Source organism: Sciurus vulgaris (assembly GCF_902686455.1).
Source record: "Sciurus vulgaris genome assembly, chromosome: 5".
Taxonomy (NCBI): Eukaryota; Metazoa; Chordata; class Mammalia; order Rodentia; family Sciuridae; genus Sciurus; species Sciurus vulgaris.
The window spans coordinates 110,717,788-110,861,966 of NC_136465.1; the positions used below are offsets into that span (position 1 = coordinate 110,717,788).

Below are 144,179 nucleotides of genomic sequence, written 5' to 3' on the forward strand. Positions count from 1 at the left end.
CTGGGGCTCTGAGATGAGGTTTTGCTGACTGCCCACGCTCAGGATTAGGGAGAGGACCGTGTGAGCCGCACCTAGGTCTGCAATGTCTGGAGACCCCAGGAAAACTGCACGTGGGTTTGTGCTCATTCCCCCATCCCTTCTCAACCTTCCTGTCCCCCATGTCCCCAGCTGAAATCCCTACCCCAAGAAACCTGCCTCAAGACATCTTTGAGGCCCTGATCCCAGAGCCCTTAGCTTCACAGGCCTGAGCTTCTCGGGATAAGTCTCAGCCTCCAGTCTCAATGTTCTCAACTACAAAATGAGCAAAAAATGTGTCTAGGGCTGGGGATATAACTCAATTGGTACAGTGCTTGCCTTGCAAGCACGAGGCCCTGGGTTCAATCCCCAGTATGGCAAAAAAAAAAAAAAAAAAGTTGTGTCTTGTTCGTGTAGTACTGTATGGAGTCAAGGCCTCTCCCACCAATCAGGAAGCTCTCAGAGGACAGCCCTCCTGGTGTCTTGTTGATTTTTATCTGTCTGGCACCTAAAGCCAGGCACATAACAATGACTACTAGAGCTGAATCCTAGTGGATTCAGTGAATGAGGAATATGTGACATGTATTTGAAAGTTGCACAGTGCCTGACCCTTGGTCACCATTTAGAAAATTTGGGTTAAGTCTGCCTGTGAATGTGACTGTCCCCTACAGATGCAGAACTAGAGCTCCTGGCCCTGAGTGTGAGTGCCCCCAGGGGGTCCAGGGTCAGGGTCAGCTGTCTCCTCTAGCCTGTTTGGAGAAAGACTTTACACTCAGGTTCCCCTCCCCCAACCTAGACCTCCCGGCCTCTGGGAGCAGCAGCCCCCATGGCCCCTCTGGGGCGGTGGGCGTCCCTGTGTCGGCTCAGCCAGGCTGGGCCCCTCTCCAGGGTAGGGGCTGAAGGGTGTGAAGGACTGGTGTGTGTGACTTTGTTTATTTTCTCTGAAGGATCCTGCCTGAGCCCTGCTATAAAAATAACCTGCCTGGAAACCTCATCTCTGAGGGGGAGAAAGAAGCTTTTGTATCCAGGGAAGTGGCTCTGACGGCCTCCCTGTGCCTGCCTCAGCCCCAGGCATCAAGGAGGGGCGGCTAAGGTGATGAGGGGCAGGCCCAGGGAGAGGCTGTATGGGGGAGGAGCGCTGGGAAGGGCAGCCCCTCTCTAGACCCAGAAGGCACAAAGGAGGAACTGAGGGAGGGAGAGAAAGGGGGAAAGGGGAAGCTGAAGAGAGATAAAGGCCCAATGCACTGGATGTCAAGAGATAAAAAGAGGCCAGGAGGCAGAAGAAACTCAAGTTCAACAGAAAGAACAGACATAGGGAGTGGTGGGTGGGAGACCGAAGGCAGAGGAGAAAGAAAACTGAGAGAGGCATACCTAGAGTTAGGGTGAGACCTGGAGCTCAAGGGATCAGAAAGAGACTGAGGCCATGTTTATAAATACAGCTGAAAATTTGGTGCAATTCCTGGGACCCCTGCTGTACCCCAGCCACTGAGAAGGCAAGGCAAAGGCAGGCTGCTCCCACTGCCCCCTGTGTTCCTGCTCTGCTGTCTCAGGCTAAGACAGAAAAGGCAAAGATCCCCAAGCAGCAGGCCAGGACCAGCGCCAGGCATGAGATACGGGCTGACGTGGATTCTCAAGGTTCTCCTTTTCGGGAACCAGGCCCAACAGCATTGGATCCAGAAGACCTAGATTCAAGTCCTGAGTCCTCCCACAGTTTAGCTGGGTGTTCTTTTTTGCAATGCTGGGGATGGAACCAAGGGACTTGGACATGCTGAGCTTGTGTTCACCACTGAGCTACCAGCCCAACCCCGGCTGGGTGATCTTGAACAAACCATTTAAAGCTTACCAGCCTGGTTTTCTTATATGCTACCATGGATAATAAATCCTTGCCTACCTCACTGGGTCATGTGGCAGGGTGTGTAAATGGGCTAAGTCGTATGAAGCCAACAAGACAAGAAGGAATGACCCATTCAGCCATGTTTCTCTAGGGACTGGCAATGAACCAGCCCCCGTCTAGAAGTCATCAGAGGCTTAAGATGCCTGTACTACTCATGTCCCCAGAAGTCTGCAGGACAGGCTCTCTCTGATGTACAGGAAGACCAAAGAGAAGACCACAGAATCATGATCTGGAAGGGTAGGTTCACCGTTAACTCTTTGCTTATAGAACTCTCCCATGGTTTTTCACCTCCAAAACTTGGGAGGGACCCACATAGAATCAGAGGTTGATAAAACAAGTGCCCTTGAAGATGCCCCGGAAACTTCTGTCTAGAAAAGAAGGCTAATTTCCGCCTCGGAGACAGTGGGACCAGCAGAGGGTGGGACTTGGAGCTAGGTTTCAGAGACAGAAAACAAAGGGGCGAACAGAGCTGGGGCTGGGGATGCCTTAAAGCAACTCTGAGAGGCAGAAATTAAAGTTTTGAGAGACTATAAAGGAAGCTACTTTGGGGGTGCACATGCATGCAGCACCACTGTCCACTGGGCATGGGAGAGGGCTTGGGGGCTTCAGCAACCATAATCAAGATTAGACTGGTAGAGCCACAGGCCTGAAGGGTTCCTAATCACCTGAGGTTGAACAGACACCCAAGAGAGAAAGAAACGGGGAGGGAATTGTAGCAATGAACTTCTGTGAAATAGAAAGGTGTCCACTAGAGGATGAATGAATGAAGAAAACGTGATATCCACATGTAATGGAATATTAGTCAACCAGAAAAAGAACAAAATCTGGTCATTTGCAGTGATGTGGATGGAACCAGAGGCCATTATGTTAACTGAAATAAGTCAAGCACAGAAAGAAAACACTTCATGTTGTCACTCATTTGTGGAAACTAAAAATGTCAATCTTGTAGAAAAGAGAGTAGAATAGTGGTCACCAGAGATGAGGAAGGGAGGGTAGGGAGGATACAGAGAGATTAACTAACAGGTACCAACATACAGTTAGATAAAAAGAATTAGTTTTTGTGTTCTATATAGCACAGTAGAATTTTCCATAGTAGTATCCATTTATGATCTACTTCAAAATAACTAGAAAAGAACCCAAAGTTTCTCAACATACACAAATGATAAATGTTTGAGGAACTGGAACTGTAATTACCCTGATTTGATCATTACACATTGTATACATATATTAAGTTATTCTACTGTACCCCATAAATATGCACAAACTGGCCTTCAGCAAACATTCGAAAACTAGTTTATGGTGTATGCCCAGGTCACTAGTGGCAATAATAGATAATAAAAATGGTTAGTACTCACTGTGTGAAATACTGCTGTAAACACAGAATGCCTTAGCTCATTTAGTCCTTATGAATGTCCTCCGCAAATAATTCTACGGTTTCCATCTAACACAATTCAAACCCCACTAGGCAGCAAACTGAATAAAGTCAGCCTTCGTCCCAGTTCCCTGTAGACCCTGGTTGATCTGGGCCAATCTGGCTAATCTTCATCACTCCTAGCAGAGAAGTTCCTTCAGGTTGGTTCATATGAAGTATAGGACAAACCTGGTTTAATGGCGAGAAGAAAATAAACCTTTCACCTTTTTGTGTAAGATTGTGATATATGCAGCTGTAAAAACAGAACTACTGGTGGCCATTTTCAGATTATAGGTGATTCATACCGAAATGAATCAACATATCAGGAAGACAAAGTCGAAAAATTTGCGGGAAACAAGCTGAAGCTTGATCAAACTATTCCTGCAACTAGAGACCTTCAGTTTTTCTGATCTGTGCATTAATAAAGTCTATAATTGTTTAAGTCAACTGAGTTGAATTTTTTTATAACTTCAAACAGAAATGATCCAAACTGACATAGAATTAGAGGCCCAGAGGCCTCTAATTAGTTAGGAGTCCATTAACTTGTGCAAGGTCAAGTGAGATACATAGTAAGTGATAGAACTGGGGTTCAAAGCAGAGCACCATGAATCCAGAGCCTAAGCTCTTACAACAGCATCAATGAGGCCAACATTGACTGCATGTGGACCAACCACACGCCAGCTCATCACTTTTCAGCTTATCTCATTGCATCCTTACCTGGCCTTTGGAGGTGGAAGCTACCAGTATCCCTGCTTTTTGGATCAGGGAATAGCACTTAAACAAAGTCGGTGCTTACCATCAGGTAGCTCTTAAGCAATAGAGCAGGATTGGAACCCAAGTCTCTATTTCAGAATCTGTGAGGCACAGGGTATGGACCTTCTCTCCAGTCTGATGGGCAGAGGCTGTCCTGGAATGATTCAGAACAATCTGTGCCACTCCTTTGAGGGCACCTTGAGTTTTCTAAGAGGCTGTGTCCTATCTCTCTATTGCAACTGTACAAAGAAGTAAGCAATAAAGGGAGGCAGGAGACGGATTTGGCACATTAGGAAGAACATTCCTATTATTCCAGCAATGGAGTGAACTGCCTGGAAGGGTCTGAGCTCTCTGAGGCTAAGACCAACAGACAGGACTTGTGGAGACCACTGATCCCCGCATAAGGCAATGCTGGACCCAACAAGGGAGAGCCTGACATTTCATGCTCCTTAATCCCCCCCTGTCTGGACCTCAGTTTCCCCATCTGCACCGTGGTGGGGGCAGGACCAGGTGAGAGCTATGTCCAGTCAGCCCTAACATTCTAGCTCTCTGGAATTCCCGGCAGGACTCCAGGCCCCATGGGCTGGCTGGGAGCACAGAGCCACGCTGTTTGGCCAGCCTGGAAGAACAGTGGAGCTTATTGAACTCACAGTTCCCTGAAACAGGAACAGCCAAACGGCGCACGCAGAGAAGATAAATTCATCTGTGGGGCTGGGGAGAGTCGCTGAAAAAAAAATGCAGTACTTGAGAGCCATCCAAGGAGAGCCAATTTTCAACTCACAGGCTGCGACCACAGTGCGCTCAAGGAAGAGCACATGGGGCTTCATTCTGCCACAGCCAGAGGGAAGATGGTGGTCGGTGGTCATGTGATGACAGCTCTCATCAACACCACGGTGACCAAGTAGCCCTACAACGTGGCAGGGACTTCATAAAGTGGCCCCACTTCCCTTATGGGCCTAGTTGAGTTTATTTGTAAAGCTAAAGAAGTTCTTAAAGAAATTCACCTTGAATTAAATTTAAAGCATCTTTGATCATGTGACCAAAAGCTATTCATTTCAACAAAAACAGGAAGACCAACTTCACCAAGTTCTGAGCCCAGAATTGGAGTGAGGACACCTGGGGTCTCCCGCCCTGGGTAACTTTGGGTTGAACTGAGAGGTTGACAAGATGTTTCCAGTGGTCACTCCAGGACTTGCCCTCTCTTCTTTGCTCTAATGATGACTAATGTTGATGAACTAATTGTTTTCAATGTGCTTGGACATCTGCCAACTCATTTGCTATCACTGCAATTTGCTAAAGTAACCTGATAATAATATCATGTATATAGAAGAAAGCTGGATATTATTATACCCATCTTAGAGGATAAAATGGAGGTATAGAGTTGGGCGTGGTGGCGCATGAAACCACTCCGGACTCGGGAACTCATGCAAGAGATTTTATTTAGGAGACAGGCAGAGTACCTGCCCACAGGGTGAGAGAGAGCAAGAGTAAGAGTGAGAGTGAGAGAGAGAGAGAGAGAGAAGGGAGGGGGGAGAGGGAGAGGGAGGGGGAGAGAGAGAATGAATACAGCAGTGGAGCCATTCTTAAGTAGTTGAAATTTGCGTGCTAATAACAAAGGACCAATGGCTGGTGAGGAGTTTCTTGGGCTACCAGTCTGAACCAAACACTGGCTAGGAAGTTGCAGGCTAACAATCTGGGTTGTAAAGTGATATGGGGGAGGGAGAGTAATGGCGGCAGCAAAATAGCAGATTTGATGCCAATAAGGCATTCCTGTAACTCCAGCAGCTTGGGAGGATGAAGCAGGAGGATCTCAAGTTCAAAGCCAATCTCAGCAACTTAGTGAGACCCTAAGCAATTTAGCCAAACTCTGTCTCAAAATAAACAAATTTAAAAAGGGCTGGGGATGTGGCTCAGTGGTTCAGTGACCCTGGGTTCAATTCCCAGTACTAAAAAAAAAAAAAAAGCCCAAATTCAGAAAGGCCAAGACATAAAAGTATGGTAAAGAATGGAGTTTGGGGGCATGTCCAGCAGAAGGACCAGAAAAGGAATGGGAGGTTCCCCAACTTCCTACGCACTGATGGAGTTGGCTTCATCATTCAGAACTCCTTGGGGCCAGAGGCTCCATCCTACACATTCTGGTTCCTTTTAGGTTCTAGTATGAGATGAGAAGCATTGGAGTTAGTTCAGAGGGTTCCATCAGGAATCCAGCTGGCATATTTTCCAGTCATTCCCCACTCTTTCTGATGCTTCAGAGGTTAAAATGGAGGGATTACAGGAAGAACAGGACAGGGGAAGAGTATCAGGAAATGACTGGGGACATCCTGAGTCCTTTAAAAATTAATAATAATTAAATAGACAAATAAAATAGTTATTAATATTTCATATTTGCTAATAATTTTAAATGAATAATAATTTGCAAAACTTCTATTTTTCCTCCAGTACTAGGGATTGAACACAGGGACACTTTACTACAGAGCTACCTCCCTAACCCTTTTTATTTTTTGAAATGGGGTCTTGAACTTGGAATCCTCTTGCCTCAGTCTCCCAAGGATCTGGGATCACAGGCCTGTGCACCACGCCATTACAAACTCTTTAAAGTAATATAAAAATAAAAGCTGATAGCTCTTTAATTCTCTGCCTCTGAAGGAAGTGAATCCTGCTTGGTTTTGGGGGGAGCAAGAGTTTGCAGGCCCTCTCCAGCTTTCCCTAACACAGCCCCTCCTCTCACCCAGGAGCCCTAGCAATCCTGCCCTTTGTCCCTGAGCCACCCATACTTTCAGAAACCATGTGGCATGATGGGGGCTGGCTGTACTTTAGCTGAGGGTGGAGGGACTGGAGACCTTCATATACATGTGGAGCAACCCAAGGTCCCTGAGGACCCAGGGGATGGAGAGCTCCTCATAGAAGCCCCAGCATGAACAAAGAGGGCTTGGAGCCAGGCCTTGGCAAGCACTAGGAAGAGCCAGTGCCTCGGGCCCCGCCTCTTCACTGCCCTCAACCCCCAAGGACTGGCTCAGGCAGACTGCAGGCTCCACCTTTTCCTTCAGAAAGGGAACTCCTCATGCAGTGTTGGGCCCCAAATTCTGCAGCACAGTGCCCAATTCATCTGAAATATCACCAGGAATGGGGTCATCTCTTCAATGTCCTCTCATTCCTTCTCTTTCAAGAGTGAAGACACTGGAGCCACAGATCTGTGTCACTGCTAGTTTCTACCACTTCCTAGATGAGTGAGCCTGACAAACTCCTCAAGTCCGTTTCCTCATTTGTACGACTTCTTGGGTTAGTGACATCAGCCTGGCATGTAGCAAACACACACTTGACCTTAGTATCATGGTTACTGTTCCTAATATCCACCATCTCCCATCAGCCCCTTCTGGGCTTGACCCCATCCAAAAAAAGGATCCATCAGATGGGAGAGCATGAGTCTGAGCCTGAACAGGCTCTTGTGAAAGTGATGGGGGAGTGTGGTTCCACAGCCTGGGGGTGTAGGAATGGAGTCATGAGGGGAAACTCCAGGCAGTAGGGGCAGAGTGAGGTTAATATTGACCTTAGATGACTGAGTGGACTATAATGGCCACGTTGCATTATTTACAAAGAATTAGACTCATATAGAGTCCTAGAATGTGCAGGAAGTTCACGGAACCTGTGAGAAGCTGGCTGAAACTTATAAAACCACTTCCAGCAAATCCCATAGGTGTTGAACATCATTTCAGTGGGTTTACCTGTGGTCTCCAGGGATCTCCTCACTCAAGCTCTTCTCTCTTGTCTCTCAGTTCAAGGGTGCAGTCTAGAGGGGTTAAACAGCTTGCATGAGGTCTCTAGCTTGCAGTGGCACAGCTGTGACTCAAACCCAGACATTAAGAGTCATTTCTCACTGGGTGTGGTGGCGCATGCCTGTAATCCCAGCAACTTGGGAGGCTGGGGCAAGAGGATTGAGAGTTCAAAGTCAGCCTTAGCAACTTAGTGAGGCCAAAAGTAACTTGGCAGAAACCTGTCTCAAAATAAAAAAATTAAAAGGGCTGGGGATGTGGCTCAGTGTTAAGCACCCCTGGTTCAATCCTGATGACAAAAAAGAAAAAAAAAAAGGTCCATTTGTCTTCTACTGGAAGGTAATGTCTCCATGCTATTTTTTGGGTACGATTGTGTTTAGTCTCTTCCCAGGCCTCTGGACGCTTTGCAAACCCAAGGTGGGCTGCTTGGGATCCTGAAGAGATTGTTTAAGGGTTGGTTCTGGTGGGTCCAGGGTTGGGCAAAAGGGACTAATAAAGGCAAAGCCAGAGTCCAAGCCAAGAGCCATCCTGCCTGTGGTGGTGAAGGGTTAAAAAGACTTTGAGTGTGACTGTGTGTGTGTGCTCAAGAGCAAGGCTGCATGTGCAAGAGCGCACGTCGCTCACTTGCAAGTGTTGGTGGTTCAGGACCCGGACTGCAGGCCAGCTTGGGAGAGGGGCCGCAGTGCTCCGGGTATGAATGGGCCTCTGTCTCCCAGGCTGGGTGAGCCTGTGTGAGCCGGTCCCATTAACTCACCCTCAGCCACATGTGGAAAGGGGAGGAGCGGCTCAGAGAAACCCAAACCTCTCAGAGTTCTTCTGATTTTAGAATGAAGTAACAGATTCAGAAGAAAGACATCACACAGACCCGACCCACGTATAGAACTGCATGAGCACCCCTGTGTATGCACATGCACACCACTTGCCTGCTGCCCCATCATTACCTTCTCTTCTCAACCCTATCGCCAACCTCCAGCTGGCACTTTTGTGGAAGAATCTTCAGCTATGGTTCTAAGGCAGTCCAGCGAGCAGACCCAATTTGCTTGTGTCCTTGTTAAGTTCACACCATCTGTGTCTGCCCCGCCCCCCCCACTGAGTCTAGATGCAACTCTCTCCCCTGCCTCACCTGCAGCTCCCTCTGTGCACATTCACACCTCCAGCCAGCCAACAGGCCACACTTGCACCATTGTGCCTGTGATGGACAGGCTGGCTCAAATCCTGTCCTGGGACCTACGTTCCCTCTCCCCCTTCCAATCCATTCTGGGTCTGGGCCCCTGCTGCCCTTGGCTGTGTTTTGTTTAATGGAGTGACTCCTGTCTGGGAGCAACTCAGAACTTAGGACACAGGGAGACAGTTGTCTAAGCTTGGTATTTTTTCACCAGCAGAGCCAAACCACAGTGATGGACTCAGTGACCTGGCTGGACACCTTCCTCCTTCCTCCAACCACCGTCCTGGCCTCCATTCTCCTGGCTGGCCCCAATTACCAGTGGCCTCTGGTTCAGGACTCCTAGTTACCTACTCCAACTGGGTTGGAGTATGGTCCCCTGCATGGACGAGAAGGGAGATCTAGATTCCGAGGAAGTATCTGAGACTCAGTGAGGTAACTTGGGGGACCACAGACACCAGAAACCATATCTTATCACTACCAGTGCTTGGCACAGAGTAGATTCTAAAAGAAATAGCAAGTAGGCCAGGTGTGGTGGCACATGCTTGTAATCCCAGTGATTCAGGAGGCTGAGGCAGGAGGCTTACAAGTTTAAAGCTAGCCTTAGCAATTTAGGGAGGCTGTAAGCAACTTAGTGAAACCCTGTCTCAAAATTTAGAAACAAACAAACATAAAAAAGTGCTGGTGATGTGAGTCAGTAGTTAAGCACCTCTGGATTCAATCCCTGGATAAGAAAGGAAAGAAAGAAAGAAAGAAAGAAAGAAAGAAAGAAAGAAAGAAAGAAAGAAAGAAAGAAAGAAAGAAAGAAAGAAAGAAAGAAAGAAGGAAGGAAGGAAGGAAGGAAGGAAGGAAGGAAGGAAGGAAGGAAGGAAGGAAGGAAGGAAGGAAGGAAGGAAGGAAGGAAGGAAGGAAAGGAGGGAGGGAGGGAGGGAGGGAGGGAGGGAGGGAGGGAGGAAGGGGGAGAGAGAGAGAGAGAGAGAGAGAGAGAGAGAGAGAGAGAGAGAGAGAGAGAGAGAGAGAGAGAGAGAGAATGAGTATAAGTAAATGGGTAAATAAATAAGGGAAGACTCTTACATCCATGTGGACATTCTGATAAAAATCTAATCTGATAGCCTGACCCAAACATGGGAAAGCTCTAGATCAGGAAGGTGCAATCATCCTGTCTCCGAATCTTGGAGAAATTTCTAGACCAGATGCTTCAGGGCTTGTCTTTGAGACTCCTCTGGTCTGGGCTTGGGTGAAACTGGCATTTTCTATACCCTCATGTCTGCTTCCCAGGTCCCCTCTTGCTGTGCCTCTGTGAAAGGAGCTCTGCAGCTGGGTGAAGCAACAACGAGTTGGGGTAGAGTGAGTGGGAGATGGGCTGAGACACAGTTCAGGCTGCCAGGGGCCAGGCGCCATGGAATTTAGGCTGCGGCTATAGAAATGTTGTTACATGCTTGGACCAGGACATGGAAGAAGTTTCTTGTATCTAACACAGGGGCCTGACATACAGTAGGCACTTAGTAAATATTTACTGACGGAATGAATCAAACAATTTTATGTCCTCTTCTCTCTGGCTGACATCCCCAGATCCTTTTCCAAGCAGTAGATAAGACTCTGTAGGACCCTTTCCTTGTAGTTGAATGAATCAGGATCAGTAGTCCTGTGGAAGGAGAAAGGAACATGTGTACCACCCTGCAAGCTCCCCTCATCACAAACTATCCATAGTCCCCCTCCCACAACCTCACCCTCCATCCCCAGCCTACTGCTAGTCACCCTGGCCTTGATCCAGAAGCTGGGGGTACCAGGAGACAGCAACACAAAGCTATCCTGTGTGTGCACATGAGTGGGTGTGTGTGTGTGGGGGGGTGTCTCAAGCTCTGAGCAAAGGCTTCCTGGCCTCATCTTCTGGGAAGTAGAGTGGCATGTGGGACTGGGGTTGGGATGGGGTGGGGGCTGGTCCTCTGGCAGGGAGGGGTGTTGTTGGTTAAGAGAGAGGCAGCCCCACCTCACCAAGGCCAGAGTAGTGGGGCTTGGAGGTTCCATTCAGAAATCCTGTCCCTCCCTGAGCCAGACCCCACAGATCTCTGCCGCTGAGAACTCAGAGGTTCTCAGAAGTGTTCAGAGGTCCTCAGCGGGGCTTTGCTCCTCAAGTTTGATCACTATTCTCTGCAGCAATTATCCTTTGGGAGAGTCCAAGTGGGAGCCTTCCTTCTGAATTAGATCTAGAAAGCCAGGAGGTTTGAGGCCCAAAGAGACTTGTGTCTGGTTCACTGTGAGTTGAGCCCATTTTCTGAGCAGACACCAGAGAGCTGTTGGCCCATGGCAGGGTAGGACAGGCTTCTGAGCCAAGGGAAAACAATTAGGAGTAATTACCATCAAGAGAGGCCTCCAGTGAGGGCGAGGGTGGGAAAGGCCATCTGTTTGAGAGGGAGATGAAAGTGGAGGGCTGATTTCGGGGAAGGAATAAGCAAGAGGGTGGGGGGAAGGGCTGAGGGTGCCCAGTCTTTCTTTCCCTCTCAGAGGGGCAGGAGCCTCCCCCTCCTCCTCAGCCCCTGCCTGAGCTAAGTTCCGCCTCTACAGGGCAGAGGGGTTCATTGTAGGGGGGCAGGAGGTGGAGCACAGAGGGAGGGCGCTGGGCTCTGCATTCCTGAGATTCTCAAGCCAGTAGGAATGGCAGAGAAAACGCCACACCACACCATGAGACTCAGAGGTGTAGAGAAAGAATGGACCACTAGAAATGTCTGCAAGTGCCATGGAGGCGCCTACCCACACACACCCCACCTGCATCCCCCATTCTGAGGCCCCTTGAGGGGATGGGCTGGGTCTGCTTGGTGTCTCCCTACCTTACCACCCTCAATCCTTAGGCTTCTCCTTTCTAGGTTAGGAACAAAGACCTTGAAAGCAAAGTTCTGCTAATGTGGGCAGCCTAGAGCTGAGGGTGAAGGGGGGAGGTGAGAAGAAAAAGGATGGTTGGAAAGAGTTGCCTGGGGTGGGTGAAGGGAATCCTTGTTACCCCCTGTCTAGGAAGTCAAGAGATCAGTCCAGAGGCAGAGTGACCCTACTGTTCCTTTTGGTCCTCCAAAGTAAGGTGAAAAGTTGAATAAGGACCCAAACCTACTGATGACAGGAAATACTCTCAGGAAAAAATGGCTCAAACTGCAAAGTGGAACATGAACTTGAAGCCAGAGACCCTGAAATAGGAAGCACTGTAAATCAGACATGAGGAAGTGAGAATTTGGAATAGGATGAAAGCTATTCACTTCAAAATGGAAGTGAAGCACAGCTCAGAGATGCTAAAAAATAATGGTAATTCACAATTCATTCACTCCTTTAATTAGTCTCTTCTTCACTAGTGTAGGCATTTGGATGAACAGACATTTTAACAAGAGACAGATGAAACTTATCAGTAAATAACGCACTCAGATGCTGATAAGTATTATGGAGAAAAAAAGGATATAAGGGAGCTAAATTAAGTGTGAAAATTGGAGTGTGGGTTGACATTCCACCAGAGCCCTGAGGAATCAGTAAGTAGACTGACCTTAGTGAGGTGAAAGCAGCTGGGCTTGTTAGAACAACAGCAAAGTGGCCAGGGTAGCTGGGACAGAGCAGCAGTGGGGAGGGGTGGGTGGCTGCTGGAGAGGTGGTGGGCTAACTGTTCAGGGCCTGACAGGCCATCATTGGTGTAGATCATTGGCTGGTGATGGGCTGACAGGAAATGGGCACCTGTAAGCGAGGAAGTAAAACATTTTTCTTGGGGTTTAGGAAGATGTCAGGTGTTTCTTAAGAAACAGGTACCCACCTTTCCCTTTAACCTTTCTGCAGAGCCAAGACCAGAGCAGGCACCCAAAGAGTCATGGAAGAGAGGTAGAAGACTCACATTTAGGGGCATGTCCCTGCTTTGGGGGGGAGTCTTTTCTCTGTTTGTTGACAGAGCAGACCCAGGTGATCTTCAGCTACCTTTAAGCACATTCAGATATTAGAATAAAAGGGTGGCCTGAAGTTTTCCCTCCATACTCCAACCATTGTCACAGGGCTGAAAAATCTTTACCATGCCTGAAAGAGTTAGAGATCAAAAACATCCCAGGGAGAAGGGCTCTCTCCTAACCCAACCCAGATAGAATGTTTCTCCATCACAGATTTTTGAGAAGCTGGTATTTATGCTTTACTCTTGTGCATGTGAATTTTACAGGTAGAGCAGTGGGAAGCACTTTGGTGATATGGTGAGGGGAGTGGGGTGCAGGAGAGGATCAAGGAGACAAGGGATGCAGTCAGCCAGGGGTTGGAAGTCCTGACTGGCATGGCTGGCCTCAGGAGGGTTCTCTGGCAGGCTCCAGACAGGTTTGGTTTTTAAAAGTGCCAGAAAGTCACAGATTTGCATGTTATTTGCGTTCCGGGCTTCACTTCCAGGTATGTGGAATGAAATGAATGAATTAACAGTATTCAGACTCCTGGTTAAGGGGTGGACTCAGAAATCCAGACCACACGGAGGATCCAATCACTGGTCCAGCTCCGATCAGGAGACAGACATTGACAGAGACAGAAAAAACAGTCACAGAGACAGTCTTAGAGAGACAAACATCCAGTCCTTACCAGGGAATTTCCAGTCAAAGCAAGGAAGCAAAATCCACAGCATTTATTTTTAAATAAATCAACTTTTTAAAAACTAGGGAGAGTCATACATAGATGGGCAGATAAAGGTAATACATCCCTGACTAATCTCCACCTCTGCCCTACCATCTACTTCCAATTTGTTGTGCACTGTGTGCTTGAATCTGACTTTTCAACAAGGACATCACTTGGTGTCCATTTAGCCTACCAAATCAGCCAAACTACACTGTACGAATATGAGACCCTGAGCACAGGTGGCTTTTATTTCCTTGGTCAAATCTCTCTTCATTCCATCCTTCAGGGTCCCCCAAGTCCAGTGCTTAAATACATGCTTAGGAAAATGCCTAGCCTACAGAATTCCCTGTAAGTTTCAGGTAAGTGCCTTTACAGACTCACAGTCTCAATCTAGAAAGGACTATAAATATCTTTGGCAATAAAAAGAATGCCCCCCACCAAACTACGAAATAGAAAGATGTGTAGTTAGAAAACATACTTATAAGCCCCTTGGGATAGAGCCAGAATGTTTCATAAGGGCATTGAAGTGTTTCTGTCAAGGGCAGAATGGGGCATTGGGGTTTGAGATCAGAGAGGAAATGTTTGGGACCACAAGAGGTTGTTTAACCAATGTTTAATTGATTTGACCTGTACCTCAGCCCTGGCAGGACAGAAAGCAGCAGTTTACACCCCTGGTTTGAAAAAAGGCATCAAATTATTCACCTGTTCTCAATAGCATCACATCTCCATTCATTCCTGATGTAAAAGGTAGATGATGGTACAAACACCATATGGAACCATATTATTCCCTGACAGACCTCCAGATAAGATTTTAAGTTAACATGACCAGGGAAGGCCACTCTGATGTATGTCTTAACTCTAAAACCAAGCCAGTTGTTAAGTTTGGCCTTAAATTTTGACCTGAATCTCTACCTGAACAGGTTTCTATTCCTGGTGGCCATTACAACCCTTAATTCCATTTCAGAATCCTAGAGTTTGACAAGGCCCTGGACATCTGGTCCAACCACTCACACAACTGGAATTATCCCCATCATCTTCCCAGCAGGTCAGAGAGGAAGCATGCACTAATATTTCCTCAAGGTTCATCTTTGAGCTCAAAGTTCCCTGGTTTCTCTTTGCTTTCCCACAGGGATGTGTGTCACTTCCCCTTCCTTTTAATGGGTGACCACATTTCCTTCTCTACTTCCAAAGAATGGTAGTTATATGTCCTTCATAGACATTTGTTAGGTTTCAGCATAGGTGAAATAAGGCCCAAGACTCCAGGAAGGATACTGAGGTGAGTCTTATATCTTTCAAAATTCTGGGATGAATTTGAAGCTGTGGCTACATTGCTTCTGGGCAGGGAAATATGGCACCTTTCCCAGCTTGTACTAAACAAGCTCTGCATGTTGCTTCTTTAACAGGGCCTGAGAGTGTAATACTTTTCTGACTCACTTGGGTATGTGATCTCCCAGAGAGAATACATCTCACTCCATCTCACTTTGGCCCATCCAGTGGAACAAGAGAAAGGATTAAACCTGATATATCCATCTCTTACTCTGGCATTTTCAGAGCTAGAGGGATGGCACAGGACTAGAAGTTAAGATATTACAAATACCCATGCTATTTAATGAGCCAACCCATTCTGTACCCAACACAGTCTTTCATGGACCATGTAAAATCAGGTGGTAATGGACAGATGTGGGATGGGGTTGGTAAGTGCTTTTCCAAGTCATCTGTTTCTATACCAGGACCACCAAAACTCAGGGCTAACAGTGCTGGGGGTAGTGGGTAGAAGATGCCAGTATGATCATAGGGGCTTAAGAAGTTGATGCTGGGCTGGGAATATAGCTCAGTTGGTAGAATGCTTGCCTCACAAGCACAAGGCCCTGGGTTCAATCCCCAGCACCACCAAAAAAAAAAAAAAAAAAGTTGATGCCACACAGAAGAGTTAAGTACATCTTACCTCGAGTAATAAGTTGACACTGGTGTGCAGGCTAGGCGAGGAAAAAGTACTCTTACCGTCAACCTACACAGGATTTCTGGGAACAAGAGTGTCCCAGGTGACAAACAGGATGAAAACTAGCCTTCCTGCCTCACACCATGTGCTCTTCAATGGGCAAGAAGTATGACTTTCTTTGTCTAGGGTCCAGGAATGATTGTTGGGACTGTGGCATCTGTTGAAGGATCTACATCTGGCATCTCATGTTTATCCCTCAAGTATTCCTTATTAAGGGGGAGTAGGTGACTGAGCACTGAGCACAGGGGAAAGGGGAAGATAGGAGAAAAGTAGTAGCCTTATGTAGTTTAAAGCAAGTTAAACAAGATCTTGGTAGCATGCCCTTTGGTCACGAATGCAGAAACATCTTTTTTCAGTCCTGGTTATCAAAGCCCAGCCCCAAATTAAGAAGTAACCTTCCATATGCTAGTCCTGCTCTTGTGGGTTAGCTCTCTGGGATGAACGCTCAATTCTATAAGTCTGTACGTGGTTCCTACTGAGCCACCCCGAGGCACACCTTGGCCCACTCCTACCAGGTCTGGGATGGTAGGGTGTCCTCAGGATCACTAACTTCTACCTTTGTACAAAACTGCACTGGATAAAGTGGGGGCAAGTTCAGACAGGCTCAGCAATTCCTTATATATTTTGCAAAGTGCTTTTGTTGCAGGTTTCATTTTCTGCTATACATGGCAATAAATATTTGTTGCTTTGGTCTGTACAAAAAATTTCTGAGGAAGACAAGACAGATGTTATCTAAATAAACAAACAATAAATACAGAGAACTATCTTGTTATGAGCTCCCAGACAATGGTGAGAGAGCCTGAAAAACTTAAGTCTTTTGATTCATAGTTCAAATATACACCATATTGCCACCTTTCAAGTTGTCACTTAAATACAGTAAGTACCAAGAATCAGACGATATTCCCAGAGTCCCACAGTGAGTCTGCATGCCATTGCTTTCTAAAAGAGAACGTGAAAGGTCCCAGCAACTCATACATAGAAAGCTATTTATTTCCTATAGAAAACAGAGAGAGAGAGAGAGAGAGAGAGAGAGAGAGAGAAGGGAGAGAGGGGGAGGGAGAGAGAGGAGGTGGGGGGGAGGGAGGGAAGGAGGGAGGGAGGGAGGGGGAGAGAGGGAGAGGGCGGGGGGAGAGGGAGGGAGGGGGGGAGAGAGGGAGGGAGGGAGGGAGAGAGAGAGAGAGAGAGAGAGAGAGAGAGAGAGAGAGAGAGAGAGAGAGAGAGAGAGAGAGAGAGAACAGAACAAACACAAAAGGTGGTCTTCCCCCCAAAAGGCAGGCAATTATGAAAAAGGACAACTGGTTGCTGGAGTGGAAACAGTAACATTCAATTAACAATGGAATATTTAAAAAAAATAGTTTTCTTTTCAAATTGTAACTTGTGGCAAAACATAGAAAAATGTACTAAACAAGCCTGGTATAAAACAGAGTAAAATTTTCAAATAAGCCCACGGAAAAAGCACAATGCTGGAAAGGATGGGGTACAAGGGAAGAGGAGAAAAGATTTTATACAAAACTACCTATTACAATACAGAAAAAAGTATAAAATGTTCCTATTTTGGAACGTAAGTACAAAATGACACTGGCATTGGATCATTTCACTATCTAAGCCATAGGAGCTCTCAGAGGGTGGGAGAGATGCTAGAAAGAACAAAAGGAACAGCAGTTTTTAAATCCCAAGTTGATCAGTCCAAATTCCACCCGCTTTTCAGCTGAAAAAATGTTACCTCCCTTAATAACCTCTACCCCTAACCAAAGTTCATCCAGGCCTCAAAATATTCTGTTAAGAAGTCCACAAGCCCCCTACACAGAGGGGGGTTGGGATCTTTGTGTGCTGGAATTTGGAAAAATGAAAATAAATCTACAGGCTAAATGGTGAACACATTCAGTCTTTTTTTTAAAAAACATCTCCCTGTGAAATATATATATATGTATATGTATATATATATATATATATATATATTAAATCCTCTGTGGTTAGAAACATATTTAAACTAACTAGCCACAGACCAACTAGACCTGCACTCATCCAACACTGGAGTTTTATACTAAAGACTGAGGACCTTCTTCTTGGTCAGAAGTAGGCAACTGTAGAAGTGGGGCTTTGTGGCTCCACTGACCCCTCCCTGGGTGGGTCTTCCCTATAGCATGTGTTGTTAGCACATGTAAATGCCTGCTCTTAAGGACTGCTCAGGACTTTGGGGTCTGCCTAGGGCTTGCATACTGTGCCTCTCGATGGGACAAAGCTACTGATGATAAAACAGCCTTGTAGAGAAGTTGTTACATTTCACAAGGGGCGTAAAAATAGGAAGGGTTCTGGAAGAGGGGACTTATGCATGTGCCCCGAAGTCCAGTTTATAGTCACATTCCTGACCACACATCTTGAAAATCAAGTGTGTATGTTTATGTGCATGTGTATGCTGGTGGTTTTTGTCCCTACCTTTTGTCCATGCCCTGTCCTACTTCTAAATAAGGCCTAGCAACAAGAGTTTACATGAAACCAAGATTCTTCCCAAGCTTTTCTCAGTCCCCTACCTAATCAGGGACTGAATGAGGCTGGAGCCCTTTTAAAACAAGATGGCAGAACTGAAGTGAAAAGCAGTCTCTCTCTTCAGCTTAGGGATGTCCCTCACCCCTTTCACAGCACCAAAGTTTCTTTGCAAAAATAGTATCTGAGATACAAAAGGAAAGGCAGATGTGCTTGTGAATGCATCTCGCCAGGGCCTGGTCCAGGATCAAGGGCATTATGAGAACAGAGGGTTGGGAGCAGCTGTTTCCAAGGTCTCTGGCTGTAGACAACAAAGGGCTGGTCCCCCAAAGTCAGGTGTCTGTTCACAGAGACAATCTTCACAAGAGCTTTCGGTGGAGGATCTCCCAGACCATTCGCTTCCGGAAGTATGGCATGTGTTGCTGCAGAGACATAGAGACACCCTTAATTTTCAATTATCTAGATCCAACATTCCTTTCCCCATGCTCCTTTTCTTCTCAAGGTTTTCAACTAACATAGCTTTCATGGTGTATCTAGTCTTTCAAAATTGTTCATTTTTTTTTTTTTTTTTTTTGGGACTACTATTTCTATTGCTATGTCCCATTTCTATAACCTTAGAAGTTATACTGGGCATCATCAATCCCCAAAAGTCTCCAAAAATTTTGAGAATGGTGTCTAGAAAGTATTCTATGTTGAATTTTTAAATGAGACTGAGGACTGAAAGAGAAAAACTTAACCTTTTATGGGAAAGAGTTAAGGGACCCTTAAAGAGTAAGCTCAGTTTGGTTTATTTAATTTATTTATTATTTTTGGTATTGGGCATTGAACCCAGGGGCATTCTCACTGAGATATACCCTTTTTATTTTTGAGATAAGTTCTCACTAAGTTGCTGAAGTTGGCCTCAAATTTATAATCCTTCTATCTCGGCTTCCCAAACTGGTGGGATTACAGGTGTGTGCCACCATGCCCAGCTTCAGTCTGGTTTGAACAAAGGGCTTATGGAAAAGGCAATGATTCAAACAGAAGTAAAGAGTCAAGTGGAAACACTGATAAGACATATTCTCTAGTCTCAATCTCCTTTGGTCTCTGAAGGACAATGTGCACAGAAATGACCAATCATTCAGAGAAAACTGACCAGTTGCATTAAGTAAATGGACAGGGAAGAGGGTAGACTAACAAATTACACTAAGAAATCAAGACATAGCCTACTCCAAAACCTGGATGCAGACTGAATTCAGGGAAATGGAAGAAAATTTGCTCAGGTTCCAGTTTTCCATTTCCTATAGGATTTGAAATAGGTAGAGGAGATGGGCAAAGAATAAGGTTCTGCTTTTACCCAAGATTCCTTCGCTACCATATGTGACCACTCAGGAGGTGGCCTATGTGATGTGTCACAGGCTGTAACTACCAGTGGTATGAGTCATAGCCTGAAGCATGCTAACGGTCAGGGCACGGTCCACAGAGAGAGCAGGTGGAGAGAAAAACACCTAGGGGCAGCTTGGAGACAAGGTGTGCCTAGGGCTCCCTCCTGAAGGCCCAGCTCACCTGTGTGAAGTTGATTGGTCTGTCTTTGGTAATACAGTCAGCATATTTGCAGGCAAACATCCCACAGTCACTTCCATTCATTTGCTGTGGTATTTCCTGAAAGACCAACAAAAATAAGGCAATGGTTATTCTTCTACTTTGATTAAAAATAAGAACCAAAGAATACAAATTTTACAGGTTTTCCTGAATTTTGAACAGATGAACCAGTCTCCCATTAAGAACAACAGAAGCTAAAGAAAAAAAATACAGCATTTCAGTCAGGTATATGTCTTTCATTTTAATCACATGGAATATCTCAGACTTCGATGGCACCTAGAAGTATAAAAACCGTTCCCTTCCCCAAGGGCCAAATAATCAGCAAATGTTTCCCACATGAGTGACAAACAGAAAAATAATTAGGCATTCAGAAAACTTGTTTCCACATACACACATTACAAGGCTTTCCACAAAGAAGTTAATCTATCTTCCCCAAGGAACCAAACAATCAAGCTAAAGTCACACTAGTCACTAAGACAGAAGTCCTTGGGAATCAAGCACTAAAATTCTTTCCTCCACAGGTAGCCTACTATTAGGACATTCACTACATCAAGATGAAATGTACCTGGCTTTTCTTGCTGAAGAGCTGCCAGCCATTGGAGTCAAACTCTTTCCTTTTCTTGTCAATACTTTCTTGCTTTAGGTATTGCCTAAAGGTAATGGAAGAGAATGAGATAAGCTATTGGGAACTTTAATGCCAGTGTCAGTCTAACAATGGGGCTGACAATCCTCAAGAGAGTTTCATCTGCTCTTCTGAGAACAGGATATAGAGCTAGGTAGGGAATTCTAGGACTGCTGAGCTTCTTCTGGAGCTGAGTCAGCCTCTCACCATTCCCACAATGAACTCTGTCAACCCAAGAGAAACAGGACCTTTGGCTCTGATGACCAGGCTCCTTTGACCTACTATTTCTGCTGAGAAACAATTTTGATGGTTGGTTTATATGATTTAAAAAAACTCAACTAATGGATAAAATGTTTCTCTAGCAGTATAGAGGTTTTTATTTACTATTGTTAGGCTTGGTTCTCCTATGTGAAAATTTAATCAATGTCAACAATTTAATGAATGCATATCTCACATAGACAAAACTGCTCACCATTCTGGAACCTATCTTCTCCTGGCCATCAAAGTAATACAGTAAAGACTAGGTGTTTCAGAAAGACAAAGAAGTGGGGCAAAAAGAGATGTGAATTCTAGTTCTCAGCTAAGTCACAAACTAGTATGTGGGCAAATCCAAGTCACCTTTGTGAGCCTTGGTTTCTTCATGAAAAATTAAGAGGCTGCATTAATGATTTCTAAGTACTGGGCTGGGGATATAACTCAGTTGGTAGAGTGCTTAAGGCCCTGGGTTCAATCCCTAATACCAGCACCACACACACACAAATATTTCTAGGTAGTGACTGCATCTCTATCTTTATGTCCATTCTATTTTAGTGTACTAGGACAGTGACTGCCCCATTAAGGCATATTTTTGGTGTTACTACATTATTATTAAATTTTATTTAGATTTAAATAAAGGTGATTAAGATGGCTAAAGGGGTTAAGGTTACTTAATATGAAGAATTTACTGCTCACTCTTCTGAAGGTTTCAAACAACTGAGTTTAACTGATGGAAAAACAGCATGTACCCAACACCAAACTCTTCCATACTCAACTTCCTACTTACAAAAGGATTCTGCAGGCTTCATTGTTTATTCCACCCATAGAATCATAATAAGTGATATTCTTCTTTCTAAAATCCACAACCTGGAGATAAGAAAAAAAAAATCTGTGTGTTTATAAAGCAAAGAAAATTGTTTTCTCAGCTTTTCCTTCCCTTGGATTGAAACTTCTTCCCAGACTTTCTGTGGAACAGTGAGAAGTTTGGTTGATACTTTGTATTATATCATGCTTAATCTGCAGAGGGAAGGAGGAGGGGATTATTTACATAGAACTATGCTGGGGCAGATCCATTGGTAGGCCCATTATTGCCCTGAACCCTTTGTCTGGTGTTTATTTTCTCTTTCTGCAGGATGGGCAACAGTAAAGAAACAGCATGCACTTAAAAAAATGTAAGGTGGGTATGTCAAGATCATTTTTACAGTTTCAGAAAAATGGTGAAAAGATTCTGGGTTTTGTTTCTTTACCTTGACAATTTCCTTTTGGATTTATGCTTATTAAGTGTAACTCAAAACAGACTATAAAATAACTTTTATTAAAACAATGAGCTAATACCTCATGCTCTCAGAGTCATTAAAAAAACATTACATTACCATATATGCAAGGCAAGCCATTATTAGGCAGAAAATAATAGCTACAGAACCTGGGTTGGCAGCATCATTAAGAAGTCACTTTTTTTCCCCATGCCCTGCCTTAAGACTGCTTAGATACCTTGTAACTCCCTTTTGTATTTCCAGAAGAGGAAAGTCTACAGCTTTCCTCAAAGTTTAACTATCTTCCACTCTAGACAGGAAGTTCATTGATCTGATTTTTAGCTAATCTATTACTAAATACTACTCTTTCTCTCAATAATCAAGGGATGATATAGAACTACTACTCATGACCTTCTGTATGTTCTATAATTATGTAGATTTCTTCTAAATTTTATCAAAAATAAGATGGTACTACAAGGCGAATTTACTACATCTGCCAACAATTTCTACTGGTAAAAAAAAAGTTACTTTACTTTTAAATATGAAAATAAAACAATACATTTAAAAAAGGGGGAAAAAAAAAAAAAAAGAAAAAAGTAACTCACAGCTAGGCACCAGTGCACTCCCAGGTGAATGGGCACCAAAAGAATGTCAACAGAAAATACATCCACTTTCTTTGTCCAACGTTTCACTGCCTGATAACCAGCCGTTTTTAACTTTGTGAAGAAAAAGGTATTAAATGCATGAACACTTGGAAATCCCTTTTCTTTACTTCGCTCCATTAGCATATTCATATAGAAATTGATGATCTGTGGGAAGAAATCATACATGTTAAAATAGATACTCAATATAGCTGCTGCATAAGGAGAAGCAGTTGCTCTGTTGAAGAGCAGGTGTTATTGTTTCCTAATTGATTTAATACTTCAATAGCCTCATTTACCTATATCAACTTTTGATTAGAAGGGAGAGGGTTAAGGTGGTTAAAAATACTGAAAACAGAAAAAGCTAGTGTGGGTATATGTTGTGCCACAAAAATATGGCTCAGGACACAAATGGGCTGATGATGGCCAGACCTGTAGAAAACTGAGGGTTAGGTCAAGTGACTGGAAAATAAGGAGGAAGTGATGTTAATAGGTGGGGTTTAGAGAAAAGGAAAGGACAGAGTGCAAGTAGTTTACTAAGGCACATTAGCAGTTACTTCAATCATTGACACTATGTGAGCAATTTAAATAAATTCTGAGTTCAGTGTTAATGAAGCTAAGATCAAGAGTCCAAACCTTACCTAAGGGTTACCTGATTTTGCACAAAGAACACTGCGCTCCATGGCTAATGACTGCCTTTTCAGCCTTGTAAGCTATACTGCAGAGACCAAACTGTTCTGGTCTCAAGTAGAAGTGATAAGACAAACCATTAATGATACTAGGAAAACACAAACTTACAGTTGCTCTGCAATGTCACTTTATGGAGGCAGACATGGATGTAGAATAAAAACCTAGATTATATGAGATCTAAAAGTAAAGTTATAAACATGAAGAAAAAAGGTCTCTTTCAGAATCTATATGATTCCATTTACTCCTTCAAAAACAAGTGTGAGTGAAAAAATTTAACATGTTTGACTGGAGATGTATGATTCTTTGTTATGAAAAAATGTCTTCTTTTAATACTGACTACATTGTCTGTGGTTTCTTGAGGTCCAGGACTACCTGGTACTAAAGTTTGAAAGTTATTGTGCCAAAAGTTACTGCTACTTAACTTTATGTGGCCAGCTGAGGTCAGGCCAATGTCTCTGAACAGCAAGGAATGAATGGACTAACTAAGCCACAGTTTAGAAATATGACTAAGAAAACAGGCATATTTTTCAGAATGCTTTTTGAGGAATGGGAAAATGCCCCCATCCTTTGACAAATATTTACACACCAGGATGCCAGAGAAATGAGCTACTGCCCGACAGTAGGCAACTACATGCTGGGTAGGCAGCAGGGAACACTGCCAGGAACATACCAGAGCGTGGTCTAGACTAGAGAAAGGGCCTATAGATGAGGGTGCCTAGGCATTGCAGGGAAACCACATACACCATAAGGCAGACTCTGAGATGGGGGAAGCTAGGTCTGAAGAAAGACACTGTTCTGCCTACAGTTCTGACAACTAGCAATAAGCCCAGAGAACTCAGGCTATAGCTAATTCTCTCCCTAGGGTATGATGCTACCTAGGGAGTTCAGTTGATTTAAATAATGTTAATGAATTATCATCATCATATAATGATAATCATTGTCATCTAAAAATGATATCAGAATGACATATTACTCCAATCTAGGTTTTAAATCTAACTCTGCCTAAGTATAATGCTAAAGGATGCCTTCAGTTGTAAAAACAGCTACTAATGCAGGAGGATCTGTCCATCAACACAGACTTCTAAACTGTAGACTATGTTCTCTAGTGAGAGAAAATTATCCAGAAGGGACTGATAAGATATCTTCTAGCATTCTACCCATCCCAAAATATTAGTCATGTTATGAGATTAAAATCATTCAATCCAAGGGGTAAAGAGAATAGGCAGATGACCCATCAGTCACTGTAAACCAAACCTTTCATATGACAGATTTTATCTTTTAAAAAGGAATAAAAACTAAAGAAAAAGGTAAAAGGAAATCAGGCAGAGAGGTAAGGACAGTCAAACACATGAATGTCATGGAGATATATCTTCAAGTACATATTAGAGAGGTACTACATCTGGAATCAGCTTGAAGTAAGAAAACAAAAACTAAGAAGGATGACATAAATGAGTATCATGCTATGTATGGCTATCCTGTTTTTCAGGAGGAAAGAGTTCCAGAAACTAAAGAAATTTAGCTGGACTTACATAGCCTGAGTTTCACATGCTCTCACCCGAGGATGAACTATAAAGACTAGCACAGTTAAACAAGAACAGAGAACTAGCCATTGACTATCACAGTATCTTTCCTTTGAGAATTCCTCCTCCACTGCTTTTATCCTCCTTCGACCAAAGTTTTTTCACTAAGAGGCAAATGGCTTCCTCCAGAGTTGACGAATTAATTAAGTCTAAGAGCAATCTGGGTTCTTTTTCCTTTCCCCTATATATCCTAGTAGGAGGGAGTCTGGTGACCTCAGTGTTCCCTTCCATTAGCTAAGGATATGTAATCTGACATCTAAGACAGAGTTTAGATTCAAGTCTCTTCAGTTTTTCAGGTATTACTCTGTCCAAATAAGAAAAACTGCCATAGTTCAGCTAAGACATAATCATACCCAAAATAAGCTAGGAATTAGAGGACAGAAAGAATACTACATGTCATCACACAGGACAGCTGAGGATGAAGGAAAAGGAAATGAGAGAAGGGATCACAGTGTTCAAGATGAAAGAGAAGCAGTGATGGCCACAGCATTTGCTTGTATTTTATGAAGACAAGGGTCCCCTCTTTCCCACTGGCAAGAGAGTCCTTTCTTCACACAAGATTCTCCTAGCTCCAGTAGATCTTAACCCTTTGAAACAGGAAGCTAAAAGTAGATCAGTCTTGTGCCTACTGTTTTGTCTTACTGCTATTATATCACCATCTGAAGACTACTGCCAATGTTAGTCCTACTTGTTACCCTTTCTGGGGCCCACATGAGCTTGTATATGCTCACTGTGGCTCTGGTGCCCAAAAAGTGCCCTTCCTGCTGCCTTCACAGTCTTGGCCATGAGCACCTACTTGTCTATGCAGTCTTGCTTAGGGATGGGAGGGCTGTTTATAGTGTCTTTGTTTCTTTGTGATTTTATTTGAAGAGGTGCCAGGCTGAAGTTTTTTTTGTTTTGTTTTGTTTTTTTTTAAAAAAAGGGTTTCTTTAAAGGAAAAGCCTACAATATTTTCATACTCAAGAGTCGATTTTTTATATGTTTACTCCAACGACAGAAATGACCAGAGCTATTTGCAGCTTCCTTCTTGTCCAGTGAACCAAACAAACTTGTTTCTCATGCATCTAAAGTACAACATTCCCTAACAGTAAAGTCTTGATTCCATTCCCTCACCCCCAGCCCCAAGTAAAGGGGACTGAACCTAGGGCCTTGTACATGCTAAGCAAGGGCTCTACCTCTGAATTGCATCTCCTTCCCCTTTCTAAATTTTATTTTGAGGCAGTCTTGCTAAGTTGCTGAAGCTTGCCTTGAACTTGCAATTCTCCCGCTTCAGCCTCCCTAGCCACTGGGAAAGATATGTGCCACCATGCCTGGATAAAGTATTGATTTTGAACCTTTTCTGCATTTATACTCTGAACCCTTCTATTTAGTTTAGGAAATTACGTTCTAAAAGTTTTGAGCATGACAGTACTCCCAGGGAGAAACCAAGAAAACTTTTAGGAGGACAAAAGCTATTTTTTCAATTTTATTTCTTGACCTTCCATTCAGATTTTTAAATTATATTTACAGCTTATCAAATTTGTGGCTTGTTGACCACAAGGCCAAAAGACTAACCAGACTGCAGTACTTGACTATTATGATGGTTCAAAAGGTCACTCAATTGAAAGATCTGATGCAATATTATAGAAACCAAGAAGGCAGGGTTCCCTTTGTACATGCACATAGGATTTTCTCACATGCAAATTAAAGTAACAAATTATTAGGATTTTATTAGGATTACTGCTAAAGTTTTAGAGAAAGGCAGGCAAAACCTATTTTTATGCTGTAGTCATCCTGTTTCTCCATATAGGATAGGGTATATAGGGTTGTAGAGGAAAAAGTGCTTTCAGTCAGTAAACATGTTGGTACATAGGATCTACCCACCTATCCCAAACTATATCCTAACTGATTTTCTACTTATCAAGTATTGAGAGAGAGGAGTTGAGAGCTCCAACAGTAATTATAGATTTGTCTATTTCTTCTCTGCTTCATAATCTGTACTTGAAGTGTGTACATATTTAGGCTGTGAAGCCATCTGAATGAACTAACCTCTTTATAATTATAAAATGTCTTCATCACTGAGGATATTCCTTGCTCTGAAAATATACCTAGTGTAATATTAATATGGCCACTTTATCTTTCTTTTGATTAGTGCTTACATGGTATGCTTTTTCCATCCTTTTACTTCTGAAAAGTTGTGTCTTAACCTTCAAACTGCTTTTCTGTAGGGCTAGGGAGGTAGTTCAGTGCATGTGCCTACCTTGCCCAAGGCCCTGAGTTTAATCTCCAGCAAGACCAGATAGCATTTTTATCCAATCTGATAATCTCTGTCTTTTAACTGGATGTTTAATTCAGACAATTCAATAGAGTAGCCACTAGCCAATGTGACTATTGAGCACCAGAATTATGGTTAATCCAAACTGAGATAAACTTTAAGTATACCACATTTCAAAGAAAAGGTAAAACATTTCATTAATATTTTAACATTGACTACATGCCCAAATGACATATTTTGGATATATTGTGTCAAATAAAATGTTACTAAAATTCACCTATTTCAGTTGGGTACAGTGGTGCATGCCTGTAATTCCAGAGGCACGAGGATCAAGGGTTCAAAGACAGCCTCAGCACAAATGAGGTGCTAAGTAACTCAGTGAGACCCTGTCTCTACATAAAATACAAAAATAGGGCTGGGGATGTGGCTCAGTGGTCAAATGCCTCTGAGTTCAATCCCCAGTGGTCAAATGCCTCTAAGTTCAATGCCCAGAACATACCCCCTGCAAAAAAAAATTCACCTAGTTCATTTTTAAAATATTACTACTAGACAATTTAGAATTAGGTATGTTGCTCACATATTTTTACTGAACAGTGCTGGTATATATCTTTTACATTTAATATTGGTGTGGTTGAGTTTAAATCTACCATCTTACTCTTTTTTTCCTATTTGTCTTATTTATTCTTTGCATCTTCTTCTTTTCTTGCCTTCTTTTTGATTGTATTTTTTATTTCATTTTGTCTCCATTACTGGCTTAACTATATCTTTGGTCCCCCCCCCCCCCAGTGGTTGCCCTAGGATTTTTATTATGTCTAACCTATCAGAATCTATCTTCATATAACATTATACCACTTTAGGTAGAAAGGAAAAATCTTAAAATAGTCATACACACTTTCATTTTGCCCTCTCCTTTGTGCTAGGATTGTCAAATATTTTACTTCTACTTCTACACATGTTAAGTCCCACACTATACTGTTTAGTCAACTCTTTTAGAGATATTAAAAAATAAGAACATTTCCACTGCTCTTCTTTCCTTTGTGTAGAATGACATTTCCATATTTTTCTTTTGCCTGAAGAATATGTTTTTTGTCCCCCACGCCACTGCTAATGGGGACTGAACCCAGGACTTTGTATGTGCTGAGCCTACATCTCCAGCCCAGAACATGCTGCAATATTTGTTATAATACAGGTCTGCTGGTAATAAATTCTACCAGCATTTGTCTGCAAAAGTATAGCTTATTTTTGAAAGATGTGTTTACTGGGTATAGAATCTTAAATTGACCAATTTATTTTCTTGTTCAATATTTTAAAACTGTAAATACACTGTCTTCTGACCTATATGATTTCTGACAAACAGTATTATTCTTATCTTTGTTCCTCTATACCTAATGTATTCCCCCCGCGTTTGGCTGCATTTATTATTTTTTCTTTTTGTCACTGATTTTTGGTAATTTGATTATTATTTTAGTGTGGTACTTCTGCCTGATTTGATTACACTCCCTGGGGTGTGCTAATTTCTTGAATTTGTCAGTTAACTGTTTTCAAATTGGGGAAATCTCCCATGATTAATTTTTCAAACACTTTGCTGACATCACCTATGTCTCCACCTTTCTTTCAGAGATTATAATTATATGCTCAGACTGCTTGATACTGTCCCATGGTTCAATATGGGATGGGATGATGGTTTTGTCATCCTTATTCTGCCTTTTTTATTTTATTTGTTTGGTATTGAAGCTTTAACCCAGGGGCACTTTACCACTGAGTCACCTCCCCAGCCCTTTAAATTTTTTGAGACAGTGTCTTATTAAGTTGCTCAGAACCTTGCTGAGTTGCTGAGGCTGGCCTCAAACTTTCAATCCTCATGCTTCAGTCTCCTGAGCTGGGATTACAGGTATGCATCACTGTGCCCAGCTACCTTCAGCTTTTTTTCTGTTTAACTTTGGATAATTTCTATTGCTATATATTTAAGTTCACAAATTCTTTTCTTCTGAAGTGTCTAACCTACTATAACATCAGCTTACATATATTTTACTTCAGATACATTTTCATTTCTGTAAGTTCAATTTGGACCTTTTTAAAAATATCTCCATTTCTCTCCCCAAAATTTCCATTTTTCTCTACCTTCTCCTGAATATAATTAATACCTATTTTAACATCCTTGTTTGCTAATTTTATCATTTTGTTCTTTCTGGGTGTTTGTAGTGACTGGTTTTCTCCTTTGTCATAAGCTGCATTTTCCTTTCTCTTTGTATAACTGATAATTAAAAAAAAAATTTTTATTAACATTATTGGACAGTTCCTGGCAATTTCTGATTGGATATTGGATACTGTAAACTCTTATGAGGATTCTATTCATATACCCTCTGACTTGGGAGATTTTTTTCTACTTTAAGCGGCTGGAACATGACTACTCTTGGTGCCTGTGTGGGCCCTGAGATTGTTCTGATTCCTTCTTTCTGGCAATCCTTTTCCTAGCCCCTGGTAGCATCTTTTCATAAATGTCCAGATCAGTATTCAACCTAAGACTTGAAAGAAGCTCCTCTATTTAGAATCTACCAGACCCAACCCTGCACTTCAGTAAGCTAGGGAAACTATAGGTAGCATCCTCTTTAGTTCCCCTCTTTCAGGCATGACTGTCCTGTACTGCCTGTTATGCAGTGTTTGAAAATTTCTGTTTCATATGTTTTGTTTCATCTTCTAGTTAAGATGAAAGGGTAGATTCTTGCCATTTCATCTATTGTGACCAGAAGCAAGAGTTAGTTCTATTTATCTAAATCATTTCCATATATTTGAAGGTTTTTCCCCCCCAAGTCCTGGGGATAAAATTTGGGACCTCATGCATGCGAGGCAAGTGCTCTACCACTGAGTAATATCTCCAGCCTATTTTGTTCTTGCTAAGTTGCCCAGACTAGCCTCAAACTTATGATTTTCCTGCCTTAGCCTCCTTGCCTCCCTGAATAGCTGGGATTACAGGTGTGCACTACCATTCTTGGCAAAATATTTGTTTCTTGATTGTGACTTTCAATCTATTTTTGTAGCTCATTTTCCTTTCTTCAACTACTCTATCCTCCCCTTCCTTTAACTTGGTATTTTTATTAATAACTAATCTCCTGACCTAATCCCCATTTACCATGTCTCCAATTTTATAAGTCTTCTACCTCTTTTTGTATTATTTATAAGGTAGCCAGTTTCAACATTCCATTTTTGAGAAATTTAATTTTCCTATGTGAAGGTAAAACATCCATTCTTTCAATTATTAGTCTTTTGAAGTTATACATAATTTAACAAAATCCACCTATAAATGAATCCATTCATGAAAAATTTTTGAAAGGCTATTATATGAAAAGACACTGAGGTCTATTTTCCTTTCAGGAAAGCAACCAGGGGAAGGGTAGCCAAATGTTTTTCTATACATAGCCCAAATATAGGGTTTCTAGATTTTATTTTATTTTATTATTTTTTTTACAAACAAAATCTGATTCATTTCCTGGCTCTTACATTCCTTGTCAATGTTAAGAATAATTCATCAGTCATTTTATTTCGAAGAAAGTTTTAATACTAAAAAACTGACAGGACATATAAAAAGAAGAGAAATGATTATTAATAAAAGTATCTATTTGAGGGAAAGAACAGAATTGGAAAGGACAAATTACTTGCTAAAGACTGAGTGTTCACAACTGAGAAACAGAATTTTTTAAAATGAGTATCAATTAAGGATGTGTACTTATACTTCAGAATACTAACTTCTCAAGGGCAATAACTTTGAAAGCCTGAAAAGTATAACACTTTGAAAATGGTGCTTTTTAAAATAGCTTTCATCATCATCAGACTTATGAACTGGCACCTGTTTTTAAGTTTAACATTATTCAGAACTCAGAAGAAAACTGCTTCCTGTGAAGTTATAGGTAGGTGTGATAAGGTAAAACAGATAAGGAATCTTTCATTCTCATCTCTAAATAAAGTAATTTCCATTAACTTTGCTTGATAAAATTCAGCTTCTGATGGGCCCAGGGAATGGAAAATATGTCCTGATGAATGCTGCTTCTGTAAGGGATCTCACTGAGGTAACTGCTACAGTCAATAGCAAAAACCCAGCTTATATCCGGCTCACTGCTGCCCCCTACAAGGTTTTGCATAATTTACAACAGGCTACAGTCCCTTTAGAATAACTATTTTCTCTAGCAGTGGTAGGCAAAAATGGCAAAAGAACACAGATCAAAAACAATTTATCAGTGGATACTTTTGATTAGTCTCGATTTTCATTTCACCCTTTGATTTGGTGAGCTCTTTTATCCTCTCCCCCATTATTTGATCCAACGTTCTAATATCTGAGGAGCTAAAAGCAGCAAGGGAATTTCCCTAAAAACAGCATCGAATCATGTGTTCCATACTTTTCTTGGTCAAAGGATATTACAGAGACTAAAGAATTTCTGAAATTGTTATTTTATAAACTGACGAATGGAAGAAACAAGGGGGCAGCTGGCCCCAAAGAAAATTAGCACTCTGGGCATGATACATGACTCCTAAATTCTATATACCTGATCCAAGACAGGATCCAATTTAAGATTCTGAGGTGGTATGATATAGTAGATAAGCGTCAATGCTTGGGTCTGAATCTTGGCTGTGCTACTTAACAGCTATATTACCTAGTAAGTTTCTTAACCTTCTTGTGCCTTGTTTCTTCATGTATAGAATTGAGATGATAAAACTATAGCATCTACTTTCAAGGGTATGGTGACTCTGACATGAGTAGAACATATAAAACACTTAGAACAGTGCCTAACATGAGTTAAATGCTCAATAGATGTTCCAGTGTAATTACTTGCAAAGTCTTCAGCATACAAGAATAGGATATGGGTACCTAGAATATACAGTGTTTACTATACTGCATATCTGTAAGTCCTCTATAGCTGTGAAGCTTGAATAATCCCTAGAAGATCAGGCAAGGATGTGCCTATTGAGCCTAAGAAAGATGGATACTTAGGAAAAGACACCCAACCCCAATTCTCTTCTTTGGGTGTGAAAACATTCTTTTGAAAGAAAACAGACATCTCCAGGTTTGGGAATAGAGGATCAGTTTAAAAATCACAATGTAATTAATATTCTTAGTTGGAATTAAAAGGTGAGGGCAATAACTTTTTTACTCTAATACATCAAACTTCTTCAGCATCAGTTTTTAAAATATCATGTACCAGTAAAGACTATTTGAGAAAGTTTATCATTTATAATATAAGTGACCTAAAACAAGCAGATGCAGAAAAGGAAGAAGCGGACTCCTGAATAGAAATCTAAGAATATTCCTTCGTGCTGCAATACAATCAGCTATTAAATATTTGCTCAGAAGATGTGAATTGCAGGGCAGGTGCCTTAAAGAGAGGGAGAATACCAGTGAGTACATGTCCTCTCCTTCAGGATTCAAATCTTTCAATACAAGAAATCAGAGGTTCTCAGACTTTACATAAAAATCACCTGAGAGCAGAAAATGCAGCTCTCAACCATATTCACTCATACTTAGAAAGAGGCCTGTGAGTTAATGCTGATGCAGGTAATAAGAGGATCACATTTTGAGAAATAGTGAGATAATGTCTTGATTAATGTTCACCTACTATTTGTATACAAAATAAATTCAAGATTACCTCATCATTGAGCCAATTCAGATGATTAAGAGTTTGAATATCTTTGCGTGTAATGGTCAAACGGAATGCTTCACTGAGAACTTCATCTTGGTTCCCATTACGAAATACATTCTTTATTTCTTTCTCCATTTCCTAGGAAAACAAAGGGTGTCAGATATCAAACACACGTGGCAGACAAAAACATACTGCTCACCAATTCCCCATGCTATATATTAATCAACTGTTTTATCAATTTACAGTTAATCAGTTTACTTCTAACATTTTGATTTCTATTTCATTCCAACACTGATTACTTCCTTCCATTCTATTTAGTTCTCCCTTCCCTTTTTTAGCACAACATACAGGTACTTGTATTTTTATATTAATTCCTAAAAATCTGAAACAATCCTTTGTTATCAAATTTCCTATGAAAAGTCCTCCCCTTATGCTTTATATTTCTAGTCTAAATGATTTCCTGAGAAAAAGCTTTCACAAAGGTAGCAATAGAGTGTATTTTAGATACTATTTTCCTAGAAATTTTGTTTTACATTTTTAAAAATTTTTAATAAATACCTTTATTTTATTTTATTTTTATGTGGTGCTGAGGATCAAACTCAGAGCTTCACACATACGTGAGGCAGGTGCTCCACCACTAAGCTACAACCCCAGCACTGTGTTTTTAAAATATAAAATATGGAATCCAATGCAACTATAATAAATGTGTTATGTCTACTAGGTATATAATGATTTCTCTGGTTTTGTTTTGCTTATAGTGCTAGGAACTGAACCCAGGCATATGCTAGGCAAGCATTCTACCACTGAGCTATACCCTCAACCCTCCAATTTTTTTCATCAATGTTCAATAATCCTTTAAAAATAAAGATTGATACATAATAAAATGAAAGGAGAAATACATAATAAAAGTATCACATACTCTATTACTTTGTTTAAAACTGTCAAAAGCTTTCTTTCTAAACATAATACTTTTAGTGCAGGAATTTATAGCATGTATCTAACCTCTGTAATTTCAGGAAATTCATCTTCACTATCAGTTAATTTATGACTCTTTTTTTCTGTTTCTTGGGCAATTGTGACAGGAATCTCCTTTTCAAGAGGTACACGAAGATGCAGTTCTACTGAATCATGTAACGAATGTTCCTGTTCCTGCAACCTCTGAAAAACAGAATATCAGAATAAGTGGGATAAAGAAATCTACTATATGACTTATATATAGTGAGTAGTTCCAGTTGGAAAGATCAAGAACATATACCACCTCATCATAAAATGCTATGCCACCAGACAATCTTGCAATCATAACAGCAATTACCCAAATCCAGATAACATTCCAAACTAGTTTCAACTTGGACATGATATTTAATTATAATCTTCTCCCAAATTTTTTTTACCTGGTTTTGAAGTTGTAATGCCAAGGCTTTCTGCTCTTCAATCTGGCGCAATCTTTCCCGAGCTCGAGAATCATAAACGCTAGTTCTAGAAAGTGAATACAAAAGTGACAACAATGGAGATCACCCTCAGCATCAAAAGCACTGTTGACACTCAGTGAATATCAAATGTAGAACCCTCACATAGCAAGTCCAAAATCCTTAAACTAACTTATGCCTCATCACATTTATGTTTTAAGACACAGAGTCAAAGAATAGAGTTAGTTATTGAAATCATCCTACTATTTTTACTGAAAATTAAGTCTCCTAGTGGGCTGCTCAATGTGAACAGATGACTTTTATGGATATTTATAATTGTGTAGCCCCTTTTTAACAAGCTTCTAAAATTATGTGAAAGTGAAACTTCATTCTGAACCTCAAAGGAGGAAATATGTATTATTGAGGTTTTAGTTCAAATATATGGTATTGAAATATATACAAATTGTATTCAAAGTAGTGTAAAAGGTCACAAAGACTGGAATTGGAAACTAAATGCCTTTAGTGATTTGCAAACTCCAAAATTACTGAATAAATTAAGTTTTACCAGTGTCAAAATAAAAATTTATTTTCCTTTATACATAATGTTTAACTCTGAAATATTTTTCCAATTCAATTTACCTTCAACAATTGCTACAATTGAACATGAAAACAGAAATATCCCAAATCTAAGAGAATTTTTAAAACTCAGTAACTTAAGAATACAAAAAGGTAATTTTTAATGACAAAAAAAAAATCAGGATGATTAGCTAATTGTTTCTCTTCTTCTAAATGAAAATGAAGTGACTGAGAAGGAAAAATCATACTAAAAACAAATAACTTACAATTCTTTGATCCACAGCTCTGCTTGGAAGAAAGTAGGACTATAGATTGGGGGGAAAAATGAGTCAGAGATTTATGAGAAAATGTAAATATTTTTACCAACAAAAGCAATAATTTACATAGTTTATAATAATACTTTATAATTACAGAATAAGTAAAAGGTACCTAATTGACACAAGGTAACTGTACTAATATTATCTGAGAATAAAACTGTAAAAATATTATCTGAGAATAAAAGAACGCAAATGAGTTATCTGCTTAGACATCTGTTAAAAAGATCACCCAATTAAGTTTAGCATAGCTCCCCACTTGCATGAGAGAACATTATGTGAAAAAGCACATAATACATTAAGCTAGAACTTTACTCTCATTAAACGGTCTAAGCTGACAGATTAATGATTTACTCTTAAGGATTCTTGAACTTCTTATCAATAGATACTGAACATTCCCATCCACCAAATATTCCTATCAAATGGCTATTAAGTCAATAAACACCTAAGCAGAGAAAGAGCAACACAACTCCATTCGAGTTAAAAGATCAATTCCATCCATTCCATTGTGCTTCCTACTGACATCCTAAGTGAATATGCTTAATGGTGTCACAGGCATGTTAACTGTCCCAACAGCTTCTTATTTATCTCAACTTCAACTCCTTGAAAACCCCTAAGGGATCTGTCACAAAAATAAACAAAAGAAAAGTGAACACTTTTCTGAAGAAAACTTTTATATAGACAGAACAAGTAAAAAGAACACCAAATTGGAAGGTAAGAGACCTATATCTCCTGAAGCTGTCCCCTTTTAGTTTTATAATTTTAAGAGACATGGGTCCTGGTTTCAAGATTTATAAAATACAGTGTGATTATAGAGTCTCTTTCAGTCCTTAGATCTCTATAATCTCTCCTAGAAAGGGCAAGAACAAGGGATCGGAGGGTATCTCTTACACTGAAGCCTAACTTTGGAGAGTTAGTATTCCCAATAATCCTTAGATTTAGTATTCCCAAGAATCCTTAGGTTCTACTGCCTCTGCATTGTCATTGTCGTTAATGAAAGCCTATCCCCTTGGCACAATGAACACCTGATATAACAACCAAGATACAAAGCCATAGAGAACAGTGGTAGCACTGTGAGGGATATTTAGTGTATGGTACTAAAAACAAATGAACATGAGAAGGTGTTTATTACACAATATAAAGATACGTCAAGAATCACCCAGAATTCACAGTAATGGATCATGCTATTAAAATCTGACTTCCCTTATTAAAATGAAAATTTGGTGAGGACAGAAAATTATTTTTTATTTTGTAAACTACCATATCTTCTGCATCTAGAATAGTGCCTAGCACATAGTAGACCCTTAATATTTGAATAAATGAATAATGCAGGGGCACATACTTTTCTTCAATGGATTAAGGTATCTGTGGGCTCAGGAAAGCCAAATGTAGGGGAAATTTCCTTTTCCAAGGAGATTATGTATTATTTCTCATACGAATGAGGCATTCAGTAATAGTAATAACTACATATATATATATATATAAAACTACATATATATATATATATATATATATTTTTTTTTTTTTTTTTTTTAAGACAGGGTCTCAGTTAAGTTGCTGAGACTGACTTTGAACTCACCATTCTCCTGCCTCAAACTTCTGAGCTGCTGGGATTACAGGCATGAGCCACATTGTCTGGCTAACTACAACTATATTTTGAACATCTGTAAAACTCTGCTGTAGGTGTTTAACATACTAGTTAAGCTTCATAATAATTCCCATATTATTTAATCCTTAATATATGTGCAATATATGTAATATATGTATTATTCATACTATACAAGAAAAGGAAACTGAGGTTCAGAAGGATAATTTGTTTTGGAATAGCCAGGATTATGTCTTATCTGTCCAATTCCAAAGACTATGTTCTTTATACTAGTGGTTAAATGCCTTTCAAATGCCTTTCATTATCCAAAAAGGATAAATAATGAGTAGTAGGGCTACACAGGAGAGTATTTCAGGCTCTCTAGGAAATTAATATTTAGCAAAGATTTATTTACTAACCAACCATCACATGCCAGGCAGTATGATCAGTACGGGTGATGAGTAGGTTCCATTTTCAACAAATAGTATCACATAATCAACCTTACCCAACAGACCATTTCTCCTTCCATCTTTTTCTTTAGTTTCACTAGATGCCCTTCATAAAGGAAAAGACTTAATAAAGAATCACTGAGGATTCTTTTTACATTTCTAACAGTACTAGGGATCAACCCCAAGATTTTACACATGCTAAGCAAGTGTGCTACCATTGAGCTACACCCCCGGCCTAATGAGAATACTCTTTATCTTCAATTAACTTCTTCCCAAGAAAGAAAATCTACTTCTTTACACTTTATGTGAAACATTTTTAAAGTGCTTTATCTGTAAGTTCTTAAAAATGGTTCAACAATAAAGTACTAATACTGGCATTTTATTGATAAGTAATTTGAGGTTCAGAAGAATAACTTCTCCAAAGTTACAGGAAGCCTGAAAAAGCCAAGATCAAAAGTTAAGTATGACTCTGAAAAACTACGAAATAAAGAACCCAAATTATAAAGTCTCCCTGAGATACTCAACAGAGAATTTTAAAGGATACCTAAAACTCTGAATGGGGGAGCTGCAAAGAAATAGTGGAAATGAAATGAGAAAGGACATTTTATTATTGCTAATCTTCTCAATGGGAAACTAATACTGCCATTCTAGCAACTGAAATGCCAAGACCATAATCTGGCAAAGATAGCAATCTAAGTGTCTTACAGAGGAAGAAGTACTTGACACCTCCCAGAGAAGTAAAGTATCATATAAAAGTCCCTTTGAAAATGAAATTTAAAGGTAAGAAAGAGACTACTGCTAGACAGACCAGAGAGGATATTCCAGGTAGAAGGAACGCTGTAATGTCAAAAAAGTGCATATCATTATTTATAAACTAAAACCAATTCGACATTTGAAAACACAAGTCTCATATTTCCATATGGCTTTCTCTCACTTTCATTATCTCTACTCAACTGACACTTGGTTGAAGATTTGCCTCAACTACCCTAAATAGGCAGTGTTCTCCAACCCTAGCCTACATGTTAGTCCATTTTTCTTCACAGCATTTATAGCTACTAGATATATAAGTTTATTTGCTCACTACTTGTTTTCTGTCACTTCCCTCATCTAAAATACAGCTCCTTGAGGGCACTGCTGTTATCCTCATTGTCTGTTCTAGTACTTGGTACACAGTAGGCTCTCAATATTTAAATAACTGTTAAAGAAATGTGCAATAGAAGGTAAGGCTCAGGGAGAAAGTGCTTAGTATGTCATACTAAGAAGTTTGGGCTTAATTCTATGTCTAATAAACCACCCTTGAAGGAGTTTAATAAATGGTCATAAACTCCTTTAATGAATGATCAGATATTTTAGAAAGATCACACTGGCTATAGCATGGAAAATGAAATAAAGAATAAAGCAGAAGAATTTCAGAAAGTTCACTTTGGTTGCAGCATGAAGATGGAAGAATAAGGTAGAAGAAAATGGATTAGAGAACACGGTATGGTGGGAGATGAAATGAAGAACAAAAGGAAGGCTGGTGGAAAGATGATCAATTAGAAAGTCATTGAAATTAAAAATAATCATGAGAAAGGTTTGAATTGAGGCAGTTTTATGTTATACAACTCATAGTGAAGATATTTTGGTTAAAGAAAGGGAAAATCATGTTAAGAATGACCTTTTTCCTAAGTTTACCTGGGAGTTGGAGTCTGAGAATCTTTCACTTTGAGTAAAATCACAGAGTCTGATCCTAAACAAAGAAACACAAGAGCATTTCATGATTAATAAATTTCCACCCAGTTACATTTTCTAGATATCTTAGTTCAAATTCCTAAACTTTATTATATTCTATTTTCACAAAAATAACAGCATAAGGACAAAGATAAGAAGGAAGGGAAAGAGAGGCAGGTCTCTTTTCACTGAGACCAGAAATAGGTCTTAGTGAAGAGCCTGTCTTACAAATAAGGAAGCCACTCTGAAATACAAGCATATTTGCCCTTTATCCTCTACTCCTGGGCTGTGCTTGCTCCCTATGCTTCCTCTTTCTGGGAAAAAAGAACATGCAGGATTTTTTCAAAGCCCTGAGCTCATGATGGACCCATGAAAATGAATTAGGTGAAAGGAAGGGAAGGGGAAGGGGAAGGAAAAAGAAATAGTACTACAGGAGGAGTCTACAAAGTACAAATTTTATTATTCTATCATTTGTTTTCTGGGATAAATCTCATCGAGGGCAGGAATCATATCCTTCTGAAGTGCTATGATTAGAACCTCATTTAGAGTATGTATTAAGTGGTACAAGAAAAGTAATTAAACAGTGCAATGTAGTATATTTGTTCCAGTCTAGTTGTACCTAAGTATCTGCCATACAATGTATGATTCCGAGGTTAAAGTTTTGTTTTGTTTTGACTTTTTTGTGCAGTTCTAGGGATCAAACCCCAGGTCTCACCTACACTACACAAGCACTCTACCACTGAAAACATCCCCAGCACTGCCCCCATTTTTGTTACATAAATGACTTCAAAATGTAATACAAGTTTTCATGACTATGTAACTAACTATTCAATGATGCCACCGTGGTGATGTCACCAAAAATTTTAATCCTCAAGTGAGAATTTTCAAAAAATAATGATTTAAAAAAATCAAATGAACTGAGGAAGGAGGGAGAGTCTTAAGAGATTGGTGCTCAATCTACCTAGATTCCTAATGTCTAACCACTTAATCTATAACTAGTTTTAAGTAACATACCTAAATATGTACAAGTATATACATAATAAATACCAAAAACCAGAGAGAACTATAACAGCAAAACCTTAAATGACCAATGGCTAAGAGACTGAATATTCTGGTTAGCTAAAAGGGAAAAAACTCTTTGTTTCCAAAACTTGCTGACAACCATTCTAAAATGCATAAACCTAATAAAGGTTTAGTATTACACAGGAAATACTTATACTTCAATATTTATTTGATATTTCAAAACTCCTAGAACTTCAGTTTACTTTTCATTGCAAAGTAATTAAGAAACAGTGCTGAAGCAATTGAGCTGGATGTACTCTGACTCTAGGTTCTGCTCAGGAAGTTAGTCATTTAGATATATCAAATCATTTATATTTTGAGGTAAGAAAAGAGTATCCTTAAAAAAAAAAAAGGAAGAAAAAAAGAAAAAAAAGTATTTTATTATTTTCTTCCTATTTTAGCTTGCTCATGGCATAGTTAGTTGAATTATGTTTTTAAGTCTTATCTACAGTGCAGATGTATGTTATATGTATATTACAATGTTACCAGTAATCAATCCAGATAAACTGGTTGTTAGAATTAAAAATACAGTTATATGATATTTTTACCTTCAGATTGTGTATTTGATGCTGGTAAATTATTTGGTTGATGTGGAAGAGAGTGGTGATGGTGGGGTTGATGACAAGAATCAGAATCTGTGGATCCAAATGCAACATCTGGAGTATATGACGATAAGGAATATGCACTATGAGACAGCTGTTCCTGGGTAGTTAAAATGCTGGCAGATCCAGAAGATGAAGTATCAGAGCCAATGATATGTGATGCACAAGAATTTCCATTTTTAAACAGTGAGTCTTTCAAAGTGTTCTTACTGGAACTAAGACACCGAGACCTAGCAAGAGAATGATATAGTTTCAATATAAAACAGCAAACTGTAGAATTAAATTAATCTAAAAGATGCTTCTGTAACTCACAGATGTAAAGGAAAATGGGTGGTGGGTTTGGCTACAGAGAACTGTTTCCCTGTGACCATCTGTAGCAGCTGTCTGTAGATCTCTTTTTCTTCTTCTTGAACTGTCTATAAGAGAAAAAAAAAATTTTTTTTTAAATACATCCAATGATACAGTATTTCTCAAAGTAGCATCTAGATGAGATCCCAGAAGCTCAGTCAAATCTAAAGCAGACTTCTAAAGATAATTAAGAATTGTGGTACATTAGGCTGAAAGGTTTACACCTGTAATCTCAGTGACTCGGGAGACTGAAGCAGAAGGATGGCAAGTTTGAGGCCAGCCTCAACAACTTAGCAAGGCCCTCACCAACAGAACAAGATCTTGTCTCAAAATAAAAATGAGAAATAAAAAAGGAATGGGGATGCAGCTTAATGGTAAAGCATCTCTGGGTTCAATTCACAGTATCCTCCCCAATATATATGTAAAAGAATATTCTAGATAGAGGAACAGCAAATGCAAAACCCTGCAACAGGAATGTGCCTGACGTGTTCAAGAAGTAGTAAGGTCAGTGTGAATGAAGGGAAGAGTAGAAAGAAATAAGGTCACCTAGCTGAGAACTACACTGCATAAGAAAAAATAATACTAATGATATTATTATATCAGTTTGTTACATCATTATTTACTGTAACCACATAAAACAAGTACTCTACACAGATCCCTTGAAGCAATGGACTGAGTTCAACAAGTTTCAGCTGTTTTTTTAATAAAAATCTTACAAACTGTTTACTACAACCTCCAATCTTCACACAATACTTTTAAACACTGGGGTAGGGTTAACAGCACCTTGCAGTGACATTATGATTTGTGCATAAACATTCTATTCGATTACAAATGTTGGTTCAAAGTCAAATGAATTAAGCAATTAATTACAAAGACAAACAGACACTAAATAGTTTTCTTCTTGAATCTTTAGTTGTTGCTACAGAGTAAATGATAATTATATTGCCAATATAATGTTACTCATCTACTAGAATACACTTCAACTTTGAGGCATAACTTCCTTTGAGAAAAAAGTATCCTTAAAGTTGAATAGCTGAGTTAGAAAAGGAAGAACAGACTCAAGAGGAAAAAACAACAGCAAAAACAAACAAAAAAATCCACAACAAAATATTGCAATGCTCTACGTGGAAAAAAACAACAACTCGATTATTTTATCTCTTAGATATAATACTGTACCCAAGATGAGGGTAACCCCCTTTTCTAGAGTTTGTGAAAATACTTTTTACGGTATTGGACTGGCACCTCAGTGATGGCACAAAAATAATTACCAGGTATAAACTAATATCAATAACCAAATCTGTTACTTTTGGCTATTCTACTGAAAAGAAAACATTTGAAAAACAAATGTAAAGGTTATAATTAAAATAAGTGTCTCTATAATATAATCTTAAACTGCTGTTATGAAGATTCTTTAAGAGCAGGATGAAGGTAATTATTATAGATTATTAGATGGTAAGAGCAGTCTTTTTGGATCAACTCAACAGTGATCTTCTACAGGCAGGAAAGCTGTGTTACCTGGTACTTTATGGACTAGGGTTTTTTGTATATCCCCAAAGTCTTAACTCCACTCTTCTAATATACCAAATAACTTAATCAATGTACATTAAAGTTATCAACTGGCTATTTCCAAGAGAGGTTAAGATGATAGAAAGGAAGGGAAATCAGGTTACCTGGGTCATAAAATTAAATCTTAATTAACCAACTCTTTTAGTACATTTCCACTGTCCCACCAAACTGGACTTCAAACCCTTTGTTTATTTTAATACATCAGAGAAGGAAACAATGTATACACCCCAGTGTCAGAGGTTACTTTGCATAGCATCTCTTGATACCAAGGGAATGTTAAAAATAAATCACTTTCATCACATGAAGATCTTAAAAGAACACTGAGTAAAAGTAAAACGGAAAAGATATCTGTTCAAAGACATCAACCACAAAAGTTAAACACTTCTTTCTCACATTACAGAGCAAAGTATTTTCTTAGAATAAACTTTTATTAAAAGATACAAAGAACCAAGGGATCATAAAGTAACCTTACTAATGTAAATGAAGAGAAATATAATTAATTCAATATAAAGATTTAATTAAAAAGTTAATTTAATACACACTAGTCCACAAATCATTTTCTCAATAAACGTAATTTCAAAGAAAAGTTTCCGACCCTAACCAATCTCATACTTATTAGTGGACATAAAATAAACAGGAATAAATTATTCCTATTCCAAACCCTTAAAGCCTCATGCTTTCGGTTTATACTAATTTATGCTTTTAAAAGGTTAAAGTTAAGAACTTTTCATTGTTTTGTATGTTAATTTGGAGGTCATAAGGACTTTTTAAAAATGATGGTATGTACTTTTCTCTTTTGGATTTCATTTAAACAAAGAAAAAAATGAATGTTACATTCTATTTGGAACCATCTCTGACAAAGAAAAGATAATCTAGGAAACTTTCAAAAGAACATATATAATATTTGGTTTTATCAAAATAATGCACAAAAACATAAGATTCACTTGAAATTTCAAATACACTCCTGTTTTAAAGCAGCTAGTAGTACGATTTTTTTTTAAAAATCACATCTTTCTTTCTACATTATTGAACCATTTTTTACTTAAATAAGAAAATTAGGAAATTAAGAGGAAAAGAAGCAATAATTAGATAACGTGAAGTTCAGGAAGTTGTCCAACATTACATTTTAAAAACTTATTAGTTTAGGACCAAGGGAAGTTTTAAACAGTATAAGATTAATTAAGGTGCTGAATTCTATTAAGAAAAATATGTGACATATTCCTGCAATTAGGTGATGTTTCATCAAAAATTTGAACTGTAAGATTATAAAAATTTAAGAGTACACAAAATGAACTTTGCAAACAAGTCGATTATTTTTACAAAATATCCAAATAACTTCATAATCCCTAACTTTCATGATGCTTAAATAAGTTTTATAACAAATAAGTTCAAAGTGCTTAGTTTATGACAAAACTGTAAAGCATTAAAGAGAAAAGAATAAAACTATCCTTGCCATTTATATAAAATCTAGTATCTTAAAATGTTGCTAAATAAGTTGCAGAGAAGGTTTTCTGGAAGCAACATATAAATGAAAAAAATTATTTGTATTCTTACCCTTTAAATTTTGTATTGTTGCTAGTATTTTCTCTTTTCCAAACAGAAGTTTACATCCTCTATAACACCAACTGTGATTATGGAAATGTTCTATATCTGTGATGTCCAATATGGTAGCCACTAGGCACATGTGACTAATGAATATTTGAAATGTGGCCTGTGTGACTAAGAAACCAAATTTTTAATTTTTATTAAATTTGAATTAATTTAAATAACACTCATGGCTAGTGGTTACCCTAACTTGACAGCATAGTTTGTCAATGCTGCACTGGGAATTAGTCATTATGTACACCCACCAGTTGCAGATTTCTAAATTCTTTCAAATCCCTGTCATAACAGTTCAGAGGCAGCATCATCTTAATTTTGTAAATAGCTTCATATTTCTAAATTTGACATACAAATTCAGCATTAAGATTAATACCCAATCTTCATTCTTTTTTTTTTTTAATTTGTACTTTTTAGTTATACACGAGTCAAATGTATTTTGACATATTATACATATATGGAGTAAAACTTCCCATTCTCATGCTTGTACATGATGTGGAGTTCCACTGATGGTGTATTCATATATGAACATAGGAAACTTATATCCACTTCATTCTACTGTCTTGCCTATTCCCATCCTCCCTTCCTCCCCTTTATCCATGCATTTATTAAAGGGCACCTAGGTTGATTCCATAGCTTAGCTATCATAAATTGAGCTGCTATAAACATTGATGTGGCTACGTCACTATAGTATGCTGCCCATCTTCATTCTTTAACAGATGCAAAAGCATCTCTTTTAGATACCAACATTTCCATGGAAATAACATTTTCTCCAGTTTATAAGTTTTTGTCAATTAATTTTCTATTCACAGAGGGAAAATCTATTATTTGTGCATTATTGGTAATGCCCAAGACTAAATATTTAAATAACTTGCTGTAAGTTTGACACTAAAGTTTGTTCCAATACTTTGTTCTACTCTTATGGATTATTCTATAGTACAAGAGGCTTTCTTTTCATAGTAGGATACAGACCAAAAATCAACTGAGGAAAGGTTTCCTGCACTTCATCTTGTAGCTTAGAGTCAATCCTTAGCATTTTCTTTGCCCTGTTAGGAGGAAGGGGAACTCCAGCTTCAAATCCTCCTCTGATTTAGCCTTGAGGGGTTGGCTGGAGGGATAAATAATCACAGTTCAAGGGGTATCTTAAAAAGATTATATGGGGATTACTCAGCTGCCATGCTGTTGCAGTTTCCTTCCCCAGTCTTTCTGTACCCTTTAGGCTCTAGCATAAGCACAAGCCCCACAAACTTATTAAGAAAACATTATTTATGTTTGTAAAAACTAAAATATACATGATACAAAATTCAACAGTACAAAAATATAATAAAAAAATAAATGTCCCTTTCATATTGTTGCCCAGCTCTTATCATCAAAGGCAAATGTTGTCAATTTCTTGTTTAGTCTTTGCCCTACTAAATGATTTACTAGTCCTGCCATTCTTCCCTTGAATATTTTAGATGCAATAAAACTTCAAAAATGCACCACACTTTTACTAAACATCTGCTACATTACTTCACAATAATCACGTTTTGTTACTCGAGAGACCCAATTTGAGGGGTCCCAACAAATCAGTTCTGGCTACTTGCTCCCAATACCCAAATGGAAAAAATTATGGGGAAAGGCAGAAAAGGGACTTTAATCAGTGTAGTCACATCAGAAGGGGACTGACATCTTTTACACTGTCTTCGGAAGTACTGACATGAGTTTCCATAGAGACAAGTGGACAGAGAAATATGCATAAGCAAGCAGTCTTAGTCAAATTGAGATCTGGTTGATGAATATCTCAGAATGAGAGTTGGGAAGAGCCCTGTCAGAGATATGAAAGTTGCTGTTATGAGGCAGTAGTTTCTATACCTTTATGGATCAGACCTATTATTCTGGAATCCAAGTGACTCAGAGCAAAGGAGACAGATGGAAAATGGAAGCAGAGATGCCAAATCTTTTATCCTGTGTTCAGTTATCCATTGGACACTTATAGATCTAAGTAAAGAGTCTAAGTCCTTGTTAAAGTTTTGACACCTAAGAAATCTTCAATTATCAAATTATGCAATTATTTAGAAAGTAATACTATATTCTTGATTCCGTGCTCAGTAATTTCCATTAGGAAGGAATCATATCACTATATTATATAAAAGAAGCCACATTAGAGGAGACTTACTCACAAGAACCGGGTTCTAGGCCTGCCATTACTAGATTGTGATATCTGACCTTTACTTTCCAATTCTGGAAAATATAGATGTTAGCTCACTTTTACCTATTTCACTGGGTTAAAAGGACTCAATATAATAATACATGTGGAAAGCACACTATAAAAATTAATCCTGTGTAAATGAAAAGTTATTATTCATTTGTATTTTCAAAATAACCAACTATTTAGATGTGTAATAAATTAGATGTTAATTAGATATACAATAAATATGCAATTGAACAGGAAAACCCCACTTCCTAATGTAATCGTGTAAATTACATGCTATAATGTATTCACAAAATCTGATTTTTGCTTTAGATTTTCTGAATGAAAATAAGAACTCAACATCCTTTTTTTTGCAGAGGGTGGGAGGAAATCTAGCACCTCAAAGATCTTACCCAAAATGAAAGGATATAAATCATTTCATGGTATTTTTATTTTTTCTTTTATATTTAGGAAAAATTGCTCCTAGTGGGAAGGACAGACATTCTAGCAAATCAAATTTTATCAAAATAAAAACTGTTTAGCAAGGTTAACAGTTTTGCCACAGGAAATAAGAATTTGATGAGTCTCCAAAAAAAAAAAAGAGAGTAAGAGCAAGCAACAGAGACAGATTGATGAGAAGCCATTCAGGCAATATGGAAAGTAAAGCCAGTCATACAATAGGAACAGAAGATGGTAAGAAAAATAATGAACTCCATAAAACAGGTCTTTAATTCCTTTAGCCAAGAAGACAGAATTCAAAAAGAGTAAATAAGAAAAAACACAGAAAGATTAAGTAAATAGAATAAATGTAAGCATCTAAATCAGAGGTAGCGATACATTTAGCAGTTTTTGTTTCAGGTTTCCTTACCTCTTCTGCTGTACTAACATGTCGCCTCTGAGTTTTCTTAGGGCTTAAAAGGCTTCGACGACATGAACCGCTCCAAGATGGACTTGGAACAGGCTTAATAGGAAAAGATTTTTCATATGCAGACATATGGCAGTGATGGTTTGATTTTCCTGTAAAAGTGTTTGATATTCCACTAAAAAAAAAAAAAAAGTTTGTAAGAAAGATAAAAACAGTTAAAATAAATCTATTCACTTTCTAGAAGTAATTAAAACAAAACAGAATGATAGGTTTACCATTTGTGGGAAATATACAAGAATTGACACATGGAGTTGTAGCATCAGGTTCTGCCACTAAAACGTCTTAGACTGCCAAATCATATAATCATCAAACATAATCAAGTTTCTTAGATCCATAATGTAGAATTTCCTTCAGTTAAGAACCATATAGTGGTGTGGTATGACAGCAAATCAGACTAGATTTCTTTGGAAAACCAGGATTCCAGGTATGCTAAACATATATATACACACATGAACCAAGGGCATTGTGCATGCTAGGCAAGTGTTCTACCACTTAGCTATACCTCCAGCCCTATACATACATTTTCTATTATTCTCCACAACCTGTGTCCCAAGCCCCCTGGATGGAATTACTTTAATATTTGAAAATTGATTAAGCTGAAATCTCACAATTAACTTTTAAACTGACTTTTAAAATTTCCTGCAAGACCAACAGAGGGCTCCCATCCTTCATTAAAAAAAGAACACTTTTTATTAGGCTATACTACTATGAATTTTTTTGGTTTTACCAGTCTCTGAAGAATTTTGGTTTTGTTTCTTTATATTATTTGTGCCCTACCAAATGGGAAAAATTGGCAAGAAAAATTTTTGTGAACTCAAAAGCCCAGTCATATCGCTAAGGCTTAATAAATTTTTTTTTCTATATGATATTTTTAATCTACCGTTACTCAGCAAGTTTGTGGTACTTAATCTTACCATAATTAATTTTTCTTTTTTCTTTCTTTTTTTTTTCCTGCTGAGAACTCAGTATAGTGTTACACTACTGACGAAGCTGAATTCAATGCAATCAATTTTAAACTCTTTAAATCATTACATGGGGTCTGAATCCAAATGAACTGACTAGGTCTAAAGAAAATCAAGAAGCATATAACATACTCTCTTAGCTTTTCAAATTATTATTATTTTTTCATGTGTGCTAAGAGTAGGGAAAGGAGCAAGAACGTGGGCTGGGAATGTAGCTCAGTGGTAGAGCAAGCACTTGGCCTAGCATGAGTAGGCCCTGGGTTCAATCCTCTGTAACACAAGGGAGGGGAGGTGGGAGCAAGGGCTCAATTTCAGGAACTGGCTTATTTTCTTAGGCTGGGTAGGTGCAGCTACAAAAAGATGACAGAGGCAATATAAGTGTTTGCAAAGGATATAATGGATTCTTCACAATGTCTTTTGTTATTTGTGCCTACCAGAATGTGCATGTGTATGTTTTTAATGTAAAGGATTATTTTTCTAAAAAAACAATATGAGGGTATCAAGGAATGCTAGAATGCCAGAAAACAAGAGTGCTACCAAAAGCTAACGAAGTTGGGACAGAGACAGAAGCAAGCTTGAAAGAAAGCCCACTCCCAAGTTGTGAGAATGAGAGCATTAAAAGCATAAAAATTATAGTGAATTAAAACACACTAAATCCATGATACTCAAAAAAGAACAGAAAAAATTTAATTTGCCCTATGTGAAGTGACTATTATCATTTATCTTGCCTTTTCTGTAGGTAATACATTTCACAGTAACCAAATAAACGTGAAAAATCAAACTGCCAATGATATATAAAGAAGAAATAATAAAATTAGACAGTAACCAAATAAACATGAAAAATCAAACTGCCAATGATATATTAAAGAAGAAATATTAAAATTAGAAAAATATTAATTAATTAACTACAATAAAATTACTGTCAGGTACAGATTACCAATTGATGATAGTAACTATTAGGTAACTGGTTGATGTGAAATTGGTTCTTCCTATAATGCTAAAAATAACATCATTTGGATTACATTTCTAATCACAAGGGGAAAATATTAACTACACAATTAGGGACCATACTGTCATTTCCCTAAATTCAGAGTCAATCTAGTATCACTAATGATAGGGGAACCAGCATAAGATACTGTTTGTTTTCTAAAGTGTCATAATACAACATCATATTTTCTTCAAGTCAAAAATCAAGCTTACAAAAAATACAGTGGGGATAAAGGATAAAATAATGACACCATAAGGAAGCAACCTGTCAAATTCAAAACATTATGCAGAAAAATGTCATGACTTTTTTTAAAAAAAAGCACCTGTTACAGACTACCAGAGACTTATAGGCAATAACTACCACAAGCAATCCTAGATTAGATACTGATTTGGACTAATTAGATATAAAAGATACTTCCGGGTCAATCAAGAAAATTTTTAAAAATTTAGTGTATAAGACTGAATTGGAAAGGAAAAGAAGATTAACTAACTAAAAAAGCAGATTACATTTCCAGCAATTTGAGAGGCTGAGGCAGAAGGATTTAAGTCTGAGACTAGCCTCAACAACTCAGCGAACACCTAAGCAACTTAGCGAGACCCTACATCAAAATAAAAAAGGTTGGGGATGGTAAAGCCCCTGGGTTAAATTCTCGGTACCAAAAAAAAAAAAAAAAAAATACAAGAAGGGTATGTACAATATGAACTAATTTAAGATTATGGATGTAAAGGCAGAAAGAATGATCTGGACAGATACGTACAAAGATATACAGAGTTGCTCCAAGTTGGTAGAGATGTGATTTTGTTTATATTTTGGCTTATTTATATTTTCTAATTTGTTACTAAGCACGTGTATTGTTTCTATAACAATTTGATTTTTAAAATTTATCAGTATGGCATTACTCAGTTAAAAAGGCAGCTTACTGAATAATGTATACAGGAAATCTTTAATGAAGACAAAAATCAAACATTTCATAGTATACATAGCATACACATCAGGCTATGGATGAGAAACAGTGAGAGAGAAATAAGCACGGGAAAAGATTGGAAGGAAACACTAATTGGAAAAAATGAGATTGTGGGTGGTGGTCACAAACCATTATTGGCAATGTTGTGATTACAATGTAAATATATTAATTTATTTTTATATAATTAAAAAAAAAATTTAAATGGTAAAGCACTCGATGCCTGTTCCTGAAGTCCATATGCTGATAATCATATAAGTTAAAATAAAAAGTCATGTTGTTGGTTTCAATCAACATCAGAAAGCCTTGATTAAACAGGAAATTAAATGATCTCACTTTCCTGAAATCCATCACCAGAAAGTTTAAGAAGTCCTAAATATTGTTTTAAAAAACATATACTTTATTAAGATAATAAAGTATCAGAGGTAAAATCTCTAAGCTAAACTTCATCTGTCTTTAATAACTATTATAAATTTGGTAAGGGAATAGGTGGGCTTATAAACTAGAATAAAGTTCTCTGTGATTCTCTATTTCCTAACAGAAGTAATTTAGGTGTAGTTGACTAATGCATGAGGTGCAGATCTGCTTTGATTTGTCATGTCTCTATTCATATGAAAGACTACAAAATGTGCTGGTTTCTTTGCTACTCAAATTGCAGAAACTGATTGATTTTCACTTTAAAATCTTCATAGTCATATTTATCCCAAAGGGTCCTAATATGCTCATATCTACCAAGATTTCCCTTAAAATGCTCTTCTAATGAAAAGTTTTGGCTATCACCAAAATTCAGCACCAAATAAACTAAAAGTTGTAAATCGAAAATGGATTTGAACATATCTCTATAAATCTAAAAATGGTACTACTCATTTAACAACTATCTTATAGCCATTTTCCCTTATATCCAAGGAAAAGTTTGAGATTGAGGTAAACAAAATACCAACCTTGAGGCCTTTCGGGTTTCGAGGTAAAGACTTCGGCTGTTTCTGGATTTTTGTAAAGTTGAGCTTGATGCCGGAGTGGAATTTCTCCACTGGCCATTTGCACTCTGACCAAAGGTTCTTAAGTCGCCTGAGCCAAGAAAACTGTCTGAGGAAGGGTTGTCTAAAAAAAATAAATAAAAGTTTGAATAAATTAAACCAATAACTACAGCTGGTTCTCTTTATGATTGCAACCATGTCCATCATTGTATTCCAAAGTAACGTGGCATATCACCATGTCTCTTGGACGAAAGATCCCAGTCTCAACTGCCAGTAAAGTCTGCAGTAAGGAAACTTCTACAAACTATAATTGATTCAGCCATACTAACCTGCAAATTGATGAAGGAGCTGAATCCTGCCACAGCCATGTGCCTTATCTGCATCAATGTGACTCCGTGGTGTCCACCAAAAGTCAACATTTTACCCCAACTATATCTTGCAAGCACTCCCAGGCCTGGGCCTGAAAGAAGGTAGGCCAGACCAGTAAGAAAGCAGGTGGAGGGCCAAGGAGAATTGTAATTCAAATGAACAACAGTTATTGCTCAATAAGCAGCTGGTGTCACTTTCTTCTTTTTAATTACCATTTTCAAGACTCAGGGACTCTCAAAAAACACAGATAACCTAATTGCTGCTTATACTGGCCGGCTAGTTTCAAGTAGAATAATTTTATACCCTCCTCTATCAGCAAAATTGGACAATATAAAACAGCTCCTTCAAAATAATTTCAGACATTAGACTATGGAACTCTGAGGAGCTTCAGAGAAAAAACAGGAATGACAATTCTCTATTTCCAGTATTTTTATCTAATGCTGACAACATTCTGAAGATTCCCCTTTCAAAGCACATTACTACAGAAATTTGTACAACACTGTATATTTATGGCATTTAAAATGTTTAAGATGTCTTTTGACACTCTACCCAAAAAGCAAGGCAGCCTTCAAAAATAAAATTTTGTGTTTTCTTAAACAAAAAATCAGGATTCAGAGTAAATAGGGAGGAAAAAAGGTAAGCAGGACTAGTGTTGGTACCCACTGAATGACCAGTGCATGATAGTCTCAAAATTAAAATAAGTTAAATTTACTTTCAAAATGAATTATAACTTTTTTCCTTTGTAATCACTATCCATGCTTAACATCTACTACTATTACTTTAAAGACAGACACATAAGATTATTGCAAATGAGTTTCAGTTAAAAAAAAAGAAAGAAAATTATGAACTTTAAATGAAAAGTAGTAACAATAGAAGAAATCCTTTGTCTCTCACAAAATTTGGTTGAATTTTGATTAGGGAATGGTCTAATTAAAGATATCTATTTGAGAATAACTACAGCTGATTCTCTTTATGATTGCAAATCATAAAGAGATCGTAAAAAAAAGCAAATTACTCTGATGTTGTGAAATCTGAAACCAAAGATGAGTCACAATAGTCTTCTCAATAGCATGTGACAGTCTTCAGCTTTAAAATGCAAGGGAAATGCATAGGACCAGGCAGTCTGTTTAACGGGAATAAAATGTTTCCATCTACTCAATGATTATCACTGAATAGTCTTCTTCTGCTGGTAGGATCAGGCAAAGCTAGAGAGGGACCAATATAAGGCTGCAGATACTCTTTTTTAAATGAAGATTTATCCTAATATTCTTTCAGCACTAAGAAATAGAGCTGCAAATGCCACAAATAAGATCACTTATAATATGTACACATACGCAAAAAACTAAAATACACTGAAATTTAATTGTGGATGTATTATAATAATAGAATGGATTTTTCTAGTTTTCTCTACAATTTTTCTGCAGTGACAAGTAATATTTCTATGGACATTATAAAATTTATATAAAAATCAGAGTGTCAGATAATCATTTATTGTAAAAATAATCATCAATTGCTCCTGTTAACTTTAGGATTATTTAGTTACTACAGTAACAGGAACACTTTAAATTAAATTTTACCTAATAATGCTGGTTTGATACCTAATTTAACCAATTTTCTAAAGAAAAGATACAGATAAGATTCTAAGCATTAGTAAAATAATTTCTTAATATATTCGTTTGTTTTGTTGTTCAGGGCTAAAACTATGTTTTTAAAAGTAAAACAGTGCTATATTTTGCATTCTAAAAATTCTTTTAAAAAATCAATTATTTTTAAAAGTCTAATCTTGAATGAACTGAGAAACACGTTTCTAACAGGTTTGATCTAGAGAGGTAGATGCAATAAAGTTAATAAATGAGAAACTCCAGACCCTAGATTTAAATGTTTGAGCTTTCCTGCTCATTTTCATCTTGGTAGAGGAGAGACAGTAGGGTGGGACAGGAGATAAACACCAATAGTCAGGATCAGAAAACTAAAAAAGGTAAACTAGGGGTGCACATCTAGCCTCGTTAAGAGGTTAGACTCAAAGTGACTGACCACACAAATTAATGTGAAGATTATTAGAAAAGACTATATCCAAAGGACCTATCAGAGACAAAATTCTGCAGGACTTGCATTGAATTGGAATTGGTGTGGCAAAGGAAAGAGGTTTCTAAAATCGAATAATAAAAAAGTAGCTTTTATTTTCATTTATAGGGTGCTATAAAGGGGACCCAGAGTCTTGTGCATGCTACGCACATAGTCTATCAATAACCTATGCCCCTGGACCCAAAAGCAGCTTTTAATTAAAGACTTCAATATATGGAAAAAAGAATCTAGACTCTTGGTGTTAGAGCCTAACTCTTCTGATAGTTAGGCAGCAACCTTGGAGGTCTGTGACATGAAAAAGCTTATTTGATCAGGAACTAGATGAAATTTGGTAAAGGAACAAATTTGAATCCTCTGTTTCAAGCTGTAAATAATTTAGAGAATGAGTCTAGCAGACAGCTTAGTATTCCCATTTCAGTTTGTCTTTATTACTATTGTTTTCTATATTCATTGTCATGCATACAGCAACGATTATGAATTTTTTTCCTAAAAATTTTCTAAATTCAAGTGAGAGTACACTTTAGTGTAAGAGTTCGATATGGGAATTAACTTGTGGTATGAACACAGGAAAGCTGAAACAAGCACGTAACTGAATAGAAAACTGGGAATGTAGTCCAGTATTGCCACAGTCAAGAACCTGAGGATCTGTGGTGATCTCAGATATATCCTTTGTAAATATTAAGGGCCTACTGAAATTAAAGAGAAAAAAAAGTATTTTATATAAATATTTTTAAGTGAAGTTATTAATAATAGCTGAAAATGGCAAGGATGAAGCAGACCTAACCACAGGAAAAATAATGAGACAAGGCACAGGCCCATTATCCCAAAATCATAAACTCTTGGGTTCTATTGTAGTTCTGAATGTAAAAGTTTTGGAATTTTAGGAAAATAATCTGACATACTATATAACACTTCCAAGTATAACCAGGAGCAGCACCCTATAAACAAATTCAATATATCTTCAGTAAAATATATAAAGACTCCTGTTTACAGAGATAGAGAAGTAGCTCATGTCGATTAATATGTTTTGTCAAGGAACAAATTCAGTTCAAGTCAGGTCAGGTTTTGATGTCAAATAAGTTCTAATATATTTTTGGTTTTCAGAGTTTTTTTGGGTTTGGAATTGCACATAAGGGATTATGGATGTGCTCATCAATTCCACGCATTAGAAATCAACAGAAAATAATAAATAGGAAGAATATGAGAACAGATGGCAAACTAAAAATATAAACATTGATTTAAAGAAAGATTTTATGTGTTGAATCGTACAATGTGTACCATGAATGTACACAAATTAAAAAAAAAAAAAAAAAAGCCAAAGAGAGTTGAGTTAAATAAGAACTGAGGTACGGTCAGGGGATTTTTGAGTAAAATTTTCTGTTCAACTGGTTATTACAAAGCAATTATTTTAAACCTAAAGCAAAGATTCCAATGGTAAAATGGCATGTGAAATTGTAAGCAAACACGTCTGAATTCAAATGGAAATATTAATCATCTAATTTCATTAACCACAACTGTCCTTTCTCTAAGATTACTTAATGAACTATCAAATTGGATTCCAGGCTCTCTGTTCATAAAGGCCTTTTCAATAACAATACAGTGACAATAAATGATAACAACAGTTACTTTCTGAGTTAATTAACTAATGGTTCTCTAAAAACATGATTTTTCTATGCATATACCACAAGGAGGTCACTGCTACCCAAAGAGAGGAAATCCAGTGCCCAGGGCAGATAAAGTACTACATCACATTTAAATATAATAAAATCTAAAAGAGCATCATACTAACATCTTTTTAGGGGATGAGATCTCATCTTGCTGACAAAGAATCCTAAGGAAGCCAAATAACAAGAATAATCATTATTTGCAGTTCAAACTTATCATGTGTTTATCCTTATAAAAATCTCATTTATGCAGATTGAATGGTATTCTTGGTATTCCCATTTCTTTGGTAAAATGAGGAGATTTAAGTATAAAGTGAAACGACCTGAGTTATACTGCCAAAGGACTAACCAACAAAAAATTTCTTTATTTCTCAAGGAAGAGGCAGAAAATCATTGGAAGCCTAAACCCTAGGAAGGAAGATGATAAGTCAGGCAGGTCAGAGATAGGAATAGCCTAGAAAATGCTGACTTCTGTCATGGATCACAAGTTGAATAGGTAAGCCCTTGAATATGCAAGCATATGGCTGTGGCAGGTGCTAAGACAGAAACATGTAGTTAACATTTCCTGCCCTGATAGAGGGACGAATTTGGGTGGAAATTAATTTTCAGGTATGTTTAGAGCAGAACAGAAATAAATCACCTCTTTGGTTTAAATCAATGCAAACCAAATATCTTTTATGTCACATACACATATTCAAAAAGTCAAAAACAAACAAAGCCGTATTGATTTCTAGAATAGCAAAAGAGACAAGGAGAAATAATTCCAAAAAACCCCTTTCACTAAGAAGTTAGTATCTGGTTGAGACTAGGTCCATAAAGTATTATAACAACTAAATACATAAACATAAAATGATATTTTAGTAAATAAAATGCCATTTGCTTTTGCCAATTTGTGTGGTAAACACAAAAGATTTGCTAGGAAGAAATCTAAAAGGTATAAGTACCTTGACTACTAGTAATGTGTCATACCTGAGTAATAATTTGGACTATAAGCTGCACTTCTTGTGGAACATGTAAAAGATCGGTCCAAATTTCCTTGCCTGGAAGGTAAAATCTAAACAAAGCAAAAAAGTTTTCTTAAATCATATTTTCCACAACAAAAAGGAATAAAATTTTATATTAAGAAAAACATAACATTAAACAGCAATATTTTGCAACTCAATTGTTATATTGTGTTTATACGCTATATATTATAAATAGAATATATACTAATAAGGAAAATACAAACAATTTGGTGCAATAATACAGGTTCAAGGGGGAAAAAATGGACAAAATATCTGCTATAAAACTTAATTCAAAGAACATTCATTAGAAGATAAATATGCAGAATGGAGGCACACACCTATAATCCAAATGACTCCAGAAGCTGAGACAGGAGAATTGCAATTTTGAGGCCAGCCTCAGCAATTTAACAAGATCCTATCTCAAAATAAAAAAATAAAAAGGGGTGGGGATGTATCACAGTGGCAAAGCATTCCTGGGGTCAATCCATAGGACTCACCCTTCCTCCCAAAAAAAAAAAGAAAAAAAAAAAAAAAAAAAAAAAAAGGTGAATATGCATTTGGTACCTTCTATCTGAAAGCCACTTGTAACATATGTAACAGAGGCTGAGAAAATATTTTGAAAACTCTGCAGATATACTTATTAATCAGGGAGGATGTTGTATCCCTAGTACAAATCTGAAATGTGTAAATACATACTCATTATTTAAGCAAATACAGAGGTGAGGTAGATGCTACAAATATTTAGAGGCTTTCCTGATATGCTTAGAACAGATTCACACAGCAAAGAACTCATCCAAATTACTTTCTCTCATCCAAATTACTTTCCTACTGAAAAAGACAGCTTATTAACAGTGTTCCTCACATTTTAATGTGTATGTAAATCAGGTGGGGATATTTTTTAAATACAGATTCTGATTCAGTGGTAGAGGGTGATACCTGAGATTCTGCCTTTCTATCAAGCTCCCAAATAGTGCTGATGCTGTTGGTACTGGGTCAGACCTTGAGAAACTAAGATTTACAGCACAGACAAATCTCAGAGTGACTGTATTTAATACACACACAGAAACAATACTCAGTAATTTTAAGACACTAATTTAAAAGAACTATCTACATAATGACAGTTATAATATTCAGAGTTTTCTGAAAGATACTTTTCTCAAGTAACTCATATATATGCTGTTCTGTCTTAATTTTGTCTTGTCTTTAATATACCAAGCAGAATTTCAAACACTAAAATTATTGATTGTAAAAAGTTTGCATGGTTTATATTTTTGGAGCAAGGCATAAATCTTATAATAAGCAAATTAATAAATTAAAGGAAGAAAATTATTCCTAACCTGCTGGTCAGAAAGTGAAATCTGGTCCTCTGAAAAACCCGATTGTGGTAGGAGGTGGGTTTTGAAGATGGAGTTGTGGTTCACTAAAGTTACTTCTCCAGCATCCATCCTCACCCTATCAGCAATATCATCTGGGGAAAGAGTTCATATTAGTTCAAGTCATGTAATTCTTCAATAACTTTTCTTCTATGAACAAATCTTTTCACTTGATGATTTCCAAAGAACAATTCTAGTCAAATAATACTCTTCCTTCATAATTAACCATTGGCAAGAAATCTCAAAATGTCACTATCAAAGTTGGACCATATGCAGAAATTGGTTTATGTGGAACTGAAATCATCTACCAAACAGTTCAAAACTTGTATGAGAATAAAAGCAGTTGGATTTCTAGTTTTAAAAATACTGAAATTTCCTCAAAATTTCATGTCTTAACTGTAAGAAATTTAATATAAAAAAAAAAAAAATTGGGAAACCAGGCACAGAAGTGTACACTGGAAGTCCCAGTTAATGGAAGACAGAAACAAGAGTATCTTTTCAGCCCAGGAGTTTAGGACCAACCTAGCCAACAGACTAAGACCCTGTTTCTTCAAAAATAAATTGGAGGGCTGGGGATGTAGCTCAGTTGATAGTGCCCTCACCTAGCATGCATGGCCCCTGGGTCTGTTCACCAGTATCACATACATATATTAATTAATTAATTAGAGAGGGGATGTTTCACCACTCAGAAACAAACACTGCCCACACTGGTTTATTTCCTGTTTTAACTCAGAAAGGTGCTTTAAAAATTAATCCAGCTGAAAATTTTTTTCTGAGAAGTTTAATTTATTCACATGGCTCTTAACAGGTACCAGTTCAATTACTGTAATATTATGGCAGAATCTTTCTTTAGAAACATTTTTGAGACCTTTATTACTATAAAAGAGTTAAAACAGGAACAAATGATAGTTAAGGGAACTTAATGACTTACACTGAAAACAGCAATGAGAAAGAAAGGAAACAACCAACCAGCAAAAGAAGGCTGACTAATCAACAGGAAAACAAAGAAGTAGAGAAAAGGCCAATGTGAATTTAAAAGGAACACATGAAATGTTGTAAGATCTTACTGTATAGATTTTTCAGCTTATTCCTAAATGGGCTATTACTTCTGACATTACATGGATTTCTTTTACAGACATGAAACACTATAAGTGAAACAGTGAAAAATGTTCTAATCACAATGAATTCTCAATACCACTAGCTAAATGAAATATTTATCTTAATCAAATTATCACATAGAAGCATTTTAATATAGCATTATTAAGAATAAGGTCTCTAGAACTAGAGTGATTTAAATTCTGGCTCTATCCTGTATAATACATAACCCTAAGCAAGTTTCTTAGTAGATGTGTCTTGTATTCCTTGTTTACAGAGAAAATGAAAGTATCTATTTTGTAGATACTATTAGGTATCCTTGCAAGGTGACCGAAAGACTTAAAATGGATTAACATTTTAAATACTTAAAGCAGGCACACAGTAAGCATAGCAAATATTTACTAGTGTATGATTGTTTTTTTCAATACAATGAATGAGAATGCTCCCAAATGACTCTAAACAATTTTCTCTAAACAAGAGAAAATTATGTGTGGTATATAGTACTTCATAATTAGGATTAAGTTTTACCTTAAGATTATTATTATGCACAAAGATACAACTATTGAAAATATCAGGAAAACTAATTGTTTCAGCCCAGCTTAACTCATCAGAATAACTAAAACAACTGAATGAGTACTTTATGGTTAGTCTTACCCATGTCAGGTCTTTTCACATCACTGACTTTAGCAAAGATACAAAATCCTATTTAAAAAAAAAAAAAAAAAAAAAGACAAAACAAACATTACATAGTGAAACATCTTATAAAACAGGAAGTCATTCAGAAGTGTCAATTTTGTGTTTTTAATGGAGAAAAATCTAAAGTGGTTGTGAGAGTTGACTTGATGGGAAGAGAATAGAAAATAAAATTGGCCCTAGGTGCTACATTTCTAGAAATTGTGCTACAATCAATAGCAATTACAGACAACCCAAAGAATCATAGAATATTAAAGCAAAAGCAAGTTGGGACAGTCCGCCCACAGGAGATTGGGTAGTTTGCATAAAGTCATAAAGTCAGTGACTGCACTGAAATTCTTAGAAATTCTTCCCAATCCATTGCTTTTTCTATTACCTCAAGCTAAACCATTTTATAAACAAATGTCAGACCTTGTAATGATCCTATTAAGGCTTCTCCTTCCATACATCTTACTCAGTGATCAAATACAGAGCTATTGATTTGTTGAGGACAATGAAGGAATACTTTAAGATTATACAAAGTACTCCTTTCACCCCCTATCAATCAAACTGCTAAAAACCAGGGTTGGGGATGTAACTCAGAGGCAGAGTGCTCACCTAGCATGTGCAAGATCTTGGGTTCAATCCCCAGCACTGTTAAGGAAAAAAAAAAAAAAACTGCTACAAACCAAAGCCCCTTTACTCATATTGGAGTCCCCCTTTATCAGCAAGGGGTATGTTCCAAGACCCCCAGTAGATGCCTGAAATTATAGATAGTATTGAACCTTGCATATACAATTTTTTCATATCTACATATATATATATACAAAAATCTTTGTATGTATATATAATATATAATTAGACTGAAATTTACAAATTGGGTATATTGGGATTAGTAATAGATTAACAACAATAATAAAATAGATAATTAGAACAATATGCTATAATAAAAAAACTACATGAATGTGATGTCTCTCTCAAAATATGAATTGCTCATTTAATTATTTTCGAAACAGCTGACTATGGGTAACTGCAGAAAGTGAAACCACAGATAAGGAGATTTTTCTTACTTTCTTCTCTATCTACTTTTTCCAGAAAAAAAAGGGAATTTAAGAGCTTAACTACTTGGAACTAGGTTAATAAACACCCTTGGCACATATGTTTTGGCAGATATCCCAGTGGAGGAAACCAGGGATGGTAATAGTCACACCTGTATTTATTCATAATGTTATCACCTTATTTTTAAAAAGATTGAGCACTTCATCAAATACACAACAATCCTAGGTCTTCAACGTATTTTGAAGACTGGTTAATGATAATAGGGATTCTTTGTGGTCACAACAAGAAGTGCAAATGCAGAGTAAGGCTGCTTGAATTTTTCTTGGCAGAACTTTTTTTTTTTTTTTTGGGGGGGGGGGGGGGTGCTGGGGATCGAACCCAGGGCCTTGTGCTTACAAAGCAAGCACTCTACCAACCGAGCTATCTCCCCAGCCCCTTGGCAGAGCTTTAGACCAGGCAAAGTAATCAGCTGATTACCTAAGCTTGCCAAGGAGGATCCCCAAAGAGTTTAGACCTTAGATTTAGCTTTCATATAAAAACAGATTTCCAAATGCTCAACTTAACAAAGGTTTTCTATCTGGAAATTCTCTAGGTTATTCTTACCCTTCTTTCTTCTTAAAGAGAGAATTCCCTAGGTTCCATATTGGGGGGTGGGGTGGGGATCATATCAACAAATAAATCAGCAGTCCTTTTTTCATGTTTCACTGTTTCAGGTCACTTCTTAATTGCCATCACTACCCCCCCCCCCCCCACTTTTTTTTTTTTTTTTAAAGAAGAATGGCAATTTAAAGTCTAATGCCCAGTAGAACAACTCCATGTTGATCTCCCTTGCATTTTGCTAAGAATGATGTGAAGAGGGAAACAAATTAAAAATTCAAAGAATTTGAGAGACTATATCCAGAGAGGTTAAATGATTTGTCTGAAATCACAGAGCGGGTAAAGGGAAGACAGGAAACCAAAATCCTTGACTCCCCAGTAAATGCACATTTCAAACATAATATAACGTCACATTCATTAACATATATCTTCATTCTACGATTCACACTGTCATTTTAAAAATAATCTCTAGCTAGTTCTGGGGACTCTACAATGACATAATTTTAATAGTTAAAGTGTCACATTTACATTTTAATTCAAATACAACCAGTTTCTTCAGTGTGCTTACAGTTCTTTCTTTAGCAATTACATTGGAAGAAAAGATAATTTACCCTAAGATTCTGCATGAAATGCTGGATCAGGAACCTATGATGCCACCAAATTCTTGCAAGGATAACAATTTTTTTCTTTTAATAAAATTATTCTAATAATTCATTTCCTAGTATACATTGCTCATTCAATTTACTGAAAGAACATAAACAATTACAGTTATTTAGGTGAATCAAGTTAGTGCCTGAACTCAAGGTAATGGGAAATATGAAAGGAAAAAAAGATGAAAAGTCCTGACTATTCAAAAAATTAACAAATGTGGTAAAACATTTATAAGCTTACCTACAAAGAGGTGATTATAAAAGAAAATGTTTAGGGCTATGACGAAGTTACCAGAAAATTTATATTGAGACAAGGCATTGGACAATGGAGTTAGAACAATTTGTAATATGAGGAGGGTGTAGAAGTAACCATGTGAATCAACCTGAGCTCTGGAAAACAATTATGAATATGATACATTTTGTACTATATCATTATGTGTTTCAGGTTTCCCCCTTAGTATTTATGTATGTAGTTTCTCCCAATTAGACTCTAAAACCTTAACCACCTTAACATTCTAGTCTTAAACAGGAAATGTTTAACTTCTTTCACACACATACATTTATTATGCACTTAAGTGCAGGATACTGGAGACACAAAGATGAATAACTGGTCCCTGTCACTGAGAAGCTCACTGTAAGGGAAGCCAAATCCATAAACAGATTCAGTAAGACAGTAAAACTGGTACAACTGGTAAAAGATGTGGAAGTAAGTGGGAAAAAAAGGATTGCCAAAGCAGTAGTCAGGAGTTACATCACCTTAGCCACAAGTAGCAGAACCTGTTTGTGTGTGTACCATCCACTCCAACTCAATTCATCAAACAGGTGATATGAAACCATCTTTGCAGTTGGACTAATTAACTGAAATCAGGTAAAAATGAATGACGTTTCCTAAAAGGGACTGGGAGGGGATGGGAGGGGAACCCTGAAACTGAAAGGTTCAGGGATTGAGCTTTAGTGAGATGCTTAAGGTTTCACTGTAATTTCAAAGTCAGTATAATCTATATTTCAACACAAGTCCTTAGAACAAATTTTTATGAAAAATAAAGATTTAGGAAATGATGTGACGTATTTCATTCAGAATATCCAATTACAACCAAGACCCTAAATCGAACAGTAAGTTGGTAGTCTATATGACTTTATATGAATTTTACAAGAATCACCACCACTCCAAATACAATAAGTGTACCAAATGTGAACTGAAATAACTTTAACAAGTCTGACTTGAAAGTGATAAAGGAGCAAGTTATTGCCAACAAGATAGTGGAAACACTGCAGAGGCACTGATAAACAGAAATCACCAAGCTCAAGACAAGAGACACTCGGCATATATCCAGAGATCGCGTTAGCGTATACCAAGAAGAGACGGTTTAAGGGAATTACCGGGAGGCGATGAGCCAGGTAAGCAAACTGTGGCAATTAAGGGGATTTTCATAACCTGGGCAGGAGGGTCCAGACGCTCTTTCTGGTGGTGGCACTAGCGATATCACATCTCAAGGAGATACCACAGAGTAAAAAAGAGTTGGAGAATTGTTTACGTGAGACGCAGAAGTAGCCGAGAAATATCATTCAGGTCTCACGGAAGGCGAGAGGTGAAGTAGGTGTGATAGAAAGCTGAGCTTCCCGGTGAAAACAGCTCTCCCTTGAGAGAAGACCCTGCTCTGGCGGGAAAGTCCCGGAATCCCAAACAGCCTTTTCCCCACAAGTTGAGCCGGGCGTTAAGATGCGGCCTGCTCTAACTGCAGGGAGACTGCTTCTCCGTAGCTCAGGCGAAACCGGCCTAAAAGAACGGCCTCCGGAAGCCTAACTAACGGCCACCGGCCAGACCGCGGCCGCCGGACAGCAGGGGGGAGGGGAGGTGGTCCCAGGGGGCGGGGCAGAGGGAAAAGCGCCGTCCCCGCAGCGGTCCTCGCTTCCGCCCGTCCCAGCCTAGGCCAGCGTGCCCGGTCCGACACAGCCTCCGGGCCCAGGCTCCCTCCATCCTCACCCCTCCCCCAGCTTCCCGCCGCCACTCACCGAACCGGAACCGGCTGCTTTGCAAAGGGGTTTCCGGCCGGCCACGGAACGCAAAACCCGGGAACCGCCGCGAACCGGAACCGCCTTCACAACACCGGAAGAGCGCTGGGTGGCTGCCGAGGAGGGGGTGGGGCAGGAGGTCAAAGAGCAGAGCTAAGGACCCGTGGAACGCCTGCGCGGTGTGGCGAGGCCGGAGACACCGAAGGATCGTTTAAGGCTGTAGTCATAATTTCCCTGTTGCCCTTTCAGTCTGAGCTTTTTCTCTTTCTCGTACTCGGAATACCGTTAGTGCGTCCTTCGTCCTTTGCTTTTCTGTGTTCCCTCGGCCCGTGTACCCGCCGCTTTCTGGTTCCGCACGGCGATTTTTGCTTAAGTTCAAGTTTCTGTGGTAGCTCTTTGTGGCCCTAGGTGTTCAGGGACCTGTGGCTTCTCTGAGAGATAGCAGCTATTTGCTGTATTTTTATATGAGATTTAAGTCGATCTCAGGCTATATTGTAGCTTATTGAGAATCACAGCACGTTAGTGTATGTAGAGGCCATTGGAGATAATTTAGTCTGTTTAGTGAAATGAAGTTATTTCTCAAAGTTACAAAGTGTGTGGCAGATCTAGGACTAGGAAACAAGTTTCTTAACTTGCAGTCTTGTACGCTGATTCACATCCTGCTTGACGGACGATTCAGGGAAAAAAAATAAGCAACTTGGGGACAACTTAGGTTAGATTTTGACAACATGTAGACCCTTCCTGCACTTTGGAGGAGTTTGAAATGCAGGCAGTGAGCTCTAGTTGGACCCACCAGAAAGATCTACTTTTCTGGGTAGAGTGAAAGAAGGACCCAGGAGTCTTGACTTCTGAGGGACCCCCTTACACTGTTACAGATTAATCTGTAGTCTATGCCATGCTTTTAAAGAGCAAATAATGGAAGAAAAATGTTTGTTCATTTAACCTGTTTACCAAGCCACTCAACTTGTTTGGCCTCTGGTGGAGGTCATGTGTAATAAGTCTTGGAGAAATGCTTTTGGTAGGCACTCTAGATCCAGAAGACAGCCAACAGTCTGAGTTCAGTCTTTAAGGGAAGGCTCTGGAAACTGCCAGTCTTTCCATTTCCGGCAGCTGGGAAATGGAGGAGCTTGCTGAGTTCAGAGGATCCTGCTCTATCAAATGTATAAAAGTACATTATTTGTATCACCTCATAGGTTCATTTGAGGAACAGTTACTGGGCTACATCCCCAGCCCTTTTTGTGTTTTTATTTTGAGGCAGGGTCTCCCAAGTTGCTCAGCCTGGGCATGAACTTATGATCCTCCTACCTCAGCTTCCTGAGTATTTGAGGTTACAGTGTGGGCCACCATGCTTGGCTATCTGCTGATATTTTTATATGTCAAGTCTTAAGACCTAGTAATATTGAGCATATGTAGTCCACATTTGTTATGTACACCCTAATCCTTCCAGATCTATTCATTTGGATTAAACTCTGTATTTATTTCTAGGAAATAACCATGCGTAAAGAAGAATTTCATCTGAAATTTTTCATGTGTGTGATTCAATCTCGCCGGTTAGTCAGGACTTCTGAGGGAACAGGTATCATTGTCTCCTGATCATACTACAGTGACAGGGGTTGGGTTCTCTCACAAGGAGCCTCGATACAGGCTATGAACTTTACAGACTTAAGGAGTCAGTTGCCCTTGTTTATTCCATTCCCATTATGATATTTGTCACCAAGTCATTTTCCCATGTATAAGGATAGGAAAGAAGTTGACTTGTATGTGCAGGATAGGGCCCAGACAGACAAGAAGGACTTGGAAGTTAAGGGAAATAAGATTTATAGCTGATGAAGTAGGTTTTGATATCCATGTCCATTGTGAAATACTCAAACTTGTCTGGGCTTATCTGTGGAATTCATAATTGCCATTATAATTGACATTCCAAAACCTGTAGGCTAAATCAAATTCATTCTCCCCAAAGTGACCTTCTCTTCTGCCCTTGCTCAAAGTAGTAGTAATGTGTTCAGATTTGCCTTTATGTCAAAGAAATGGAATCTTTTCGAAGTGAAATAGTTGTTGAGGACAGCCTTCACTTCTCTTATTTTCCACTGAATTTATTGGAAAGAAGGCTACAGACAGATGAAAGCATTAGGGAAAATGAAAGAAAGTAAGGAGCACTCCCTTCTCTGAATCCCATCTTGAGGGTAACCTAGAGCTTTTGCTTCTCAGCTGGTGAAGCTTCAACCTCCCGCATGCTCATACCAAAGCCACCAGCAAAGACAGATAGCTTGAAGAATCTAGGCACTGTGGAAGATCCAGACACCGTGGGAGGCGTACCTATTTTCAAAACTGGTGAGGCTTGTGGGTCAATAAGGGGGAGGAATATGGAAAGGAATATTGGAAAATTAAAAGTTTATATATAGTGTTATAAATTAGAGTAGATCTATCAAAGATGAAGTATGAGTTAAGACATAAAAGAGAAAGTGTGTGTATGTATGTGAGAGAGAAGAAAATCAGAAACTGCAAAAGAACACTTCTATGAAGAATAGCTTGCTTTACTCATTATTTGTAATTTTTCTATTGTGATAACAAAATTCCTAAGGCTGCATAATGAATAAAGAAAAGAAGTTTATTTACCTCACAGTTTTGGAGACTGAATGCTGAAGATTGGGCAGCATCATTTCTTCAGCCTACAGTGAGGGCTCCCTTCACTGCATCACATCATGGAGATGATGTGGCAGGAGTGTGTGTGAAAGGGAGAGATCACAAGGTGAAACAGAAAACCAGAGAGTGGGAGGGGCCATTCTAGCTATTTTATTACAACCCTTTGTCATGGGAACACCTGAGGTCCTTGACGAACCTATAGTTTGACCAGGGCAGTGCTTCCAGTGACCTAATCACTTTTTATCAGGCTCCACCCTTTAAAGATTTCACTACCTCTTAACATTCCCACACTGAGAATCAACCTTCCAACATTTGGGAGACACACTTAAACCATATCCAAACCATAGCTATATTAAATCTCTTGGCTCTCTCATTACTATAAGATTCTAATCTGGCTTACCCTATTATCAACAACCTTGGTATATAAAAGTGTGGAACTTAAAAATTGATTAAATTAAGGAGTTTTTAAATACTGTAAAAAAATCACCTTAAGAATCCATTTAATAAGAAGTGTTTCATGTATTTTTAAAAATATTTTTAGTTGTCTAGGGTTTTTATTTTATTTATTTATATGCAGTGCTGAGAATTGTACCCAGTTTCTCACACATGCAAGGCAAGTAAGTGCTCCATCACTGAGCTACAACCCTAATCCTCATATGTATCTTAAACAATTTTCATTTCACAAGTAATTTATGTGAACTTTCAGAAAAACATCTATCCATTTCTTCTCAAATATATCTATATTGGAATCAGTTCCCTGAAAATATGCCTTGAATTCCACTTTATGCCCAGTAATACACTAGAAATGATAGAAATTTTATAGAACTTGTGTAATACATATCATTATTATTGTCCCACTAGCTTACAGTTTGGAAATGTCTTAGAGGTTATTTAGCCCAACTCCCTTATACTTTCAGGAGAAATTAAGGACCAAAAATGTTTTCCTCAAGGAGTTAACAATTTGCCAGACGTGGTGGTGCATGCTTGTAATTCCATCAACTGAAGAGGGTGGGACGGGAGGATAGCAAGTTTAAAGGCAGGGTGAGTGAATCAGTGAGACCTGTCTCAAAATAAAAAATAAAACAGGGAATCTGGGGATATAGGTCAGTAGTAGAAAACCACCAGGTTCAATTCCTGGCCCTTTTTTTATTTGGAGGCAGGGTCTTGCTAAGTTGCTGAGGGTTTCCCTAGTCACCCAGGCTGACCTTGAACTTGATGTCATCCTGCTTCAGCCTCCCAAGTTGTTGGAATTACAGGCATGTGCCAACATGCCCAGCTGAAATTCAATATTTTGAACCAAAGTGATCAAGTTCTTAACTACACATTGTCTTATATTATCTCCCTTCTTCTCCTTAATCATCAGCTCCTAGGGAACTTGGGAAGTGTCTAGTTCATTTTCTCATCTACAGAGTCTAGTACAATGACTTCAATAGTAAGTGCTCAAAAAAGTATGAATAAATATTGGTATTTATTTCAGAGGTGCTGGAAATAATTAAATTGTTTCTTAACATATGTGTGTTTGTTTTATGGGAAATGAACCCAGTTGTTCCCTACCACTTAACTACATCCTCATCTTGAAAAATTCATAAGGACTCCCTCCAGGGTGTCCTGCTCTTTGCTCTATATGCAGATACTGAGCTCTAGTCCTCAAGAAAAATGGAACACATGTTGTTTCTTGTTTCATGCCTGGCAGGGAAGCAGCTGCAGCTGCTGTTTTCTTCAACTCCTTGCCCATCAGTGATTGAGACAAGCAATGTATTTGGGTTTCTGACTGTACAGTCTCAACTCCTAACATAAGCCATCTTGTCCTGTAGTGGGAAAATCAAGGAAGTGAGCCACCCAGGCCTCACCATTTATTCCTTTGTCCTGGCCCCTAGCCTTTGTAAAGAAAAGTGGCTAGAATTCCAAGATAGCTGGAATGCTGCCATATATCCTGCAATGCATAGGAGTCTCCCAACATCAAATAATTATGTGCCCCAGAATGTTAATATTGCTGAGGATGAGAGTAGTCTCAGTTATTCCTCAGTTGTTTTCTATAGTAATCCCTCAGTTTTTGTGAATCTTGTAAGCAGTCACACTAAAAGAATTTTCTTCTAGAACTCTTAAGGAGTTCTTTCAGGAAACATGAGAAGTTTTACTGCAAGTAATCCCTATGTGGAAATGACTTCAGCCATGGTTCCCTCACTTGTGCCCAAGAATATTCACACTCTGAGAAAAACTTCAATGGGATTTTCCAATGAATATAGGACTGTATTTATCATGAAAGCACTAAATACTAATTTTTAGTCTTTATTTTTAAGGTTATGCTTCTATAAATAAACCGTGTGCCGTATCATAAAAAATTTGTATATAGTATTTTTATTATAGCTTCGTTCTTGAAATGTCTTCATTTCCTTTGGATAATTTGTTTGACCAATGGCATATTTAGAATAGTGTTACACACTAGGTGGCATGATATTTCTTAGTACTTGTATGTTACTGGTTTCTGATCCAAATATATGGTGATCAGAGCAGAATGTCTTCATTACATGGATCTTTTGGTATGTGTGTGACCAATCAAGAGTGGTTTATACTTCTAGTTGCTTTCCTAGCATCTACTCTCATCTTCTCCCATATAAAAAGAATCCAGGTCCTGTCAGATTAGTAAGGCATACAGTTTTTAATAATCTCTTAAAGATATTCTTGCCTAGTACAGTCTATGTCCCAAAACTCTGACCATTGACAAATAAGCAGATGTCATTGTGTGGATTTCTGAGAAAACCCTCTTAACCATCTAGGAAAAGCATCTTCCTTGCCTGAATTCTTCTCTGCATGTTTTGTTCTTTGCCCTTTCCCCTACTTCTCATTTGCAAGATCAAGTACCTAGTACTAAAAGATCCATTTTGTGACCATGAAGATGAAAGCTACAGTCTAAGGAGGACACTGCAGAAAAGTAACAATGATCGTGGCCTCCCCTGTGGTTTCCTTGAGTGTCTGCACTAGTCTTGGATTTGTTACTCCTAGACTTCCTATTACATGAAAAAATAAAATAAAACTTTATTCATTTAAGCTGCAAAAACCAAGAACAAAACAAAATGTCAAGATAGCTGATAGCATAGGACAACAACCTCCAGAATCAAAGTTCAGGGGCAGCAGGCAGCTTTGTGGGTCAGACTCTGGTCCAGCAGGTCCAACTGCCCACTAGGACTAAAGCCTCCCTCATGCATAAGGGCTTCACTGATAGGCAGCCTAGGTAACCAGTGACTCCATGACTGTTCCTTATTGAGCTGCAAATGGGAAAGCATTCCAGAGGATTAATGCTTCACCCATCAGCCCTCTGTGTCACTGCTTCTCCCTGGAAGATAAGAAGTTAATATTGTGTTCTTCACTTATCTAGACCACCTTTCACCAGCATTACCCATGCCCACAGCTGTCCTTCTGATCCTTTGACAATTATACCCACACCTGGCTGGTTTGTGCAGACCAGGATGCAAAGTTATCATAGTATTTTCAGTGCAGCTGGTATGTAGAGATTATGACTGTTACCCATGGCCCAATTTCCTTCCAAGCAAGTATACTTGCTTTCTGCCTCAGAGACAAGACTTTCCATATATATTCTATGTTGTAGGAATCCAAGAACCTGGACTCTTGCTGAAGGAAAATCAGTGGGAGTTCTGCCTTTATGAAGATTTCCTTAATCTCAACAGTCACCATTTAACATTGACATCTTAATCTCAGACTTCCAGGATCTGTTCCACAGAACTTAAATCTTCATGGAACTAAAACTCTTAGAGCTGTTATAATGTCAACTGAATTGGGAAGGTCATTGGTGAAAACAGCCTCTTACAATTACTCTTCTTATAATTGAATATGCAAGAATATCATTAGGCCTATGGAGTACTTCTCCCATCTTTCACTGATTAATAGAAATGAACTTTAATATATATGAAATCTTGTACCAAGGCAGACATGGTGATACACATCTATAATCCCAATGGCTTGGGAAGCTGAAGCAGGAGAATCGCAAGTTCAAAGCCAGCCTCAGCAACTTAATGAAGTCTTAAGAAACTTAGCGAGACCCTATCTTAACATAAAAAAAATAAAAAAGGGTTGGGGATGTAACTCAGTGGTTAAAGGCCCTGGATTCAATTCTCAGTACCAAAAAAACAAGCAAACGAACAACAACAACAACAATGAATTATGTGGTTCCAACAAAACAGGTCTGGCCATTTGCCCAAAAAATCAAATGGAAAAAATAATGGTACCAAGGAAACTTTAATTCATATGCTGTGAAAATGAGCTTTTTTTTTTTTTGAAAATGAGCCTCTTTAACCCTGTCTTCAGGGGTACTGACATAAGTTTCCAGATTGCATAGACAAGGGGACCCAGAAATACATATAGTTAAATAGTCTTGCTCAAACTACAGTCTGGTTGATAATTACCTGTGGTCAGGTAGTGATAAAAAAAAAAAAAAATGCTGTTGCCTTCAGGGTAGTTTCAACTCATTGCAAGATGTTTTATCAATCACATTTGTTATTTCTGGAATCCAGGGTGCCTCAGAGCAAAATGGATACAGAGATGCTATACTTTTTACATTTGTAGGTCCAAGTGAAGAGCAGTGTTTTTAGCAAAAGCAGCCTCTGAGTCCTAGTTATATCACCTCCTATTTTTACTGTGCGTTTTCTATGTTTGGATATGTTTACATACACAAATACTTAACATGGTTGTAGTTATCTACAATATCCAGTATGGTAACATACTGTACAGGTTTGTGGCCTAGGAGTAATAGGCTATACCACCTAACTAGGTGGGTTGTAGGCTCTATCATCCAGGTTAAAGTAAGTGTACTTTATGATGTTTGTACAATGACAAAAACCCCTAACAATACATTTCTCAAAATATATCCCCATTATTAAGGGACACATACTTGATATATTGGTTCACCCCACTCTGAGTAGTCCCAAATCAAATCACCTCTCAATCAGCCAGGGAAATGTACTTAAGAACTTAGAGGTATATTCCTTGGTCAAGTTCTAGACAACTAAATCTTCCATATTATGCTTGATGAGGTGTTAGCAGATCAGAAGTGGAAGGGTTCTAAGATTATTAGATGGTGATTGTCTTCTCTATATGATATTCCTAAAATCTTATTTTTTAAGGAAAGAAGAAGTTTATCTGATCCCAATTGTGGCTATGTATTTTAGCTGATAGGTTTGTTTTCCTCTACCCTAATTAAGATTGGCCTTCAACCTATGGGGTTCATCTTGCTGCCCATAACTGCTTTCCTGAGCTCTCTTTTCTATGTTGATCCTAGTAAGTGTAAATAACTCCATAGGGACAATCCAAGTTTTCAAGGTTTATAGAGTCATTCTTCAAGTGATGGTGATTTTGGACCTTCACAGGTACTGTTTTTGGTACTGGGATGGGGGATTGTACCCGAGCCCTCTCACATGCTAGCCACTGAGCTACATCCTCAGTCCCTTTTTAAATTTTTATCTTAGGACAAGCTCTCATTAAATTGCCCAGATTGGCGTCAGACTTGTGCATCAGCCTCCTGAGTAGCTGGGATTATAGTAGGCATGTGCCACCATATCTGGCAAAAATGACTTTTAAACTTTATCTTGTGTCAGACTTACCTTAGGGGAATTATTAAAACACATTGCTACACTCCATTCCCAGAATTTTTGATTCAGTAAGAATCAGGTATGGCCCAAGAACTTGAATTTCCAATCAGTTTTCAAATCATGCTGATTCTGCTAGACTGGAACTGAGAACCATTATCTTAAATCAACTAAAACCCATGGAGAAATTCAGTCTACCCAGGCCAAGTGAGGTAGAATATCAGAAACTTTACTATTAGTGACTGGTGGAAGCTTCTTTGTCTCCAGGGGTCACCCTATCCCAGCTAGAGTGACTCTCTAACATAGACAGTGCTTTTATGCCTATACCCAGGGTCTGTCCTCATGGAATTTACATTCTAGTTGGGGAAAGGAGGCAATACACACCCTGTTAGGTAAGGACTACATGAGACCCAGGGGTTGTATTTGGAATGAGTGAGCCAAATATTTGTTTCAACCCAGAAAGAGAACTGTACCTAATTGCTACAATTGTTTCACAACAATCCACCTAGTTACTGTAATCCATTTACAAATGTGATTCTAAGCCAGAGAATCTTGGTGGTCCTCCGATATGATGCTCCTAACTTGTCATTGCCTCAGATCTTTGCATTTGTTATTCTTCCTTAATGCCGTCCCCCTCGATCTTACTTAGCATGTTTTTCCCCTTTCATTATTCAGAACTCTTCTTAAATGTCATTTCTTCAGTGAAGTTTTTCGGGCCACCCTGCTTAAGATAGTATCCTGTCATTTTGTGTCTTTGCCCTTCTTTAGTTTTCTTCATAGCACTCACCACTACTTTATTATGTGCCTTGCTCACTAGTGTGTAAGCTCCATGAGGACATACAGAATTTCATTTCGTTTGTTCTTTTATTCCAATTTGGAATCCACTTGAGACTGAAATAGTGCCTAACATGCATTAGGTATTCAGTATTTGTTGAATGGAAACATGAAAACTGCAATACCTATATGCTTTTTCTCTTGGATTAGAATCGTATCTGGGTGACTGCCATACTTATTCTGAAATGTCCTGGCATACTATCTCTAACATTATCAGCATCTTCTCACCACAGTGGTCTTAATATAGATCTGTGTCCATTCCAAGTCATGATACCATCCTTGTGTTAGTAAATGGACTCATGGGTATGGCACATAACATCCTATTATGTCAGGCTCTGGTGATCATTGTCAAAAAGATCTTCTAATGTACATGAACTACTCGACACCCTGGCAGTAATGTCTAGTTGTATCCTAGTATGGAGGGGATTGTCCAAAGCTCTCCATATCTTCATTTGCCTATCTACAACACATATACACAGGTCAGACACAGAATAGAAGCCAAGTAGTTTAAAGTATGTCAGCTTCTGTACACAAGTGCTCTACCTTATTTGGCTTCTGGAAAATTCTCTTTAAACATCTTATACTTATCTCCTCCAGAATGCTTTCTTTCATAGTTATTACAATTCCCCCCAACCCCTACTATTTACCTGGACCTCACATCTGAATAGCTGGCTGACACCTGGATAGCTCTGAAAAACCTAACAGGGCCTTCTAAATGTTTTCCTGTGCCCTGAGCGTCAGTGTAAAGAATATGCCTTCCATTGCTGGGTACTGGAGTATGGCATAAGGTAAGATATCATTTGGCTCTCCTCTGTGTACATGACATGCTGAAAACAGAAAGGCCACCACCAGATACTTGAAGGTGTAAAGAATGGTGGACTTTTGTCTCATGACCTCAGGCTCCAACTGACCACCTGATATGTTCAATTATTCATTCAATCCTTTTGTTTTTTCCTCTCACTCCCTGCCAGGTCCAGCTCCCCTAAATTCTGAATTCTAACTACAAGACTTAACAACTGAAGAAAGATGAATACGTTTTGGACAAATATAGTTTCGACAAAGTCCTAACTTTCTAGCAACTCCTGTACTTCAGTCACTGGAATAGACACATGCCCTCTTGAGAAACCTATCATAGGGCCCTAGGCTCATCTTCAGTGTAAATACAGGAACTTTCAGCTTTCTCATCTGGAGGAAGGGTCCAGAGCATCCTTTTGTAGTCCTATTAAACCATATCTGCAATGAAAAATCTCAGGATCAATTATTCTAGTTATTGGTTCAGATGGTTGCCTTGAGAAATTGTTAACACTACCTCTTTGCCTATCTAACTTGCTGCTTTGCTCTTGTGATCTGTGGTCTTCTGTTCTGCTGAACTGTGTACTTTCTCCTGACACTTTATTTAAAGGCACCCTAGTTTGCATGACAATGTTTAGATCTCTTCCTCAGCACACTTTTCATTGGTCATTACTCTGTGTTCACTTGTAGGCTTCTTGGGCTAACACCCTGCCCTAAGGAATACTTCTCAGCCTCTCCATTCAAGGGGGCTGAATATACACCATAGTTTTTAGAGCTGCCTAGATATCAAACATTCTCTCCATTACTGATCCCCCATCAAATTATAAAGCCAAATTTTAATTGCTAAGTCAACCATAGCTAGCTAAAGTGCTTCTTCCAAGTTGTTAAGATTCCTGGGAAATTATATTTAAAGTTTAAAAGTTGTTGGGGAGGGAGGGAGAAAATTTTGGGGAGTGATACTGGCCAATTATATTGTTATATTGTGTGCATATACAAATATGTAACAACAAATTCCATCATTATGTACAACTATAATGCACCAATAAAAATGTAAAAAAAAATTAAAAGTTGATGAACAAAAAATTAGGAAAAAAGGAAAATGCATTTTCCAGGAGTTTAGGAATAAAATGAAGGAAAATCCATTTTGTAATGAGCTATCCCTGTTTCATCATATCCACTTCTCTAGTGCTGGAATATTTGTATCCATTTGTGTCTTTTCCTTAAATAGTATTTCATAAACACTACCACATTCTTACTACTCACATCCTTTTTTTCTTTTTTTGTGGGGGCAGGGAGGGGTACTGGGGATTGAACTCAGGGGTGCTTGACCACTGAGCCACATCCCCAGCCCTATTTTGTGTTTTATTTAGAGACAGGGTCTCACTGAGTTGCTTATCACCTGCCTAAGTTATTGAGGCTGACTTTGAACTCGAGATCCTCCTGCCTCAGCCTCCCCAGCCACTGGGATTACAGGCATGCACCACCTCACTTGGCTTGCTTTTTCTTTTTACTTCATTTATCCTAACATGTTCCTGTCTTAAGAATTTGATATATTACAGGTGTTAGTGGGTTCACTGATTTCTTCAATTATATTCCAGGTCCAATGAACTGTAAGCTTCCCATGGACCTTTAATAGTCCCTCTGGAGTATATACTCTATGAAAGCTTATTATAGCTCAGTACCCTGCACAGTGACTGACATCTAATGAATGTTCAATAAGTATTTGTTGAATGTACAAATGAATGAATAATAAGAATTTTGTAAGATTCTTATCAGAAAGGTATTTACAGCCATTTCCTAGTATGAAGGATTTCTTTTGTCAGTTACTCTCTATTTTTTTTTTTTTTTTACTAGTTTAATTTTCATATACTAACATCTTCAAGTTTGGAAAATTCACTGATGACCATAAGAAAGGCTTAAGTATTTCTAAGAAAATTCTCTTTTTCTAGGACTCCCACCCCCAACTAAAACTTGTTCTTTTGTTTTTATTTTCTTTTTTAATAATAGTCATCCTAATGGATATGAAATGGTATCACCACTTCAGATAAAGTGGTTCTTTTTTTTGTTTTGTTTTGTTTTGTTTTTGGTACTGGTGATTGAACCCAGGGGCACTTAACTACTGAACCACATCCCCAGCCCTGAAGTGGTTTGATTTGTACTTCTCTAATGGCTAATGATCATGTGCTTATTGGCCATTATATGTCTTCTTTAGAAAAATATCTATCTAAACCTTTGCTCATATTTTTGTTTTTTTAAATATCACAATTTAATTTGATACTTCACTTATCAGAATATCTGTTCTTAGCTTTATAGACCTAATTTTTGAAAGCAATTTTAGACTTACAGAAAATTATCATACAAAACAGAGGGTTCCCATGTACCTTCTCTCCATTCTGCTCAGTTTCCTCTATTATTCATATCTTGCATTGCATTTCTTTCAATTAATGAACCAGTATTGATACATTATTATTCACTAAAGTCAATAATTTATATTAGGTTTCATCCTTTATGTTGTGTGGTTCTGAGTTTTGACAAATGCATAATGTCATGTTGCCATCATACACAAGAGTTTTATGTCTAAAAATATCCTTTGCTCTACCTATTCATCCTGCTTTTTCTATACCAAGCCCCAGATAACCACTGGTCTTTTTTTATTGTCTTCATAGTTTTGCCTTTTTTAGAATGCCAGATAATTGGAATCAAACAGTATATGGCTTTTTTAGATTGCCATGTTTCACTAAGCAATATGCACTTAAGGTCCCTCCATGTCTTCATGGTTTGGGTAGGTCGTTTCTTTTTTTGGGAGCAGGGGTACCAGGAATTGAACTTAGAGACAGTCAACCACTGAGCCATATCCCCAACCTTATTTTGTATTTTATTTAGAGACAGGGTCTCACTGAGTTGCTTATTGCCTTGCTTTCGTTGAGGCTGGCTTTGTACTAGAGATTCTCCTGCCTCAGCCTCCCCAGCTGCTGGAATTATAGGCGTGCACGACCGTGCCTGGTGGATAAGTCATTTTTTTATTGTTGAATAATACTTCATTGTATACATGTACCATGGTTTCTTTATCCGTTTACCTTTTGAGGGACATCTTGGTTTCTTCTAGTTTTGGTAATTATGAATAAACCTGCTATAAACTTTTGTATAGACATAATTTTCAATTTATTAGGGAAAATAAGGATACTATTGCAGCCGGGTATAGTGGCTCTCCTGTAATCCAAGTTGATTGGGAGACTGAATGGGGAGGATCACAAATTTGACTAGCCCGACAACTTATTGAGACCCTGTCTCAAAATTTTAAAAAGTAAAATAAAAAGGGCTGAGGATGTAGCTCAGTGGTAGAGAACTCCTGGGTTCAATCCCCAGTACCAAAAAAAAAAAAAAAAAAAAAAAAAAAATTACTTGATCATATGATAATATTATGTTTCATTTTGTAAGAAACTGTCAAAAGTTTGTCAAGCTGTCTTCTAAAAAATGACTGTATCATTGTTCATTCCACCGACAATAAATGAGAATTCTTGTTGCTTTGCATCCTCTTCAGCATTTGATATTGTTAGACTTTTTATTATTTTAAATTTTAGCCATTCTGTTAAGAGTATCTCACTGTTTTAATTTGCCATTCCCTAATGACATATGATGTCAAACATCTTTATGTATGCTTATTTGCCATCTGTACATCTTCTGTGGCGATGTGTCCAGATCTTTTGTCCTTTATGTAATTGGGTTATTGCCTTTTCATTATTGAGTTTCAAGAGTTCTTTATAGATTCTAGATACCAGACCTTTATCAGGTACATGATTTGCAAATAATCTCTTCCATTCTGGAAAAAAGTCTTTTCATTTTCTTGAAAAGTCATCCCCTCACTACATCACCCACTCTGCCCCCCCACACACACACACCCTGGGGAGTGAAACCCAGGGATGCCAAGCTACATCCCAAGGCCTTTTAATTTTTTTTTTTTTTCTTTTGAGATAGGGTCTTACTAAGTCACTGAGGCAGGCCTTGAATTTGAGTTGGTAAACCTTTGGACAGAGCCTCCCAAATTGTTGGGATTACAGGTGCCACCTCACCCTGCCTTTCACTTTCTTGATGGTATTATTTGCAACACAAAAGTTTTTACTTTTTGTAGTCAAATGGTTTTATCTTCTATTCACTTTCATTCTTATTGCTTGCAGTCAGAATATGTAGGAGCAGAAGCAAAAGTAAGCACAAGGAAGGATTGTAGCAAAAGCAAGAACAGAGATGACCGGGGAGAGGCATTGAAACAAAGACATAGAGCAGAGTAAGGGATGGAGAGAACAAGATCTGAGTAAGGGATGCATTTCTTGCTCCTGGAGCATGTGAACCACGTTCCCAGGGTGGATTCTTTTTACCGAGTCCCACAGACATACTTCACTTGCAGACTACCAGAATCCTGCACCCTTCCTACTACAGCCTTTGAAAGGGGCTATCACAGCAGCTTTCTTGCCTCTTGGTACTTCCTTGTGAATAAGTTAGCTGAAATTTCATATTTTCTGTGAGAAAGGTAATGCAAATATTGATGGAGTTTTAAAGTTATTCTATAGAAAATGCCAGTAGTCAATGTTTCTCAAAGGCAGGGACTCTATTCCGTTTGTCTTTTCATCTCTCATCACCCAAGACAAAACCTGGCACACAGACTCCGAATAAATGTTTGCTGGAAGAGTGATAGAGGTGGGATAGGGCCAGAGGGGCGGTTTTATTATCAGTTGCTGAAGATGTTTGAGTGCAAAGTCTCAGGCAGTGTGGGCAGGAAAAAGTTGACTGTGCTAAACACAAGAGAAGCAATTAAATACTTTCTGATTCCCGCTAGGTACAGGAGTCAATGGCTCCCAAGATGTATATGAGGTCCTCAGGATCTTTTGAGGAATCAAGAAACTAAGCTGCTGCCATTTCTGAGCACAGTTCTTAGGGGGAGGAGGAAGAGGAGGAGAGAGGAAAGCAGGGGGAGGCGGAGCCTCCTTGTCTGCATCTGTTAGTGGAGGTTGGGAAGCCTCCCCTCTTTCCCCCCGCCCTGCTGCCTCCACCTGGCTCCTCCCCGTGTTCGCCAAGCTCCCCTCCCCCTTTCCCCAAGGACAATCTGCAAGAAAGCAGCGAGCGAGGAGAGCTAAGACTAAAAGGCAAGAGGGAGGCCTTGGGTGAAGAGCAAAGAAAAAAGCCGAGTTGAGGTGGGAGTGAACGTGCTGGGAGGAAGCGGTGGGGAGAACTGAAAGGAGCAGAGGGACACCAAGAAGTGATAGGCATCGGAAGCCGGAACCGAGGGGGGATGGGTACCGGGCAGTGATGAATACCAGCTCCTTGGTTAATCTCCCTCCACTTGCATGCTCAGTTCGTTTCCCTGGAATTGGGGATGGCGGAGCAGGCGAGGGCTGGGGTGTCCGGCAGCGTTGCCCTTGGCCGCCTGATCTCTTACTTGGCATTCTTCCAATTCAAATTGGGACACCTATGATGCTGTCTCTTTGCATTCCTGCCCGCTCCCACAGTGCTTATATACACATGCATGTGTGTGTGTGTGTGTGTGTGTGTGTGTGTACACACACATATACATAATATCTGTGATTGTCTACATGGGTGTCACTGTGGGTCTATAAAGGATGCTTATGTATGAGTCTGCATGTATTTCTGTGTCCTGTGCCTCTCTTAACTGTCTTAGAGATTCAGGAGAAAAATGTGAGTTGTTTACAGGTCAGAGCTCCTAACCTTCTAGTTATGGTGAATTCTCTCCCCCAGTCACCTCCCTGGGTGGAAGATCCTTGTATGGGTTTCTACCTGTGATGAGCCTTCTATCACTGTGATGCGCTCCAAGAGTGAATTAGAAGAAAACATTACGGAAAAGAGATGAGCATATTCAGATGTCTTCTATTTTGTTCTAAATGTTTGTGTTTCTATTTGCTCCAGCCACTTAGTCTTTTCCAAGATCAGCAGGAATTTTAATGTTAACATTCTGTCTAAATAAGATAGTGCCTCTATTCATGTTTGTGAACCTTTCACCATTTGTACTACATGATTTCATAATAGTTGGGTGAGTGTGTTTTTAGGAGTAGAGAGAATATGGAGGTGTATCTGTATCCAGGGTTACTTTTAATTTTTCATATAATTGTATTTCTTGTATTGCACCAGCCCATTAATGCTTTCAACATTTCTTAAGCTCCTGTCATTTGCACAGATTTCACTAGACTTTGGTAGGCTGTGGGAGGGTTTTAAAAAATGAATATGATCCCTGTTCTGGAGAATTTTCAGACGAGTTAGGGAAAGTGACTTTAGCTGTCATCTCTCCAGTGATCTGCAAGCCTTTTCTGTTAAAGGCCAGATAGTATTTTAGGCTTTGAGGCAGGTGGATCTCTGCTGCAATATCTATTCTGTGGTTGCAGCAAAGAAGCAATTATAGATAATATGTGAATGAATGAAGGTAGTATGGACAGAAGGTAGTATGGACACTGAGTTTATTTATTCATTTTTTTCCACATGGGGTCTCTGTATGTTGCCTAGGTTGACCTTGACATCTTGGGTTCAAGCAATTCTTCTGCCTCAGCCTCCCTAGCAGCTAGGACTACAGGTGTGCACAACTATGCCCAGCAACGCTGAAATTTGAATTTCTTATATTTTTCACATGTCATGAGATATCTTTTGCAACCATTTAAAACTTAAAAAAAAAAAAAAAAAAAAGACCTTTCATAGTTTGCTGCCATTTAAAAACAGGAGAGTGGCAAGATTTGGCTACAGGCTGTAGTTTGCTGTCCCTTAATCTAGTCCAACCCTCTTTTTAGTACAGAAGAAGTAATTAAAATGCCACTAAAGTGGTATATTTAAGTGCAAATTGAGCGATCCAGTTCTGGACAGTATGTGATTTAGAGGAGTATAAAAAGAAGCCTTCCGGAACCTTTGGTTATCAGTAAGGTTTAGCAGGTTAGTAAGAGTAAAACTAGGACTGGTCATAAGTGATGAAGTGGAATATAGATCTGTGGAAAGGGTCAGGGTACCCTGGACAAGGGATGGGGACAACAGTGGGGACAAGTAATGCAACATTCAGATGACAATGAAACAGAAGCTCCATGGGTGCAAAGATTGAAGCCATAGGTAGGGGAACTAGATCATAGGAACTTTGAATGCCAATGCTAGAGGTTTGAACTTGACTTGTCAGTGCCAATTGTGTAGCATGTTTATTAATTTGTTTCTTATAAGGCTATGTGTCTTTATGTCTGTCTTCATATGTGTCTCACTGCATGTATTTTATTGACATCTGTGATCTGTGTGTTTATGTGAACTATGTCTCTATAAGCAGCTACCCTGATTTCCCCAGGCACAGAGCAGAAACATGAGCTGCCCTGATAGTTCTTCCTGTACATGAATCCTCGTCCCATTGAAAACTTTAGGGGCCTGCGACTTTCTGATGAAAATTTGTGTTTCTGATAAAATGAAGAAGGAAACAGGCAGAGAGATATCAGCTGTTTTAGTAAGTAATTCAGGTAGAAAGAGGCAGCAAGGATAGAAATGAGGGGATGGATATGGAAGATAATAAGAAGGGAGAATAATAAGATTTGGTGACTATTTTGATTCTGAGAGGAAGAGAGGAGATGTGTTTTTTGGTTTTTTGTTTGTTTGTTTGATACCAGGGATTGAACTGAGGAGCATTTAACCACTGAGTCACAGTTCCAGCCCTTTTTAATATATATATATATTTTTTTGCGGGGGCATGCCTGGGATTGAACTCAGGGGCACTCAACCTTTGAGCCACATCTCCAGCCCTGTTTTGTATTTTATTTAGAGACAGGGTCTCACTGAGTTGCTTAGCACCTCACTTTTGCTGAGGCTGATTTTGTACTCGAGATCTTCCTACCTCAGCCTCTCAAGCCACTGGGATTATAGATGTGTACCACTGTACCAGACCCTTTTTAATTTTTATTTTGAAGCAGGGTCTCACTAAGTTGCTTAGGGCCTTGCTGAGTCTGGTTTTGAAAATGTGATCCTTCTGCTTCAGCCTCCTGAGCTGCTGGGATTACAGGCATGTGCCACTGTACCCAGCAGGAGATATGTTTTTAAAATAACAGGTTTTAACCTGGATAACTGAGAGTGATGATTCTATTGGCATTTTACAGATAGAAAAGTATGTCTTATGTGCTCCTTTAAGAGATATAATTCCTAAAAATAAAACTGTGAAGGCGTACCCATGACACATGTACATATCTGTGTGTATGTGGCAGTGATTTTTGTGTTAGCTTTCCCATTTGATAGTTGAAGGGTCAAAGCCTGAAGATGAAAGATCAAGAGATGCTCAGGAGGCTGAGCCTGAGAAGGATGGGAAGAGCCATAGAAAGTCCCTAACTATTCCTGAGTCTGACACCATTAATTTGTAGAATTTCCAATATGAATGTATAACCTCAGACTCTACTGTCAATTCCACATCATCCGGGCCTGCTCCAGTCAGTCAGTTCCATAACATTCAACCCAAAGCTTAACCATTAGTCAATTTATCCTTGCTTTACTGCTTCTACATTGCTAGTTCTCAGTCTGCAACCCAAACTTCATCTGATTCCTACCCTTTACTACAATTCTTTCATTAAAAGAGAGGAATCCGTTTTAGAAATCCTTTTTATCAAGGCTAACTCAGCTTTCCTACCTCCTTTCTCATTTCTGTTCAGTTAACTGACCTTTTCCCTGACCTTATCTTATTCTCCAAATAGGTTCCATCGGGGTGAGAGGGAAGAAGAAGGGATTAGCCAGGACTTCTGCAGTCTTGGGCTTGATTACTGTGACATTTCAGCTTGTCACTCTGCAAGGGTGTGGCGCTCCTCTGGAAGAAATCCAAAGCTCCCAGGCTGCATAGCATAGCATAGCCTTAGTGTAGTGGAAGAGCCTGACTGGGTGGCTCTAGGCAGTCTAATAGAGATAGTTCTTGAGTGACTTGCACCTTGATTCAACTGTGTCTTAACTGACCATTGTCTTAAATTCTAGAGTGGATCATGACCCATGAAGAGCACCATGCTGCCAAAACCCTGGGGATTGGCAAAGCCATTGCCGTGTTAACCTCTGGTGGAGATGCCCAAGGTAAGGAGGAGGGGGCAAAATATAGTCCCCTGGAATTTCTTGATTCCCTTAACCTGTAGAATAGAACTGTATGTTCATACTGGAATTCTTGGCTTTCCTAAAATCTCTGTCAGATCTAAGTCCCCAAGTATATTTTGATTTTGTTTGCTCTACTTTTATTTATCCAAATCTTCAAAAAACTTCTTTCCAAGTTTCTCTGAAGATTTGGGGCCATTTTGATCCTTTAGTACCTAAATTGGTGTTTTCTCAAGCAACAATGGAAAGAGACTAAAGAGATAAAATTGTTGAGAAGGCAAAAAGTGGATTCATTTCAAGAACTTGGGAAAGAGTAGAAAAGGGAAAAGACTCAGAGTTGGTATTTCTTGGGCCTCAGATAGACCCTCAGGTATTTACTCTGATATCTGGAGAGTTCCTGCACTAACCAGAGCCAGTCAGCACTGTTTTCCCTGACTTTTCCTCCCTTTACATTCCTTTAGTCCTTGACCAAATGGGAATGGCAGCAGTTAATAAGTGCAGAACCACTGGGGGATGGAAGGGCAGTAAACAGAACCAGAGATAACCCTTCTGTGGGCTGAGTCCAAGAAAGCTAGTCTTATAAAAATCAGGTATTTATCAGAGGTGGTGTGATTTTTTTTTAAAAATGCTTTTCAATTTGATCTTCTTATATATTCTAGTTTATTATACATTGAAGAGGGGCAGAATCTCTTTGAAAGGGTTACCAGGACATGGATACAGTGATAGACTAAAGAAAGGGATTTCAGCCAGTCTACTCCTTTTTTATGCCACTGAACCTAGACTTTCCTGGTGTGCTAAGTGCCCAATTTGTGTAGAGTCCATTGTGAAGAAGTTGGTTTCCTTCGAGAACATGCAGTTTAATGAGAAAAGATGTTATGTATTATGGCAGTTCTTATGTAAAGGCACATAAGAAAGAACAAGTGTGTGCCTTAAGTTAAGTGGAATCCACTTATATGAGAAATGACGGACCCTGACTGGATTAATCAGGGAAAACTTCAGGGAAAAGATAGTTTCAAGAAGCTGATCCCTTTATTTAAATGCAGTGTTTAGAAGAGTAGCTGACACATCAAAAATGTAATGTTAATAGAAATGAATTTTTGAGCGTCTACTCTGTGTCAAACAGGATGATAGGCACTAAGAATGCATCCAAGAAAAAGACAATCTTTGCTTTTTAGGATATTTCTTATTAGTAAATTAGTAAAGCTAGACTTTGAATATATTTTAAGCTAATGTTTAGTTATAATTGTGATACATGTCGTGAATCAGAGAATTCTGGAATGAAGAAACTGAGGGGGGAGGGCATGGCCTGAGTTTAGAAACTGACCAGATTAGAAATGCAGAGTCCTCGTAGAGTTGAAGAGACTGCTGGCCTGGTTTCTGTCACTTCTCTCTTCTCTGTTGGCAGAACCCCGTTCTGGTACTGAGATCTTCAAAACTCTTGAAAGCTAATCCTGTGTTAGTTAGGTACAGGTTGTTAGGTTGTCAGATAAGGACAAGAGAGAACCTGCTAAAAATTTTATGTGACACACACAATATGAAATGATGAAGGAAAAGAACTTTTTGGAGAGGAAAAGAGAGAGAGAGAAAAACAAAATGGAAGCCTAGAATTTAATTTAAATCTAAGCACAGACCCTATCAGCTTCTGATCCCAAGCAGTGAAAATCTCTTATTCTATGGATGACTTGCCTGCTATAAGGGAAGGGTCATCTTTCAGTGGAGCATTCTCCAGTGAAGAATAATCTCACTTCTGGAGGGCTTAGCTGAGCCAAGACCTGTGAGACTCTGAAATAGATAGAGTATAGGAGATATCTCATCTGTGAATCCACATAACATCACAAGAACATGTCCACAGGGATGGAGAGATGTAGAAAATAACATTCTAGGAAGGCAAGGAGGCATGGTGGAAAACACAGCCAAGAGGTCCCTGCTGAAGGCACAGCTCCACTATAGAAGTGGCCTGTCCAGAGATAAATTTGATGGGCATTTCTCCTAGGGAGAAATTTTTTTTTTTTTTTTTCCCTAGAGACTCTGAACCACCTGGGAAAGTGAAATTGACTCTATAAACTCCACAGAGGATACAACTCTGTCATTCTCTGAGCTCAGCAAAGCTAGAAGGAGAGAAGTAGAGAAATGATCAGACATCCTAGACTCAAAAGCCAAGATTTCAGGCTGGGAATATAGCTCAGTTGGTAGAGTGCTTGCCTCATAAGCACAAGGCCCTGGGTTCAATCCCCAGCACTGCAGGAAAAAAAAACCAAAAAAAACCAAAAAACCCAAGATTTCTGTGATGCTGGACTGATTAAATACCAAATTATAATTCCTTTCCAACCCAGGAAAGAGAAAGGCTCCAACCTTCCTAAACCATGCCGCTTTTAGCCTAATGAAATCAGCATATGCTCAGGTACACTGGCACATGCCTATAATCCCAGCTACTCAGCAGGCTGAGGCAGGAGAATTCCAAGTTCCAGGTCAACCTGGACAATTTGGCAAGACCCTGTTTCAAAAAACGAAAAGAAAAAAAAAAAAAAAAAAAATGGTGGGGGCAGGGGTGGTGGTGGTGAAGCTGGGAATGTAGCTCAGTGGATTCAATCCCTTGTACCAGTGGTAGGCTCACATCAGCACATCCTGACCCTGGAAAGGACCTCAGACATCTGCTCTAGCCCTCTATCTCCAGACAGGCAAATCATTCCAATTGCATGATTATCCTAGTTTTAAAGGTTTATAGGAACAGGGATCCCATTACCTCTCTGGATTGCTATTCTAGAGTTTATAATTTTTAGTCACATATTCATTAGAAAGTGCAATTCACATCTGACAAACATTTATTCCTTATAATTTAGAAAATTTTATTCAAAGTTCAGGGAGAAAGAAACTTCTATAACATCAGCTTTTAAAAAAGTTATGAAAAAAATAAAAAATAAAAAAAGTTATGACCAAATCCTTTATTAGTTTTTCCTCTATTTAGTTGTATAGAGACCCCATCACCCATAGCTCTTCTCCCCTAAACCTCTTCCCAATAGGCTGTAACTGGAGATTCCAAACTACGTGCTTATAATGTTCTCTAGAGCCTTTCCTGGCTGTACCCAGAATACCTTCTGTTTGGTGCCTGTAATCTTATCCTTCGTCTTACTTCTAATAAGTCAGGCAGCTGCTCATAGAGAGTTATTTAGGGCAACATGAAACAGCCAGGGCAAGTCTGGCTAGGACTGACTTGGGGCCAGACTAGGCCAGTGAGGTTGGATAGAAGACACCAAAGAATTGCTGAGCTCTTGGTATAAACTGTCTGTATACCCGAGTCTGATTTTTTAAGGATGTAGAGGTTTGAGGCACAGGTATAGGAATGAAAAGTGGATCTTAAAACTTGATTTCTAAGAAAACACTCATTCAGTATACAGTCAGGAAGGATAATCTCTGGAGGTTATAAGATTGAGGCAAAAAGGTCCAGTAAGGAGAGAAGAGAAAGAATCTTCCCTATGCCCAACAGATTTAGATATTTCTGCCCATTATCTATTGTTTTCTTTACACTGAAAACCTTTCAAGTCATTTGTTTCTCTTTAGCCACCCCCACTCCTTCCACTCTACTCAGCTTGGGAGCAGAAAATTATATTCCATCCTACACATTTCAGATTAACATTTTTTTCCTTATTTCCTAAAATTACAGATTTACATGCAAGAACTCCAGGTATCCAATGGAGAGTCCCATAGACCTTGTGATGAGCTGGAAAACAAATAGTTTCATATGTTTTCTGATCTTAATGAACTGACTTTATTCATCTCTCCTAAAGTATCAGTGGCTCTGTGTTGACTCTTTGTTCTTTTTACATGTTTCTTTCCTAAAGCTTTTGAGAAACCCCCTCCTCCCTCCACAGACTTTTTTGCTTTGTTTTGTTTTGAATCATTCAAACTAAGTGTTTGAACTCAAGACTTGTAGATTTCATGGAGCTTTGCTTTAGTGATGTCACAGTGTACTGTGACATCAGGGCTCACCAGTGTCTCTTGTTGATAAGCCCAACCTTCTAGTCCTTATCTAAGATCAATTATCTGAAGCATTTGGCACTATTCTCATTTCTTAAAACTGCTCCCATTTGACTTTCAAGACATTGCTAAGCCCTGGTTCTCCTTTTGTCTTTGTTTTCTTCACAGAATCACATACAGTTGATTTTCCTCAGGGTTCAATTCCTTGCCCTTTTCCTTTCTGATTCTATATATTCTCTTGAGACAGTCTATTCTAAGTTCACCTGGCTGTCCCATGAGAACATCAAACTTGGCATATTCCAATATGAATGCATCATTTCCACTCTAACCTTCCCAAACCAAACCCTGGCCTAGCACAGCAAATGGCACCACAGCTTCACCCTTTGCCTAAGTCAACATGGGGCAGTCCTCCTTCTCCAACATCTTCAATTTAGTCACATTGCTGATTAGATGGATATAGTCCTGTTGTTTCTGTTTCCTAGATGGCTTCTGTCCAGTATTTGTGTTGTCCTAAATTCTGCTCTTCCAGTACAGTACCTCCTGTCTAACGTAGGATGCCAGAGAGCCTCAAATCCTAGTGATGCTTCCTCAAGCTGCCTGTCACACTGCTGCCACAGTCATCTTTTGATAATGTAGATCTCATCATGTCCCTCTGCTCTCAAAATTCTTCAGAGATTCATTGTCTGCCACTTTTTTGTGTGTGTGGGAGAGGAGGGGCCACAGACCTCACTTTAAGAATCAAATGAAAGCTCTGGGCCTTCTTCCAAAAGAAATGTCCATGCTTACAAACTTTCATCCAGTTTTGTGGGGTTTATAGATTCCCTGAAACCCTTCATCCAGGGATCCTGAAGCTCTGGCCTACAAAATAAAAAGCCATACTTCTCCATGTTGTATTTGGGGCCTATCCACCTGTGTAGCTTCATTTCTTGCCTTATATTTTACATTTTACTCTTTAATTACTGAATTACCTCAGATTATTTCTTGACTCTGACCTTTGTTTGTGCTATTCCTCCTGCCTAAAACACTTTTCCCCAAACTGCCTACCTGACAAAAAGACTTACCAGGAAATTGTCCTGTAGCTCTCTGGACAATGCTGTATTTTCTGATGTTCTCCTGGCAGGTATAGATGCTCTTTGTTCTTGTTCCCACTGTACTTTGTATATATCTTCTTTTTCAGGATCAGTATGCCATATTGTAATTCTTTACATGTTGAGGACCATTACCCAGTCCTTTATTTTTGTTTTCTCAGAGTCTGTATTGCTCATTGCTCTATCCCCAGGGCCTAGCATGGGTGCCAGGAACATGCTAGATGTTCAGTGTTCAATCAATATTTGTTCAGTGAGTGAATACATTCTCAATTTGATTTGGAGCTAAGACCATGTCAGCCTGGAGAGAGAGAGAGAGAGAGAGAGAGAGAGAGAGAGAGAAGAATAAAATAATCTTGTCCTTTTTATTTTGTTCCAGATAGCATTGAATTATTCAATGGTTTGTAATGACTTTCAGTCTGGTGCTGCAGATTTTTCCAGTTCTTCTTCCCTGGTGCTTAATAGTATATGGTATTTCCCCAGACAGGGTTTAAGGATCATTTGGATAGATTTTAGATTGAAAAAGAAAAACATGTACTAGAATATTGGAGAGAGGGCAGCTAAAATGCTTCATGAGAAGTTGATCCATTGTGTCTTTAAGATACTTGAGCATTACCATGAACCCCTTCTCACATGGCAAGGTAGGACAGGGATGTCTCCCATCTCTCACCAATAAAATTATGCTTAGCACAGTATCAATAGCATTGTTCCTAATTGGGGCACACATATGGGGCACCCACTGCATGTTATATATTGGTACAGGTTGGCTACTTCACAGTGCTTCTAGAAGAAAGTTCTTATCATTGAGCAGCTCTTGGAAAGGGATGCTCCTCATCTGTGAAAAGGGAAAAACTCTTCTCTCCATTTTAGTCCTATTTTTCTTTTCAAGTAGAAACAGAGAGAGTAATTTACAGCATATTTTTAAGTTCCCCTACATGTCTTAATGTACAGGACCACAGGAGAAGGTCAGCAAGTCTTTGTTAACTAATTGAGTGAATGCCAGAAGGCTATGAGAGAATGAGTTCCCCACTTATGCTATGCATCTGTTCACAAACGTCTTCTGACAGTGCATGAGCCAGAGGATCATAACTGTGTACACAAATTGAAACACAGACCAACTCAGATGACACTGAACAGCTATGTGTGTGTGTATGTGTCTAGACTGAAAGAATCCACCATCCAGTAATAGACATACTCATGAACAGATTTGATGCATCAAGTCATGAACCACAGAGAGTCATGTCATTTTCTGAAAAGCCTACTATAGCTGGATGCATGTCTAGTTTCAGTTCAGGAAGCAAGGAGAAGCCTAGTCTAACCACTGAAATTAGTTGGGCATAGCATTGTAGTCAAGAGAATACTATTTAGGACATGAATTCAAGTCCATGAACTTTATAGAGTATTAGCTCTGTGACCTTGACCTCTTAGAGCTTCAGTTTCCAAATCTATAAAATGGGGACAACTCCAGGGTGGTAGATAGGATTAAAGGAGATAATACTTGACCATTCTTAGTAGTGTCTAACCCATAATACGCATTTAAGAAAATGCTTGCTTATTGCTGTTTTTATCCCTCAGATTGTCCTGGCATAGAAAGGTCTTGGAAAAGGCAGGATTTTTAGGGGGAAAGGGATAGAGAACCTGGAACTTCATCAACATTAAATGCAGTAATTGGAGGCAAGGAGATCAAAAGACTTGGATAAGAAATGTATCTTAGCTTTAGAGAAAAGGACTTACTCTATTCTTTAGCCAACTGTAGTGTCTTTGGGTTCCAAGGCTGCTTGTCTTAGGAGTAACCTCTCTCTGACTTGTCTTCCCTCCTTGCAGGTATGAATGCTGCTGTCAGGGCTGTGGTTCGAGTTGGTATCTTTACTGGTGCCCGTGTCTTCTTTGTCCATGAGGTTGGTTCTCTACTTTATATTCTGTTTTTCTTTCTCTGTTCCCTACTTTGTACTCTTATTTTTATTTCTCTGTTCCCTGCTTAATCTGCCTCCCACTACCTTCTCACTTTATTTTTCTTTACCTCCCAGTTACATTGCTATTTTTCTTTTCTTTGGCCTTCCATCTTCATGAGTCACTCCTTCCCACTCTTGGCTCAAATAATGATGCAGGGACCCAGACTTCTGCAAACTGGGTCCTCATGTTGCCTGTTCAAATTAAAGGAAGGAGGGCATCTCCATCTTCCTTCCACCTACTCCCAAACACTGAGAAAAACTGAAATGGGTAGTATTTACAGCAAATATAGTGTCTCCAGGGGCAAAGCCCCAGAAGGAAGGTCTCTCACTATGTTTCTGAATTTGCTTAATTTTCTGAGGTTCTAGCTCCTCCTTGGTTCCCTTCTCTCAGTTCCCTCTTATGCTTCACCCACCTTTCTTTTCTATAAAATCTATCTGCCTTTCTTCTCTCAAATTTTACAGTTTTGTAATAAGTCACATTTCTTTCCTTCCCTACCTCCACTATCCCCTTTTCCTTTTCTCCTACTGTTATTCAAACAATCTGGTGTCTAGTCCCCCTGGGAAGCAGATTGGAGGAAGTAGCGTGAGCCCAAAATAAGATAAACTAAGATTAAATATTATGAAGGGTATTCTGATGTTTTGAGAGGGAGAAACTAGAACAGGTTATTGAAAAAATGGACACCTCCTTCCTTGAACTGTGTTAAATATGATAGCATCATGTATATCAAGGGATCACTCATGGGTGAGGTGACTTGATTCTCATAGAACCTCTTCCCAAGGATCTTGTCTTAGTCCTAGAAAATTTAGGGGAAAACCACATAGAGACTGAATGGATGTCATGTCCCTCATAGGGTTACCAAGGCCTGGTGGATGGTGGAGATCACATCAGGGAGGCCACCTGGGAAAGTGTTTCGATGATGCTTCAGCTGGTATGTTCTAAAGAACTCTCATTCCATATTTGTCTGTCCTTGTCTCATCCCACTCTGGTTTAGGCTTCTGATCTGAATTTCTTGCCATGTGGTTTGATGTGAAGGGATTCAGTGACAGGAGAAGGGCTTATATTTGCCCTTTACTCTTTGCATTTGAAAACATCACCCTGGTTTCCTGGGGTGGGGAAGGGGTGGGAGAATGATCACAGGACAGTTTGCTCTTTATGAAAAGGTCACAAGCAAGACTTTTGGAAACTGGCACATAAACAAGTTTGACTGTGGGGTCACGGGGAAGGTCTGGCCCTCAAAATAACCTTACTAGAGGACTGGAGCCAGAAGTAGAGCTGAAATCTGCCAGTCCTCTTGAGATGAAGAGGTGACCTGAAACCAGACTGTTTAAAGGAGGAAGAGCCTCTCAGAGCCTAAAAAAAAAAAAAAAAAAAAAAAATTCTAGGAACATACTTTTTTTTTTTTAATATCCATAGCCCTTAATGCTACTTACTTCTACTAATCATTCTAGACTTCTTTTAATCTGTCATCCACTGTGGGCTAGCCCAGTAGCTATATAACCATTTGCTGATTTACGAAAACATTGACAAATTACATTTTTACTCCCATTCTTCATCTAAATCCCCTAAAAGTCCATGGGAAGAAATTTAATGTTCAGTGCTTGGTGAAGGCTCTATACAGGCAATAGTGCCTGCCATATGGTGGCCTGAGAATGAGCCAGAATTCTCCACCAATACCACGAAGTCATGGATGCTGGAAGCATATGTTATTTATGAAAATGCTAAGTCTACTTACCTATCTTGGTGTATCAGTAAGTGTCTGGTAATTTAAAACTCTCTATACCCAGAGCTATTTTTCCTGTGAATACCTGGGTATTAATAGCTCCTACGATTAGCACCATAGATCCCAAGGAACTAAGAAGAATGAATTGGCAGTGCCTGTGTAATCTCACTTAGAAATCAGTGTGATAGAGAGGAAAAAATACTACTAAGCATACTGGATTGGATCCCTAATAATTGTTTGGACACAATCCAATAATGTCAGGTCTTTGGGGAAAGTTGAGTATGGAGGCACACACCTGTAATCCCAGGGACTCAGAAGACTGAGGCAGGAGGATTGAGTGTTCAAAGCCAGCCTCAGCAGTTTAGTAGCCCTAAGCAACTCAGCAAAACTCTGCCTCAAAATAAAATATGAAAGGGTCTGGGAATGTGGCTTAGTGGTCTAAAAGCCAACAGAGGTATGCATTCCTTTATTCTCTATGAAGATAAAGTCTTCAGTGAAATGGATCAATCTTAGCTGTCTTCTAAGGTGTGTGGCAGAATAAGGGAATGGTCCCTTTATGTCTCAGCTAGCATCATTTCCCATTGTCCTTTAAAAGGGGCAGATGACTTAGTGATGTTAGGGAACTTCCTAGGGAGTCACATAGTTGTGTCAGCCCATCACAGTGTTGGAATGCAGGAAATCTTAGTATTTTGAACCTAAACTTGCCTGTGTCATCTGGGGAGCTGACTTCTACCTCTCCCCTTAAGGGAGGCACAGTGATTGGAAGTGCCCGATGTAAGGATTTTCGGGACCGAGAAGGACGACTCCGAGCTGCCCTCAACCTGGTGAAGCTTGGGATCACCAATCTGTGTGTCATTGGGGGCGATGGCAGCCTCACTGGGGCTGACACTTTCCGATCCGAGTGGAGTGATTTATTGAGTGACCTCCAGAAAGCTGGTAAGAATTATTTATATCAGCATTACTTGTTCTGTGAGCAAATGTTTGTGTGCATGTGTGTGCGCACGCGTGCACATGTACACATAAGAGGAAGTACCCTTTAACTCCCACTGGAGAAAGTTAACCAGACACAAATGGGCAATCTTTGCCTTCCTTTCTTTTGCCATTGCTTGTAATTCCCATTGGCCATAGTTTTTTTCTCTCTCTAGTGATCTACTCTGTGGGCGTGCCAGTTATCTTAGCCAATGGTTCTTGGTTCACTTCCCTTTGTAGGTAAGATCACAGCTGAAGAGGCTACGAAGTCCAGCTACCTGAACATTGTTGGCCTGGTTGGCTCAATTGACAATGACTTCTGTGGTACTGATATGACCATTGGCACTGATTCTGCCCTGCACCGGATTGTAGAGATTGTAGATGCTATCACCACTACTGCTCAGAGGTAAGGGATCTTGGTAGAGAGGTAGCAAAGGAGTATGGCAGTTGGGACAGACAAGGATTAGGGGCTAGTGAAAATTAAAGTGTCTGGGCTATGGCCAGCTTTCTGGGGGCTGGAATACTGTTTTAACTAAGAATAACCCCTAGAGCACTGGAGTTGCACTGCTCCCTAAATGCTCCAAGATTTGCCTTTTGTCACTTGTCAGTCTATTGTCCAAACATAGCTCTGAGGTCTTGAATACCTGTAGGGCCTCCTAAATGTCTGCTGCCCAGCCTGAACCAGATCCAGGGGGTCCAAAACCTGAGCTAGCCTAGAGACTGTAGATGCTTTGGGCACCACTGCTCAGAAATAAGCAGGTGGGAGTGAGAGCGAGGCAGGACAGGAGGATGTGTTCGGAACTAAAGAATAACAGTTTGCCCCGGGGTAATCCTGCAGGACTGTGGTTTAGTCTAGTACCCTCTTCATTTCTTTCTTTTCTTTTTTTTGTTTCTCTCTTTCCTGGCCCATCTCTTTCTGGAACAGAAAGATGTGGGATTGACAACTTTTACTGCTGTGGTTTTTTAGGCTTAGGGAGAACACCTTGTAGCTATGCCTCCCCTAGGTCTTCCTGGTCTCCACAGCATAAATACATTTCCCAGAGGTTAATTAGCCTACATGTGGGTGGCAACTTCATCGTGACCCTAGGGAAACATGGGCTTTGTATATCCTGTGTCTCTTTTACAGCCACCAGAGAACATTCGTGTTAGAAGTGATGGGTCGCCACTGTGGGTAAGATCCCCATCCTGACCTACTTGTTCCATGGACCCAGAAATGTACCTTTCCTCTTCCGGAGAGTCTAGTAAGATCTCTCAGTAGTAGCATATCTGGAGGTTACATGCTCCTTGGAAACCCTGTCCCTGCCTCCGCTCTGCCTCCCTAACTTACCTACGTGTGTGTGCGCGCGCGCACACAGGCTCAGGTATACATTCAATGTGAAAGGATGGACAGTCTCTGAGATACCACTGGGGTAGTTGAGCATGAATAGAAGGTGCTCTTCAGGGACAGCTTCTCATTGACATGCCCTGTGCTCTTACCTCATCTCAAGAATGAAATGCAGGATCCACAGACCTTTCACCAACTATGGGGACTAGGAGACCTTGTTGGGTATGGGGAGGCTATTTGTGGAATATAGTTCCTAGTGCCATGCTTCTGGCTCTCATCTCAGGTACCTGGCCCTTGTCACCTCTCTCTCCTGTGGGGCTGACTGGGTTTTTATTCCTGAATGCCCACCTGATGATGACTGGGAGGAACATCTTTGTCGCCGGCTTACAGAGGTACTGGCACTTTATTTTGCCCTTAAAACAAAATCCTTCACCCTGTCCCACTGGTGGTCCATTTTTCATCTATCAATTTCATTCCACTGACCACTTTTCCTTTTGTTCTTGATCAGACAAGGACCCGTGGTTCTCGTCTCAACATCATCATTGTGGCTGAGGGTGCAATTGACAAGAATGGGAAACCAATCACCTCCGAAGACATAAAGAATGTTAGTAGAAGTGAAACTGGAGAAAATCAGCACCATAGCCACCCTGACCTACCCTTAGTGGTTTCTGAGTCTCCTGACACTGCATGTCCCCTTGGTTCTTCTGTATATCTGTCTCCAGGTCCCTCTCCCTATTTTCCTCCCACCATTATAAAATAAAAGAAAAGGTCTTGCATTTTTTACCTGGGTCCCTGCACCTTATTTCCTCTTGACTTTGTGTGTCCCTTTCTTGGTCCTTTCAGCTGGTGGTGAAGCGTCTGGGATATGACACTCGGGTGACTGTTTTGGGGCATGTGCAGCGGGGTGGAACACCATCAGCCTTTGACCGAATCCTGGTAAGTCACACACATTAGAGCCCTGCCGTCCTTTCCTATAGGGCTTACACCATTCCTCATGCTGCCCCTCTACCAGCCTCTAACCTACAGTGGCCCTTGACCCATTCCCATATACTGAGATTTCTCATCTGTTAGAATGATGGGAGGGGGAGGCTGTAGGTCCCCTGTAAGTTGAGGACCAATATCTTAGAGCTCTAGGCATCAGTGAAATATTGAGATATGTTTAGACACTCAGTTGAACCCTCTATTTAATGGGAAGAGATGCAGTCTACTTCCTTGTTATATCAATTAAGAAGGGAATAATTTTAAGCCCCAGTAATTCTGTTAATTACTGTACTGGAACTGCTTCTCTGGAACCAAGTAGAATCCTTAGGGTCCTGATGGCAAGAGGACAAAGTCATCAAGCTTTAGATGAAATCTGGGTAGGGAGGAAAAGCCCAATAAGTTCTTGGCTGAGTTCACAGGGAACTCAACCCTGTGATTTGGAAAGTACTGTATATCCTGACTCTCTACACTAATCCAATATGAGACGGCCTGAACCAGACTGTTTTTGCTGTTTGGGCTCCTGCAGGGAAGCAGGATGGGTGTGGAAGCAGTGATGGCACTTTTAGAGGGGACCCCAGACACCCCAGCCTGTGTGGTGAGCCTCTCTGGTAACCAGGCTGTGCGCCTGCCCCTTATGGAGTGTGTCCAGGTGGTAAGTAATGATCCCTTTTTTTTTTCCTTGATATCGGGAATTGAACCCAGGGGCACTTAACCACTGAGCCACATCCCTAGCCTCTTTTTATATTTTATTCGAAACAGGGTCTTGCTGAGTTGCTTAGGCCCTTGCTAAGTTACTGAGACTGGCTTTGAACTCTATCCTCCTGCCTCAGCCTCCTGAGCTGCTGGGATTACAGGTGTGCACCAGTGTGCCTGGCCCAACCCCCTTCTTAATAGTCCCAAGCCCCTACCTGGGAGCTCATAGAGCATGAGACCAACTTCTAAGGCCACTGGTACAAGAGCAGATAGAAAGGCAGGATGGTGTAGTAAGAGACTCATGGGGGAAGGAACACAGTGGGCTGTAACCCCTCTAGATATAGGAGCCATAATATCTCTTAAGTTTGTGTTTTCCCACCTGTAAAATATTCTTAAGGAAGATGGGAGATTCTACATCCTTCCTAGTAATGAGCCCCAATATCGCCTAATATCTGACCTTAAACCCTCTTATGTCTTTATCAGAAGAAAAATGCAATATCCCTCCTAATGTTATTAAAAACAGAGTGACATTAAGTTCTGGCTGGGTAACTTTTGTCTTTACATGATAGCTACCTTGAATTTGTTTCTCTAAGCCAACATGAGGTTACAGATACTTATCTCAAGTCCTTATTCCAAGGACTGGAGTTAAGAAATATAAGGATTTAATACAATACCTGGAAAATATTGAGTGCTCAGGAAATGGCAGCTTTTACTGTAGGGGTATCACCCTTTGATACCGCAGGGTAAGCATTATGGTTGGGAGTGAGGGTGTCACACCTGATTATCAGGACTGGTCTAAATGCTCCCTGTTTGCTAGCTCACTTCTCTCTGAGACTCAGGAGTCCCAATGACCTAAAACTTCCCTTCAGGAAGTGCATCTCCAAGAGCTCAAAAACTAAAGCTCTGACTCACAGAGCAGAAAGCAGTGGTGGAGAACACATGGCAGGGTTCACTCTTTCTTCTTCTTGGGTTACCTGTGGGATCTTCTTTATTTACTCAGTAGTACAGAGCTGGGACCTGGGTGTGGAGTAGAAGAAGATGCTGTTAATCTGTGAATACTCTTACACTTTCTCCATAATTCTAATAAATAAAACATGAGTGTAGTCCTTTTCTTTTGCTGCTCATTATTCAGAAAACTAAGAAGAAATAAAGATTCTTCTGTGAGAGTTTGGAGGACCATAAAAAATGTGGGGTGCATGGTGGGCAGAATTCAGTCCCATGCCCCAAAACAGGCAGGATGAGTACAAATAGAAATCCAACTGTGCAGAATCCTACCCTGGAGTTGTAACTATTGCTGTGTTCCTCCCCCAGACCAAAGATGTGACCAAGGCTATGGATGAAAAGAGATTTGATGAAGCCATGAAGCTGAGAGGCCGGTGAGGAAATGACTAGAAGTTTCCTAGCTACAGAAATTAGATACCAGAGTGAACCCCAAAATCTACATAGGCCTAGAAGCAAAGTATGAGTCTATGCTTCTTGTTTTCATTGTCTCTGTAACAATTTCTTTCACAAGAAAATTATCTGTGAGGTGACCAAGAGGCTTAGTTTATCCTAGGGATGCTCTCCCTGTGATTGACCTTTTGATAATGTAAAATAATCTGTTACTTCTCTATGTGGATCCTAGCCAGACCTTAAGTTTCTTTCAGCAAGGGAGAGTCTCTTGTGGTGTTGAGCACAACACCTGGGAGGAGAGTGCTTAGGGAGTGTTTGGCGAATGAGCGGGCCCTTTATATCCCTCTGCAGTCCCTGCTCTGCCCTGGTTATGTCTTTAGAAGCTTATCCTATGGAACTTCACTCTGGGACCAAAACTTTAGGTCTGAATTCCCATGGCTGTTGGCCATAAGGAATGACCTGAAGATACCCCTGTGCCTTTGTACTTTTTATAGGAGCTTCATGAACAACTGGGAGGTATACAAGCTTCTAGCTCATGTCAGACCCCCGGTCTCTAAGGTACTGATGATTCACCCTTGACCTTCTCCCTCCTTTTATAAGGTGCTATCCTCAATCCATGCAACCTAAGTCTTGCCATTTTCCTTGCCCCCACTCTAATCTTCCATGCTGGGTACCTGACCCTCCTATGATATTTTCTGTTAGCCAACCCAGGTACTACTTACTGTCCCTGTGATCTTAGCATGTCCTGGATGTCTCTAACCCAAGACCCATTCCAAGTTCAAGGCTGTTTTGTAGTATGCAAAGAATAAGAAAGAGGGCTTATGTATTTTATCCTCTGGAAATAATCACATAAATGTATCTTAGCTACCTTTCCATTGAAATAGTGGTTCTCAATACTTAACTGTATATCAGAATTATCTGGATTACTCATTAAAAATGCAGGTTCTTGGGCCCTGCCTAAGGCAGGAACAGTAACATACAGGTTTAACAATCTCCAGTTGGATTGTGATGCAGGTGGTTCAAGGATCACACTTTGGGAAACACTGCTCTGAAGAACCCTTATTTGTTACATAATGATATCTGAGATCAGGAACAACAACTTTATTTATTGGTTTATGGTAAAGAATTTTGCTTCTGTAGTATGAAGCAGTAGTCTATCCTACCAGTCCCTGGTGCTGGGAGCGGGGGATATGTATTGTCACAGGCACACGCCCTGATCTCAGGACAATAAAGGACTCTGCTTCTCTTAATAACCTCCTCTCCACTGTGGGGCTTTCTGTCCCCACCTTCCTCCTGTACAGAGTGGTTTGCACACTGTAGCTGTGATGAATGTGGGGGCTCCAGCTGCCGGCATGAATGCTGCTGTTCGCTCCACTGTGAGGATTGGCCTTATCCAGGGCAATCGTGTGCTGGTTGTACATGATGGCTTTGAGGGCCTGGCCAAGGGTCAGGTATGAAGGAGGGTACATTTTCTGGGGCTAGGGACAGTCACAGGGAAGATCAGTGTAACAAGGGTGGCAGATTCATGTGTGCCTCTTTGTTCCATACTACTTGCTCTCCTCTTCCTGGGTTCAAGTGGAAGTAAATATTTAATTTTAGGGCAGTGGGAACAGGCAGGAACCACTAGGATGAGCCTTTGCAAATATTATGTTCTGTTTAATTCTCTATCCCAAAGCTCAGTAGAGTATCTGGCATAAGAAGGCACTTATTATCTAAATGAGCAGGAAAAGTAGAAGTTCCATGCACTGGGGAGAAGAAAGCCAGGGTCTGGTGTTCCTTTTACAAGCAAGAGAAACTCAAGGGGAGGGATCAGAGCTCAATAAGTGGCATCAGACCCACACAGGCCTTATGGTATTCTAGATGTAATGCAAAACTGTTTGACCTTTTCCTGCAGATAGAGGAAGCTGGCTGGAGCTATGTTGGGGGCTGGACTGGTCAAGGTGGTTCCAAACTTGGAACTAAAAGGTAAGGGGCATTGTAGAGCACCTCCTCCCAGTCACCCCTTCAAGATATCCCTTGAACATGTGCATCAGTTCATTAGGTCAGGGCCTGCTTCCATACCCCCTGTGGTCCAGATCCTTTCCCTTAAAGCTCATAGTGGCTTCAGTGAGGACAGACAGGGCCATCCCCATATCATGTAGCAGCTCTGACAATATAGAGCCCCAGTGTATGTCCTTATATTGGGGTGAGAGGGTGGGAAGAGAAGGGATACAAGTCAAGACATTATAAATAAAGCACCATTGTAACTCTGGCTTTTCTCTCCTTCAACCATGCTGTCTATTCAAATTCTCACTCCTTATTCCCTGCCACTGATCAAACTAGGACTCTACCCAAGAAGAACTTTGAACAGATCAGTGCCAACATAACTAAGTTTAACATTCAGGGTCTTATCATCATTGGGGGCTTTGAGGTGAGTGCTTCCCACCATTTCTTCCCCTCTCCCTCCTACCTTCCCCTCTCTTCTCAATCCTGCCCTTTCTACTATCTTGTTCTCAGGCATACACAGGGGGCCTGGAGCTGATGGAGGGCAGGAAGCAATTTGATGAACTCTGCATCCCATTTGTGGTCATTCCTGCTACTGTCTCTAATAACGTCCCTGGCTCAGACTTCAGCATTGGGGCTGACACAGCACTGAATACCATATGTACGGTGAGAGACCACCACCGCTTCCCTTTGGGCCAGGATTATAATCTCCAGAGTGAGTGTAGTCCTGGAAAAGAATTACACTCATTGCCAAACAAGAGGCAATGTTTGAAAAAAATGCTTCTTCAAACCCAGGTGTTCATACATATTTTAATGGCATCCATTCTCCTAAATGAGAAATGCATCAAATATTACCAATTACTCTTTTCCTTTCTGAGGTCACATAGCCTAATTACCCTACTCTGAGCAACGTTAAGGATAGGTAGAGCTTCCTTCCCAGGAGAGAAGTTCTGCAGTGTAGTTGGCCAATGTATACCCTCCCTGAATGCAAGTACTGATGAGATTTAGAGGCACTGCCAGCCTGGAAGGGTATTGTTCTTGAGCTGAGATAATGGCAAGGGCCAAAGAAATGACAAGAATCAGGTTCCTGACCCTGTCTTTCTATGATCTTTTGTCTTTGCAGACATGTGATCGCATCAAACAGTCAGCAGCCGGCACCAAACGTCGGGTGTTTATCATTGAAACTATGGGTGGCTACTGTGGCTACCTGGCCACCATGGCAGGACTGGCAGCTGGGGCTGATGCTGCCTACATTTTTGAGGAGCCCTTCACCATTCGAGACCTGCAGGTAGATGGCCACCCAGACCCTGCTAGGTATCTCTCTCCTGCCCCAGCTTGTCCCCCAGCAGTCCCCTTGGTGATTGGAGCTGTGGGATTTCAAGAGGAGGACGGAGCTGATTGGTCTGTGGAGCCCTGTGAAGAATACAAGGAGTGGGGTGCCATGGCACACACCTGTAATCCTGGTGACTTGGGAGGCTGAGGCAGGAAGAGGACAAGTTTGAGACCAGCCTGGGCACTTAGTGAGGCCCTAAGCAACTTTCTGAGACCCTGTCTCAAAATAAGATAAAAAAGGGCTAGGAGGTAATTCAGTGGTAAAGTACCTCTGGGTTCAATCCCCAGTACAAAAGAAAAAAAGGGAGGAAAAAGACTAGAAGGAGCTCTGTACAGCAATTCTCCAGTGCAGCCTCACACACATGACCTTAGCTTTGTTTTCAGAGTGCACATTTTGATTCAGGTGGCACTTTTTGCATTTTATCATCATAACAGACTTGTAAAGAAGGTATTTTCTCCCTATTATAGATGGGAAAGGTTTAAAAGGGTTAAAAACCTTTTCTAAACTCCTATGTGAGCAGGTAGTTTTAACTTTAACTGCTTACATCATGCTGCCCTCCAGATTTCCCTCATTACCAATCCATTTTTGAGGGAGATACTCTTTCACCTCTAGGGTAGGGCTCTGATTTGTATTTCACAGAGGGGCCATATGACCTTATTTTCCCAGATTCCAATTTACGGGAGGAAAGGAGAGCCACAGAGTGGAGGTTTACCAGCAAGCTGAGGGAACTCTCTAATCCAGGATCCCAGCCAACCCAGCCAGGAATGAGGGGAGGGAGTTTGCCTCCTTCATGCTCAACGCAAAGCTTAAGTAAAGCAACATATTCTGTCCAGATGAGTCACCACTTTACATACAAGCAACCCACATAAAGACCAACACTATGAGCAGAATCAGCCCTCTGAGGGAAAGGGAACCTGAAACCCTGGACAGGGAGACGAGTGAGGGAGAGAGCTGACAGTGTTTAATGTGCCCACTCCAAGTTCTGCCTCATTTCAGGTCTTTGTGGAAATTTTAGTTCACACTAAACTTCTTAAGGGCATTAGGCACAGTTCAGGTTCAGGATTGTAAATAACTCTCTTCCATGTTCCTCTCCCCTCTTGTAGAGGCCTGGTGTAGAAGAAAAGAGATTCATGTGGCTTGCCCAACCTTATTCACTCCCAGCTAGGCTTAGGACTTACTGTTTCATTTTCAGGCGAATGTTGAACATCTGGTACAAAAGATGAAAACAACTGTGAAAAGGGGCTTGGTGCTAAGGTACCTCATCTACAATTTGTTCTTAAGTGAAGTAAAAAATATTAGTCAGGCTTTGGTCCTAACCCACAGAATGGATCCATGGTTGGGGTGCCCTGAGGAATCCATAAATGAAAAGGGATGGATAGGCCTATCCCCTAAACCCAGGGAGGAGGTAGAAAAGGGAAGAACAGAGCTTACAAAGTCAGAAAGCAGGGAAGGAATGACAACAGGAGTGACAAGCTTTTGGTATCCACCTGGCAGGAATGAGAAGTGCAATGAGAACTATACCACTGACTTCATTTTCAACCTGTACTCTGAGGAGGGAAAGGGCATCTTCGACAGCAGGAAGAATGTGCTTGGCCACATGCAGCAGGTAGGGAATACACCCCAGCCATGCCCTTAACCAGAAAGCCATCACCCCAACACCCACAAAGGCTCCCACTGATCTCCCACTGATCTCTCTGTTGGAGGCTCAGTGCCACCATAGAGCATGGGCCTACAATCTCTTATAGTCACAGAATCTAAATGTCTTTATCCAGAAATGACCTTAGAGATGATGTGGTTCATCATCTTCATTTAGGACAGGATTCCTTAACCTTGGCATCATTGCATTTGGGGTAATTCTTTGTCATGGATGGCTGTTTATACGTTGTAGGATGGTTGAGCAGCATTCCTGGATTCTACCCAGTAGATGCCAGCAGCACTTTCCCCTTACCCTCAACTTTAACAAAAATGCCTCCAAATGCTGCTGAATGTTCCCTGAGGGGCAAAATCATCTCTAGTTGAGATAATTCAGATAAAGAAAATGAGGTCCAGACAGGAGAAATAATTTTTTAAGGGTCACTCATAGTGCTAGAATGAACCTAGTTAGTGTTTTTCCCACCATACCATCCTGCCTTTAATGAGGAACCTGTTGAGTGTCAGCATTTACTGGTATTGGGCTCCATTTCTACTAACTGGGGCTTCAAGGAAAGAATTTTCTTTCTACCAATGATACTCACAGATGGTGCAGTGGTCTGAGGTCCTCTTCTCTCCCAGTGCCCTCAGCTGATGCCTGTTAAGCATTGTCCTTTTTCTACCCACAAATGAATTCCCAGTGTTTTTGAATGAGCTTACCAGTCCCTGAAGGATGGGGTGTTATTGGATAAATTTGAAGCCCTATTTCCTGTTCTTCCTTCCTTCCCACTTTCCCACATACTTTGTCTTAGTTCAAAGGAGATCTGTATGATGTTTTATGTTTTTCTGGAGTTCTACCAAGGGCAGCTTAATTGGGCCTCAAAGAACACTTCTGTTATCACTGGTGATGGTGACTGACAAAAGCTGCTAGACTGAAGACAGGTGGGGAAATGACCTCATGACCAAAAGGACTAAAAAACAAAGTTGTGGGATTAGTCATCCCCTTTATATTTGATAAATGGGCAGTTCACTTTCAATCTCCATACCATCTCAAGGTATCCTTTCACAGACTTCTGAATTCCTGTAAACTCAGGGCCCATTCTTTCTTTTTTCTCTGTGTATCTAGTTATATCTGCCATTCCCTCTAATTTTTTATTCTTTTTCCAGGGTGGGAGTCCAACTCCCTTTGACAGGAATTTTGCCACTAAGATGGGAGCTAAGGCTATGAACTGGATGTCTGGGAAAATCAAAGAGAGTTACCGTAATGGTAGGTGGGGTAAGAGAGTAAGTCCCCTAGTTGAAGTCAGTTCCCCAGTATAGAAGCTGACTGACCATCCTTTATTACAGGGCGGATCTTTGCCAATACTCCAGACTCTGGCTGTGTTCTGGGGATGCGTAAGAGGGCCCTGGTCTTTCAACCAGTGACTGAACTGAAGGACCAGACGGATTTTGAGTGAGTACATCTACCTTCTAGGGTGGTCCTCTCCCTGGGAGTTTCAAGTTCTACTTCTCCCCAACCTGTTCACTGTCTTAATTGCTTTTCTTTTAGAAATAACACTTGTAGCCTTACCCATTTCAGATCTCATGTCCATGTCCTAAATGCATACTCTGCTCACCTTAAGTATATTCCTTTAGTAGAAGTTGATTGGTATACTGAAGACCTGTATCATCATCCACCTTATTCCTCTGTAGGCACCGAATCCCCAAGGAACAGTGGTGGCTGAAGCTGAGGCCCATCCTCAAAATCCTAGCCAAGTATGAGATTGATTTGGACACCTCCGACCATGCCCACTTGGAGCACATCTCTCGGAAGCGGTCTGGGGAAGCTGCCGTCTAGATCTCTTTGGAGTGGTGAACAGATTTTCTGATCATGGTCAGCTCTCCTCTTGCTAGATCTAAATCCACATTTTCTCATTCTTTCAGCTCTTTTTTTCATTAGGTTTCCTTTTATTCTGTACCTGTAACCATGATCAGCTCTGGCCAGGAGTTGGGGAGGGGGCAGTGAGTGGAATCTTCTAAGTAGAATTGATCATTACTTCTACCCCAGCTTCACCTGTCACACAGGCCAGGTTCCTCCAGTGCTACTGCTAGCTTTCAGCTACTCAGAGTTTTCCTAAAAATAAGCTTTATTTATTTCTTTGTGATAACAAAGAGTCTTAGTTCCTCTACTACTTTTATTACAGTGGCAAACTATAACTACACTAATAAATGCCAACTGGTCACTGTGCTTTGGGTTCTCCTGTTATTATCTTCAAAAGTGAAATGTCATCAGCCTCATCCACCAGACCGGCCCAGAAACCCTGGAAAAAGCAATCCATGTGATCATCATGTACGCTCTTCTCTATCTTTTGGATTATTTTCCTGCAGCATCTCTTGGTTCTGTACACAGAGTCCCAGGACACAGGACATTGACTCTCATCCTCATTCCACACTAGTCCTTCCTGCATCTCCTGCAGTCAAGAGGACACTTTTGTGTCTCATAAGCACAACATTATTTTTCACCTTTCACCATATACCCATGGCCCAGGACTGCATTTTTCTGGCCATCGCACAATCTCTGCTCCTCTAACCCAGCATTCTTCCTTCTCAACTTTTCCTTTATACTCTTTCCTGCATGAAAGCCAGACTCCATTTAACAGAATCTTCATGGAAAAGATGTAAATTTTGAAATCCTAGAAAATAGAGACACCATTCCTGGATCTGTTTGGGAGTTGGTTGGAATACTGCTTTAGAAAGATGTTGGTTCTCACTCAGCTACAGTTTTTCTGTTCCATAATAGCTGCTTCTTCCTCATTACTCAAGTGCCCATATAATGCAGTTGGTTCTCAAGATTGGACTATAGGCAGTACCCCTAGTTGACAGGAGGGGTACTGTCTTAATGCCAGATTAAGATTAGCCTCCAATAACCAGATCATGGCTGTCAGCACAGGTGCGAACCTGCCTTCTAACCCATACAATTTACTCACTTGCCTGATGAGGCAGGGAAGATGCTCACTGTATTATAGGGATGGAAAAAGGAATTATCTTTAGTATATCACTTTTGCTGGTTATCCAAAGTAATTCTTCCATACTCCTAAAACAGTTCCTCAGTGTGACTGAGGTGGTTTGTTTTCAGGTCAGAAATTAAAGCAGCCAAATATTCTCTCCAGTTCTTGAAGGGAAGAGAAATTAATAGTAAACATTAATCTCTGGTAGGTATTTTACATGCTATCACTGAATCCTAAAGATAGCTTTATGTAGGGAGTGGTGGAAAGGACACTAGCTGAGGGTGATTAATGTCTTCCAGGTCTTACAGTCTAGCAAAAGTGGGACTGAAATTCAATTGATTTCAAAGCCCGTCACCATTCTCGATAACTCTTCTTCCTTACCATGCTACCTCAAATTCAGAAAACTATCAGAGCTATGAAAATGAAGCAAAATTCCAGTATTCATCAGAACATTTTAAGTGCTGCCATTAATTTATAGGTTGTCTTTCCTATCTTTAATCCTAGAACTGCTTCTTTGAGAAAAATGACGAGGGTAGGGGTGGTTAGGTAGAAAGGTAATTAAAGAAGAAAAATGTCCCCCCCTTTTTTTTTTTTTTGGTGCTGGGGATCGAACCCAGGGCCTTGTGCATGCAAGGCAAGCACTCTACCAACTGAGCTATCTTCCCAGCCCCAAAATGTCCCTTTTTAAAGAGGGAAAAATTTAGGATCATAATATGATCTAAAAAAAAAAAAAAAAAAAAAAAAAAAAAAAACCTGAAAAAGGTAGTGAAGACCACTTAAAAACAAAACCCCAAACCTATTAAATACATGCCACTTCCCCAAAGCTAAAAAGATGTATGAAGTTGTCTTTAAGTAGAGCTGAAACAGAATTTATTAGCCATCAAATACATAGTGATTATAAAGTAACTGAGAAAACAGGTGATGTCTTTTATCACATGGACAAAATATATTTCCTTTCCAGAATATCAAGTGTTTACAAGGTGAAATAAATAGCATCTAGCTGAGTACAGTGGTGCACACATGTAACTCCAGAGGCTTGGGAGGCTGAGGCAGAAGGATTGCAAGTTTGAGGCCAGTCTCAGCCACTTAGTGCCTGGGCAATGTAGGGAGACCCTATCTTAAAATGAAATATAAAAAAAGCTAGGGATGTAACTAAGTGGTTAGGTATCTCTGGGTTCAATTCCTGGTACAATAACTAAACAAATAACATCTAAAGCAGTGATTCATAAATCTAGTGAATAGTAAAATCACCTCGTGTTGCCTTTAAAAACTGAAGACTTGGGCCCATTTTGGACCAGTTAAATTAGTCTCTGGGGGTGGAGCATGGGCCTTGTATTTAAAACATTTCCCTGTGTGACTCTAATTAATAGGTAGGCTGCAGAACCACCGTCTAAAGTGGTGGCTCTCATTCCTGGCAACACACTAGAAGCATCTGAAGAAACCCTAATCCAGCCCTACCCTAGGAGATTCTAAACAACTGGTATGGGGTGAAATCTCAGCATCAAGCTTCTTTGGTGATTTAATGTGTTAATATGCAGCTGAGGTCTTTTTGTTTGTGAGATAGGCAAAGCATTCTACCACTGAGCCACACCCTGCAGTTGGGGTAGAGAACAAAAGCAATGATTTTTTATTTTGGGGCTGGAGGAAGGTATAAGGGAGGAGGATGCTTTTTAAATACTCTGCCCAAGCTCCTGTTCACTCCACCCATGTCCAGGAACACTTGCTGATGAGATAGAAGTTGGGATGGAAACGTATGTTTAAGAGCCAGGCAGTAAAGAATTTTTCATAAATGGGAGGAGGAGGGAGTAGAGGAAAAACAGTGGGAATTTCCAAACTTGCTTGTATAACTATTTATTCTTTTTTTAATGGACAAAAACCACCAACAGCAAATGGACAAAAGCAGGCATACGCTTTCAAATTAGCTGTGTCAGCAGATCCCATTCATTTTGTTTGTAGTTCCCAACCAGCTTAAAAAAAGTTTTTCAAATTCACATATAGGTCATCAAAGATCAATAACAACTTGATCTAGTTTAGGAACATGAAGAGTTTTGTTGAGTAAGTATAGTTCACCAAAACAGATTTTTTTTTTTTGGTACCCCATCTCCAAAGCAGCTCTTCTATGTTCTTTCCCCATTCCCTTCTCAAATCCACTTCCAACCAATGTCTTCTATAGATCAATGAAAAGATAATGGAAAGAAAAATAACTAAGTTTTCAGCAGCATGAGCTTTCCATAGGGAATGAAGAAGTCCCAAGGGGGAAGGCAGCCCAGCCCATCCTCCTGCTACAGCAAACATCTTAGAGGTGCAGGAAATGCCTGCTAAAGCCCAATAGAACAAACTGGCTTTCAGGAAGAGAAGAGCTGTGTTAGAAGAATGGTACAAGACTCTCAGCAGTTCTTAGGACTGCTTAGAACCTGCTATCTCTTCTATGTGGAAAGCAGTAAGATAGCTTTCTGAAATAACATTGCTGAAAAACTATAACCCTGAGGCACACCCATGGAAAGGAAGCAAAAACTGCTCTTTTCTTTAGTGAAAGGAAAGGGAGCCAGGCCTTCTGAATTCTAATCTCACACCATGCGAGGATGGAGTATCTTCATCCTTAGGACACAACTGTTGTTAGCTAGAGTTGTGATTTTCTTAACCTTCTTCACAGATCAATAAGGAAGGGATTCATCTGCAATGTTAAATCATGCCCCCAAAGGAAAACCACATGCATACTGTTTAAATACTTTCCATCTTCCTGGAGAAATTTAGTTGCACTGTTTATTCATTCCCTAAAAGGGAGGGTGGCGGGGAGACCTCTTTTGCAGGGTGCAATATAAAAAGCCAAGTAAGCAAATAAACAGCAAACAAAAGTGAGGGATTTTTTTGGTTGGTTGCTTGGTATGGGGAGGAGGGGCTGTGGAGGTTACTGTTGTGACATGTTGCCTCAAAATCTATTAACCACACAACAGGGACAATGCTTTTCTGTTTTCCATGACAAAGAGACAGTGCTGCAGTACCTCACCCAGAGTCACCTGCATGATGGTGCACAGATCTCCTCCAGGCTATTCTACAAGTAACAAGTATTCTTTCAAAGAAGCCGGCAGTGGGAGGCCCTTCACTGCATCTGGCAAATACTGGAGTCCCAGGCTGCGGCGCACAGCATAGCGAGAGAGTGTTTTTAGAGTTCCTGGGGCTGAGCACAGCACAGTCAGTTTTTCACATAGCTGCTGGTCTTTGGCCACCTCTCGTGGCATGATGCCATTTTTCCTTAATTCAAAGTGTCCAACAGCTCTGTGGAGGAGCTCAAAGCAGGAGTCCTCTTTCTCTGTTCCAAGTCCCCTGACTAGCAGAGCCACCAGGCGGGAGATGGGTGTCTGGCCTTTTAGGTTGATGACTCTGACCTCTGCCCCATAATCAAGAAGGATGCTGACGCTCTCAAGATTTCCCTTCATGGCGGCCCAGCTGAGTGGTGTATCATTGTTGTAATCCAGGGCATTGACTGAGGCCCCACTCTCTAGGAGAGCCCGCACACACTCAGCATTGTTCTTAAAGGCTGCCCAGTGAAGTGGGGTGTCTCTGTTGCCATCCAATGCGTTGGGGTTCGCACCATACTCCAATAGGACCTCCACACAAGCCTCATCTTTCTCTGCTGCATAGTGAAGGGCTGTTCGGTTGTAACCATCAAGGGCATTCACCTGTAAAAAGGGAGGAACTGATTACAGTAGCTAGACTACTGGGGAGAGGAAAGGAGTGCAGCATAGAATCCTGCATACCCCCTGCCCACTACCTTTGCTTACAATGCTCTGAGCAAGGGGTCAACGAGCAATTCCTAGGGAGTCTTGGTGATCACAACGGAGGTGTGACAGAAGCTTAAGAGGAAACAGGAAGGGAACTGCCCCAAAACAACACTATTGTACCTTAACTAGCTGGCTTGCATTATTCAGGATCCTGCTGCAATGTTCATGTCTCTCTTCACTAGGATCTCTACAGTAGAATAAGGAGTAAAATAGGGAAAGAAGTCTAAAACCTTGAGACTTCTCTGAAAGAATTCAGTGGAAAGTTGTTTGAATATACAGTTAAGAGTCCTAGATTTTACTTATCCTGACTCTTCCTCTATTCTGTGGCTAATGGCAACCAGATAGCTTTGCCATGTTCTTTTTTTTAAATATTTTTTTAAAATATTGATCGACTTTTATTTTATTCATTTATTTATATGTGGTGCTGAGAATCGAACCCAATGTCTCACACATGCTAGGCAAGCACTCTACCATTGATCCACAACCCCACTCTGCCAAGTTCTTTAACCATACAGAGAAGCTCAAATGTTAAACTTAAGTCAGCTCTTTGCAAAAATATGCTGTGAGCTAACAAGAAGTCCAGAACAAAGCATGTGGAGGGAAGAACACAAATCTTCCAATGCTGAAAAAAGCAGCTAGCCTAAGCCAAGTGGTGGTATTGCCAGTGACTTGGGAGGCTGAGGCAGGAGGATCATAGGCTCAAAGCCGTCTCAGAACTTAGCAAGACCCTGTCTCAAAATAAATAAAAAATAAAAAGGACTGGAACAGAACTCATTGTTCAAGCTCCCCTGGGTTAAAAGAAAAACAAAACCCAGCAGCTAGCCTGCTGAAAGTCAGGATCACCTATAATTTTTTACTTCAAATTCTCAAAATTATAAATTACATATTATCTTCCACCATAAAATGCAATAAAAGAAAAAATGAAACTTCTAAGTGAGTTCAACTTGTTATTTAGTTAAATCTAATTGCCCCGCCCTGGATTTTTTCACTTTGATAATTGCTATTAATCACTTTAGGATCACTCACAAAGAAACAGGCTTAATCACAAAAGATATAACAATAAGAAGTGGAGCATGGCTGTATGGAGATGAGGATGGCAGGCCTCCCTCTTGGGTTTACTGTCTAGTGTATCTGGGACTGCACAGTGGCTCCATGGTTTGACTGATTCAAATCAGCACCTCAGCATATATATCTTCAAGACTGTTCACAAATAGTCAAAACTGCCCATCTTATTCATTTTAACATGCACTTACTTAGCAATTACTACACGCTGGCATTCCAAATACTTTACAACCTTATACAGAAGATAAAATTTTCATTCCCCCCCTTTTTTTTTGCGGTGCTGAGGATCAAACCCAGGGCCTTGTGCTTGCAAGGCAAGCATTCTACCGACTGAGCTATCTCCCCAGCCCTTCATTCCCTTTTTATAGATGGGGAAACTGAGGCAAAGAAAAGTTAAAGGAATTCGTTCAAGCTGGAATTGATTGAGTTGGAATCTGAACCCATGAAATATGGCTCCAGAATCTATTTTAATTATTCATTATACCATGCTGCTTCATGACAATGCCAAGGGTCTATTTTCAAAACTAATTTTTCATATTTATATTCAGATATGTTAGAAGACAAGAACAAGTTATACTAAAATAAAAATAGTGGGCAAAGATAGCACAAGTAGCACAATCTTGAGGAAGGGATTTCCTTTCTGGATTCTGTCTCAGACTTGCACACATCTGATAGATGGTAGATCTCAAATGGTTGGATTTAATCAGAGTTGAGGGGGCCTCTGCCCTTACAGCTTCTGGACAGTCAACAGGCAGGGAGAGGATTCAACAGAAATAGAAACAATCCCTAGGAGGTAAGCTGGGAGGGCAGAGGGAGATAAGATGTCTTCTTAGAGCCATGAACAGTTTAAATTGAGGAAAAAAGGCAAAGGAATGAAATCCTTGAAATCATTTTATAGATTCACTGTTATATTTTGCTCTAATATTGGCTATGCTACTGTTACTATAAGTTAGAAGATCAGACTGCAAGTGCAAAGAGAAATTCTAAGAAAACGTGAAGCTCCAGTTTTGGTGAATAGTTAATGCGAAGTGTTGAAAACATTACCTCAGCTCCTTTTTCCAGGAGTAACTCCACACAGTCAGCATCTGACACCATACAGGCACAGTGCAGGGGCTTCAGTGTGCCATGGGTACAGTTCACATCTGCTCCCTGTGGGAAGGAGGAAACTTGAGTCAGTGTGCTCAACTCTGGCTCACCCAGTAGGATAAGACGCAGAACTGAGTCTGGGGGAAAAGAGTCCTAACCTTGACTCTATAGAAAATGGTAAAAGTACTACAGGTTCCTGGATTTCATGTCTATTTATTAAATAAATACTGTTAAAATGCCAATGTCCAAACCAAGAGAATCTACCAAAGAGCAAGGAAAGGAACCATGAATTTCTTAGATCAAGTTAGCTAGCCTCTCCACAAGGTAGCCGGCCAAGATAGTTACCTGGACATCATTAAGGGTATAATCTTATGTGTAAAAACTGTGGGAACCTTATTGTCAGGCAGGAAAGTTGGATCAGGAATCCACTTTCTATGGCTACCATGCTCTGATAAAAGTCAGAAAAGTGAGTGAGTCAGAATGAGACCAAAACTGCTATGCTCTCTTTGCCATTCCACAAATGGCACCTTAATGTTACTTTTGTTTTATAATCTTCAAGGTGGCTTCTTGGTCTCAGCATTCTCTGCTACAAATTCCAAATCCAGTGCTTCTATTCCAAATCCCGATGAGATGGAGATGCCAGTCACACCAAAGTTGCTGAATGACTCAGCAGCTGAGCTAGAATTAGAATGTGATAAAGTTCCTACTGCTGAGTCTTTTGCCGAGAACAAGCTAACACTGTAAACTTTCCTTCTGCAACTGTGCCATATAACTCAAAAGCAGCTACAGAGCCCTGAGCTATAAAGGAGGATCCTGACATTCTTAGACTGTTCAGAAGTAACTGGATGCATTTTTCCAGTAACTAAAATAAAATCACTTGGTAACTTCCCTTCAACAGGAGTAATGTATAAAAAGGGTATTAAAGACCTTCTAGGACACTAGTCATGTAGCAGAATTATTAAACAGCAGTGTTAGACATCAGATAAAGTATTTTCTTAATCTATAATGACTATGTATTTTAAGGGTTGGTGTTCTCTACAGAACTAGAACTAGTAGCTGTAGTTAAGATAGAAGGAAAGTGAAACCTCTTCATATAATTATCATAGCCTAGGTATGGAGAAAAGGTTATAAAGATTTGAAAACCACCTCTACTTTGCTCACTTCCTACCACCCTCATTAAAACATGTTTAGAAGACTTCAAACTTGAAGGTTTCTGTGTGCACCATATCCAGACAAAATTGACAGAGAACATGAGACTAAGGTTATCTAGAACACATTTCATGAAGAAACATATCAGAAAAGTAAAAGGGAAAAGGCCAGAAAACCAAAACAGGAAAATACATTTTAATGATCAAATTAATACATTTAACACTGTAAGAAATCCTTGTGATCTTGTGCTAAATCAAAGCTGCAAATCAGGTTTATCAGAAAATTTCCCACTTTACCTCCCAAAGGACTGTCGTGTCAATAACAGCACACTCACCCCTCTGATGAGGTCCTCTACATTATCGTGTGGGAAGGAACGGATGGCAGCGATTGTTCGGATTAAACGCTCTGAGAGAGAGTATTTGCTCTGAATGCTCTGCATAATATACCACATACTGGAACTCATCAAGACTCAGAGTGTGTTCACATGCTCCAAACTGCCTGAAACAAAGAAGTTTTAGGCATATACAGTATCACTGAGCATACCTGTCCTTAGGGTTAAGTGTTCTCTGAGGCCTTCCCAATTCTAAAAGCAGATGTCAAGGAGATAAGTGATTAAGACCATCTTTTTTGGTAATCACAGTGAACTAAATTGTTAACAGGTGCTAAGGTTCTGAGTAAACCTAGATGCAAGTGCTCTAACTCTGACCTAGTCTCTGACCTAGTCTAGCACAAGATTTCCCTAAGAGGGTCTATAGTATGACTCCCATAAGCTCTGTGGTTTACAAACAAGGCTAGTTAAGGAGTGGGATTTCTGAAGGCTGAAGATACCACAAAACACTATTTTCCTCCTCTGAATTTCTGTTATTTTAAATTTATTATCAAAACACATCTTACGCTATTTATGACATTAGACTTGCTAGGTATACTTATGTACATATTGTTTATCCATCTAAATTGTAAACACCTGGAAGGCAAGGACCTTGTCCTCTTCTTTTTTGCCTGTGTAAGCGAGTCACAGAATCTAACAAAATGTAGCTATTTAATAAATATCAATTGGTTGACTGACTAAAGGGTATGTAAGTGCTTGCTACCTATGAGAAGAGAAGGAGAAGACTATGAAACAAATACATCTGTATTAACACTGATAAGGCATCTGTGAAATATTTTCAAATGTCTGTAGCAGAGAGAAAAGTAAATAGTTGAGGTAACATTCTAAAATAGTGAAGAAAGCATAACTACTCTGAAGTCATCAATATAAAATTAAAAGAATCAAAATTCACAACAATAAAATATACCTTCAGTTTTAGCAAAATGAAGAAATTTAAAATGAATTAAAAATTTAAGAACTTTTCTATCATTGATAACTGAGAAATAGACTTGGGCAAATATATGTTGAAACCACAATATGGCAGAGAATTCCAGGATGGAAGATGAAAACAAGGCAATATACTCCAATTCAACTATGATAAAAGTTTTGACTATGTATGAGGTGACAGCTAGGGAACATTTAATATTATACAATAAGGTGATGCATTTCCATGCAAAAGTACATATCAAAAACTGTAGATAAAATATAATATGCAATATCAACTCTTCTCATATAACTGCTTAGGAATCCATACTTATATTAGTGCTCTTAATAAGCATACTTAATCTGTGCTCTGGGCGCTACAGCTTATTAGAACATAAACTTCTTAGGATAAAGATAGTTGCTTTTTTTCAACGGTGCTTGGCACATAGAAAGGCCTCAATAAATACTTGTTGAATTGAGGTAAAGGTTATTACTTCAGATTCTAATAAATTCAGTAATGAAGCATATTAATGTACATGATGACTATTAAGTGAAAATTATTTTGTTCATTTCATAATATATTAAATTCTTGTTTTTTGTGATTGAGTATCCGTTTGTACTTTAAACAATACATTATAAACTCTACTAGTTTCTTTCTGTGAATCAGTAGCTCTTTATATCTGTTAAAAAATATAGAGAGCTGGTAGTATAGCTCAGTTGGTAGAGCACATGTTTAGCATTTGCAAGGCCCTGGATTCAATCCCCAGCATTCATGTATGCCTGTGTTTACACACATATACACACACGCACGCACTCAAACTCCTCACAGACAAGGAACTGTATCACAAGGATCTGTATTGTATACTTCTTTGAAGCAAAGAAAAATGAAAGAAAGGGGCAGAGGTGATTTGAGTAGGAGATTTCAAGAATAGAGCAAAAGACAGCACTGAAGAGTGGGGCTTGGACTGAAATGGTTCTGTTTACAGTACGTGGGCCATGATAGTCTGATGAAAGAAAACCCTGCAATCATTTTCGGGGCGCTCTTGGACTCCATGCTATGAACTCCTCTAAAAAGAACAGGTCTAGTGGTCCTCTCCTGCCGCCTCGAAGCGCCACGTATAGGAGAGAAACTTCAGGGCAGATTGATAACATTCACCATCCAAACCCATCCTCTTTCCGGTGCAGTTTGAGCTTCTGCTAGAGCCGAAAGGATTCCTAACCCCGCCCCCCCGTTTTCTTTTGCGAAGGGATCTAGAGAAAACGCCACAGGATATATGTATTTAGTTATTTGAGAAGTTAAAAGCAAAGTGGAACAGAGGAGGCACTCAAAAACCTCAAAAGCTCTGTTGCTCCGGAGGCCTGGTCCTCCGCCCCTCGCGGAGACGCTGGGAGGGGCCGGAGGCGCCCCCAACCCCACTGCATCTGCTGCAGGAGAGCTCGTGGCAGCTTCGTCTCGCAAAGGCTGGGGAGCTAAGGCAAGGGCGCAAAATGCAAGAACGCGCTGCCCAACAGATCGCAGCAATTCCCGCAGGCCTCCCGGTGCGGGTTCTAAACCAGAGTAGCGCAATCTGTGCCCTGGGCGCCCCAGACACCGACCAACCCCCACCCGGATCTTCCCCAAGGCCTGGAACTATGGCTCAGCCGCGAGGGCTCCCGGACTTCGAGCGGGAGTGGAGGAAGCGTTACTGGGAGTGCTGTGCCAGACTAGGAGAGCTGGCTGCAGACCTCCCCGCACCGACGTTCGCACTCACCGAACCGCGGGTCCGAGCTGGGTCGGGAAAGCCGCTGTCAAGGTGTGCCCCGGAAGCAGAAGCTGTAGGCAGCGGGCCCGTGGGTTTACAGGACAGGAAGACCCAGTGGGAGGACGCCTGCGCGCTAGCCAGTGTCAGGAAGCCGGATGCGCCTGCGCAGAGTCGTGAAGCCGCCACCGTCCTACCCAGGCCGGTTAGCCGGTTACATCTACCTTTGCCCAGAGGCTTAGAGCGTAAACTCAATCTCGTGTTGTCCGGCACAGCCCAGGGTCTCGGGTCTAGGATCTGCGGTGGGAAAGAAGCTACTAACCTTGGCTCTCAGGCCGGTTCTGTCTATCTGCGCCAGCTTGGACCAGGCCAGCAGGGGCCCGCCTCACCACACGGTCGGGATGCCACTGTCTGCTTCTGAGATCCGGCCTGGGCACCTCATCCCCTGCTTTTGTCCACTAAGTCCGTACCGATTCAGATGCTTAGGAGACCAAACTGACAGGAGTGTCTTTGGGAAACAGAATATCTTGAAGTATTACTCAGGATGTTGGAATGAGTCTGTGCTGCATAGAACCTTGGTGGATCTCGTCCATCCTCTTTCAAACTGAGCTATACCGGAGATAAAGTCAACTACCAAGAGGTGTAGTATTCCGAATGTTGAGAACTAAAAAAATCTGTAAAAGCAGATTATAAACAACTCTCTTCAGAGACTGACAGCTTTTGTGCTTTCTACATAAAGCACAGCTGCATATGGTGGTACCCGAACAGAGTGAAGTAAACCACACAGACAGCCTGTTTAACCATGTGTCCACCACCTACTCTCCAAGCTTGTTCCACGCAAGAAAATCTAACCGGTAAAGATTAAAGCAGATTGCAAGCAGTTCATGTGTATCAGTGAGGGGATAGTGAACTGAAAACTCAGGATCTGTGTCCAGTGAATCTTCTGAGTTCCAACTCAAAGGGATTTTTGCCACGCAGGAATGTGTCCCTCACTCCCTATCACCACCCCATGTTGAGATTGTCCAATTTTTCAAAAGAAGGCAAAATCTAGATTTTTATAAAGAAAAGTGAATTCTCTCAAATTGCAAATGCTGGTGACTTTTTTTTTTTTAATCATTTTTTGGAGGGAAAAGGGAAATACTGGGTAACCCTATTGACCAAATTATATTGTTATAGTGTGTGGTACAAATATGTAACAACAAATCCCACCATTATGTTTAATTATAATCCACCAATTTTAAAAATGGAAAAAAAGAGAATGATTTTTAAAAGCAGGCAACATTCAGTTTTCAAGTCACCTCTTCCAAACTCTGGATTAAAGACTATTTTGGTCATTGGCAACTCTGTCCTTAAAGAGCTGTAGGGTAGTCCTCTGAATGAGAGGGGTCTGGAGGGTTAAATTGTAGTTACATATTAACTACATTCTTTTAATTTAATTAGTAGGTTTGGGAAAGCCTGCAGAAACCCTAGTGAAATTCCACAGAGGCTAGAACTCCTTACCCCATTTCACAAGTCATTCTGTTATTTGTTAGAATTCAAAATATGGTAAACAGTTTGCGTATGTACCTGTTGTTTCTAAGATAGAAATCTACATTAGAGTTCAAAAGAATATTAAACCTCTAAACACAGGGAGTAGATATACTTGAATGAGTGGCAATCCAAAGTGAGGGAATGCATTTTTTCCTGACCACCAGCAGGGAAAGTCACAGGAAAATTGAAGACACTTAAGTTTTATCCAGGTCTAACATCACTTCAATCAATGCCTTTCAAATTAACATTCCTATGTCTAGAATTGTGTGACTCACATGAATAGCCCAATGATATATTTTCTTCTGATCCACTTGGATCTTCTTTGGAAGGAATATAATAAATTCTACCCCGTGATGATATAGGCCCAGGTCTTGATACTTTTTTTCCAGGTCTAATAAGGTGATACGCCACTTGTCTCCACCCATTAGTCTCCCAAAATGGAGCACCAGCGTCACAAAATTGACCTATTGAAAGGTTGATGGCTACCTCTCTGGTGGTTATCATATTAAGTCTAGCTTTGGTGAGGCCAGTGCTCTGTCTGAGAATCCATTGTAAAACAAAAGGAGGTCCCAACCTGTACGCAGAAGAGATGGTAGAGTCAAAGTATCCAGAAAACGGAAGTCCTCCTCCTGAAGCTGGCATCCAACCCTCCTCTAAGGTTGTGTGTCTTGGCAGCTCTTGTTCAATGACATATGCCAACCAGAGTGGTAGAAAGAATATGAGCCCAGAGTATCAGCTCTGAGATTGGTTAGTTATTTTATTCCATTTTTCTGGATATTAATTTTCTCATTTGTAAAATGAGAATGTTGGCTGAAATTATCTCTAAATATTCTTCTATAAATTTCTATAAATTCTGACTTTACCTAATTTCAAAGCAAAATTTCATGCTTTCAAAACGTTTAAATACAAATACCTGTAGGACTATACTCTTTTAATAGGACTGTATATTATATTAATGGGAATGTGAGTGTTTAATTATGAGAGACTATCTTGGTTGATAAGTGATAAAGCATACAAATTCTGAGAAACCATCAGTGTTTTATAAATGTAAGAATGACCTTAGTCTTTCAGGAAGTGATAAAGTGTCTCTGAGAATCCACTGCACAATGAAAGTTAGTTGCAGTTTCATCCATTCACCAAACATTTACGGAGCACCTTTGTTCCAGGCTCTGTGCTCAGCTGTGCAGGTAAGATGGAGATGGAGAGACATGATGACATGATTCCCCTTCCTTCCTTCCTTCCTTCCTTCCTTCCTTCCTTCCTTCCTTCCTTCCTTCCTTCCTTCCTTCCTTCCTTCCTTCCTTCCTTCCTTCCTTCCTTCCTTCCTTCCTTCCTTCCTTCCTTCCTTCCTTCCTTCCTTCCTTCCTTCCTTCCTTCCTTCCTTCCTTCCTTCCTTCCTTCCTTCCTTCCTTCCTTCCTTCCTTCCTTCCTTCCTTCCTTCCTTCCTTCCTTCCTTCCTTCCTTCCTTCCTTCCTTCCTTCCTTCCTTCCTTCCTTCCTTCCTTCCTTCCTTCCTTCCTTCCTTCCTTCCTTCCTTCCTTCCTTCCTTCCTTCCTTCCTTCCTTCCTTCCTTCCTTCCTTCCTTCCTTCCTTCCTTCCTTCCTTCCTTCCTTCCTTCCTTCCTTCCTTCCTTCCTTCCTTCCTTCCTTCCTTCCTTCCTTCCTTCCTTCCTTCCTTCCTTCCTTCCTTCCTTCCTTCCTTCCTTCCTTCCTTCCTTCCTTCCTTCCTTCCTTCCTTCCTTCCTTCCTTCCTTCCTTCTTCCTTTCTCAGGACTTCATACATGCTGGGCAAGTGCTCTACCACTGTGCTATACCCCTTTTAATTTTATTTTGAGACAGGGTCTTGTTAAGCTGCCCAGACTGGCCTTGAACTTGAAATCCTGTCTCTGCCTTTCAAGTTGCTGGATTACAGACATGCCATATCAACCAGCTCAATTCCTTATTAGCAAGATTTGGGAGACAGATAAGAACATTGTCAATTGCAATTAAAGATGACTACTTCAACAAGGATTTTATGCACAAAATCATTGTTGAACAGTTCTACTTTATGATGAGATCAAGAGACTATAGGGAGGGAAAATTGTGAAGAGGTTTCTTGGGGAGAAACTCGGTTGTGCTTTTGGGTTCCCACATTCCTGCCCCAACCCCCAGAGGGAAGGGAATTGCTGGAGCCTCCTTCTCCTCTCTCAAACCTAAGAGGGACTTTTGTGGGACCAGAGAGCTTGGAAATTGTTCTCTGTATTTGTAAAATAGAGAACTACACTGACTCTTGCCTATAAGCTAAAGAAGGCTTTAGCCACAGAGTAGAGGTGGGATCACCCAGATCAGCAGGGTCAACGAATTTGTGAATTTTACTCTGGACCAAATATGGGTAACATAAAAGGCAGACAATATGGGGTTGCCTTGGTCTATTCAAAAGTGCTGTCTAGAGTTATGAAAGGGTCTAGTATCCAGAAGCTAGAGATGAACATGGTAATCCCAGAATCCACAGTTTGTCACAGGTCACTACTTGCATCTGTCTAGGCCGAAGGGACTCAAGTAAGAGGTCTTTGATGATGGGAATCTTAAAGAACCTTTAAAAGCCTTCTAGAAAGAAGAATCAAGGCAGGCACATGCCTGTAATCCCAGCAACTGAGAGGCTGAAACAGAAGAATCTCAAGTTCAAGGTCAACCTTAGCAATTTATTGAGGCCCTAAGCAATTCAGTGAGATCCTGTCCCAAAAAATAAGAAAGGGCTGGAGATGTAGCTCAGTGGTAAAGCACCCTTGGGTTAAATTCTCAGAACCCGCCCCACCCCCCAAAAAAAGGATAAAAAGAAAGAAGAATCTGCTGATTATGGTGGCACATGCCTATAATTTCAGTGACTTGAGAGTCTATGGCAGGAATATCACAGGTTCAAAATCAGCCTCAGCAACTTATTGATACCCTAAGCAACAACAAAAAACAACAAAAGGGTTAGGAATGTAGTTCAGAGGTAAAGTGCTCAGTACTGCAAGGAAAGGGGAGGGGGTTGCTGCTCTAACCATTGACTAGATACAGACCTAGCAGAGAACTGTGCTAGCCCTCAGCTGTCCTGTCTCCTCCCACTTTTACACCAGTGGATCAAATAACGGTTAGCTAATATGCGGAAGGTAAGTTGAGGAGAAAGCCAAAGGCATGCAGCCACCTGCCACAACCCTATGAGAGGGAGGGAGAGAGCAACCTTAGAATGCAAGTGCCTTAGAATGAAGACTGAAGATTGGTTACCATTTTAGATGGGAAACATTCTAATTACTAAATATAGACTATCTTTCTTAATTTAAAGTAACTGTTACTTTAACTGTTACTTGTCAATATCAAAGGGTGAACAAAAAAGTCAGGGATTTGCCCAACTTTCCATTCAGAGGCAAGAAACTACTGCTCCCTCCAATAGAAAGTTTTTAAAAGATGGTACAAACCAAAAAATAAAAGTTTTATTTTGATCACATCTATTTTTTGCATATTCTCTCTCTCTCTCTCTCTCTCTCTCTCTCTCTCTCTCTCTCTCTCTCTCTCTCTCATCTCTATATAACCAACTATCTTAGTTGGTTATTTCTGTTCTTCATATTTTGTTTATAAGTGATTACATGAGTTTTTGTTTGTTTCATATGCTGTGTCTCCCAGAAGACATTTAAGTCGTTGTTTTCATTGTGTTTTCTTCTCTCTTCTGTTAATTCCAGTTCTGCACTCAAGACATATCTGTTAGAGGTTTTTGATTGACAGTACAACTAATGCTGCTATTTTATGACCTTGGCATATACTTGACCTGGTAATTTGGTAATGATGTTATGGTTGTAATGATTGCTGTGATCACTACTCAACATGTGTTAGTATCCAGATTCCATAGATGGATGCCATAGAGGTATCCTAATTTACAGATCTATGTTTCTTGCTCTTTGAGCTTTATGGGAATTCCTTTTTAGAGTGAAAAACTCCGTTCTTCTACTGGCTTCGAACCCTTTCCTGATTCTGAGTGGATCCTCTAGAGTGACAGTGTGCTGAAGGAGAGAAATTCTGCCTTGTAAGCTTTTAAGTGGTAACATGAAGACTTTCACAACAGTTTTCTGGCCTCTGGCCAAAAGTCATCAAATTTTCTGCTGTCTCAAACTTCCACCTTCTTCAGGAGCCACCTGGCTAATGTTGATGGAAAAGTTTCTCTGATGCCTTTCTTAGTGGAAGGTGACTTAAGAAGGAAGGACTCTTTCCAATAAACTCTCATTACCAAAGAAAAAGAAAAAAAACCAAAAGGGAGTTTGAGATATGCCAACAGTGAAGGAGAGAGAGGGAGAATCCACAAAAATTAAGAGTAGGGTGAAAAAATAAGATCCAAGTGTCAGACTTGGTGGCTAGTTAGGTAAAAAATAGCTTTCCCTTGTTAATAAAATAGTGTATTTTCCTTTATTTTGAATTTATTCAGTTTTTAGGATTATCACTTATAGTACATTCTTTGTATTTAGAAACAATGTAATGTCATGCAAACATCATAGAGACCAAGAGTTCAGCTTTGATAGTAGCACTAGTTTTTTTTTTAACCTGTCTAAATAAATTACATTACCTAAGTCTCAGTTTACTGATCTGTACAATGAGATGAGAATAACAATAACTCCCACAAGGTTTAATTTATAAAATCTAGACCACATTTGTGATGAGTGGCTTTTTTTAACCTACACAAATGTTGCTTATTATCTATGTCATCTTTGCATTAGTCTGTATTTGTTCAAAGAGATTGCCAAAAAGCCTCCCACTTATATGGTAAACACCATTAGAGCAGCGACTTAAATTTGCTGCATTCCTGTCCTCCCCCGTAACACAGTTCCAAATACATAGTAGGTCTACGTTAAATTTAACAGAACTGATCTTCCAAAGACAAGAATAGTAGATACCTCTATGTCCTCCTGGTTCCTGAGCCTGGCATAGACAAAAAATTGAAAAGAAAATTTGTAAAGGAAGCTTTGGAACTAGAATGAAGAAAAAGGAAATTCCAAAGAAATATAACGCAAGCCCCATGAAACTTTTCATATGCTTATGCCTATACAAGAGAAAGTATTCAGCAAAAAAAGGGAACAGTATTAATGTGCAGCAGGGATAGTCTTCCAAAGCATGCCCTCAGGGTTGAACAATGGCTTCTTTCAGAAACTGCTCAAAGGCAGATAGGCTCTCAATGTTCAAATTCTACTTTTTTGGTCTTTGCTTTTAACTTTTCCCAGTTGGTGGAAATTTGTGAATTATTGATTTTCTAAAAAAATTTTATTTCATTGACATTTTATTATTTTTTGGTCCTACAGAATTCCAATATTTTTTACTATCAGAATAATTTTAAAACATTTTGTATCTTCATAGAGAAATATTGCCTGAGGGATTTTGAAAAAAAAATTACAGTAAAAACACAAATAATAATGTTGATCATAATATTGAAATGGCACATTCATACTCTTTCCAAGAATGTAGGCATTTACAGTTTAATTACATAACAAACTATGAATGAAGTGGACAAACTAGCAGGAAAGATTTAAAGACCAATCTCAATTTTGTTTTCGGGCTATCTATCCTATTTCTAGTAGGAGTATGTCTCCCTCTAGAGGGAAAATGAAGCATTTGCTCCTTCAGACTTACCCAAAGTTCAATAATGAATTCCTTTGTCCATACACTGAATCATTGAGTATTTGAGTCTTGTTTTGATTGATTGATTCATTCATCCATCAGTTCATTCAAAAAATGCTTACTAAATCCTATTACTGTTCTATTCATTGTGATAGATGCTGAAGACTCAGCTGAGAACAACATAAACATGATCCCTGCCTCTAGGAAAATTAGTGTGAGAAACAAATATTTTTAAAATAATCACCTAAATACCTAAATAATCACAATTCTGATAAGTTCTATAAAGGAAAAGTGCATTGGACTGAATGTTTAGGCCCCTCCCCCTTATATGTCAAAATCCTAAACTCCAAGATGATAACATTAGAAGGTGGGGCCTCTGGGAAGTCATTAGGTCATGAGGACTCATAAAAGGAATTAGTGTCCTTATAAAATATATCCCCTCACTCCTGCCAGATGAAGTTATAGTAAGAAAATGAGGAAGTGGGCCCTTACCAGACACTGAATTGGCACTTCAATCTTGAACTTCCAATCTCCAGAAATTCAAGAAATAAATCTCAGTTGTTTGTAAACCACCTGGTATATGTTGTTTTGCTATAGTAGTCCTTACAGAACAAGAGAGAAAGTTTGTATGGTAATATGACTGTTCGACAAACGAACTCCATCAGGAAGGGAGGTCAAGAAGAGCTTCCCTGAGCACAAACCTGGAAGATGGGTGAAATAAACCATGTGGAGGAGGTATAAGGAGTGGGCTTTCCAGGAAATAGAGTGAGATGTACAAAGACCCTGAGAGGGAAAGAGCTTAGGAAGTTGGAAGAAGAGAAAGAGACCAGAATGGAAAGGAAACAAGGGTCATACACTGAGGTTGGGAATGTAGGGAGGTTCCAGATTGGGCAAGGCCTCAAGGGGTGAATGTGTTAGCGATTCTGAAATGAATCCCAAAAGGATGGGAACCTACTGACAGGGTTTAGGCAAAAATGAATGATCCCATCTGTTTTTAAAGGATCACTTTGACTTTCTGAGGAAGAATGAATTATGCATGGGCAGGGCAAAGATTTAAACCAGGAAAATGGCAGCCTAAGTGATCTAGGCAGGAAATGATGGGGACTTGGACTTGGGTGATGGCCACAGACAGGGAAAGATGTGGGTGAATTAGAAATATTGTAATGTCAGAATTGGTAAGACTTGGTGATGTTTACAAGCAGAAGATGAGGCATAAAGTAGTAAAAAAATGAGACCCACATTTTCAGTGTGAGTTTCTGGATGAAATGAGGAGCCGCTTACAAAGTTAAGAACTGAAGAAGAAATAGGTGTGTGTGTGGGGAGTCCCATCCAAGATCATTTCATGAAATATTCATTGGGACTCTTATATGTCAGGCACAGTGTTGGTACTAGACACTGGAAATGAAAAAGTGAAGGCAATACAGGATCCTTACCCTAAGAAACTTGGCTAATAGAAGAAAACGATACCATTAATGGGTTATTCTGTCATGATGCAGTTATATAAGAATAAACAACATCCAGTAGAAGCCCTGAAAAGAGGCACTTCGCACAACCTGGAAGTTCAGAGCATTTTTAGAGGACATGATAACTGAGCAAAGTCTTGGAAGATTAGAAGAAAGGTCAAATAAAGAAAGATAGGAGTTCTTTTGTAATTCCCAGGAAATTAAGGAATAGTTGATTTAGTTCTGCCATCCTGGTGAAAGTAACTGAATGCTAGATAGTACATGTTTAAAAAAATCTTCCTTGAAGTGTCCAAGATGGTTTCAAATGGGACTTTAAAGACTCCTACCCCAACTCTACTATGAAGCACAAAAAGGGCAACTTCAAAGATTTTTGATGTAAATATAACATTGAAATTAAAATCTGATGAAGATTATGCAAAAAAGAATACTATAGACCAGTTTCATTTGTGTATATTAAGGTAAAAATACTAAATAAAATATTAACAAATAGAATCAAACACCACACTATGTCACCACTAAGTGGGAATTGTTTTAAGCATGTAAAGATGGGCTGGGGATATAGCTAAGTTGGTAGAGTGCTTGCCTTGCAAGCACGAGGCCCTGGGTTCAATTCCCAGCACCGCCAAAAAAAAAAAAGAATGTAAAGATGACTGATCATAGTGGTGCACACCTGTAATCCCAGCAACTTGGGAAGCTGAGGCAGGAGGATTTTGAGTTCAAAGTCAGCCTCAGCAACTCAGCAAAGCCCTAAGCAACTCAGCAAGACCCTGTCTCAATATAAAAAATAAAAAGGGCTGGGGATATGCCTCAGTGGTAAAGTGCCCCTGGGTTCAATCCCTGGTACCAAAATAAATAAATAAAGATGGTTCAATGTTAGGAAATTCATTAATACAATTATATCTAAAAAGAAAAATCATGATTATCTCCATGGATGTTGGCAAAGACTGAAAAATTTAAGATGTATTCTTAGTAAAAAATAACTTTCCAAAGAGGAATATAAGAGTATTTTCATAACATCATAATGCATCTTGTTTACTCACATCTTCCTGTTTTCTCGGGAAAACACTGGAAACATTCCTGCTAATGTCTGAAACAAGGCTAGGATGTCATCAATATCATAACAATTATTATAGTATTGGAGGTATTAGATACATGAGAATTACAGATGATACGATGGTGTATCTAGAAAAGGGCAGCAAGCCAATGAAAACATTACTGCAAACAAAAAGATGGTTCAGTATGGTAGCAGGATATAAAAGTCATCAACAGACGTCAATGGGCTTCATAGATATAAAGAGGAAGTAGTTGGAAGATAACATGAAAAAAGGACATAAAGATCTGATTTACAATAGCAACTATAATTGCAAAATTCCTGGGCATAAAGTTAAAAAGAAATATATAAAACCTATGAGAAAAACTATAATATTCCTCAAAGACACAAAAGCAGACACCAAAAAAGACATACTCAAAGTGAATTTGTAAATGTAGCATAATTCTAATAAAAATGCCAACAAGTATTTTTGGTTACACAAATTGATTTTTCAATTCACATGGGGAAAAAATAAGCATATAGGAAAACTCTGAAAAGCAGAGCAATGAGGAGGGAACTTTTCTACTCAACATTGAAACTACTATGAGGCCTGCATAGATAAGCGAGTATGGAATTGTTTCATACAGACAGAAACACTAATGGAACACAATAGAAGGTCCAGGCACCAGTCTGAGAAAATAGAAAAATTTAATTTATAATAAAGACATATGACAATGAAGAAAAATGGACTTTTAAAATAAACTGTTGGGTCAGCTGGGCACCATTTGGAAAAAGGTAAAATTGAATCCATAGCTTATACAATATACCAAGACAAACTCCACATGGATCAAACAACTTGACAAAATGAAAACCCTGCAAGTTCTAGAAGAAAACACGGGTAGATTTTTGTATAATCTACCTATAAGGATAGTGGGAAAAGTATTTCTGTGACTCAAAATCCAGAATCAGTAATAACCTGCTAAATTCTAATACATAATTTAAAAAACTTGCATGGTCCAAATAACATTAAAAAAGCCAAAGTAAAGGATTAACTGGACAAAATATTAACATCTTATACCCCAGGGAAGAGGTAGTTCCCCTAATATAAAGAGGAGCTCTTAGAAATAAAAAGACAAAATTCTAATGGAAAAAATGAATGTAAGCCCAGCAGCTCAGGAGGCTGAGGCAGGAGAATCGTGAGTTCAAAGCCAGCCTCTGCAACAATGAGGCGCTAAGCAACTCGGTGAGACCCTGTCTCTAAATAAAATACAAAATAGAACCGGGGATGTGCTTGAATAGATAGGGATACATCCCAGAGTATACCTTTATGAAGTTTTGATTTCATAATCACATAATTGTTTCATATTTTAAAAGTAAGTTAAACAAGAAAGAAAAAGGAAAAAAGAGCAATCTCTAAAATTGAAAATAAAATAAATACACTTAAGAATATATGCAATTGGTAACACAACCAAAAAGAGAAATTTATTTCATATGACTTCTAAACATAAAACTTTGTCTTTTCCTGGAATATATTCTAAGAACAAAACAAACTACAAAGAACTCTTAAAACTTCATTCTGTCATTTTATTGTCAGTACTAACACTAGTATTATGAAACTATTTTGTATGTTTTATAGAAAACAGCAAATAAGTTCTGTGAGACTAAAAATGTAAAATCAAATAAGCTAGAAATCTAATGCTTAAATCAAATCATCAAGCTAAAGTAAATTGAAGATGCTAATAATCTCACTGAAGAGATGAACAAATTGAACAACCTGGAGCTATGGATGAAGCTCTGACAGAAGATAACATAGAAGACTGTTCTCCAGGGGAACAAGTATGATGATTTCCTACAACCTCAGAGAAGCTGATGGCATAGACTACCTGAAGCCAAATATACTAATGGCTCCTTGATTCTGAGCATTACACTGGTGATATGGAACCAGATGCTTGGTGTATGGAAACCATCATTCCAAGGAAACTTTCAAGTCATGGACAATAAAAAGACTGAAGTATTTTGGCCTCTTCATAGGGACATGTGAAAGAACACTATTCACGTTGGTCAAAAGGTCTGTGTATATAAGAAAAGCAATCTATAGACTTATATCTGGACTACATGCAAGGATCAATGTGTGTTTGAACGCAAGATAGCTTTTACAGGATGCTTAACTAGAACAGAAATGGGAACACATGTTACAGATTTTTTTCAATGGTTTGATGGAATTTTGACTGATGGGGAAGAGGTCCAAGCAGTCTCAAAGACTTGTATTTTCCCTTAATAGAATTAAGAACTTTATCTAGAATTCAATCATTCTGTGACTACCCAGATTTTCAACTATTCACAGGAAATGAAGTTCAAGATTCATCTTGAACACCAACAATGTATGAATGTGCCTTTTTTCCCACATCCTCTCTAACACTTATTATATTTGTATTCTTGATAATTGCCGTTCTGATTGGTGTGAAATGAAATCTCAACTTGGTTTTGATTTGCATTTCCTTAATTGTTAGAGATGTTGAACATTTTTTCATATATTTGTTAGTTATTTGTATTTCTTCTTTTGAAACGTCTGTTTAGTTCTTTTGCACATTTATTAAATGGATTGCTTGTTTCTTTGGTGTTAAGTTTTTGAGTTCTTTATTTTGTTGGTAGGACTGCAAATTAGTGCAACCACTCTGGAAAGCAGTATGGAGATTCCTCAAAAACTATTAATGGAACCACCATGGCACTCAGCTATCCCACTTCTTGGGTATATATCCAAAAGATCTAAAATCAGCATACTATAAGGATACAGTCACACCAATGTTTATAGCGGCACAATTCACAATAACAAGGTGTGAATCCAAACTAGGTGACCTTCAACAAATAAATGGATAAAGAAAATGTGGTTTATATACATAATGTAGCATTAGTCATAAAGAAGAATGAAATTAAGGCATTTGAGGTAAATGGATGGAAATGGAGACTATCATGCTAAGTGAAATAAGCCAAACCCCAAAGATGAAGGTTGAATGTTTTCTCTTATGTGAGAAAGCTAGTCCAAAATAAGGGTATTGGGGAAGAGAAAGAAAGAGACAGAGAAAGGAAAAAGGAGGGGGAATTCCATCAAAATAGAAGAAAGATCTATGGACTAGGTGAAGGGGATTAAGGGTGAGGGAGGAGGGACAGGATAAGGGAAGAACAGTGGAATAAATCTGACCTACCTTCTAGTAAAACATCACAATGAATCTCACCATCAAGTGTATCTACAAGACACTAACTTAAGAAATAATATCAAAAAATCAGTAGAGTAGAGAGAAGGGAACAGCGGGGAGAAGAGAGGGAAAGGGGAAGTACTGGGGACTGAATTAGAGTAAATTATATTCTATGCTTTTATAATTATGTAAAAAAGAATCCTAGTGATTATATTGGTTCTAAGAAGAACCAATAAAAATCTATTGTAAAAAATAAATAAGCATTTATCCAAAAAATATTCAGAAAACAAGTTGTTTCTATAAATATTTCATAGAATCAAATAATTTCTTTAGCATTTTGGTGGAATTCATTTTCTTTCTTTCTTTCTTTTTTTTTTTTTTTTTTTTTTGGCTTGGGACAAAACAAAAAGCAAGGCAGATTGTAGGCTGCATTATAGAAATGATTCAAAGTGATGTATTGTGTAGGTTGGTTTAAATGTCGACTCTGGGTAAAGCTTCAGACTTGGTTGGAACACTGCTCTGAAAACCATGTTTTCAGAAAAATTGATAGCAAGTTTGTTAGACAGTGGAAATGTCTGAATTACACCTAACCATACAAAAAATAATATAATTGTTTAGGACATTTGGAAGAATTTCACAAGTATGAAAGAATGGGAAAAACTTTGGAACTTATTGCAAATTATTAATCTAAAAATGAGCTAAAATATGCCTGTTTCTGGACAATGGATGCCAAAGGGAGTTTCATTCAGTGATAAACAGCAATGACAGTCTGAAGCCAAACTTTTTATTTGCTTTCATAAGAGAATTATTTTAAGTAACCAAATTTAATTGTTGCTGAGTTAAATATACATAATATTACTGCAAGTCCAAGTAATATTTTGACAATGTGGCACGGATTTTAAAGTTTTTAAAAATACCTTTATTTATTTATTTATTTTAGTTATTTATTTTATGTGGTGCTGAGGATGGAACCCAGGGCCTCATGCATGCTAGGCAAATGCCCTACCATTGAACCATATCCCAGCCCCACAAATTTTAAAGTTTAATACCAAATAATGTCAGGGTTATCAAATTCAAAAAATGAATACAGTTTAAAATTTTCACAGGAAGAACTGACAGCAAGTTACAGTATAAGGAAGACAAGATTAGAGAACTTCAAGACATATAGATAAGAAAGAAAGGATCAGACTAGAAGTGATCTGTGTGACATTGAACAGTTTAATATTCATGTGTCTGAAGTTTCAGAAGAGTCATGAGTTGAAAAAGTATTTGAAGAAATAATTTGAGAGCTCGATGAAGTCTAGGTAGAATAAATTTAAAGAAAACCATGTCAAGGCACATCATAATTAAATTTATAAAATCCAAAGGTAAATAAAAGCAGTCAGATAAAATGGAGACATTGTATAGTATAGAGCAGGGTTGGCAAACTATGGCCCATGAGTCAGATCTGGATCACCTCTTGTTTCTGTCAATAGCTTTATTGGGACACAGCCACACATGCTTATTTATGTATTTGCTACAGCTGTTTCTATTTTACAATGGTATAATTGAATGGCTCCAACAAAGACCACATGGGTGGCAAAGTAAAAAAGATTATTATATGACTCTTTACAGAAAAGCTTGCCACCCCCTGATTTAGAACAATGACAATAACAAAAGTGCTAGTAGATTTCTTATCAAAGCTAGGAAGGACAGAGAACAAGGTCAGCACAGCCCAATTTTTTATCCAGCAGAAACATCTTTCCAAATAAAGGTGAAATAAACATTTCTTTAGAAAAACAAAAGGTGAAATGTTAAAGGAAGTTTTTCAGGCAGAATAAATAGTAAAACAAAATTTGAATCAACATAAAGGAATAAAAGTGATAAATATAGGTAAAATATAAAAATATTTTTCTGGATGTTGTGGTGTGCATTCTAATCCCAGTGACTTGGGAGACCAAGGCAGGAGGATCACAAGTTCAAAGTCAGTCTCAGCAACTTAGCAAGGCCTTAAGCAACATAGTGAGAACTAGTCTCACCAAGTATCTCAGTGGTTAAGTGCCCCTGGGTTTAGTTCTTAGTACCTAAATATATAAATAAATAAATATTTTTTTCTTACTTGTTAATCTTTTTAAATAGAAATAACAAAACACTATGCTTCTTAGCGCATGTAAAAATAGTATGTATGAAAACAAAAACAAAAGAATATAAGGAAGGAATTGAAAATTTATTGTCATAAGATTCTTACAACAGTTGAAAGTAGACTGTATAAGTTAGAGGTGAATACTGTAAACTCTGAGCTGTACTGTCCGGTATGCCAGCCACTAGCTGGTTGTGGCAACTTATTTATGTTAAGGATTGGATTTTTTTTTATCAAAATACACTGATAACTCATACACATTTACTATTTCAAATGAAAGAGCAAATGTTGCTAGTGACTAAAATGAATGGAAATAGACCAGAATATTCCTCTTATTGAATATTACTTGCACCTATGTCATCCTGATGGTTGACTGTCAATCATTTGAGTACCTCTTTCATAAATATGGTGCACATGTGGTTATTTAAACTTAAAGTTAAATGAATTAAAATTGGAGAAAATTAAACATTTGTTTCCTTAGTCACAGTAGTCATATTTCAGTATTCAATAATTGCATCTGGCTAGTGGCACCAAAGTGGACAACGCAAATATAAAACAATTCCATCATCACAGAAAATTTTGTTGGAAAGAACTGCTATAGAGTAAAAGTAACAATACAAAAGAAAAGAATAGCTAATAAGTCAATAGAAGAGTTAAAAAGGAATCACTTTAAAATTCAATTAATCTAAACATTGGGTGAAAACAAGAAAAAGGAAACAACAGGTGCAATAAATAGAAAACAAATAGCAATATGATAGAGTGAAGCTTAATTTTATCTATAATAGAAATAAATGTAAATGGTATAAATATTCCAATTAAGGGGGGGAAACAGTTTGGTTGGATACAAAGAGTCAAGTATATACTACACATAGGAAACCTACTTTAAATATAAAGGCACAGATACAACAAAAGGAAAAAATGGAAAAGATATACAAAGCAAGTGCTAATAAAAAATGCTGAAATGACTGTGGAAATCAAACTAAAAAACTTTGGAGCTATGCCTATTACCAGAATTATTTCATAATGATAAAGGGGTCGATTTGGCAAAAAGGATAAAATAATCCTAAATTGTTAGGCACCTAATAAAAGAGTTTCAAAATATAGGAAGCAAAGTCTAAAAGAAATAAGAAATAGAAAAATTCACAAACATATTTTAAATTCAAATGTCAATTATATTAATATTATAAATAAATGGACTAAATACTTTTGATAAAGACAAAGAAGGTCAAGATGGATAAAGAGCAAAACTCAACAAAATTTGATCATAAGTTGTCTATCTACTATACACTCAAAACTTAAGGAAACAGGGCTGGGGAGATAGCTCAGCTGGTAGAGTGCTTGCCTCGCAAGCACAAGGCCCTGAGTTCGAACCCCAGTACCGCAAAAAAAAAAAAAACTTAAGGAAACAGAGGTTGAAAGTAGAAGACTGGAAAAGGATAGATCATGCATCCACATAACAATAAATAAATAAATAAACCCTAGTGCAGCTGTTAAAACCAGACAAAAATTGATTTAAGGCTGAAAACATTATTAGTAAATGGCAAAACACCTAATAATTAAAAAGGTTCAATTCACCAGAAAACATGACAGATCAAAAATTTCAATTATGCTAAAAATGTAGCCCCAGAATATATAAAGCAAAAATTATCAGAACTATAAGGATAAGCTTACACATTTAGTGGAAAATCATAATAACCCTTTCTTGTAATATAAATAGAAAAAAATCACTTTTCCTAATAGAGATATCTAAGCCTTGCATCAACCAAATGCAAAACACACTTTTTCGTGTTGCATATACATATGTATTATAAACAAAACTTGCCTATTATATGCAAGTCTCAACAAATTTCAAAAGGTTAAAAGTGCACATTGTACGTTAATTTCATACTACTTTATTTCTAAACAAACACCTTTTACTTTAAACTACTTTATCATATCTGCTGTTTGCAAGTCTGTACTCTGCAAAAATCAACATATAAAAAGACATGACTTTGTTGATTGAGATTCAATCAATGTGATGCTTTGAAATAAACTAACTACTTTTAGAAACATAAAAGGTTAAAAATGAACAGGAAGTGTTTTTTAATTACAATAGAATTAAGCTATTAATCAATAAGAAAAAGGCAACCAAAAAATTCTCAAGTTTGGAAATTAAGAAATATTCATTTATTCAACATTTAATATGTGCCTACTCTGAGTCAAGCACTATTCTTGGAATAGTCAAGCACTATTCTTTACATAAGAAAGCAAATCAATAATTAAGTCTGATAATACCACGTATTGGAGAGAATGTAAAATAATAAGAACTTTTACTCTGTTGGTGGAATGTAAATGATTAAAACTACATTGAAAATGGTTTGCTATTCTATAGCAGAGCCGAAGATAAGCACACACTATGATTCATCAAATCCATTCCTGTGTATAAAGTTTAGAAAAACTTCTGCTATGTGCTTAATGAGATGTGTATTAGAATATTCATAGTAGCATTGATAGCCTAAATTGGATATCAGTGATAGCCTAAACTGGAAAATAGCAAGTGCCCATCAACAGAACACAGATAAATATAACATGATACATTTATAACTGAATACAGAGGACAATAAAAATGAACAAAACAGAGGTTCCTGGAGACATTGATGACTTTCACAAATATAATGTTGTACAAAAGAAGCAAGATAAAATTGTGTGAGTCCCATTCATGTAAAGTTTAAATGAACAGATTATTGTGATTCTACTCATGTATTATTCAAAATCACACTGTTTCTTAAGAATGTATAACTGTTCTAAAGTATAAAGTAAATCTAGGAAATTATTATTGTGAAAAAATAGTAGGGAGAGATTTTGCTCTAGGGCAGGAGTGGGGGACTTCAAGGTGAGGGGAAGTTTGGAGGTGCTTGCAATGTTGTTTCTTTTTGGGGGGGGCGTACCAGGGATTGAACTCAGGGATACTCCACCACAGAGCCCCATCTCCAGCCCTATTTTGTATTTTATTATTTAGAGACAGGGTCTCACTGAGTTGCTTAGGACCTCACTTTTGCTGAGGCTGACTGAACCCACAGTCCTCCTGCCTCAGCCTCCGGAGCAGCTGGGATTACAGGCAGGCACCACTGAGCCCAGTGCAATGTTATTTCTTGACCTGGGTAGTGATTATCAGGCTTTGTCCTTGTCCATTAAAAGTGCATGTATGCTTATTGACTTTTATGTATTTGCATTATATTTCACAATTAGTAAAGATTAGTAAAGAAAAGGCAAATGAAGAGGCGAGAAAAGCATTTTAAACCTGTAGACCAGCATGAAAGAAGGGGTCCAAAACAACGTGCTGGGTGTTCACAGGAGCTACAGGAAGATCTGTGAAAACAGGCGGACCAGTGAGGCTGGAGGCTGTGAAAGTCTGCGGGACACGAGAAGCTGAGCTGTACAGAAGGTCAAGTCTGAACTTCAGGTAGGGCCTTTCCACGCTGGGGGGAGATGGATGCACAAAGAGGAGAAGGATGGCAAGGGAAGAGTGGGAAGAGCGAGGGAAGAGTGGGAAGTGTGAGGGACTACGAAAGAGGAAGAGTCCTCCAGGCACTAGCAACAAGCGCCCAAAGTATGGTATTGCTTGTGGAAACGGGGGGAGGAAATGGGTTAGAGAAGTTTCTGAGTAATTAGAGACTGTGGTAATTTTCCTATTTTGAAAAACAAACAATTACTTCAGACTCATTCAGCTTTTGGTTTGTGGTTAGAATGTAGGCAGTGGGTTATTGAAAACCACAGAGCTGGGCTCAGAGGTAAATGAATTTATTTCTTCCCAAGCTAAACTCAGACAAACGAGACTCTTTTCCTGCTTCTCAAGACCTCCTGGAGCACAGATTCAGGCTCCTTTCTCTCACATGTCCATCACTGTCAAGTTCTTTAGAAATCTCCCGTAAATGCTTCATCCTGCCTCTTGCCCTCACAGTGGAAGTGGGGAATAAATGCTAGTTTGTCGCAGGATTAAAAATCAATGTTCTGCCCAGATTTTCCTTCTCTCATATCTCTGTTGATTATTACCTAAAGTCTTCCTTAGACTTCAGGTCCCAAATTACAGCCTAAGGTTTCAAATTACATTATGTCTGTGCTCCATCTCCCTTGGCCCTTTCTCCATAATCACTCTTTTCTATGAAGAGAATGTTCCCCAAATGCTAATAAAAGTTGCTGAGTGTGAAGCAGAGAGGCCTTATGTCCCACAGACCTCGTTGCAATTTAAACATCAGTGATTTCTGTGTAAATTATGTGAAATTGTGGACAGTTTATTATCTCCCACCCTGGAGGTATCTCGGCTGATACTCATCATTCTGCTGAGCAGCATTAGCTACTAATGCCATTGGTAAAAGGAAATTGATCTATAATAACGTAAGTAGTAACTGGAGGTGGTATGTGATAATGGTGATAGATCAGCTGGATGAGTACTTGGGATTGCCCTCTGGGGGGAATCTCATCCCAGTTTAATTCATTCAATCCAGGAGATCACCAATGAATTTCACTTAAAATTTCCCTTTGCTTTTTAGAGACCCAGACCACGCTGTGCAGAATAACAGGCCCTTACTGAAATTGTCCCATTTAGGCTGTTCAGAGACTAACTTCAGTTTCAAGAGTATTGTTTTTCTGATCCATGCTCAATATTGATTTTAATTTAATTTTAGCAACCTAAAAAGATTGATCTTTCTATGTCCTTTGTTGTGTACTTGGTCAATGGGGGGAGTTTCTGTTTGTGTGGTTTGGTTTGGTGTTAGAAGAGAAGCAGAGAAGGGCATAAGCCAGGGAGAAAAAGGCCTCAATTTTATTACAGTCAAGAGTGCCCTGAGCTAATATTGCCCTCAATTACTACAGCTTACCAGCAGTTCAGGAACACAAAGAAAAAGAAGTACTCCCAATAAAGTACAGTAACTTTGTATTCATGGTACAAAAGTTACCCATTTCTCAGATAGGTTACCCATTTTATAACTAGTAACAGAATGCTTTTTCTGAGACCATCTCCAGCAGAATAAGAATATGAATCAGGAGCTGTCCTTCACACACAGTACGAGAATAAGGGTTTGACACCATTCCACTCAAACAGGTGGAGTAGGTCAGAGAGCTTGCAGTCCTTTAACCCTGTTTGACAAAACCTGTCATTGAGACTGTATTGGCAATGGTGGAACACACAAAGGGGGGTTAAAGTGGGTGGGAAGGCAGTAACTGTCATTTCAATACTGTGAGCACTTTATTGTTTTGCAAGACACAAAGAGACTTCCATGTGTCTGTAAAGGCAGTATTCCTTTGTTTAAAAAAGGCTTCTACTAGCTGGGTATGGTGGCGCACACCTGTAATCCCAGCAGCTCAGGAGGCTGAGGCAGGAGGATCAAGAGTTCAAAGCCAGCCTTAGCAACTCAGTGAGACCCTGTCTGTAAATAAAATACAAAGAAGGGCTGGGGATGTGGCTCAGTGGTTAAGTGCCCCTTAGTTCAATTTCAAGTACCAAAAAAATTAATTAATTAAAAAATTAAAAGGGTTGGGGTGTGGTTCAGTAGTTAAGTACCCCAGGTTCAATGCTTGGTACCCCCCCCAAGAAAAAGGCTACTATCAGATGGTCCTCTAAATTGTGTGAACATAAGCCAGAGATCACTGAAATACTGGGCTGAAATTAAAGAGACTATACTGCTTTCAAAGATAAGGCAGGGTTGGACCTCTACAGACTTCCAGTCCTTAAGGAAGAGGTTTCTTTTCCAAAAGCATGGGTTTAGACTTCATTCATCTACTCAACAAATATTTATGGAGCATCTCACGTATGCCAGGCACTACTCCAGGTGCTAGAAATATGACAGGGAGTAAAGCAAAATCTGACTTAATGGAGCTTACACTCCAGCTGGGGTAGAAAGACAGGAAGGAAGGAAGGAAGGAAGGAAGGAAAGAAGGAAGGAAGGAAGGAAGGAAGGAAGAAATATGGTATAACAGAAGTTGATAACTGATGTGCAAAAGAATAAGGTAAAAGGATTAGATTCTTCAGTTTAAAAAGGCATTGGGCCTATAAACTGTGAACGTGTAATTGACCATAGAAGATGGAGCTATTTTTATGAGGTATTTCTTCAAATAAGGGCTTTATGATCTGGGTGAGAAGTTGGGGGAATGGCCTTCTCAATTCTGCCTAAAACTCAGCCCTTTTGCAGTACTTTGAAGACATGGATCACATTTGGTGGTCCCTGTTCATGATATCACAAATACTAAAGTAGTCCCCATTCGTGTCTATGGAATAGAAACAGAGTGCACCCTTGAAGCAGTTAGTAAACTGATGTTGACAGCGCTAGATCTTCGGATACCACCACTGGACAAAAGGTAAGTGGTAGAAATCCCTTTCGATACTATTTGTAGAGTCTCTAAGATGGACGGAGAATGACTAGATGTGTTAGTAAAAGTGAGATCTACAAATTTTGGTATGAATAGTAAAGGACAGAATACCACAGAGTTCCTTAAGATATGACAAATGAGAAGGGATCTGGAAGTTTCCATTAGTCAACATTGAGGGACATTAAACTTCTAAAAATTCCTTTAATGGAAAGGAAGTTTATGGCATACACACCACAGACTCGACTCTACCCTAGATACCTGAGCATAATTTCTTCCAAGTTGGATTAAAATGCTTCATCAAACTGAAAATCATAGGTGTTTTCAGGTGGTGTAGCACTATCAGTGCCTGATTAGGATTCTGACTTGGGGCAAACTAGGCTCTGAGCTGTTTCAAGAATGACAACTTTCTGGGGTCAGAAATATATGGAGAAGATGGGAGGTGTAGGGGGCCCTATAGCAGGGATCATTGGTGATCCCTGAGCTTTGAAAGCTTCAGTGTCTGAGGTCAGCTATCCAGTAACACTGGGAGTGGAACTGGTTATGTCACAGTGGCAGAAGACACAGGTTTGAATATGCACCTGGGAACAGGGGAGTGTTGAAAGGAGAAGCTGTTGCAGTAGGAAGTGCAGAAAGATCAGACAGGGTGAAAACCAGCAAAATGGGTTTACTGGAAAGAAATTTTGCTCTTTTGGTGCTGGGGATGGAACACAGGGTCTTGCATATGCTAGGTAAGTGCTCTACAATGGGCTATTTACTCAGCCCCATCAGGTTGACTTGGAATGAGGCTTTGTTTTCAGTGAAGATTCACACAGTATGATAAGTTGAAAGGTCGCTTGAATTTCTGCTCCGAGTAAAGTTAATATAGAAGAAAAAGGAGAAGGTGAGGGTGGCCCTAAAGACTCCTAAAAATAGTGTGAGATCACAGAGCAAGGAACTGAAAACCCAGAGTGGGCTGTAAGTGGAATGTGGGCGAGTCATCTCTTGTCTATGACACTAAAGACTTTTGAGGACACGGGAAGTTGAACTCCCCTCTCCAGTTAGAGGCTTATGAGGGCCCCAGGGTCCTTGTAAACACGATGCCCATTTCTCTGTGCAAACATGGGGGAGATAAACAAAGTGGATTGGCCATGACATTAAGCGAACCACACTGTGCTGGTAAGATAATCTAGTCTATGTTACAGATGAACCCCACATTTGAAATATTCTCAGCCTCTCAGTCTTTTTCACCTTTTGTGAAGACCCTTTAATTGACAGCTGAGGCTCCTGGGACTTGTGCAGTTCAGGGGAACCAGGGACAGAATCAAAGGAGCTGAAATAAGCTTAAACTGATTTACATTAAAAGGACATGGAATTTCTTCCTGCAGGAATGAAAAGGAATACATCCAAAAAATGAAGCAGGGAGGAGATTGAGAAAATAAGGTCCAGGTTTAAGAGAAAGTTTGGGGTGTTTGGGGAAAAGAAAGAGAACAGCAGCAACAGCTATACCACAATGTGTGAAATAAGTAGAGGAGGAGGAGGAAAGTTTAAGATGTGTTGCTTTGTACTTGGAATGTAAACCCCATTAGACTTTTCCCAGAGACTGTAATAAAAATCGAAATTGCTTTTTAATTCTTTTTGGCTACTGGATATGTTTCTTTTGAATGTAATATGATGCTGAGATTGGGCCACAGGGCAGCATAGCTTCATAAGTTACATTTGGGGAATATTGTCTGGGAGGTTGGATTAAGGTGCAGCAGTTTACTGTACTTTGATTTAAGTCACTGTTCTAGACCTGAGTCAAGTGAGCATCTTCAAATTGATTGTGGAAAAAGTATACCAGTCAAATAAAATAGAGACCAGAGACAATTAGACACCAGATAGAGGAAAATGCCACGGCCTATTTGAGTGAGAATGTGATGTTCGGAATAGGTTCACCTGATGGAGACCTATATGTATGCAGCGTGGAGTCTCTTTTCCCCTTGGCTGATCAGAAGTGAGAGTGGGAAGAAGGAACAGAACAGCTAAGGTGATTCTCAGAGGGTAAAACAGAAAGAAGAGTGTTTAGGGGTTATGTTCTCTTTCTGTGTGGCAGTTCCTCTGAATTCTCTAGTAGGATGGCTGGGATATCCATACAGCCTCCTTTTGCTTGGGACATAACCTGCACAACAAGACCTTGGTGTCCTGGGGTCCCAGTCCTGCAACCCAGTCAGCTGATGAAGGTTTTGCCTTGTCCTCTGCATCTCTCCCCCTTATTTTTCTGAGACTAGAACTGTCTCCTATTTTCCCTGGTCTAATTTTCACATAGAAATTCTGAAATGATCTGATTCTAAATCTGATGCACCAGTGTCTCTTTCCTGTATTTGCAAGTCCTGCTACTGATCCAGTCCCCCCACCCCTTCTCACCTACCCTCTCAAATGTCTGACCTGGAACTTGACTGGATCAGCCACACCCCCGGATCTCTGCACCTGTTTCCCATGGTCTTTGGTGCTTCTTCAATAATTTCCCCTCCCTTTGGGTTCAGATCCCCTGCACTCTCTGTGGACTGCATAGTCAGCACCTCTGAGCAGCATGATGTAATCTGATGCTGAAAGCCTTGACATACATGGTATCCTCAACAATAGTGGCAAAGGGCCTTGTATGATGGCATAGCCCAGCTCCTACTGTGTGGGGGCCGTGTTAATGTAAACTTATCTTGAAGATGGGAGCCTTATACTGGGAACAAAATCACTCTTTATAGATAAAAGACAGGAACCACCCAAGAGTGAGAGAAGCTGGGCACAAGATGTGAACAGTAGACCCAGGCAGAAAGCCTGAAAATCATGGCAATCATTTCTTGCTATAGTAGGGCTCTTCTGGTAAGGACGAACACCAGGGTTGAACCTACAAGCCCTGAGAATGTGTTTGCTATAATTGTGTTTGCTGTAATATGATCAGATACTTGTGTAAGCTCAGTTATTTTTATTATCTTGGCTCTGTTTCTAGTTATCCTATAGCTTTTTAAAAATAAAGTCTTTTTGTAAATACTAGCCCACTTTGGCTGTGCTTAGGAATACTAAGGAAAAGCATTTCTATCCTTTTCTGAGTCAGTGCTTTAGGAATAATCTAAACTGTATTAACCATGTATGGGGCATGTGATGGAGATAAGAATGATAATCTAGGTGAGAGTGCCACAGTTTGTTGAGGAAAGAAGAAATGTGCAAGCAAATAAGATTGAATCAGTTTCAGAAAGTAGTGTGGGATTTTTAATTTGATTACATGCTTTTTGGGAAATCAAAATTTTTTTATTTTTAGTTGTAGGTGAACACAATACCTTTATTTTTATGTGGTGCTGAGAATCCAACCCAGAGCCTCACTCACGCTGGGCAAGCGCATTACCATCAAGCCACAACCCCAGTCTGGGAAATCAAATTTTTAATGACTGCAAAATACATTACTGTATCAATAATGCCTTAGATTATTTAAACACTTTGCTGATTGGACACTTAGGATATTCCCAATTTGCTTCTATTTCAAAAGAAGTAAGAGAGGTAAAGGTCAAAGAGTTCTTTGGTACCATAAATTTTTCCCTGGGCCAGCCTCACTCTTCATTACCAGAGCACACATCCAAAGAAAGCCCAAGGTAACACATTTGATATTGTTGAAGCACTCGTGTACAAAAACACTCACCCATACTTAGTTCTTCTCTCTTTTAAATGATACAGATAATTTCTTCCCCCTAGATTTATTCGTTCTTGTGAACTTCATTTTTGTCTTCTTAACACTTGGTTTCTCTGATTTACTAGATTGGTTATTAATTAGTTTGCTACGGTTGACAGGGTGACTGTTTCTCAATCATTGTCACTGGTAAATATATTCAATCCAATTCTTCTTGTTTCTCTGGTTGTCACAAAAGTTGGAGACACTCAGTGAATGTCTGAACATAAAAACTGGGGGGATGGCCCTCACACACAGTCCTCTGATCCATCCCCCAGACACCTGTCAACAGTTCACCCTTTCAGTTATGAGCTGATGCAAGAATGTTATTCAGAGTCAGAAACAATGTCCATTCCCACTCCCCAACAGATCAGGAAAAGGATTTAGTCAAAGTCTCTGAATTAATAAGTTGGAGGAATGAAATTGAATTCGGGTCTTTTATAATCCACTAGATATGGGCTAGAGTGTTCTGGATGAAGGAATAGAATGTGGTGGTTCTTTTTTAAGAATTAATTCAACAAACACATTAAGCACCGACTTACTACTACGTGCCAGACGCTATTTTAAGGACTGGGAATTCCGTGATGGAGGACACGAGAGAAAAGAATCTCTGCTCTTGTGGAGCTTTCATTCTCAAACTGTAAGCGCTTGGCCTCATCATCCTGGACAAATTCCCCAAAGCTGGGTGGAAGCGGTCGGGTCCCATAAAGTAGAGAAACCATCCTTTCCCAGCTCAGGTGCTTTCCATAGCGAGGGGGCTGATTTACTGCAGGAGCCCAAGGGAGAGGCAAAAACCTCTGTAGTGCCCTCCCCTGGTCTCTGCACCGCCAGGCCCGGCGGGGCCAGCTCCAAGGTGCCACCGCGCCCCAGCTCAAGTCTGGGACTTTTGGCGTCGGTCTCTCTTCCCTCTCTGGTTTCCAGTGGGCCGCTGGGGGACGAGGAAGTAGGACACGGTCCTAGAGCCATCCTCTGAGAAAGGAATGCAAGGAACTGGTGAAAATCCTTCCAAGGCAATCGTTTTCTGTGTCTGAAACCCAAACTGAGAGAGGGACAGTCTCTCCCGGGCTTGGGGGTTTATGCAGCAAACTGCTCTCTCATGCTTTCCTATTAGACATTGCAGCCACACGCTCTTTCCATTCCCGGCTGAGGCCACTGCAGCGTCCTGGCCCCACCCGCTATTCCAGACAACAGAACCTCACTGCAGCTTCCCAACCATCCTCCCCTTTTTCTTCTCCACTTCCTGATTACCATGGAGACACACGTCATTTACGTGCAGTGCGTCGCCTTGGAAACGGAGGAGCATCCGCGGCGCCGCCTGGAGACCCGCCCCTGCCGCTCGAGCTACACTAGCGGTCGCTTCTTTTAATGGCCTGGGGGAGTCCCGAGTCGGACACCCTGCCGGTCTGAGACTCCACCCGACCCCTCTGCGAGAGCCTCTGTAACCCAGGGAACCCGCGGACATTCTGCTCGTGGTGCCGGGAGGGTAGCGCCAACACGGGCGCAATTCAAGAGGCGAAGTAGAGCAGAGCGCTTTGGCCCCGGGGCAAGCCCGAAGACGCTGGCCCGGGACCCTCCCTGGGTCGTCCTCGTCCCACCGACTCTTCTGCTTTCCTTTATCTTGCCCGCTCCTTCTTCCTCTATCCAGCCCGGACTTATTTTCTCACGTCGGCTCCCCCCACCTCCTGGGAGCTTCCTCTTCCCTCAGCTCCTCCCCGCCCCTCCGGGGACCTGTCCCCCTTCTTGCCCCTCCCCCACCCCGGAGGCCGGGCTGGACGCGACCCAGAGCCGCCACTGCCCGCTTCTGCCACTCAATGGAGGACGGTCTGCTGGAGATCATGACCAAGGACGGCGGCGATATGCCGGCGCCTCTGGAGGTGTCCACCGTGCCCGCCGTGGGGGACGTGATCTCCGGGGAGTACAACGGCGGCATGAAGGAACTGATGGAGCACCTGAAGGCTCAACTACAGGCCCTGTTTGAGGACGTGAGGGCCATGCGAGGGGCCCTGGACGAGCAGGCCTCGCACATCCAGGTGCTCTCGGACGACGTGTGCGCCAACCAGCGGGCCATCGTCTCTATGTGCCAGATTATGACCACCGCGCCGCGCCAGGGTGGCTTGGGCGTGGTCGGTGGCAAGGGGAGCTTCCAGGGTGTCCCCCAAGAGCCGGAGATCCCATCGCCTGGGATCGGGGACAACAACTTGCTGGGTCAAGATCCCGAGGACGAGGACGACGACGACGAAGAGGAGGAGAAAGGGATGCCTAGCCCCGCCACACCCACCAGTCACTGTGAGCGCTCGGAGAGCCCCCGAGCTGGTCTCCTTGGGGGGGACGGGCCACTTGTGGAGCCTCTCGACCTGCCTGACATTACCCTGCTGCAGTTGGAGGGCGAGGCCTCCCTGTGAGGGGACTCTGTGGGGGCACTAACTTCCCGGGCTGGCTTTGGGTTTCCCAGTGCATGACTTGAGGGGACTGAACGGCGCGGTGCAGCATGCTTCACTCCGACAGCTGCTCTTACGGGTCAGGTAGAGAGAGACTCCCTCAAGGATCGATTCATAGGGTGAATGACTTTGGGAGCATCAAGAATTCTTTTTGCCCAACCAAGCGTTATAGCAAACTGCGGAAAGGTGAGGTCCCAGGAGAGGAAGTGCCCATCTCTGGACTCCCATCCGTCCCTTTCCCTGCCCATTCCGCCTCCCCAAGGCAACAGGAGAACCCCTGAATTGTGTAAATAAAATTCTGCTTTTTCTATTGTGAAAAAGGACTTATCTAGGACTTTGGCAAATAATCTCTAACGTTTTACCTAGAAATTAAGGAATTGGGGTATTCTGTTCTGGCAACAGGAAATTTACCCTTCTGCTGAAATCCAAGATATTCAGTGTTCTGCAGAAGCCTCTCCCCCTCACAGATCTCTGCAGCTGCTGATTGGTAAAGGAAGCTTGAGGAGGGAACTGCAGCCCTAGGAATCTGGGTGAATGGGGTTCCAAGGGCCCCTGGGCTGGGAGGAGCTGGCTATGAATGTGCATGAAGACATAATAGCCCAACCTCTAGGATTTTGCATGCAGAGCGGACCCTGCCTTGCCACTCAACTGACTTCATCTGGGATTGCTTTTCCACTCACTGGGGCTTAGAGAACAAAGAGCCCAGTTCACAGGCAGAGACTGGGGGTGCTCAGCAACAGCCCAGATTTAGGGGACGTTTGAGGGACTTTTGGGGGGCTGCAGCCAAAAACTATCTCTACTGGCTACACCTGCTTCACTTCAGTTCCTTTCTGTCAATATGTCCCTGCCCGTTGCCTCTCGGTGTTGCCTCCATAATGTCTTGTGTGTGTTATGTGTGTCCACTTGTGTAGTAGTGTGTGAGCCCTGAGGGGCAGGGCTTTGGCTCTGGTGTTAGGTTCAGAGGGCTTCAGACCCTTCTGTGAGCCCCAAGCTATCATGGCATTCCCCCGCTGCCCCTCCCCCACCACATCCCTTTCCCAACCAGGGCATGGAGCATGTGGCTGTCCTGAGGTTCCTTAATTGATGTGCCTCCCTCCTACCTTCTGAAGTGGTGACTTTGTGTGCCCTTTCCTTCCTTTATGTATTCCTTCTCAATGCTTTCCTTGGTGTTAACCTTAATAAAAAGGCGTCATTTCCCTCCTTGCTGACTGGTACTAAGGGTATGTTAGGGTGGGGCTTCTGGGCCCATTGCATGGACCAGGGCTTGGTGGGAAATGTAGGGACCATACCTTCCCTCCCCTCTCCTTGCCTCCAATTCTGAGGACTTGACTGTCCCTGTCTGGTTAGGACAGGCATTGCCAGCTCTGCTGCTTTCCCTTCTTTTGGGGACCTTGATCTAAAGCTGGATGGGGGTAAGTGGGGGGTGAGATGGGGGGGAAGAAAAGGGGATGTGTTGAGATTTCCAAACTAACAAAGGATTTTTAATCAGCACTCCACACATGCAAGGGACTTCTTTTCAGCAAAGCGTCTGCCCCCTGGAGTTGATTCTGAATCTGAGTCCTGGAATGGCAGGCATAACACCTGTTCCATGGAAGGGGTGAGGTGGGGGGTATTGTTCTGGAGGGATTGCCCAGGATCTCTGGGAGTTGAGTGACACATCATAAAGGAAACCATAATAACTGCCTCAGGCCTCTAGTGGAGGATGCCGGTAAGGTGTTTCCCTGAGAGAGCTTCAACTGACATCAGTTCTAGGCTGCTCCCTTGGGCCATGGAGATTTCCCGAGGCTGCCCCAGAACAAAATTGAGAGCTGAATAAGCTGGGGTGGTGTGTGTATGTTTGTGTGTGTGTGTGTATACATACACTTACTGTTGCTTGTTGCAGAGGTAGAAAGAGCACCGAAGGCACAGATCTGAGCTTGAATTTCTGTTCCAACACTGAATTGACTGCTTGCGACTTAGTTTCTGGATATATAAAATGGGAATAAAAAGTTTTTGGGGAGAACAATATACACGACCCCTAGGAAGTCTTGTGCAAATGTAAGTTTCTTCATAGTTCTCTTGTGATAGGGGTTGAGCGTGACTTACTCCTCTAGGAAAACAAAACTACCCAGGGAAGTTTCTTGATACTCTTTTAATAGACTCTTTCCCTATCTAAAGAACCCCTATCCTCCAGGATAGAATGAAGGAAAGGGTTATGGTGAGATTCCCAAGCTAGCATGGGTCTTTTCATTTTAAATGTCATGTAGCTATAGCCCAAAAGGTCTTGAGGGCTAGTTCTGTGTGCATAGGATGGCCAGAGGAAGA

The 144,179-nt window shown here is 39.7% G+C and overlaps 4 protein-coding genes and 1 long non-coding RNA gene across 12 annotated transcripts; 3 read left to right on the forward strand and 2 right to left on the reverse strand.

Moving 5' to 3' along the window:
* Window positions 1-13,172: 13,172 nt before the first annotated feature.
* On the forward strand, window positions 13,173-17,312 carry LOC306661634. Its single transcript, XR_013763915.1, has 2 exons — window positions 13,173-16,681; window positions 16,750-17,312. It is a non-coding gene; the product is annotated as an uncharacterized lncRNA (long non-coding RNA).
* A 158-nt stretch (window positions 17,313-17,470) lies between these two features.
* Window positions 17,471-64,729, reverse strand: SENP1 (SUMO specific peptidase 1). Of its 4 annotated transcripts, none has more exons than XM_079140691.1 (18): window positions 63,387-63,465; window positions 59,050-59,097; window positions 57,265-57,395; window positions 55,893-55,977; window positions 50,770-50,929; window positions 46,861-47,032; window positions 40,619-40,722; window positions 40,253-40,536; window positions 38,607-38,661; window positions 34,851-34,889; window positions 33,994-34,078; window positions 33,605-33,760; window positions 32,609-32,740; window positions 22,413-22,616; window positions 21,342-21,421; window positions 20,243-20,327; window positions 19,642-19,737; window positions 17,471-18,518 (listed from the first exon to the last, which is right to left on the reverse strand). In XM_079140691.1, the coding sequence occupies exons 2-18, from the start codon at window positions 59,051-59,053 to the stop codon at window positions 18,456-18,458; spliced, it is 1,935 nt and encodes a 644-aa protein (XP_078996817.1). In that variant the 5' UTR covers window positions 59,054-59,097; window positions 63,387-63,465; the 3' UTR covers window positions 17,471-18,455. The 4 variants fall into 4 exon arrangements, with proteins under 4 accessions (XP_078996817.1, XP_078996818.1, XP_078996816.1 ...); XM_079140692.1 differs by lacking the exon at window positions 63,387-63,465 and adding an exon at window positions 62,809-63,379; XM_079140690.1 differs by lacking the exon at window positions 63,387-63,465 and adding an exon at window positions 62,754-63,379.
* A 136-nt stretch (window positions 64,730-64,865) lies between these two features.
* PFKM (phosphofructokinase, muscle) lies at window positions 64,866-103,597 on the forward strand. 4 transcript variants are annotated; one of them, XM_079140685.1, is made up of 24 exons: window positions 64,866-64,962; window positions 65,595-65,717; window positions 82,226-82,318; window positions 89,218-89,291; window positions 90,197-90,274; window positions 91,813-92,002; window positions 92,276-92,441; window positions 93,162-93,206; window positions 93,643-93,751; window positions 93,868-93,963; window positions 94,203-94,295; window positions 94,867-94,992; window positions 96,345-96,409; window positions 96,920-96,983; window positions 97,727-97,876; window positions 98,320-98,390; window positions 98,748-98,835; window positions 98,922-99,074; window positions 99,532-99,696; window positions 100,934-100,995; window positions 101,236-101,347; window positions 102,538-102,637; window positions 102,718-102,823; window positions 103,063-103,597. In XM_079140685.1, exons 1-24 carry the CDS (start codon window positions 64,881-64,883, stop codon window positions 103,205-103,207), a joined length of 2,556 nt encoding a protein of 851 aa, XP_078996811.1. In that variant the 5' UTR covers window positions 64,866-64,880; the 3' UTR covers window positions 103,208-103,597. The 4 variants fall into 4 exon arrangements, with proteins under 4 accessions (XP_078996811.1, XP_078996812.1, XP_078996814.1 ...); XM_079140686.1 differs by lacking the exons at window positions 64,866-64,962; window positions 65,595-65,717 and adding an exon at window positions 78,289-78,441; XM_079140688.1 differs by lacking the exons at window positions 64,866-64,962; window positions 65,595-65,717 and adding an exon at window positions 78,289-78,393.
* Window positions 103,598-106,245: 2,648 nt separating this feature from the next.
* Window positions 106,246-114,617, reverse strand: ASB8 (ankyrin repeat and SOCS box containing 8). Of its 2 annotated transcripts, none has more exons than XM_079140694.1 (4): window positions 114,479-114,617; window positions 111,771-111,934; window positions 110,246-110,350; window positions 106,246-108,037 (listed from the first exon to the last, which is right to left on the reverse strand). In XM_079140694.1, exons 2-4 carry the CDS (start codon window positions 111,897-111,899, stop codon window positions 107,405-107,407), a joined length of 867 nt encoding a protein of 288 aa, XP_078996820.1. In that variant the 5' UTR covers window positions 111,900-111,934; window positions 114,479-114,617; the 3' UTR covers window positions 106,246-107,404. The 2 variants fall into 2 exon arrangements, with proteins under 2 accessions (XP_078996820.1, XP_078996821.1); XM_079140695.1 differs by having other exon boundaries at window positions 111,771-111,930; window positions 114,479-114,593.
* A 26,123-nt stretch (window positions 114,618-140,740) lies between these two features.
* On the forward strand, window positions 140,741-143,075 carry CCDC184 (coiled-coil domain containing 184). Its single transcript, XM_079143201.1, has one exon. The coding sequence runs from the start codon at window positions 141,249-141,251 to the stop codon at window positions 141,837-141,839; it is 591 nt and encodes a 196-aa protein (XP_078999327.1). The 5' UTR covers window positions 140,741-141,248; the 3' UTR covers window positions 141,840-143,075.
* The last annotated feature ends 1,104 nt before the right edge of the window (window positions 143,076-144,179 follow it).

Coding starts and splice junctions, on each gene's coding strand:
- SENP1 (XM_079140690.1), bottom strand. CDS start 62,805: ATGAAAATCCCCTTAATTGCCACAGTTTGCTTACCTGGCTCATCGCCT. Junction 50,930..55,892: donor TAGTCCAAATTATTACTCAG/GTATGACACATT, acceptor TATTTTTTTTAG/ACAACCCTTCCTCAGACAGT. Junction 33,761..33,993: donor CATTACAACTTCAAAACCAG/GTAAAAAAAATT, acceptor TCTGTTTTTCAG/AGGTTGCAGGAACAGGAACA.
- PFKM (XM_079140685.1), top strand. CDS start 64,881: ATGCGTAAAGAAGAATTTCATCTGAAATTTTTCATGTGTGTGATTCAA. Junction 92,003..92,275: donor GAGTGACCTCCAGAAAGCTG/GTAAGAATTATT, acceptor TTCCCTTTGTAG/GTAAGATCACAGCTGAAGAG. Junction 94,296..94,866: donor CAGCCTTTGACCGAATCCTG/GTAAGTCACACA, acceptor GGGCTCCTGCAG/GGAAGCAGGATGGGTGTGGA.
- ASB8 (XM_079140694.1), bottom strand. CDS start 111,899: ATGAGTTCCAGTATGTGGTATATTATGCAGAGCATTCAGAGCAAATAC. Junction 110,351..111,770: donor TAGAGGACCTCATCAGAGGG/GTGAGTGTGCTG, acceptor TCCTTCCCACAG/GGAGCAGATGTGAACTGTAC. Junction 108,038..110,245: donor TCCTGGAAAAAGGAGCTGAG/GTAATGTTTTCA, acceptor CCCTTTTTACAG/GTGAATGCCCTTGATGGTTA.
- CCDC184 (XM_079143201.1), top strand. CDS start 141,249: ATGGAGGACGGTCTGCTGGAGATCATGACCAAGGACGGCGGCGATATG.